This window comes from Chinchilla lanigera, unplaced genomic scaffold (genome assembly GCF_000276665.1).
Source record: "Chinchilla lanigera isolate Chin_1 unplaced genomic scaffold, ChiLan1.0 scaffold00107, whole genome shotgun sequence".
Classification (NCBI taxonomy): domain Eukaryota; kingdom Metazoa; phylum Chordata; class Mammalia; order Rodentia; family Chinchillidae; genus Chinchilla; species Chinchilla lanigera.
In genome coordinates, this window is record NW_004955508.1 from 4,083,833 (window position 1) to 4,218,327 (window position 134,495).

The window sequence follows — 134,495 nt, forward strand, 5'->3', positions numbered from 1 at the left end:
TTCACAATATTTGTGTAAAAGGCACCACACGAGAGCCCTCCTAAGTGTCTCCAACAATAATATTTGGGAACATTAATTTTTTAAAAAATTTTGGATGGTTCCATGCTACATGGAGATGGGGTCACATGTCCCCCTCAAACTTTAACTGTAGTGTCTGGGAAGAGCCTTGGAGGGGGACCTGGTGCTTCCAGGAACAGCCCCCTCTTCAGCAGGTGTCAGGTGGAGCCTGGTACAGGCTGTAGCAGCTGGCAGCCTTTCCCCGACCAGCTCTGGACACCTCCGACAGGGCCTTCATGCCAGTGTTAGGGTATGTGCCTGTGATCTCAGCACTTGGAAGGCTGAGGCAGGAGGATCCCTGAGAGCTGGAGGCCAGCCTCATGGACCGGCTGCATCCCCTGGAGGCCACAGAGAACAGGGCTGGCACCCCGCCCCATGCTGAGTTGGTGAGTCTGGATGAGGGCTGAATCTGCACTTTCACTGAGTTTCCAGGGCTGCTGGGGCTCCTGGTACTGGAGCCTTACTCTGAGAAGCGCTGATCTAATGTTTCTTTCTTTCCAAACTTCCTAAAAATCTTAATTCGCAGCTGAGAGGCTCATTTGCAGAACACTGAGGAGAGAACCCTGCCTCTACCTACATTTGCCCTTACACAGGGGCTTGAGTAGGGAGGGGTAAGAAAGGCCACTCTGGCTGGTCCCCAGGTGCTGGGAGAGGTGGGAGGTCTTAAGGGGCCGCAAATCTACCTGATCCCTGCCTGGTCCCCCGCTGTGGCCATCCCTGGGATGACTGCTTGGAAAGCTTTCTGCTGAGTTCTGCGAGGCTGCCTCTGATTGCTGCCCAAGCAGGGAAAAGTCCTTAAAGTCTGGGGTGTCTGAGCGGGGGAGGTGACAGCCTGGGGCCTGAGCCTTGGTGTCTCTGTCCAGGCTGCGGAGCGCGTACCCTCAGGCTGGGCAGATCCGCAGCACGGGAAGCTCTGCTAGGGACTGAAACGCTGGGAAGGAGCACCAGGCCTGGGAGTCCAGCAAGGCCAGGACGGGGCCGGAGCCTGGGGGTGAGCAGGCCGCCGGCAGTCAGACCAGCAGGCGGAGAGACAAGGGGGGGAGAGCCGCCGGCATGGAAGGGCAGGGGTAACGCAGGTCCTGTCTGGGAGCACGGTGCGGTCTGCAGGGCTCTGCTCAGGGCGCTGGGGTGGTGCTGCCACCACCTTGCCCCTGCCCCCCGGACTCTGGCCGGGCTCCTGGGCTGCCACAAGGCTGTCCTCTGCGCTTCCTGCTGGGGCCATCTGCACCTCAGGGGAGCACTGAGGCTTGTCTGGCGTCTGTCTTGGGGTCTGTGAGCGCGGCTGCAGGTCAGCCCTCCACCAGGGCCTGTCCACAGCGCCTCCTGTGTCCGCATCCGCTTTCCCGCGCTTGGCAGCCCGGGGTGCCTCCTATTTGCAGGATGGTCAGTGGGCCCGAGTGCACCCTGTGGCTCTGCCCCTGGCGTATGCTGCCCCCACCCACCCCGCACGCCCGGGCACAGGACACTGCAGCCTGCGTTCCCTCCGGATCCCTCCGCGGTCCTGGTGAATCCAGCAGGCGGGGCCCCGCCCTCGCCCTGGGGGAGCTGTGTAGTCGATTTCTCATCCCTGAAACACAATGCACAGTACGCGCAATTTGAAGGAGGGAGCGTTATTGTGGCTTGCAGTTTACGGAGACTTAAGTCCATAGTCCGTTTACGCCAAGCCTGAAAGGGAATGAGGAAGGACCCTCAGAGGAAAGGTGCTCACGCGGTGGTGGACAGTGAGCAGAGTGAGGAGGAGGAGATGAACCCTCCAGATCACACCCCACTGACCTGCCTCTGCTGACCACACCCCACTTCCGAACAAGTCAGCTACAGCACCCGATCCAGTCCCACCCAACACAACCCAGCTGAGCCCAGTCCAGTCCAGTCCAGTCCAATTCAACCCAACCCAACCCAATCCAGTTCAATCCAGTCCAATCCAGTCCTATCCAACCCAACCCAACCCAGCCCAACCCAATCCAGTCCAATCCAGTCCAATCCAGTCGAATCCAGTCCAACCCAACCCAACCCAATCCAACCCAACCCAGCCCAACCCAATCCAGTCCAATCCAGTCCAATCCAGTCCAATCCAGCCCAACCCCATCCAAACACGTGAGGCTCTGGGGGCATTTTAGATCTAAACCACAGAAGGTGACTTAGCCTCACTGGGAGCAAAATCTCCCCGGGTGTCAGGACTGCTGTGAGTATGATGTAAGACAGTGCTCATTACATGGCACTAACCCCCCTCCCTCGCCTTATCCCCCACCCCTGCTACTAGAATTGTGGTCCAATTTGACCTCAGCGTCCAGCTCCAGGACGTTGTTTGAGTGCAAAAGTACAAAGGAAAGAAGACTTTGCTTTGTAAAAATATATACAAGAGTACACGAGTGTCCTTGGGATAGGTGAACGTCTGTATGATGTGATTTCCATGGAATCACACTGCCCAGGTGGAAGCTGCCCCCAACTTTCTGGAGTGCTCTAACACACAAAAAGGCAGCAAGGTCGTTTCCGGCAGAATGGGGTAGAGATATACCGGGATTAAAGTGTTACTGAGGGGTGGACCGGGCAACTGAAGTTAGCATTCTACCACTAGCAAATTGTAGTTGATCACGGAATAAGCTACTCACAGATGTGGGATTCATGTTTGATTTCTTTGTGGGGTTGGAGGCCCATACTAAAGAGAAAGTCACCTCTCTTATGGGAGGCATTTTGTGCTGAGGGGGAGCCAGGAAAGGCTGAAGCCTGAGCTCCCTCCCTCCAGGTCACAAAAGTTCAGATAAGGCGAGCAACTGAAAAAGGATAGAGGATGTTTCCAAATGACGGCTCTTGGAGTATGGAAGGATTCAAAGAGTAGTGAAGGTTTCTGGAGTGGAAGGAACCGAGGAGGCCACTGTCCTATTCAGGAGGGAAGGAGACCACTCCCAGGATACCCCGGGAAGTCAGCGCTCCTCAAGCTTCTCTCTCATCCACTCTGGCACCTCACACTCTGGCCACCCTTGGCCCATTTTCAGATGGGAGAGGGCAGCCAGCAAGAGCAGGTGGTTTCCTGCACAGACGTTGATTTAGAGTCCCAGAAATAGGAACCACGTTTGCCCAACACGTGTGATTTTTTTTTTTTAAGAGTAGGAAAATTTATTGAGGAAAAGGAATGGGGACTAAGAATCACTCCTGAGAGACAGGAGAGGTCCTGAATGAACTGCCCACATGTGTGATTCTTTACCTTTGATCTCACACAACCCCAAAGGGAAAGCAGGGGCGCTGAGTGGGGGCCAGAACAAGAGAAGGCTCTGCAACAGGTCCAGGTTGCTCTGCACATTTCTCTGCCACTGGGATTGGTCCAGCAGATCAGTGAGAGGTAGAAATGCTCTTTGGAGTCTCTGGCAGGCCTCTATAGGCGAATTACAGCAGAGGCCTTTAGGATTTTGGAGCAAGGTTCTGTCATAATCTGCAGATAGCTACTCTTCTTTTGAAAAACAGCTCCTGGCCTGCTACTGGGCCTTCCTAGAAACTGAATGCTTGGCCACAGGCCACCAGGTTACTGTGGCAACTGAGCTGCCCATCATGAGCTGGGTATTATCCAGTCTGCCAGGTCATAAAGTTGAACATGCACAGCCACAGTCCATCATTAAATGGAAGTGGTACATACATGACTGAGCCAGACGAGGTCCAGAGGGCACAAGTTATATGAAGGGACCCGGATGCCCGTCATTTCTTCTTCTGCTGTAATGCCTCTGTCTCCCAGGATGTACCTATGGCTTCCTAGGGTATAACATATGATCAGCTGTCAGAGAAAGAGAAGGCTAGGACCTGGTTTACAGGTGATTTTGCACATTCTGCACCCACAAATGGACAGCTGCAATATTACAGGCCCTTTCCAGGACATCTCTGAAGGATAGTGGTGAAAGGCAATCTTCACAGTGGGCAGAATTTTGGGCAGTGCACCTCACTGTATATTTTGCCTGGGAGGTGAAATGGCCAGATGTAGAACTATATACTGATTCAAGGGGGTGTAGTCAATGGTATGCCTGAATGGTCAGGGATTTGGAAAGAACATGATTAGAACATTGGTGACAAAGATATTTGGGGAAAAGGTGTGTGGATAGACCTCTCCATGGGCAAAGGATGTAAAGATATTTGTACCCATTTGTATCCCATTAAATGCTCACCAAAAGGTGACCTCAGCAGAAGACAGCTTTAATAACCAAGTGGATAGGATGACCCATTCTGTAGATAGCAGTCAATCTTTTTCTTCAGTCATCCACCGTTGCCTGAGAGGCTCATGAACAAGATGTCCATGGCGGCAGTGATGGAGGTTATGTACAGGCTCTATAAAGGCCCAAACCTCAGGCTTTAGGGTTCATATATTGTAATCTCAGGGAAAAGTTACTGGAATTCTTGGGAGTAAATTCTAATCTACTACTGCCAATGCAACCTACAGTGAGAAAAAAGAGAGACGTATCTGCAGTTGTGGGGAGCTGAGGAGTCCTAAGTCCAATCGGAACAAAGGCCATGACCCAGGGTCAAACCCAAGTTTTAATAATTCATGAAGAGGGGAGTGGCTCGGGGTTGAGTGCGAGAGTGGTGGGCACTGTGTGAGCTCTGTGAGCTGAGCTAGGTAGGAGGCACAACAGCACCCCTGCAATGTGCAGACGGAGGTATGCACAGAGTGCAGGATTCCGCTAACAGGCAGCCTCGAAGTCTGGAGGAATCTGCGTAACACAGTTGGAGGAAGTATCTTGTGTCTTGGGTCAGCTGCCCTGGCTCTGATGCTGGCCTTTGTCTGCCCTGGGACATCACTGCTTCTTTTCGAAGCTCTGTCCCAGCCTACAGTGCAGTGTCTCTTGGCCTAGCTCACACTTAGTCCGAGGGAACCATAGGCGGGCTGCACACAGACCTGCTGCTTTGCAGGGTACACATGGAGCCTCGACCAGGCCCATGTGTATTGCTTATAGACAAGCGAGGGGCTTCAGCACATCCCTAGCACCAGCTCTGGGTATAACAGCAAATGGGAGTAGGGTAAAGTGAATTAAAATGGAGGCAAGTTATCTTCTTTCAGGGGAGCTGTCTTAGTGATACTCCACAGGCTCAGCAACATGGACTCCGCACTCACCAAAGTCTGGGTACAGCCCTGCTGAATGCCTAATAAATCAGCAGCAGAAATCAATGCTGGGGCACCATTCCCTGGGGCGATCAGCCAGTGACCAGATGGCAGGTTGTTATATTGAGTTGATTCCATCAAGGACAGGGCAGCACTTTGTCCTTACTGATATAGACACTTACGCTGGGTGTGGATTGCCTTCTCTGCGTGTAATGCTTCTGCCGAGACTACCATCCATGGACTTACAGAATACCTTATTCACTATCGTGGGATTCTACACAGCACTGCCTCTGTCCAAGGAACACAGGTTATGGCCAAAGAAGTGAAATAATGGGCTTATGCTCATGGAATTCACTGGTCTTGGCATGTTCCTCACCATCCAGAAGCAGCTGGAGTGATAGGAAGGTGGAATAGCCTTCTGAAGATGCAGTTACAGTGTCAGCTAGGTAGCAGTACCTTGCATGGCTGCAGCAAAGTTCTTCAGAAGTCTGTATATGCTTTGAATCAGCGTCTCCTCTATGGTATTGTGCCTCCCAGAGCCAGAATCCATGGGTCCAAGAATCAAGGCGTGGAAGTGAGAATGGTAGCCCTCACCATGGCCCCTCACAAAATTTTTGCTTCTGGTTTCCATGATCTTGTGTTCTGCTGGTTGAGAAGTCTTAGTTCCAGAGGGGGGAGGGCGTGTACCAAGAAGCACCACAATGATACCATTGAACTGGAAGCTAAGACTTCCCCTTGGTCATTCTGGTCTCCTCATGCCTTTGAGAAAACAAGCTAAAAAGGGAGTTATAACATTGGCAGGGACCCAGACTATGAAGGGGGAAATTGGACTATGACTCCACAGTGGAAGAGAGGAAGAATATATAGTACTTGGAGTGCAGGAAATCTCTTAGGATGTCTTCTAGTATTACCATGCCCTGTTATTAAGGTCAATAGGAAGCAACCCAACCTAGGAGGACGAATGGCCTAGAACTCTGCAGAATGAAGGGATGGGTCACTCCGCCAGGGAAAAAACTAAGACCAGCTGAGGTGCTTGTTGAAGGCCAAGGGAATATAGAGTGGGTAATAGTTATAAATATCAGCTACAACCCCAAGATCAGTTACCGAAATGAGGATTGTAATTGTTCTCTCCTACTATGCTTCCTTTGTAACATAATGGTGATAGATTAATATTGCTTCTTGGGTATTGTTAAACCTATGTTATAGTAATTTTAGTTACAAAATGTTAAGAGTAAACATCACCCAAAGAAAAACTTGCCTTCTGTTTTGGGGAGGGAGTAAGTTTCTGTGTGTACCCAGGACAGTTGTACCTTTCTGAGCATAATTATGAACTTCTTTTTTTTTTTTTTTTTTAAAGACAGGGTCTTCTATGTAGCCCAGACTGGCCTTGAACCCACAGCAATGCTTCTCCCTCAGCCTCCCGAGTGCTGGGATTACAGGCGTGCGCCACCACGCCTGGTGTGAACTTGTCTTGTATCCAGAGACTAAGTATGGCTAGGGAAATGAATCTGGTTGTCCAGGTGACAGTAGGTGGACTGTTGTAATGAACTGTTTTATCAACTCGAGTAAGGAGCACTGAGCTGATTGGCTTCACGTACGTAGTTCTGGGTGTGACTGAAGGAGGGACTTACTGAAGTGGAAAGACCCACCCCGGGTAGGAGTGGCACCACCCAATAGGCTCACAGCCTCAGTGGAATGAAAAGGGAAACAAGAAGGCAGTCGCACTTCTGCTTCTTCAGAGACCCCAGTCTCTGCCATTGCCTTAGCTGTCCGTCCCTTGGCCTCTATCACACGCTCTCCGGCCTTCCAGCACAGACCTTCGGCTTTCTGGTGTGGGCTCACACAGGACTCTGCAGTGAGCTCCAGGCCCTTGACTGCTGACTGGATCCTTCACCCCTCCCGCCCACACACACACGGCCCTTTTGCACTCCTCCCTGTGACTGTGGAGGTGGCCACTGTAATGGGTTATGTCAACTGCACACACGGGACTGTTTCCCCAGGGGACACAGCCCATTGTACTTCAAGTAGAAAAGGGCAGACGGCAAGCGCAGGTGGTCCCTTGCATAGACTCAGAGTTAGGGCCCCAGAGAATAGGAACCACCCTTACCCAACAGGTGTGATTCTTTACCTTTGACCACGTATCTTTGGCAGCACACAGCCTCACAGGGAAAGCAGGAGTGTTGGTCTGCATTTACAAAGCAAGGGATGGTGTTAGCAGGGGACTTGCCTAAGGAACACGAGGGTCAGGAGTAGATCCCAGGACCCCTGAATTCAGCTTCCAAGTTCAGAAACTTGTCTGCCAGCCTGGCTTCTCTGGGGAGACTTAGATTCCGCTGGTGGAGCAAGGCCTGGGAGCAAGCTGTGAGAGGCCAGATCCCAGGGCTGAGCGCTCGCTGACAGGAGGGGGCTCAGGGTGCTGGGCAGAGGGTGCCAGGGGCTATGGGCAAGGCTGGCTCAGGAAGAGATGTGAGATGCTGGGCCCACCTCTCAGGACCTCCCCTCCCCCACACGGTGCTGCCGCTGGCCGCGGGGAGTGACTAGCTCTGACCGCTCTGTGAAGGGAGATTGCCAGGGTAGCCAGATGGAATACACAGACACTGCATGAACATAGTAACTCTATAGAATTATTTGTTGATTTTCTGAAACTCAAACTTAACTGGGTGTCCTGTATTTATTTTTGCAACTTATAACCCTAGCCAGGGAGAACCCACCTGGGAAGCCACACTGAGGTGGGAGCTTCTAAAGCTCCGTGGGCTGAGCTGAGGGTTGTTGAGTGCCAGGTGGGTTGGCGTACGGAGGCTGTGCTCAGGGCCAAGGCCTGCTAGCAGGCAGGCGGGGAAGCTGAGCAGGGCCTGCTGGAGGCAAATTTTGGTTCAGCACTGCAAGGAACGCTCTCTTGGCCGGGGGCAACCATCTTAGCATGCGTGCCTCCCACTCCATGGCTTCTGGCCTTTCCCCCGGGGTCTGATCCTCTTCTTTCCTGTTCCCCGGGCGCAGTGGGTCTCCCACAGGTGTCGTCCTCGGGCCTCTCAGGTTCTCCAGGCGCTCCTGCTGGGCCTCAGCGCTCCTGCTGGGGACGAGCGTAGCTCTCGGTGTCTCAGTTAAGGCCATCAGAGCAGCAGAGTCGCACCAAGTGACCCGGGCTGTTGAGTGAGCAGCGCAGAGGAGCGGAGTCTCTCTGGAGCTCGGGGATGACGGCAACTACCCTGCAATGCCTGCGTGACCTTCTCATCCTTGACCCTCTCCTCCCCCTGCCCTTGCTGAGACAGCCCCACCACTGAGCAGAAACGAGCTCTTCAGGCCCCACTACCCTGATCCGTTAAAACAAGGTCTCTAGTCAACCAAAGCAGTGTTCCCCTTTCTAAAAGCAGTTTAAAATACTTGAAGCCTGCCACTGACCAAGCGCCCACTTAGGGGCCTCAGGTCTGGAGCCGTGTGACTATGTTCCCCACACCAGGCCTACTGATCAGGTACGACTATACAGACTGCACTCCCCTCCATCTATACACGTGGGGGCGGCACCCAGGGGCCATACAGAGACCACTTCCCCTCCATCTATACACGTGGGGGCGGCACCCAGGGGCCATTCCTCTCCGTCCTAAGAGAAGCAGAAATAAAAATAACAAAGACCTTGAAAATCTCTATAGTTCCAGGCCAGAGCACAGGGCATTAGATCTCCTGGCTTTTCAGTAAGTTTCCCCATTTAAACTTTGTTAACGGTCCACACCTACGGACAAACATCTCGTGTGTGTATATAATTTAATCAGTGAGCTCTGGCACGGGCCTGTGTGCTAGAAGTCCCTGACCCGACGGCACTGATCAATCATATCCAGAGACCCAGTGCGAGGCGCCCAGGTCGGGGTGCACATCTTTTAAAATCCCGAAGCCTGATTTATCCCTGTGCTTCTTTCCCGGCTGCCCCAACGCCACTTTTCTGTTTGTGCCACTCCTTTGGTGTCTGTGGGCAGGGCTTCTAAACTTGGCACTGTTGATATTTCGGACCTAGTCCTGTTTTGTCATGGGGGCTGTTCTGTACCCTGTACCCTGCTTTGTGGCCTATCTGGTTTCTACCCACCAGAGGCCAATAGGAATCCCCTACTTGTTATAACCAAACATTTTTTTCCAGACATTGCCAAATGTCCCCGGCACGGGGCAGGCGACAATCCCTCCAGTTGGGAACCACAATTCTTAGGGAATACAGCAAATAGCTCAGGTGTTGCTTTGTTTCAGGACAAGCCAGCCTTGTCCAAAGGCAGAGCAGCCAGCGGCTCTCAAAGTCAAAAGCCCCACCAGCTGAGTTAGCATCAAGGGGCCGAAAGAGGGCCAGCAGTGTTTGGGGCTCCTCCCATGATGCAGACATGGTGTCAGGCCTCTTAGGAATAAGATCCTTTAGTTAAAATTTCTTCTGTCCATTAGTTCAGCAGAAGGCTGATACTAATGACCTTTTAAACTCACCTGTGTAGCCCTTAAAGAGCCCCTGGAGCCCCAGGGAGGGTGGTAGGGTCTCAAGTTGCTGCAGATCAGGTTTCCAAGAGCTCCTTACTTGCCTGGAGATCTCCCTTCCCAACCTTCCAGCTCATTTTGTCATCTTCGGATGAGAGAAGTATTCCAGCGAGAGGATGCCAAAGGACAAGCTCTTTCTCTCATGCTCTACTCTATGGGGCTGGTTGAGCTGGAATTGCAGAAAACTGCAGGAAAACTGGGTCTGGGTTTGAGGAAACATTCTTGGAATTATAATGAACCTCTCTCCCTTTGCGAGGATAGCTGAAAAAACGTGGGTTAACTGAATTCTGGCGCTTTTGTTGACTGTTGTATAGAACTTAAGAGTACGCAAGTTGTATAGGTTGCTTTCCTACTGCATTTCAGAGCTCTGTAAACGTTTTCCACCTATTCCTCAGCACGTGGATTCTTCAAACGGAGGGACAGAACATTTCAGATGCATAACTGAACATGACTTACATTTCCTTAAGCATTTTCAGTAGAATAAAATGTATTAAAAAATTTCAAGATACAAATTAAAAAGGCATTTAATCATAAAAATTAGTTTGAGAGTGAATGATTTGCTTCATTTTCATCTGCTTCGTTGGTGCAAATGTTTTTGAAATTCAGCATTTTTAGTTTTCTTTTAAAGGTCTACCCAAAAAACTCCAACTGAGTCCCCCAGTGGTCTTTACATTATTACTGGCCACAGGTTTTCTTTCTTTTTTTTTTGTCTTTTTGAGACAGGGTCTCCCTGTGCAGTTCAGGCTGGCCTTGAGCTCACTTTGTAGCCCAGGCTGGTCTTGAACTCATGACAGTCCTCCTGCCTCAGCCTCCCTAGTGCTTTCGATTACAGGCGTGTGCTACCACGCCCAGTTTGGCCACAGGTTTCATTTCATCCACACTCCCTGTAAGCAATGGAAACAAAGCTAGCCAGAGAATGGGCCCGACACTGGGAGGGCTCAGTATCATTCAAAATGTTTTCGGTGACAGGTGACATTAGAATGCAACTGTCAGTCTCTTGAGCTCCCACTTCAGGCCAGCTCTGAGGTGCAGGCTGCCTTTTGTTCACATCTCCTGGTAGAATAGGTGCTGGCTTCTCCTACACCAGGCTGTTTCACCTGTAAGTCAGCTGACTCATGAATGACCAGGACTCTGTCCTGTCAATTCCTCAAAGGGCAGTAAGACGTCCTACAGGTCCAAGCGTGTCACTGTTGTTAAGGTCCACAGTCACTGAGTTTGGGAAGAAGTCCAAAAACATTTTTTCTTTTTGTACCTGGAATCAAACTCAGGACCTCACACTTGCCCGGCAGGTGCTGCACCGCTGAGCTAAATCCCCACTGCCCCACAGAAAGGAAGTATTACCAGGGTGCTGTGGACTCCTTTCAGAGATTCCTTCTAGGTTCTTGTTATCCTGAACAAAGAATTGGTCAAGAAATGCACAGAAGGTAGCGAAGTTTTACTTTTCTTAAAGGTAGGAAAAGAAATAGCCTCTGCAGGGTGAATGTGGACCAATCAAAAGTTGGAAAACAAGTACACTCTACCGAGGGAGACAGCCCAGCAGCCATGAGCTTAAATGGTGGCTTTTACTGTCCCCCTTTTAGGCTGTCAGCTCTAGGTCAGCCTATCAAAATCCTGCCTGACTTCTCATAGAAGAATCGAAGATACCATTTTCTGGATGGTCCCAGGTGCAGGGCCTGAGTGCACGTGTCCTCAATTCCCATGATTGACAGGTTGTGCCCACTTGCAAGGCTGCTTTGCCACGCCCTAATCTTCTGCCTCAAAAGGGTTCACTAAAGAAATCAAATTATCTACACAAATATTTGGGAAGGGCAGGAGGGAACTCAGGGACTGTCTAGGTATTAAACTTCCCCATCCCCAGGTTGACTGTGAGCAGAGAGAGCGTTAGTGGGTTAGCACAGGGCTTCAGGTGTAGCAAGGGCTCTTTTTATTTATTTATTTATTTATTTATTTATTTTGGTTTTTCTCCGGTACCGGGAACCGAACTCATGACCTTGCGCTTGCCAGGCAGGTGCTTTTGCCGCTGAGCTAAATCCCCAGCACCTGCAAGGGCTCTTTTTTAGACATTAGTGTTAAAATACTCTCTATTTAGGGAAATCAAAACCCAAAGAGGTGATCCGCTCATGATCATGGTGTTTCCAGCTGAATCATGACTCAGCCAAGCCCTTGCTCCTTCATCAAGGGCTATAGTATGTTCCTCCTGCATAGAATATTTACTGAGACTTTCTCATTGATGGGCAAAAGGTTGTGAGGTTTATTGAAGCCCCTGCTTTGCTGGTTGTGGTGATGCATGCTTGTCGTTCCAGTAACTGGGAGGCTGAGGCAGGACTGCCAGGAGTTTGAGGCCAACTTGAACTACACAGTGAGTTCACAGCCAGCGTGGAGTATACAGTGAGACCATGCCTCAAAACAAAACAAGCCCCTCCTTACACTAGAAATATTTATAAGCTAGCAAGGAAATGAGATAAATCTAAAAAAAAAACTAGATAAAGTATGTGCTGGTATTTAACAAGTGATTTAAATGGAGCTGTTTCCCAAGAACCATTAAGATGCACATAGGTAAGATACATAAAAACTTGCTCCTTCTGAAGTTGTCTGCATGTCAGGAAACAATTTCCTATTACTGGATCTTCTAGATTCTTCTTTCCCTCACATTCCACCTGTCAACAAATTCTAGTGGTTCTGTAATAACTATAACCTGACCTCGCCTCATGGCTGCTCTAGTCTAGCCCATCCCCACTGGCTTCCTCCTTTGGTCTCCCTGAAACGTGACACAATAGTCAGAGCGATCCCAAGGAGGAAGACGGGCCACGTTACTCAGTAGCTCCCTGGCCTGGTCCCTGCCTGTCAGCACCCCACTCCATCCTGTCTTGGCCACTCCAGTCCCTTTGTTCTTCTTGATCAGGAAAGGATGGGTATGAAGAGTGAGGACTAAAGACCTCTGCACAATCAGTCAGTTTATCTTGAAGTATCCCACGGCCACCAAACAGGGTGTCTTCTGAAAGGCTTGCAGAATTCCAGCGCTAGCCACTGGTGTGCTGTGGAAGGCGGCATGCCAGCACTGCCTATTTATGCCTCGTTTTTCCCTGTGTAAGCGTTCTGCTTAGCCTCACGTGTTTCTCACTTTGGAGTCGTATAATTTGGAAAGGGAAACTTGAAGTATGGCTCCTCTCCCTTGAAACACTAGCTTGTTTACATCTTAGGACAGAACCTTGGGTCTGATGCTTCTTACAAGGTCTATTCTACACCTGGGAAAGTATAAGAGGGATGCCGATGTTTCAATAAAAAGAAGACCCTTAGAGATTCAGACCCTTAATCCCTCCTCATTGGTAGCCTTATTTAAATACCTCTGGAATCAAAGGGCTGCTGTGTTTTATAAGAGGGTTATTTAGGGATGCTAAAAGGGCTGCTGAGGCACTAATAGGAAAAATCCCGGCTTCTCATGTTGGGGGCAGAGATGTCCCAGTAACCTAGTCTCTGGTGCTGTTACTTTGTACCTTCTAGTTAGTCATCAAAAGGGCACAAGACAGTCAAATTCTAACACCCAGAAGGCCGAAGAATGGGAGCCAGCTATGGGGTGAGGTAACCCGTGGTGCTCAGTGTAGGACCTGAAGAGACAGCGGTTCTGATGATGACTTTTTGGGAACAGAAAGTGGCTTCTTCAAAACGTAAAACACGGGTTCGGCTCTAAATCACTCACCCAGACTGCAGGGCAGTACACCCCTCCAAACGTGTGCACGCTGCTGGGGTGACAGGCGTGTGCGTGCTACCTGAACACTCAGCTCCTCACAGCAAGTGTGGTGACGGCACGCACAAAACGGAACGCGGTCCATCAAAACCCAGCCTCGTCAGCTGCGAGGGAGGAGCGCCGAGCTTCGCAGACGGCCTTATTCTGCTGGTTACTGGAGACTTCTCGTGCCTGAACCGGCCAGGCACAGCGATTTTAAACAAGAGATTCTCAGCAGGAAAAAGACAGGCTCACCGAGAAAAGACAGGCTTCTTGTAATTTATTTGAGTTATTTTCAAGCGACAGTTACAAAAGATTTTAATTTTATAATACTCTTGATAAGAAAATAAAATTTAAATAAAAATACATTCTCAACAATACAACATGGTTACACAAATTCACTATATTAAGTTTGATAACTTACATTTTCAAACTGGACACTTGTAAAAACCAATATTTACTAGCAACATATTAATTTCCAAGTTAAAAATGGAAGCAGGTAACATCAATTAAGATTGGTAATTTAACTCTAGAATGAGTCTTGTATTTTTCACATACTGTAAGGACACCTAAAAGGCTATGCACAACTGTCTTTACAGGAGGTACCGTTAGAGCAAATTAAAGGTGCTTTCACTTTAAAAAAAACAATCTGTTTTTCAAAACCTGGCATGAAAGAGCTTTTCTAGTAAAGAATGAAACCAGGCTTCAGAAAATGAAACAAAAGCCACATCATCTGTCCATATATATATATATATTTTTTTTGTAGAACAAAAAGAGCCTAGTTTTGACACATAACCATTACCTGTGATATTAAAAATATGCTTCTTTGGCAAATAAAATAGTTTGACTTGATAAAGTTATATTCCCGGGAGTACAAACCTCTGCTACTGCCCATTATCTTATCAAATGAATACTAAAAAACAAAGCTAAACAAAAACAAAACAAGGTACAAATCATCATAATTTCAACTAATGGAAACGGCTAAACTAAGAGTCAGAACTGGTGTTTACAGCGAGAGTTCTCCCGTACCCTTTTCTGTCCTCCCTGTGGTTTCCAAGTTTAGCGGGGAGAAGTAAGCTGCCATGTACTTTGAAAAAAAACTTGTGGGAAAGGGAGAGAAAGCAGATCAGGTACAGCAAACCTCCAAGTACTCATGAGCAGCAGCAGAGGAAGGAGGCCTCTGGAAGCAAGGTCTGTGGCTGCCTTATGGTCCTACTGACACGGGTGCTTATTGCAAAACGTTTTCAAAGAAAATGTAATTTCGTATTTTTCTTTTTAGGCTGTGCCAAACTGATTAATTTCACTCAAACTATTCATTCAAATATGTGTGTGAGGAAAACAGCCAGATGACCGGACTTTTCCTTCAGAGCCATTGTTATGTACAGGGACAGCAGTGGTTCCCTTTGAGTATGCTGGGGTCTTTGAAAGTAATCATAACTAGGGATTTGATATTAGAAAGGTCAGAAGCGTATTTCTTCTGCCTTCCTCCCCAGCAAATTTAACTCTCCCAAACAAAAATGCAGCAGGAGATGAAGGAACCACCAACCAGTATTAGGGACACATGGCAGTGCTCATGTGTCCTTCTACGGGCAGACATTTTAGAGAATCTTAAAAAGGAATTTTCATCTGAATGAAATTCATGAGAGGTTTACTAAATGGCTAAATTCTTTCACATATATAAATTAGTATAGTCCGTGGAACCTATAAGTTCATAAAATTAAAAGGGTTCTTCCAAACTTTAGTATGAGCCAGGAATAATAACCTATCATAATGCAAAACAGTACTGATTCTTAAACATAACCAATTGATCTTTGCAAGTCACATAGAGAAACACATTGTTCAGTTATGATCACTGATGGAAAATTGATTGTGTCCCAATGGTCTTCAAAAATAATGACCTAATAACAATACGATTTAAAAATATCCACCAATAATATAATTGGCAAATATATTGTGAAAGATAGCTTATGCTCAGGGATACAAAAAAAAGCACTTCTAGCTAGACTTACATTAATAAGTCACAGTTTTAAACAGGAACATACTCCAAGGTTCAAGGTACCACATTTAGAAAATGTTCTGAATTAAAAAAGACAGAATAAAGAGTACCACAATTTTTAATACTGATGAAGCAAAGTATATTCCTCCTCTTCAGGGTGGCAACTTGCTTCGACTGCTTATTTACAGTTATGGATTTTAGGATAAAAGTAAATTAAGGAAAAATAAGATTCAAACCAAATTCCATTTGGCTAGCGGGCAATATGGAAATAGCAAAGAAATAGAAACATTTTCAGGAAAGCACTATTTCTAGATTTACATGTTGATCATTCAACTGATCATAAAGATAGATACACGGAGTATCTAAAGTATAATCTGGAGGAGGCCAGATTGTTAAAGTGCGCTGAGTGACTCTTCTTGAGTTAGATCCCCACCTAACACTATGAGGAGGGCGTCCTGACGGTGCCCTTATTCTGACACGAAGGAGCAGTGAGGTCAGGCGATCTCCCCGCCACCTTCTTTCACCGTTTACTTTCTCTTCTTGTTCAGAAGAGAGCTCCTCAGAAGTCATGTTAATTTGAAATCTCAAATAAAAAAATGAGTACCTGATATTTAAAACAATGAAAACATTTCAGTGGTTTCCTTTTCTTTCACCTGCTATCACTCACCCCAAATGTAAACATGATGCACGCCATAGCACATGTTCCCTGATTCCTCCTGAGTTCTGCTGACATCTTTTGGGAAGCAAAAGGATCTACCACTTTCAAGGGTGCTCTGGCAGTTTTCTAGTTTCTGTTCTGTCTCTAACGTAACCTGTAATGATGAATGGACCAAAGGAGAAAAAGAATTTTCTTCTCTTCTATAAAAGATGGAGGTTTCAGGTCAACTAATGGGAAGCTCTGAATTGACGTGGATTGGAATTTTCTAGTAAAATACAAGTTGGCAGTATAGAGCAGGCACTAATGGTAGTGAAAAGAAGTCCACAGAACAGTGTTACAAGAAGAGATGGTTTCTTGCTATGGAGAAGTGCTCCCTTTGTTAAAAAGCTTCTTTAAGAAACTTCTTTAGGAAGATTCTATTAAGAAGTTGCAGAAATATGAATTTGGACACACACGATATGAAGGAAATCTTGGATTGCAAATTCTCTAATAATACGTTAAAACCAGGATTTCCAAACAGTTAATTTCAATCATTAAATATTAAATATAATGTGAACGCAGGTGACACCGAAGCTAATGTTCATTCTTAAATACTATGAACAAAATACACGATGAACTGAGAAGCTCCAAGAAAAAAAGAGTATTTTCCAGTTCTTCCGCATCAATTGGTCAAACTCTTAAGAGGTTTTCCCAATAATTGGATTTTCCCTAGAAAATATTAAAAGAAAATCATAGTTTGTAAGTTAAAAAATGTAAGATTTAGAAAGTGATATAGAACCAATACAGACACAGAACTTTGTAATTTCCCTTCAATGGCCTCTCAGTCCCACATCATTTTTACTATAATTAATGCATATCAACTACCATGCTGAATCCGGTTTTATTAATTTAACAAGTATTAACTGAATACTTCATTAAATTTAACTATTCTAGAAGCCAAGGATACACTTGTGAACAAAACATGAAACATTTGCTGTCATGGAGCTTTACATTCTGGTAAAGAAAGAAGTAGAATAAGTAAAATATTTAGTGCAAGAGGCTGGTATTTTTTAATAAAGCCGGGCTGGGGTACAGTGTGCACGGGCATGGTGGGGATAAGAAGGGTGGTCAGGTGTTGCTAGTCTTCATATAGAAACTCCTCAGGGCTCCAAGAAAACTGGATTACTGATGGTGAAAGAGAACCAATTATACTAATATAAAAGAATTAGGACGTTTACATTAAACCTTCCTAATGTACTAAGCTTTCTGTGCAGGAAGATCATAAATAGTTAAACCTGTCAAACTGATTTGTAATGTTTATAAATACAATTAATGCCCACAATTTTCAGAGTATTAAAATTCAGAGTCCTCCTACTAATCAGCTGTGTGACCTAGGTCAAGGCATTTACTATCCCCAAGTCTCAGTTTCTCTTGCTATAAAATGGAAATAAAATCAGGTTGGGCTGATGTGAGGATCAACGAGAAAGTGATATACACTGCGGCAAATACCGTTATTTGCTGGTCCAATAACCAAATGCTACCTACTTTGTTGTAAACAAGACCCTGACTCTGGTTTAGTACTGGGCAGCCTGTGTTTCAGGGAAGGCTTCAGACATGTTCTTCTCTTTTGCTAAGAAGGAACAGCCTTTTCTGCCTCTGGATGCCACCAGAGAAAAACGTGGCGTTCTGAACTACTGTAGCTCACCCGCGACCACGAGGAAGCAAGCTTGAGGAGGACAGAAACCACTGATGAGGGTGGATGCGTGGCAGATTTTTCTTGATGACACTGATGAGTGGCTCAACCAACCGATCATAAGTATTAGGACTTAATTTGTGAGACTAAAGAATTTCTTGCAGTGCCACTCAGGACTCTGCTACTTGCTGCTGACAGCAATCTCAATGATATGATGTAAAATACAGTAGGCACAGTGCCCCGGTGGAGTAAACTCCAATAATTGTTACCTATTGCTGTTATTATCTGCTGTATTTTCTTCTATGAGATGGATTCACACAATCAACTATAAAACACTTCTAGCACTCTGAAGGCTGATTTTAAGTAGCTTAAATATTCAAGTACTAAATTAAAATTCAACATAACACTTGAAGTGGTGATAAAAGTGCAACACAAACACAATGAATTGACAGCTGAGCTGAAAAAGACCAGGGATGCTTTAAGTGTGAGTTGCAGAGAAATTCTACGAGATAGTGACTCTGGGCCGGGTCTTGACAGAGGTGGGCAACCAGGAGTCCTGCAGGCAGCTGTGAAGGATAGCGTAGGAAAGGCAATTTCAAACTGTTTAAAAAGTCTATTCACAGTAGTTTAAACAATACTCACTTGCTCCCATATTTTGCACTACTTGATCTTTTCTTCCTGTATGTTTCATGAGGTTCATCCAGCTTCTCTATGATGCTTTTTATTTGTTGAATTGTCTTAAAAGTTGTTACAGAATCCTCAATTACAAAGTTAGAATAATCATCGGGCTCTTTCTGTGGCCCTTGATAGACAGCTATAGTTCCACAAGCCTCTACAAGGAAAAGTGAAATCTCTGGTCAGAAAACTAAATTCCATAAATGTAACTTGTCATATTAATAAAAGATGTCACGTGTCTCAAGTTGTGGCGGATTCCCTGGGCAGTGAACGGATGACTAAAAAATACATATTTACTAACTGGGATATCACATTTGTAAAAAGAGTAATTTCACTTCATAAATATCTAGTGAAAATGTCCCTCTGGAGTTTCATGAACTATGTAAGTACCATTTTGGTAAGTCTCTGAGTCTGCAAAATTTTGTTTGTAACGCCAAAGCAACATTGAGGAACTGGTAATAACAGGTCATGTTGTTGTAAAAATAGATTAGCTGTGCACTTACCTTCCATTTTCTGCAGTTTTGGCAAACTGAGGCTAAACAGGGAATAAATTCTTTCTGCTTCTCTGTCTTCATCAATATCTATTTGGATGTCTGCAGGGATGCCTCTGCAAAAGTGAAATTACACACACTGGAATCAAGAGATGAGGAAGGGGGAGAGGAGAGAGGAACCAAAAAGAATTAAGGTATATTATGTGCATATACAACTCCTTATGAAGAGTGTAACCCAATGAGTGTAATAAGAATAAAAATTTAAAACCAAATAAAGGCATTCGACAAAAGTAACTTTGTAAACAGGTCAAAAACTTTTGATGATTTGAGACTAAAACCTGAATAAGCTGGGAGTGGTGGTGCATACCTGTGATCCCAACACTTGGGAGGCCGAGGCAGGAAGACTGCTGTGAGTTTGAGGCCAGCCTGGACTACAAAGTGATTTCAAGGCCAGCCTGAATGGCACAGCAAGACCCTGTCTCAGAGACAAGACAACAGCAACCCCCACAAAACAAACACTTGAACAAGAAAAAGAAATAAAAAGAACTAAGATATGTACATGTACCAACTGCCCACAATGAATGTCATCATCACGTGTTGCAAACGTGTACTACTAAAAAACAAAGAACTCGAACAAGAATTTTGCAAAAGGAACTTTAGAAATTTAGTTTCATGGATAGTTAAAATGGAGCCAAGAGAGGTTTGGTCACTATGTGACTGATTGTAAGGAGGGGATTATTATTTTTGGTGGTGCTAGGGATCAAACCCAGGGCCTTGTAGATGCTAAGGCAAATGCTCTACCATTATGCTACATTCTCACCTCTAAGGAGGGGGATTTTAAAGTCATTTTCATAACCCATGCTTCACCACAAAAGAAATGCCTTATTACTTACGTCTGCAGGGCTACAACGGGTATTCCATACAATTAGATACAGAATGCTGAGTGTCCCTCCTCCTTGGTATCTTCCACAGACTCAGATATACGTGTTCTAAATTGGTGGTGCAGGAGATTGAACCTAGGACCTTGGACCCAGTAGGGAAATACTCCACCCCCAGCCCTGCAGAGTTGTACTTGTGGTTTAAAAAGAAGTGTAAGCTAGCGTGGTGGTACACGCCTGTAATCCCATCACTTGGGAGGCTGAGATAGGAGGCTCACTGCAAATCTGAGGCCAGCCTGAGCCACATAGTTCAAGACCTGCCTGAACTTTATAGCAAGATCTTGTCTTAAAAACAAAAACAAAACTGTACCCATTGTTAATTTTAGAAAATTTCACCACTCCCAAAAGAAATCCTGTATCCATTAATACTCTGTATTGTCCTTCAAACTCTAGCCACCACTAATCTACTCTGTCTCTATACAAATGCCTTTGGACATTTTGTGTATAAAATTTTCCATGTAATATGTGGCCTTTATGTTTTTTTTTTGTACTGGGAATCAAACTCAGGACCTCAGGCTTGCCAGGCAAGCGCTTATGCTGCTGAGCTATATCCCTGGCCCTGTGGCCTTTATGTCTTGCTTCTTTTACTTTACAAAATGTTTTCAAGGTTCATTCATAGTGTAGCACGTATCTGTACTTCATTCCTTTTTACAGCCAAATAATATTCTACTGTATGGATATACCACGTTGTGAAACAATGCTTTTTTCATCAGTAAGAAACTTACGCAGTACACGGCTTGCAGCCCGGAGTGTTTTCACTAGTCTCCTGACAGCAGAGCCAGAGTCCATTGAGATATGCAGAAGGATGAAAGGAACTAAGTCTGTTCTGATTGCATCGGCTCACCCTGCAAAGTACGTCTATCCATTCATTAGCTTCCACACAATTATTGGCCTGGACGTAGAGTGGTTTCTCTGTATGTATTACTTGGAACATCTTCACAGGCAATTAAGATAAAAAGTTAGTGAGAAAGTCTTAAGAACCAAAACACAATACACAAAACAGAAAAACTACCTAACAAAGATCTAGTTTGCTTGGCTAGATAACCTATGGTATCCTATGCATTATTACTTTTTAAAAAATCAAGTTAGTTCCAAAGGCCACTGAAGTTATATGGCATTGAGCAGTACACTAGAATGTAATTTTCAGAAGTCACACACGACCAGAAGGAATGGTCTGTCACACAGTAAGAATGAAAGGGAGAGAATCTGAGATGAGGAAAGGCAAAGCAATGGGGAAGTCCTGAGGGGCAAGGACGTGGTCTTGCTTGGTTTGAGTATATTACAGGTACTGAGCTGAAGCTGAAGACAGTTGAACAGATAGGCTGGGACTATGTTACTGAGACTTCAGTGTCATAGAGAAAAGTCTGACAGTAGAGAAAGAATTTTTAAACTAACCTGAGAGAAGTATTCTTAGTAAACTGGACAATTTTAAAACAATTTGAGTTAGCAATTTATAAGCTATTAGTAATTATGGCAAACACTACAACAACTTAAAAATGTTCAACTAAGTTTTACATATATGTAGTTTAAAATGCTTTGAATATTCTTATGACTTACATTTTTCTTGTTGAAAGAACTCTCTTCTAATTTTTCCACAGCAAGAATGTTTTTTACTGGAATTGTATAAATTGCATCTTTGCCTAAGTAATAAAGCACAAAATTAACACAGTTTCATCAGAATTACAAAGGTAAGAGGTTAATTCTGTAAGGTTTAAGCTCTTTCTTTTGATGGCAGGAGTATATATAACCTACAGTAATCTTCTAGGTGGAATGTATATAAATATTTTTGTATTGTGAGAACAGAAGAATTTTGATTGTTGTTTTATAGTGACTTCACTTTTTTCAAAATAAAATATTTTTTGAAGTGTGGAAATAAATTTTATCACTGTATAGAAAATAAAAATGCTACTACTTTTGTAACATTAACTATATGAAAACTGAAACAACTAAAATACTTATCAGTAAGGACCCATTCAAAGAGAGGCTGAAAAATGGAATTTTCTCTCATGGGAGTCATTATATATAAAGAATACAACCACCTGAGTAGATTTTCCTATGTTTTTCAATCTATTAATTGAGGAATTAACCTTCAAAACAATGTCTTAAACTAAAAAAACTTTATGACTACTATCACATATTGGCTGGTCAGATAACTAAACCCACAAAACTTACAATAAGAGAGGCAGGGCATAAATGCAAAAATTGTACCTGGTAGAGTAAATCCTTACTATAATTTAAGGGTTTGGGAATTAGCCAGGGAAAGTTGGTTTGTTAAAGCAGCTCCATAATAAGAAGGCACAAGTATAAGTTGTACCTCGTATAATTATGGAAACTAGAGGCACAAATATACTTGTTATTTCTGGTCACTTTATGATGCTATTCTTAGAAGATTAATGCTTTGCTTTATTTCCCCCTCAAGCTTTGCTTCAGTGACATACAAATTGAAGTGCTGGAGATTAAGAACTTTACATTTTATATTATCCAACAGATTGATGTATACCTTTTTTCGGCAAAGAAAATTATTTGGCTAGTAAAGGATTGTTTGTCTTGAATACAGAGGTTAATATAGAACATATGCTAAGCCAGTTTCCTGGTATAAAATCTAAAATTTAAATAATTCAAGCAGATATAATATTAAAGTTATATATTAAATACCTACTATATACCAGACACTGCTCTAGCCATTTATGATAAAGGAGTAACTAGAATATGTAAGATCCCTAATGGAGCCTTCATTTAGATCTGAAAGATGACAGAAGACAAGTAAATGTTAGCTAAGGGTGAATGCTACAGTGAAAATAAATAGAGGTCAGGTGACAGAAGTAACTGTTAAGTTACTTTAAGCTGGGTGGTTATGGAAAATTTTCCTGAGAAAATAACATTTATGTGTAATAAGTATTTAAAAAATCTAAATCATAAATGCATAGGAAACTAAGAAAGGACTATCAATAAGCTCCTGGAAGCAGACAAGTAACATTTTAAGGATAACGGGCAGGCAGGGACAGAGTAGCTGAAGGGAGCCGTAGCCCAAGCCACACGCAGGACAGTATGTTTGAAAACACAGGAGAGCCGAGGGGAGAGTTTCAAGCCAGCAGCAGTGGGCACGGACAGCCGGAGCTGGAGGGACGCGGACACACATCAGGATGGTTAACAGGTAAGCTGCCTCCGGAACAGCAGGGCCACACATCCACAGGCTGGGGCAGCAAGGATGCACAGAGGGTTGCAGAGTAGCGCAGTGTCACAGGAGCTGCTGACCCTCAGGAGACAAGTACCAGTACGCCTGTCCGTCAACAGCGTGTCCTGTCCAACCCTATGACCACTGGCAGTAAAGCTACTTAACTAGGTGAACGTTTGGTGAAGGACAAAAATGAGCAAACTGCCAAGATGACCACCAAACAGAAAAAGAAAGGCAGCACTCTGAAGGAGACACACACATGCAACAAACAGGGCCCCCATGAAATCAGGAGTGTAATGAAGTGGGTCACAGGAGAAATGCACCTTCCGGTAGTATTCTACATAGGACACCACAAGTATCCTAGCAGCAAATTTTAAAATTTTACAGGTACCTTTTATCTTTAAATTTGCTGGATATACGAAGTATGCACATAACCTAAAATTGCTGTTTTTATTCATTTCTGGACACACTACACATGAGCACATAAGCATGTTTAAGTATTCCAATAAATTGAAAAGCCCAGTTAAGTAGAAAACACAAGCACAGTAGTCACAGCAATCACAATAAACGTGAGTGCATTAAATTCTATTAAATGACTCTAATCCAGTTTCAGTTAAAAATGTCACTACTGGGACTAGGGATTTAGCTCAGTGGCACTGTCCCTGCCTGGCAAGGATGAGGTCGTGAGTTCAATTCCCAGTACCAAAAAAAAAAACCCATTACTTCCTCAGAAAGTTGAACAGATTTACCATGTAACACACTGATCCCACTCCTATGTATACAGCAAAGAGAAGTGAGCACTTACATCCATACAAAAACTTGTAAATGAAAGTTCACAGCAGCATTTAGTCGTAATAGCCCCAAACTGGAAACAACTGGTAAGTAGATACACAAAATGTGACATGTGTCCATTTATTAGAATATCTATATAGCTATATATCTATACGTATATCTCTCTATATATTTTTTTAAGGAAAATTAATTGAGAAAAGGAATGGGGAATAGGAATAGGTCCTGAGAGACAGGAGGGGTACCAAATGGGTTGCCCCATTCACTAGAATATTATTCAGCCATAAAAAGAATAAAGTACTGAGTGATGTGAACAAATGTCTGAAACATTACGCTAAGTGAAAGAAGCTAGTCATAAAAAAAAGAAAAAGGAACAACGATATGAGGACAAGAGAAAACGCAAGGAGGCCCTTATCTTTTACCACTGAACAGTGTGCCCAAGCGTCACTCAGGCAGTGAGTCTGTTTGCGTGATGACTCTCCTGAGTATCCCTAAGGCAGCTGTCATTTCAACCTGCAGATTCTTGTACTGAATACATTTGATAAAATTGCTGTTTTTCTATTTCCTGTTTATTATCTTAAAAAAATTAATGAAAGAATGCAATTTTTGGTTATCTTGTACTTAAATAATACACTGTAAGTGGTTAAGAACATCAACTACCTTTTGTAAGAAAAATGTTCAATACTTTCAACGTCTTCTTTAAGAAATCCTTGCGTTGCTGCAAAGACATTCACCCACATTTTCACTGTGGTCTATGACTTCCTTATCCTAAATTAAATTTTATGTGTGAAATTTTATGGCAGTGTGAGGTGGGGTAAAGCTCATTTTCCTTCTATATTCATCTAACACCATTTGTTGAAAAGCCCTTTCTTTCCCTACTCAACTGTCTTGATACTTTTGTAAAAACCGTGTCTCCTTCTGGACTGCTGTCTATCCACAGATCTCCCTCTTATGCTAAAATTATGGCCTTGACTATCGCAGTTTTATAGTAAGTTTTAAAATGAGGCCCCAAACTTTACCTCTCCAACCTTGCTTCTGCTATGTTAAGTCCTTTTCTCTTCCCATCCATGTAAGTTTCCGGGTCAACGTTTCCATATTTACCAAAAGACTGGCTTGGATTTGGAGTAGGAATATGATTAAATTGAGACGAATTTGGCTGAAGTGATTTCTTAAGAAATACCTAATCTTTATTCTACAGTTATAATTTTATAACAGGTACTTCCTTCAGCTTGAAGAATCTCTTGTAGCATTTCCTATAGTAAGGCCTGTTCACAATGAAATCTCTCAGATTGTATTTAACTAAAGGATATTTTCATATTCGAGGGAAATTTTCAAAATAATTCTAGGATAAAAACTTTCTTTCAGCCCTTTAAAGATGTCATTCTATTTTTCTTTTCTTTTTGGCATTGGTTGCTCCTTAGGAGAAATTAGCTGTCAACTGTACTGCTGTTCACTGGTATGTACCTTATACTCTGTTCCTCTGCTTGCAAGGTTTTCTCTTTGATTTGCTTATTATAGATCTGAGTGTAGTTTCTTCTGCATTCATTATACTTACAGTTCAATGAGCTTTGTGAATCTGTGAGATATTGTTTCCCCCCCGCACAAAATTTGGGAAATTTTCGGCCATTATTTCTTCAAAAATTCTGACTCTATCCTATTCTTCCTTTACTGTCCTCCAGGATATCAATCATACCTGACACTATTCCACATTTACTCTACCAATCTTTTCTCTATGTGTTCCTAGATTGGTTAATTTCCACTGATCTGTTTTCAAACTCAATGAACTTTTCTTCTGGCATCTCCAACCTGTTTAGTCCATCTGGTGAATTTTTCATTCAGGCATTATACTTTTCAATTCTAGAATGCTTTTTAATACTATTTTTTTTCCTACAAAGACTCTCCATTTCTTTACTCATTATGACTACCTTTTCTATGAAGTCCTTGAAATATTTAGAATAGCTTTAAAGTTCATGCCTGCCAATTCTAACATATAGATCATCTAGACCTACTTCCACTGACTGCTTTTTCTTTTGACTATGTAGCACGGCTCCTTGTTTCTTCTCAATTTGTCAGTGTTTCATTGTACACTGTGTATTATGGAGGAAACACTTTACAGGTGACACAGTCAGTTATTTTCCCTTGAACAGATATATCATTTACTGGTTACCTTGAAGCCTGGATTTATATTTTCTTCATACTTTATTTTGTTATTCTTAATTCTAGGGCAATCTTTTTCAGATTTCAGAGGAAAGTCTAGAGTACTGAGAAAGACAAGATGGTGAAGCAGAAGCAGGCAGCAGCTCACAGCCTCTCTGGGACCCGGAATTGAGATAGCTGGAGGACAGTTACTCATTGAGGAGAAAGACCTCTGGGAACCAAGTAAGAGCTGTAAGGAAAGCTAAAAACCATGGAGAATTAGGAAATGTAGAAAAAAGAATGAAGCAGTGTGCTATGTCAACCATCTGACTTTTGACAAAGGAGTGAAAAACATACACTGGAGGAAAGACAGTCTCTTTAACAAACGGTGCCGGGGAGGGGACACCATGTGCATTTCTGGGCAGTAGGGAAGGTGGGAACAGGATCAGGGACTCCAGGGTCCCAAGTGCAAGCCCCGATGAGCCTGCAACACTTTCCTAATATGATCAGGCCCCACTGTGGGTGGTGCTGCTTGCTAGGAGCCTCAGAGGATTATGAGAGCATAGCAGGAGAAGTGGGGTCAGGGGATATGGCACAAGGAAATCAGGGTAAGGGAAAAGCAGGCGTGCTAGGCTCGGAGGGTTAGGGATGTCCCTCCTGGTGTAACTGTGAGCCCTTGCCAATGATGTCCTGAGCACTGTACGGTCTGAGTTCTGGGTACAGGTGACAGAGTGTGTTCTAAGAACAGACAGATCGGGCAAACAAACACAACAATAAAAAACCCCAAACCAAACAAACGATATTGGAGAAATTTGATATCCTCGTGCAGAAGCTGTTGATTTTTTATGTTGATTTTATATTCTAACACTTTCCTGAATTTACCAGCTCTAAAAGTCTTGGTGGGGTCTTTAGGATCGTATCATCTGCAAATAATAATAATGTGACTTCGCTGTTTCCTTTGACTCCTTTTTGTTTCTTTCTCTTGACTAACTGCTCTGGCCAAAATTTCATATGCTATTTGAGTAGGAGTGGTGAGAGCAGCTATCCCTGCCTTATTCATGATTTTAGAGGAAATGCTTTCAGGTTTTCTCCGTTCAGAATGATAGTGGCAGGGCTGGGAATGTAGCTCAGTGGCAGAACACTTGTAGAAGACTCAACTCAAACCAGATCCCTATCTCTCACCCTGCACAAAAATCAATTCAAAATGGACCAAGGACCAAGGTACAAGACCTGAAAGCTCGAAACTTCTAGAAGAAAATATAAGGAAAATACTGAAACCATAAGCACAGGTAAAGGCTTCCTGAATAGGACTCCAACAACACAGGATATAGAAAGAATCAAAAAATAGGACTGGGGCTGGGGATTTAGCTCAGCGGCAAAAGTGCCTGCCTGGCAAGCGCAAGGTCGTGAGTTCGGTTCCTGGTACCAGAGAAAAACCAAAAAAAAAAAAAAAAAAAGGACTGCATCAAATTAAAAAGTTTTGGCACAGCAGAGGAAACAATGAACAGACTGAAGAGACTGCGCACATAATGAGAAAAAAAAAGCTTTGCCAGGTACCCTTCTGACAAAGAATTAATATCCAGAATATATGAAGAATTAAAAAAAGTTAACACCAAAAAATCAAATAGCTCAATCAATAAATGGACAAATGAATCAAACAGATACTTCTAAAAGAAGTACAAATGACCAGTAAGTATACGAACAAATGTTCAACATCTTTAGCCACGAGGGAAATGCAAATCATTTTCTTTTCTTTTTTTTTTTTTTTCTGGTACCAGGAATTGAACTCAGTACCTTGTGCTTGCCAGGCAGGCGCTGTGCCGCTGAGCTAATCCCCAGCCCGGGAAATGCAAATCAAACTACACTGAAAGTTCATTCATCTTGATTAGAGTGGTTATCACCAAGAATACAAAAAGCAACAGATGAAGATGGTAATAGCCGATATGTCTCTGATGTGGATGCAGGGAAAGAAGAACCCTTCTATACTGCTGGGTGGGAACGTAAATGAATACAGCCAGGATGGAAATCAGTATGGAAGTTCCTCAAAAACTAAAAATATACTATCATATGACCCAGCTAAAACACTCCTTGACATATGCCCAGAAGAAGTAGCACACTATAGGGATATCTACATCACCTATGTTTTATTGCAGCAGAATTCACAATAGTCAAGATACAGAACCAGTTTAGGTGCTCATGAAGAAATGAATCAATAAAGACAATTTGATATGTGTAGAGAATGGAATATTATCTAACTATAAAGAAGAATGAAATTATGTTATTTGCAGGAAAATGGGAAACTGGAGATCATCATGTTAAGCAAAATAAGCCAGACCCAGAAATACAAATATTGCATATTTTCCTTAGTATGTGGAATCTAAAGATGATGCGAAAGTAGAAGGGAGATTATTATCAGACATGGGGAATCAAATAAAGGGTAGGGTGTGGGGTGTAAGGTAATGGGTGGGTGAATATGATCAAGTTTTATGTATGCATGAAAATACTACATTGAAACCCAGTATTCTGTAAAATTAATAGGCACTAATCAAAAATACATTATAAAATTGTGGCATGTTTACTAAGCCTCTCTTGAGTAAAATTCCAAACTCTCTTCCCTGAGGAGGGAAGAGGCTGAACTTTGTACTCATCGTTTTAAATCTTCCAGTTATCACTTTTCATTACCCTCCTTGGAGTTTCCCCTTGGACTTCAAGGGGGTTCCTTACGCACACCACTATGTCTCTCCAATTTCCGCCTTCCTGGTAGCCCTGAACTCTATCCTTTGATACCTTGAGCCAATATAATCCGATTCCTGCTTGAATTTGGGCATGTCACGCAGCAAGCAGGAAGTGCTTTTAGGGGTTGGAGGCAAGCTAGGTAAATATAAATGTCAGCCTGCATGATTCCTTTTTCGCAACGGTGAAATTCTTTAATGAGTTGTTTTGATATACCGTGGCTAAGATTTATACTTACTATCTATGAGACTGTCTAGTACAAACTCTCAGAATTCATGTATCTATTTTTTAAATAGCAACTTTATCTCTCCAGTTGCTCATGGCCAATCCTTATACAGCTATTCTTGATTTGTCTCTCTTATTCTTAGTATCTAATCCTCTAGCAAATTTTCTGAGCACTATCTTTAAAACAGACCCAGAATGTGACTCATTTTTACAACTTCCACTGCACCAACTGGTCCAAGTCATTATTTTCTCTCCTGTGGATTACTGTAATTCTTTCCTTCCTTCCTCTTCTCTCCCTTCTTTCCTTTGGCTTACTGTCTATCACTACTAAACTGTAAGCTCCACTAAGGCCTAAATTTTGTTCACTACTGTTTTCTCTTGCACCTAGAACAGTGTGTGGTGCAGGGTAGGTCCTTAACAAAATATACACTGAACTGAAAATGTATGTCAGCGATGTACTTTGTTCTTCAGATGTCACAGAAAAATGCCCAGCAGAGCCCCGTGTGTGAATGTACAGGTAGGTGAGAACCAAGTTGTTACGGCTCTATCTACATGTTTCCCCAAAGGCTCTTGTGCTCCCAGGTGGGGCTTTGGGGAGGTGACTGGATCATGCATGTGATACTAGATCAGTCCACTGACTGGTTTAGCATAGTTCTGGGTACAGATGATGGACTTACTGGGGAAGACACACCCTGCATGAAAGGCAGCAACGAAAAGGCTGGAAGACCTGGTGTTCTTTGAAGAGTATTTACTAAGCTCTGTAGCTTTATGACACCAGTAGTGATATGGTTCTTATGACTGAGGATCTTCCACGTGAGAGGATGTAATAGATGAAAGTAATGGCCATACTGTGTGCCAGATGTTACTGCTAAGGTGGCTTAAAAAATACGTTACGGAAATAGCTAAATGGAGGTAGTTGGAGGCTTAAAATGACTTTTGCAAGGAGCTGACACTTCATCTAAGGCTTAAAGGACACCAGATCACACAAATGAAGAAGGAAAGAGATGTCTGGATAGAGCATATAAGGAAACATGAACATAAAAAAGCACAAGTTAAAGGAACTACAAGAGCTCGTTCGGTAAGGTAACAATGGACAAGCTGAGGCTGAAGGAGACACGAAGAGGCTGGCACATTAACAACTCAGTTAGGCCAGCATACACCTAGGAGGACGTTTCTGTGTCGAAGACGACTGCGTTACAGGAAATATAAAATCATAATCATCGTGCAGACCTATAAAAGGTATCCAGGGTAATCAGCCTGATAGTTGCCTGAGCGACACTCATTTGCCAGACATAAAGTTACCTGTACTGAAGATCAGCTGCTCAACACTGCTTGACAACAGCTACCCAAGTATACATTTAAAAATTGAACAATTTCAAGAAAAATCCTTAAAGTTGAAAAAAAATTCTATTAATTCCTTTCCCAGCAAACTGAGAAGAGACCATGTTACTGATCCTAAGAGGCTGAAATACTAGGTTTAGAATACTACTGTGCAGCAGGAGGACTGAATGAAAGGCTCAGTGGCTTAGCGTTATGTTACAGGAAATATGGGAGGCATTCTTTTAGACACCACCACCGTCACTTAGCAAACATACTTAACAGGCGGTCCTGGCTATCAGAAAACAGCAAGGAAACAGGAAGGAAAACACCTCAACATCCAGGAAGACAAAGCCTACGCACTGTATTCACAGGGAAAGTCCTGATAGCATCACTCAGTCTTTTAATCTTATGCATAATTCTAACAGGCAGTATCTGCTCCCTCATTACTGTACATAAGCAGTACAAAGATATAGAGGTTGATATGGGGGCAGGAGTAAGATGCTATATAATGGTTTGTTGACAGCACAAGAAATTAAGGTGACAGCCTGACCATGAAGAGTAGAGAGAAACTACAGAAAGCGGGAACACAACAAGCACAGCAGTCCAAGGCACGTAGCTGGGGAGTAAAGGCACTGAGCGAGAATAAACAGCTGCATACCCGCTTCAGCAATGCTGAAAGCATCTCTAAGTCACAGAACTATGTATTATCAATGACAGCCTCAAATCAACTAGAAAAATGTTAACTTACGTTCAATGAATTCTTTTTTAGAAGACAGGAAAGCATGTAACATATTTTGGAAAAATCCATCAAAATAGTTAAAACAGAAGACATGGATGCTTACAACTACAGGCTTTGAAAAAACAAACCAAAACAACTCCCTCAACCTCAAAATCTCATAGGTCTAATTCCTTTGACATGAAAACAGTATAGCTTTAATGTGTCTATTTCATACTTATGCAGCCTAATTCTATATAATTTTATCCTCTCAAAATCACTACACAGAGGTTTAAACTTAAGAACTGGATGGATTTAGGGTCCATGGACTTATGGACTATGAACTCCCTGAAACTATACGGAAAACTGCGTTTATGTTTGTGCATGTAGTTTTCTAGAAGAAAGGGCCCACAGGTATCACTGAATTCCTAAAGGGGATTATAAACCAAAAAAACCTTTAGAATAGTTTTACAGTAGAAAATGTTTTCAATTTGAAAAAATAACTTTTATTCATACAGAACTATTTTCTCTAAAATGTTATTGAAATGTACACATAATAAGTACCTATGCTATCCATAGCTGAGAACACTTATGTAGAATATAAACTATAACTTCTAATATGCTCAAATATGCTGAACTTAAAAATGTCTGGAAGGGAAAGTATACAGCCTGCTGAGCTTTACTTACTTGACTATTAAAAGCTATAACAAATCATCGGTGTGCTTAAAACTACATTATGTTCTGTTTCTTATTGGACATATGCAGATATTATGGCTAGGCCATTCCTGAAGAATTATGAAACCGAACATTTTTCTTAGCCAGTGCAGCAGTGCATGACTGTAGACGCTGCTACATGGAAAGCTGAGGCAGGAGGATCCCTGGGGCCCAGGTATGGGGGCCAGCCTGAGCAACATAGTGAGAACCTCCTTTCCTAAAAATAAATAAATAAAAAAAATTTCTTTCTTATCATTCTACAATTTGAGAACGGCACTTAACTACTGTCTTGAAAGGACCTTAAGTCTGATGCTTATTTTATCACTTCAGAATTTAGAGTGGAAGCTGTCTTAACAGGTTTTTGCCTGAGATTTAGTGGGCTAACACTGCCCATTTCTTGATGCGTATGGGGTGCTGAGTATCTGTGGCTGCTAGACTAGGCTCAGGTATGCCAGCACCTCTCTGGCTAGGCTGTTTTCACTTATGAAGTCCACAGTTTGCTCCCAAAACTATTTATGCCAGTTCTCCATGATGTAATTATAATTTACCTAAGTATTATGTACAGGGCTAAAATAAATGCCCTCTGTGAAGAAGTTCATTATTTATTTAAAGATCAGGCAACAGCTTTGAAAAATCTGACACACAAGTTCAACTACTACATGGTTTCTCTTATATGAGAAACACATAAACAGATATATACATATAGGTATACATATATACAAATAAAGAGCAAAACAGAAGAGAGATAAATAGGAAGCAGGGAAAAGATAAAATACTTCCCAAATTGCAAATTCCATTGTTTTAAAAATATTTCAATATATATGCTAATTGGTTTCATTTATACTACTAGTTTATCTTAGCTCACTGAAAAGAAAGATTTGTGTTACTGTTTCTTTTTGTGAGAATCTTTTTTGGTTTATGTCTTGTGCTCTAAGTAACTACCATGAAGAAAATGATACACAGTGTAATAACTATGGTTATTTTCTTGTTATTTGATTATGAAATTGTTTTGCATTAAAAAAAAGAAGACCCACACCCATACAAAGTTGACTTATGTAGGCATAAGGCAACAATAAAAGATCAGAGTGGCTACTCTAAAAATCTAAAAAGAGTCTGTACTTGGATTACTCTTTGAGTATCTAAAGTCCTAGATTTACTTTGGAGAAATCACCTTGAAAACTGGTGCATTAAGAGTATACTACCTAAGGGGCTGGGGATTTAGCTCAGCGGCACAGCGCCTGCCTTGCAAACGTAAGGTCGTGAGTTAGATTCCCAGTACCGGAAAAAAAAAAAAAAAAAGAGTATACTATAGAAAAAAAGACAAAGACAAAACCCAATCTGTATTTCTCTAAATTCCAAGAAAAGATCATGGTTTTCTATTACAAGACTGGCAAATAACCTCCAGGGTCTGGGATTGATCACCACCACCACAAACAAAACAAAAACCTCAAATATACAAGGATTGGGGGTTTATATGTATCTTTTGTTTATATTTTAATTTTTGCTTTAATTCACATTTTGTTTAAATGAACATCTCTGGATCCTGATCATGTGGATAAATGGGATGCTACTATCTCTGATATTAAATTCTACCTGCTAAAAATAAGAAGCTAAGGGCCTTCTACAGATAATGTTTTATCCCAAAGGAATAAACTCTAAAAAAGATTCTATGTACAATTTTAGTCTACAGAAGGGCACACTTTGCCTTGCTCCAGCTCTCAAATCAGACACCTGACTATCTTACTCAGGTAGCCCATTTGAGACATGTCTTTTCCAAAGACAAATTATCAAATCTTTCATCTTGCGATTCGCTTGGCTAATAGCCTAAAATGAATCTGACAATTGTACAGTGACCACAATCTATGGTACGACTGTGGTAAATTTTACCTGGAACTGTCTAATGGAGCACAAAAATATTCTCATTTACTGATACTGACTCTTACTAAATTGGCTCTGAGAATTAAAGAACTTCCAACTCTGAAGGGGCTTGGGAGTTGCTCATTACATACTGACTATAAAACCAGGGATTTATCAGAGATATTAAGGAAGCAGAACATCCTGAATTAATGTCATTTTTAGAAGTACAAGAAATTCAATGTGCGAGGAAAAGCTAATTTACATGGTATCAACTTCATTCTTAATATGTATATTTCACGGTGAAAAACTATAAACTATTAATACTGTGAAAGGATTCACTAGAGTCACATTAAGAAAAAAACCAGAAATTATCATTGAGAACCCAGGAAAAAAACCCTCTGTAAAGCATAAGCACAACTACCTGGCTGTTTGTGGTAGGTGAGCTCTCTGCTTGTTAAGCAGAACCACCGTTTCTTGAAATTCTTTTTTCCAATTCGAGTTCTTCCTTGAGCTCTTTTAAACATCTCACTGCCAAGACAATGAAGGTAAACATTTAGCTACAAAGATTAAGAAAAGTTCATTCAAAATGAAGGACTGTCTTTTAATTTTAAATGACACACATAATAATGTAGAACTATATTCAATTTATGAAAATGTTTTTGCCATCTGTGACTGTTATGATTTGTGTCTGGATGTCCCCCAAAGCCTCATGTAGTCATGGGGCAGGCCTCTAGAGTTTCTGATTGACTCATGGTCCAGTGCTGGGATTATGGGTCTAAGCGCTATACCTGCCCTGAGGTGGGTACCCTGCATACAACATAAGGGAGGGAAAGGCTTGCTTGGTGCTACTCTGTCTTTTTTGCTCTTGTTTCTTTTGCTGTTTTCTGCTGCCATGAACTGTTGCCCTCTGCCATGGAGCCAGCCAAGTATGGCCTGAAACCTCCACAAACTGTGAGCTGAATAAACCTTCCCTTCCTTCACTCTGGGTGTCAGGTTTTTGTCTCAACAATGAGAAAAAAGTAACCAAGACAGTGACTCTTGTACTCATTTTGGCTAGACCAAGGGAATGAAGTCTTCAATTCATATTTTAAACTGTGTTACGTAGAATAAAAAAGAGCCATATAAGTGATTTCCCCTTTCATTTCCAATAATAACCACTCTAAAACTGAATAGTGCTGTTAATTTTTTCAAAGTATCCTAATACTTATTTTACCACAACTGCTACACTGAGATTGTATGAACAGGGAATTATGCCCATCTGACACTTTGTAAGGTGATACTTGTGAGGTGACTTACTTGACTGATGTGACTTAGGCCGTTTTAGCACAGAATAAAAACTTAAGATTTCCCTACTCTCAGATCCATGCATTTGTACCTAATTAATGTCTATACTAAAACATGATTTTCATGTCTAATTTCATTAAATTACCCTTCTTTCAGGTGCACAGGTTCACTTGTTCCACTGGACTCTTTAGTTTCAGTAGATGAAATCTCATCCAAGAACTGAACAGGAAAGTAAGCAAATATTATAATAAGGTACATCATAAAAAACTCAAGTTTATCTTACATATCACTGATTATATTGGAAGTTTTTCCTTAATAAAGAGAATGCAAAAAAAAAAAAAAAGAAAGAAAGAAAGAAAGAGCATACATATCAGAGGTTGAGTATCCTTTATCCAAAATGCATAGGACAAGAGTGTTTTTGATTTTAGATTTTTTAGGGGGATTCTGGAATATTTGCTTATACACAGTGAGATTACCTTGGTGGGGGGGATCAAGTATAAACATGACATCTGTTTCGGTTTCATATAAAGATACACAATGCTATAATACAGCCTGAAGGTAACCTTATACAATACTTTTGGCACCCCTGCACTTTCGACTGTGACCTATCATACAAGGTCACCTGTGGAATCTTCCACTTGTGGCATCATGTCAGCATTCAAAAAGTTTAAGATACTGGAGCATTTAATATTTTTGAGCATTTTGGATTAGAGATGTTCATGCTGTAGTAATTTAGAAAAACAAAATCATATAAGAAGTCAAGTGCCAAGTATTCTAAGAAATTCATTAGTAAATTACTGTACCTAAATCCCCAAGTACATTTCCCACAGAAATAATTTAGCCTGCAATCCTTAACTGTAATCCTGACCTATAGAGTTCTGAATGTAGAATGCTTTTTCTGTCTTTGATTTATGGTAACTTCATTGGAGGGTGTAAATTAAGTGAAACTGGCATGAAGCTACTTACGGCTTGTATTTCCTGTGAGTATTTGTATACTGAGCTTACAGAAACATTAACATGTATGATTTATGGGGAGCTTAGTAAATGAAAAACCGGCAACAGAGCTCTTTTTGTATCCTATGTGAAAATGCAGGTGCAAGTATCTAAGGGAACTAAAGAAATACCCCATCACATTTTCAGTTCTCAGAGATGGGCTATCAACTGATAGAGTATAACAGTTATTTACATGTTTTATTTCTTAGTGTTTACTTGAAGTAAATGATTTATTTAACAAGTTAGGAGGGTGACCATAGGTAACCCGTTTGCTCAGGACTTTACCTATCAGGCCAATACTTATCGTCCTGGAATAATACATTACTCAAATGACTTTATTGTCATTAACAATACTTTCATTCTTAAAAGTATCCTGGTATAGACACCAAATTATATGGTCACCCTATATAAAGAGCTCTCCAGATTACTTTCCTAAGTTCTGTGGGGATTAGTACAGTAAACCTTGGATTGCAAGCAACTTGTTCGAGTGTTCTGTAAGACGAGCGAACATTTCTAATTATTTTTCACTTGATGAATGATGTCTCGCAATAGCAGTAGTACGTGATGCCGAATGCTACATGACCACAAGTGACCGAGTGGTCCCCCGTCCCTCTCACTGCAGGACTGTGAGCGACCCTGTCCCAACAACAAGAGGTTGCAAAGAGATCTCATCTATAGAGGAGGACAAGGAAAGGGCAGAAGAATCCCTCACTTCAAATAGGATTAGGGAGACGTGTGAAATATGGGAAACAGTGCAACAGTCTGTAGAAAAGCACCACCTGAATAAGGAGGCTGCAGCAGTGCAAGTGATGAATCTGTTAAATGACAATGTCACAATTCCACCAAATCCTCAAAAGGAGGCAAAAGCAACTGTCAAAGGACAGGGCAGTGACTTCCTTGTGAAAGTCATCTTATACCATAACCCTCCTCCCTCACACTAGCCACGAAGGTTTGCCGAAGTGCAAGTTGGTTTTTTTTTCTTTATGTTTTGTATTTTCTCTATGACTCTGTATTGTACTATAGTATTATAATCATTTTATATGAATATTTTTGGGTTGAGGAAAGAATCATTGAGTTTCCATTATTTCTTGTGGGGAAATTTGCTTTGATATACAAGTCCTTTGGATTATAAGCATGTCTTTGGAACAAATTATGTTCACAAACTAAGGTTTTACTGTGTATTTAGAGTATAATCTCTTCTCTTTTTGATAAGTCAATGTCACCAGTGAGGGTGTCAATATAAAATGAGAACCTGGGGTTCATAGGTGTTTGCAATTTCTAGCAATGCATATGTCCAGACTTAAAGAGTAAACAAACAATCAAGAAAACTGAGATATTAGGGGGAATATCCTATGCCAGATTAGGAGTCTAGAATCAAATCTAAGACAGAAGCACACTATGGTGTGAGTCCATCAGCATGTGAGTGGATGATTTAGGGAAGATCAGTTACAGACTGAACTCCTGGCACCCTTAAATCCGCTCTGCTCTGATATTATTAACTCCACATTCTGATTATCCAAGGGAAAATAATCAGGTGCTATCATGGACTAGATTGCAAACCACGGAAAAATATCCCCAGAACAAGACAGGATAACCTTGCCAAAGAGAGTCTGCACACAGGGCCAGGGATGTAGCTCAGTGAGTACAGTGCCTGCCTGGCAAGACAGAGGCTCTGAGTTCAATTTCCAATACCAAAAAAACCCTCTGCCTACACTGTCCTATAAATGTTTCAATACTGTCCTAAGAACAAAGGGTAGATTTTTTTCTTTGCTTATTCTCTTGAACAACTTTCTCAAGAAGACTTCGATGATTGTTTAAAAATTTTTTCTGGTTGAATTTACACTATTCTACGTGAAAAAAAAAATCCAATGACTTTACTTTTTTCAATCATCATTTTCATTTATGAAATCCTTTTGAGGATCTTAAAAGTATATTTTTTAAAAGTCCAAGTGAATACTTAAACAAAATATACTTTTGGTCATCAACTGCTAATCATGCTGCAGAAACTGAATGTAGTCTTTAAAATTTGGCCTTGCTATTTTGGATTTACAGAGTTAGGATTGTTATATAAGATATAGCATTTTCTTCAAATCTTGTTTAAATGTACTTCAAAATAACTTTTCTTCAGAAACTTTCCAGATTCACAATAATACTATATTTTGTACAAATGACTTAATGTACAGTAATTTTTATATATGTTTCATGTTAGGATATTACAAACTGTAGGCTTCTGGTTTTTTGTTTTGTTTTGTTTTTAAGACAGGGTCTCACTCTGTAGCTCAGGCTAGCCTTGAACTCACTATGTTGCCCAGATTGGCCTCAAACTTGCAACAATACTCCTGCCTCAGCCTCCCGAGTGCTACAATTACAAGCATGTACCATTACACTCAGCTCAATACTGTGGCCTTCTGTACATTTTCTTTTTAGTAACTTTTCTTTTAGTAACATTTCTTTTTAGTAACATTTACATTAAATGCACTTGTACCTATACTATATAACAAGTATCATTGTAAGCCTTTACCCCAGACCAAGATTCTCAAAGGCAGTTTTGTCCTTCAGGAGGCATTTGGCAATGTCTGGAGGCATTTCTGACTGTCAAAACTGGGGACACACCACTCATACGTAATTCAGGGGTGCTTAAACATCCTACAACTAAAGGCTAGCCCCTCACAACCAAGAATTATCTGGCCTTAAATTGATAATGCTGCTACTGAGAAACCTTAACTCCAGAAATTTGTAATTTGTGTTACTAAGGCACTGGCAAAAGTAGCTATTGCTAAGATTTGTTTATAGATTTTTTTTTTTTTTTTTGTGGGTACTGGGAATTGAACTCAGGGCCTCACGCTTGCCGGGCAGGTGCTGTGCTGCTGAGCTATATCCTCAGCCCTAAAGATATTTTTATGGCAGAAAAACTTAGCTTTTGTGAGAAAAGAAAGGAAAAAAAAAAGAGAACCCTTTTGATGGATAGCAGGGCCATACTTTTTTAAACTGGAAACTAATTCCTAGAATATGAAATGTTATTTCCCCCATGCAGTATGATAAGACATAGTAACACTTGCACGAAAAAAAAACAACATACCTTTTTAACTGCTATAATGTATCCTTCTTCTTGAAACATTTTGAAAAATTCACACATGAATGTCTCTTTGAAACTTGACTAAGGAAAAGCAAACACAGGATTTATATACACTAAGTAGAGCACTGAGAAAATAATGAACAGTATTTTAAAACTGAGGATTAAAGGCTAAAAGGATTTAATTATGTATTTCCAGGGGCTACAGGGTATGAATTTCATACAGGGTATAAAGACTTCTTGGAAAGCTGTTAGGTGATTACAGCATACTTTTTACTAGGTTCCCTTCCACTCTCAGGTCAATAAGGATAAGTAAAACTGTCTTCTTTAAAAGGTAACTAAGATACCTCTTTAATAGGTAACTACCTAAAGGACAGCTTTTGCATAGACAGATAGATGAATGGGGGGCACTAGGGATCAAATCCAGTGGCTTTTAAAAAAAATTAACACATCTCATCACTTTAATCTGTATTACTAGGTTGTCATAATCTTGTTTTTGCCTTGTCTTCCGAGGTAGAGTCTCACTGTGCCTCAGTCTCAGGAGTCCCAGGACCAAAGGCTTGCACCACCACTGTGCCTAACAGCAGTATTCCTCCTGGTATCAAAACTCATACTGGATAGTAAGTTCTGGGTTGCAAAAGAGGCTTTACTTTTTGGACCTGCATAAGTCTTAGTCCACAAGTTAGACAAAAACAGACACAAGTGCTACTGTTTCATTTTTAATTAGGAAGGATATAAGTAAAGAATTATAGAATACACAGTAACATTTAGAAATGTGCAAAGTACATGTATCAGCTCCCTGTGATGAATATAATCATTAGGTACTGCAAAAATAAAATGAAAGGTAAAAAGAGAGAAAAAAAAGATGTAAAGACTTACTTTGCTTTTCGACAGGCTGCCCCAGCTTCCCAAAGTTTGAATGGTTTTTGAGATGAGAGTTAAGGTCCTAATTGTCTGTGCATCCTAAAAAATGTAAAAAAGGCCAAAATTCTTAAGTTTTCAAGATACAGAAATTTATAAAGAATAGAATAGAGCTGGCTCTAAACAGTGACTTGAAAATGTTCATTCAAATAACCACTGTAGGCAAAATCTAGGTAAGGCCAGGCACAACTCACTTGATTAAGGAGTTAAGAGACTACGAAAATTCCATGAGAGACACAGACAGACAGACACTAAGGATGCTACAGAAACAAGTAAGAGAAGCTGTAAGGAAAACTGAAGCCCAAGATGGCCACACTTTGTGTCAGACTGGGAGGTGGCTGGGCACGGTTCTGGGAGACATTAAGTCCAAGTCAGCAGAACTCCAGCACAGGTGCACCTCGCAGTCTCCATGTAAATAACTTATATAACACCAAGGTCAATACCGGCACTCAGCCACTATTTTGTGTTTTGCTATAAATGTGGACTTCCATGAGGGCCAGCTGGGGCCCTCAAGAGCAGGTGGACAGAAGGACTATGGCTCATCAGCTAAGCAGATCAAGCGAGCTGAGCTGAGCTGAACAGTTGAATAAAGACATGTCAGACATTCCACAGCTCTGTGTCTCTTCTTCAGGCTGCCTGTATGTCAAGTGAAGCTTCCCAGTCTAAACTGGTGACAAGACAGAGGCATGTAACCAAACTAAGGGGCTGAAGAAATCAGCCTCGGCTGGGTCTTAGAAGCAGGTATCAATGAGACAATGCATGAATATAATGAGAAAGATGGTCCAATCATTTTTTATTCTTTCTTGCTACCATGAAACTTCACAAGAGTGTCTATTAAAAAAATCATTCATTCATGTATGTATGTGCATGCATAGGTATGTGCTTGAATTTTAAGCTTTTAGCAGCAAGGAAAGTTCACTTTTATTTCCTAGGATTAAACTGTATTTACCTACTTATTCTTTAGTATTCTGCAAATTGATTTTCTTTTCCTTTATGCTATTTTCTCAAAATTTAAACAACTTCTAAAGGTAACATATAAAAAATTTTTATCAGTTCTCCTCCATAACTACTATGTAACCTTCAACACTGATTTTTTTTTAAAATTTTTTTTATTTTAAAGAGCTAAAAGAAGGATCACATAATAAGGGGGGGGCTTACCAAATTACGGACAAAGTGGTAGGAAATTATCAATGGTTATTGTTTGACATATTGTTATCTAGCACTGATCTTGATAGTATCAGCATCCCCAGGTCACTGGGATCATTTTCTACTCTCAGTTTCTGTATGAGAGCCTTACTTGGTACTAATCAGGTAGAAGCATTCAATTTCCACATACAATTTTGAATTCTGTATCTTATGCATTTGCCTCACTTACCCAACTAGACAAAAAGGTTTTTAAAAAATAGGAATGTGGTTTGAGCCCTGTTGGGGGATGTAAAAAAACAAATAAAAACCAACCAACCAACCAAAGAAGGACAAAAGAATGTTAGAATAAAATTAGAGATAAAAGCACAGAATAAGATTATATGACAGCTTTACAGCAGTCCTTCTGGCATACTGATTGGAAAATAATGACCTAAAATACAGATTGTGACTAGAAAGAGGGATATTATTGCAATGTCTATTATAGGAATATGGAACTCCAACTCTAATATAAGGCACAGTCGAAAGTTCAGAGGTGGGAGTTCTGCTTATATACAAAATCTTGCTAATAGGTTTTCACTTGTTAGCTGTGCAGTCTACTGTACAGCTTTAGTAACAGCGAAAGGACAGACTTACAAACAAAAGGACACTAGCTGACTCTGTTGTAGCTACACAAAACATTTGTCCTTTCGCAAGAAAGAGTGTACTGCTGCCACTGCAAGATGGTTTTATTCAGTTCTCACGAAGTTGAATGAGTGCCCAGAGGAAGAGTGCACATTCAGAACCCCTTTAACTCAAAACCTGCACATCTTTATACCGTTTTACTCCATGGGCAACTCCTTTGGACTGTCAGTTTCCTAAGGAAGGGAGTATTCTACTCATCACTGCAATTCCAGGACCGAACACAGTTCTTGGTATATCACAGGCACTTCAACATCTGCCTGTCTGCTTAAACGTTTGGAAGGAACAAGGTTAAACCTGGAGACGTGCAGACTGATTCAGAATCCCACTTTAATCCAGTTCAAATCGAGTAAGAACCAACCATAATTTATTAGTTGTGTGAACCTTGAGAAGTTACTATACAGTGATTTTCTTTCTTGTACATGAGGGTGATAACAGAATTCATTCCTACGGTTACTGTAAGGACTAAAGTGCTTAGAAGAAAGCCTAGCATAAAGTGAGCACGAAATAAGTGTTGCTTGTTATTAATTGTTATACAAGTCAGCAACTAAAAGCAGTTAAGGTTATAAAATATTTAGAATATAAAAGCTTAAAGAATCAGTAAAAGTACATTGTATAAGAAAACACATATAGCAAAAATAAAAAAAGATTTTTTAAAATATTAAGAAACAAACATGTAAATCTGCGCAGTAGATTTAGGTAAATGAGTATCAGTTCAGAACAAAAAGATTACATGCTTTAAAAAAACTTAAACATATCACCTTAGGTGAATGAACAGTAAAAAAATAGAGATATGAAACAAATTATATTCTAATAAAAATTCCTACAATTTTCAGAAATGAGCCCCGTTGCATCTCTGACACTAGAATACCCTCAAGATTAGATGATTCTAATCAATCAGGGAGGCCGGCCTGTTAACAACCACCCAACCACCACCACCACAATCAGAACTAAGCCTAACGGGGCGGGGCACAGACCTACGGAAAAGTACAAACATGCAGCAGGGGAAGAAAACGGATCCCCTTTGTGCTCATCACCAACCTTCAACAATTATCACCATTTTATCACTCTTGTGAAATTACTCAGCAATGGCATTCTCAGTCTTATCTAAAAGACTAAGGGGGCCAAGAAAAATGCCAAATATATCTAAGTGTCAGTTATAAGAAAACAGTCAAGTGAAATTTGCTTATTTTATCCTTTCTTCGTTTTACTAAAAATAAATAAAATGGAATAAAGCTTTGAGAAGAACGAACACTTACTGGATGATGAGGTCGCAAATGAAAAGTATGAGGTGATACTACGGCTACAGCAAAGAAACGAAGGAATACAAAGCTGCTCACTGCAGAGTACTGAACATGAGGGTCGTCTGCAGGAAGAAAACGGTGAAATGTCATGCACAAAACACTGAATTGAAAAACAAAGATGATAAAGTAAAAAGTATCAAAAAATGTAAACTAAGCAAGAGAGCAATATAAGTCTTGAGTTGATGAAATGATAATGATTATGATTAAATTAAAAAAATCTATGATTAAAAAATCTGAAAGAAATAAAGAAAATGAAAGGCAAAGTTGTTAGGTTTTTAGAAACATTTTAATTTAAAAAAATACTTTTTTCCTTATCTACGAGACTTCAAATTTCACCAAAAATTAGTGTCTAGCACTACCTAGTGGTAACACTGAATCCTTGGGCTACAGGACAGCTTTCAGTTTTGGGTTATTATTTCCATTTCCCTCTAAAAAATCTTGATGATCTCAAAGGCTATGTAATAAAAACAATTAAGAAGACATCTTTTTTGTTTGTTCTGAGTCAAGGTCTCACTCTTTAGCTTTGCTGAACTTGCAGTAACCCTCCTGCCTCAGCTCCCAAGTCTTAGGATTACAGGACGTGCCACCATGCCCGGGCTAGGAGATAGCTTTACTTTTAAAAAGCTAATCAAAAATTCATGCAAAAATGCAGATGAATTGAAGACTACTTGTGGCACTGGTCACTCCCCTTCCACCATTTCTATCAGACTGGAGTCAACACTTGACCCAACAACCAGACGGTAGAGAAGCAGGTGGTGAGCGGGACAGTCTCTGGGCTTGGTTTCAGTTTTAACTCTGATAATCACTCAACAGGTAACCAACAAATTGTTTAACTTGTTTTTAATATCTGCTTCCCACCTGCTGTCTCCACCCCATACTCACAAGGTACTGAAAACAAGGGAGAATGAAAATATTTTACAGTAATAATCAATACTTAAGTCTACTTACTGTGGATATGGAGACACAATAGTTAAGACAATAAGACAGTTGAGACAGTTACATTTATTAAAAATATTATAAGGTATGTTTTAGATTATTCACAGAAATAAGAATTACACAGCTAGAGCAGATCTAAGGATAAGATCCCTGGGTACCACACAGCACGGTGATGAGCAGCTGTGCTTTGGAGAAGGCCAGGCCCAGGCTGAGACGCTGCTTGCCTGCTGTGCCCAAGGCCTATTATGAGCCTTGGTAAAGTTTTTCAACCTCTTGACTTTAGCTTTGTTCCCTAACTAATGGGAAGCAGTGATGAATTCCAGCAGATGTTGCGAGGAGGAGAGCAGATAGTGTAGGCTAGCACTGCCCACTCAAAAAGTAGTCAGGGTAGAGATCACCGACTAACTACACAGAAATGTGATTTAGCCAGCATGTCTTATTTCCATACATCAATGTTTCTACTCCCTTGTTGTTATAAGGACTAGATTTAGTGTACTTATTAGAACTTAAATGCTTGTCTTTATTATAATTAGCCAAGCTAACTAGATCTGAATTTATCTACAAGTTAGACAACCACACCACACTACTTTAGTAGTAAATAAACTAAACAGAAGGTAAATGCGTACACACACACAAAAAACAAAATAGCAAAATTTCTTCAAATGGCTACGGAAGTAAAGAGTTTCATATAGATGCACATAAGACTGACAATTTAAGTAGCTGCCTTATCCCTCTCTGCCATTATAGGTAGATCTGGAAAGACAGCTATACAAAGTTTATTTACGTATATGATGTATTAGAATAATTCCAAGTACTGACAGAAAGAGATCACAAGTCATCATTTTATGAAATGTTTCCAAGTAAAATCTTAACCTAGCGTCTTCTGCAAAATTAAAACATGCTAGTTACTGAAACATGTACATCAAAATTCTCTGTATGCTGTGGCTGAGATGTTTCTCCTCCCCTACCTGACCTTCTTAATGCTATTTTGAGACAGAGTTTTGCTAAGTTGCCCAAGTCGGCCTTAAACTTATGACTGTCCTGCCTCAGCCTCTAGAGTAGCTAGGCACGCACCAGTGTCCCCAGCTCACCTGCGTTGTTTCTAAAGTCACTGAGGTATTTCTCATGTTGAAAACCATTTCTGTAAAAACATCTGACCACCAAAGTTTCAGGATTCTCAATGTGTCAAATCTAATCAACTGTATGAAACTTAAAGATTATCACTATTTGAATGTTTGAAATTTGAAAGGCCAGTTAGTATAAGTAACGAAGTTTTTTTGTTTACCATACTGAAAAACCTGGTAAGTATTTAAATGTTTACTTACATAGTATTATAGTTCTAAATTTTTGTCTTTGTTAAAACTAATGGTGATTTTGATTTTTTCTTTGTATGCAAACTTACCATTATATTGAAATAAAATGGACTATATGTTTTGAGATCACAAGAAAAATAAACCAGATGTCCTATATAAAATTTAGAATCATTTTTTTTTTTTTTTTTTTTTTTTTTTTTTTTTTTTTGGTTTTTTTTTTGGTTTTTCTCCGGTACCAGGAACTGAACTCACGACCTTGCGCTTGCCAGGCAGGCGCTTTGCCGCTGAGCTAAATCCCCAGCCCCCAGAATCATTTTGAAAACCAAAGAATATTATACCATTCAACATTTCACACAAACCAAACACACAATACCTACAGAAAACATGGCAGAAGAAATGGCAGCCGGTAAAACAAGACACTTACTTGGGAATCTCTGAGTAGCCATCTGCCTTAAAGAATAAAAGATATCACACATGACAGTGGGGCAGCTCATACTTGACTTCACAATTGTATTGAATAACTTGTCCACATAGTAGTGCAGATTCTCCTGTAGGAGTCCAACAGGTAAACATTAAGATTTTGATTTTCACACAGCCTTTATTAAAAAAAAGTAATGAAAGTGAGACTTATTAGACAGTCCCTATGTAGTAGTACAAACCCTTGCTTCCCTTTTCTAACAATTTACATTCTCACCTGATTTAATAAATTAAATTTATCATGTTAGACATAAGGTGGAAATATCTGAATAAACTTCATAAAATCCAAGAGAATAAAAGGATGAAAAGGGAAAGAAAGGAAATAATTTAGATAAGCTGGCACCACGACACTGTAACACTATTATGCACTGCAATGCAAATCTGTGGCTCTAATACAATTTTAAGTTCCCAAGGGTAATGATGAGTTTGACCTGAAAAAACAGAATGGAGGTCTCAACAAGACACAGCCTAAATAAATCCTGTACTGTTGACTACAGCCAAAAAAGAGTTAAGAGCAAAACCAAAATGAAACTATTGGGGGAATAATATTCTAAAAGTACTAGGAAATACTGTGAACAGTGAAGACCAGTGCAAAGAATAAACAGCACTGTTTCCCTCCAAATAGCATTATACAATGTAAATGGAGATTGTAACACTAGTAAGACCAATGTTAATGCAGTTATAAAGATAACAAAACACATACCTTATTATTTTCTACATTATCGCCTTCTTTCAATTTAATAGGATCAATTTCACAAGATTTTGAGGATTCACATATCTGGCAAATAAATGAATTTTTCAGTTAAAGCTCTTTCCTAAATAATTCAACAAAATGAAAGTACCATGTTTCTGAGACGTTAACTGTTATGGCTTGGTTTGGATATATTTTCAAAGCCTAATGAAGTGATAGGTGGGGCTTTTTCAGGGGTGGCTGGATCTAGAGTGTGTAACTGATTCACGATGCAGTGCTAGGATTACGGGTGTAAGGATACGATAAAAGGGACAGAAAGAGGCGCATTGCTGGTTACTTGTAACTGGTTATTTGCTTGGTTTGCTACTTTCTGCCTGCCATGAGCTGTTTCTCCTCTTTGATGCCTGTCTGCCACGCCACCCTGCCTTGGAGCCATCCAACTAGGGACTGAAAACTGTAATCTGTGAGCTCAATAAACCTTCTGTCCTTTAACTTTGTATTTTGTCTCAGCAATGAGAAAAGTAACTAAGACAGTTTCAAACTCCCATTCAAAGATAACATATTCAACTGTCCTAAAGAAGTATAACAAAAGTACTTCTCATATACTTAAAACTCTTAAGAAACATATGTAGATTACATAATGTGGCTTTTGGGTAAAAATCCATTGACAGGATAGTACATACTACTGAAGTACTACTGGATACTATTCGCCTTACTCCTTCCCTAACATGTGAATGGATAGTATCAGAGATTAGTTGGTGAAAGAGGGGCTACCACAAGGCCGTACACTGTCAGGACTGGGTGCGTATTCTGTACCTCATCTAGAATAGATTTTAATGTTACTTTCAGGTAGTGCCCTCCCACTATTTTCATCATCTCGTCCAGACATCGGGTAGCCAGGGAATTTCCTCTGAAGATTGTGTTTGCATCTCTGAAACAGAAATACAAATAGATGAAAACTAGTGTAGTAAAATACAAAGGCTCTGAAGACAATAGTATGACACATTTGACATGGGTCCTGTAATTTTTATAATCTGCTTCAAAAATGTTGTTGCCATTAGGTTTTTCAAACTTAAAATTATTTTCCAAAAATATGTGAAAAAAATCAGTTAAGCAAACAAAGAAACAAAAAAGAAATTGTGTTCATGAACCAAAACAACTTTTTTCCAAGAACATTTATATGTCTTTTTAATTAGGTCAGCTTTACAAGCAACTGGAAAGCTCTTTCATAATGAAACACTATTTTTCAAATTCTGACTTTATAGCCTATCTTGGAATTCTTTATCTGCTATTGATAAAGGCCTATGTTTTACAGCTGGCTAATGTGTTAAATAAAAACAGTATTATGAAGCTTTATCTTTAACCAAGATTAACATATACAGGCCATACAGTTTTAAATTTTGTTTTAAGTAGAGTCTTGCTTTGGACCAAAAACTCTTTTGTGCATGTGTGTCTGCACACATGTGTGCAGGCACAAAGTAAGTGTTACCAGACTATAATGGGAATGGGAGGCCACTTGATTGCATTGTATAATGGTACACATCTGTGTCACACAACAAGAAATTTCATCATTGAGTTAAAAAAAAATCTGTCACTAACTGTTATCCGTGCTATAAATGGATACTGTTTGATGACTGCCTTTTATTACCTGGTAGGCAGTTCTTTTCAGTTATGCTAGTCATTTTAAAAGAACTTAGGCTACAGAACAATCTGGCAAACAAAGGCCTAATTTTGACACATAATTAATAACATTTAACAAAATACATTTCTTACTGGGTATCCTTCAAGTCTAATTCAGCCACTGCAGCGACGAAAGGAACAAGTTTATCATGGTGCAGCAGCAGTCGTACAAGGGGCAAAACAGCATCATTTTTATCTCGACATATTTCGCCCAAAATGTAAGCAGCTGAGGCAGATATTGGCTAGAAAGGTAAAAAACAAGCACGAAAATCAAGGAAACATGATTAAATGTTGAATAACTAACCTGTAGAAGTAATTCAAATATGTTCATTAAATATAATTGTAATACACAGTGTTATGGCTTGTATCTAGATGTTCCTTCAAAGTCTTATGCAATCATAGGGCTTTTCAGAGCTGGCTGGATCTATAGTGTGCGATGCTGGGATCAAGGATGTGTGATTACTGTATCAGTCCACTGATTGGTTTGGCATAGTTCTGAGTGTTCATAATGGGAAGACCCACCCTGGGTGTGAGTGCTACCCACCCTAAGGGCAGGTAGCTTTGATGGATATAAGGGACAGAAAGAGGGCTGCTGCTGTTGCTTGCTGCTGCTGCTTTGCTACTTCAGTGATTTGCTGCCTTCTGCCTGCCATGAGCTGTTTGTCCTCTGGATGCCCCTCTGCCAGGCCACCCTGCCTCAGAGCCAGCCAGCTATGGACTGAAACCTCTACAAACTGTGAGCCAGAATAAACCTTCCCTCCTTTAACTTTAGTTGTTGGATATTTTGTCTCAGCAACAAGAGAAATTACTAAGACATACCGTAATATTTAATTTTTAAAATTCTTATCAGAGATGTAATTGAGTATTCACTATAATCAGTACTCTGGATCAGACACATTAAATATACATATACACCATCTTAACTAGAATTGACAATCTCAAATTGTTTCTTCAATTAATTTACCCTTTTCATATTAAATTTACTTAATTTAATGAATATTAAGTATTAATGCCCATATTAAATAAATTAAGATTCTTAAAGGTACCTGAACATCCGGTGATTTTAGCAGCAAAGTTTTCAAAGGACCATAGTACTCTGAAGGAAGCACATAATCTTCTGAGTAACATATATTTAATCGAAGAGATCCCAGATCATCCATTTTAGATGACTTGTTCCCATTGTCCCTCGGCTGTAGCAAGTACCTGAAGTAGAATACAATGCATCTAAGACAGTGTAAGTAAAAAAAAAAAAACCCTACACTATTAAAAAAATAAACTGGGGGCTGGAGAAGTAGCTCAGAGGTAGAGAGTACACTTAGCATACACGAAGCCCTGGGTTCAATCTCTAGCATACAGGATAAATGAATGAATGAATAAACCACCTAAGCAACCAAGGACAAAAATCAACAAGTCACTCCAATATTTAAAGTTAGGACATTCATAAGCAGCAGGCTCACTACTGGTTATATACTAGACTAAAAAGCTATAAAAAGACTTTAAGAAATAAAAAAATATAATACAAAAATTAAGATCTCAAGGATTTAAATAAGAGTTTTATTAGCATGTAGATTTAGAGACAAAATGGTAAAATTTATTTTACCCAGTGAAATTTACAAAAGCATCTAGTTGAAACATAAGACATCCTAGATGACATAAGTGACTTTGCTTTTTGTGTTTTGGTGCTGGGGATTTAACCCATGGTGTACTGCACACAAAGCATATGCCCCACCACTGAGCTCCACTTCCGGCCCTGCAACCCAGCTCTCAAGTAAATTCTGTAAGTAAAAATTTCAACTTACTTTATAAAACACTACTGATGCAAAGAGTCCTATACTGAATCCTCATGTATCCATTATGTAAGTTCAATAATTATCAAGACTAATTGTGAAAAAAAAAGACTAATTGTTCAACAAGCTCCCATTTCACTGTCATATTTTTTTAAAGTTTTTTTATTTTTTATTTTTTGGTCCCAGGAATCGAACTCACAACCTCACACTTGCCAGACACTATTTTAAAATAATTTCCAGATACTACTTTAAAATAATTATTAATTGTTAGTATCCAAATTCTTCTGAGCTTATTATAAATGGTTGTCTAGGATTTGTTGAAATCCAAATAAAGTCCACAGATTATAATTTGGTTGATAGTGTTCTTATATCTCTTAATTTATAGTCTTTTCACACTCCTATGAAATCAGGTAATTTGTTCTATAGTATTGTCCACATTTGGGACTGCATTAAAAATATTTCCCTGATATGATGTGTTAGAGTCTTCTGTCAGCTCTCCATTTGCTGTGTATTGTACTTCCTGTATGTTGATAGATCGAGAAGCTTGGCTGACTCCGATTTGCTGTTCTGGCAAGAAAACTTCATCAATAGTGTTGTGTAGTTCTACCTAGAGGCACTAACGTATGATTGTTTTCCTTTTTGTGAACTTAGCAGCCATTGATGATCACTGTCTAGATGAATCATCACAATCATAATTTTATAAGTCTAACATTCTTCCTTCAATTATTAGTTAGAATGCTTTTTATAAAGGAATGTCAGTAGTTTTAATATTTAATGTTTGTATTTATCAGCTATGGACTCCTCTAAGAGGCTAAGGACCTGGGAACTGCCTGATAGGTTCAACTGCCAAGTCCATCAATCCTGAGGTTCTTCTGATTAAGACACCTAACTGGAGAGCAGTTACCATGGTTCGGCGGGGAGAACTTTTCAGGTTCCAGCCAGTAGGTCAGTGAGGACCCTACGTCCTGCAGAGATCAGCTACAAATGAAGCAACAACTGACAGGCATCATGTGGAGGTACCTCTGAGGCTCGGCTTTTGATGAGGTGAAAATTACGTTTGTGTGACTGCTCTGAGCATCACACAGGAGACTTGTCTCATTGTGCTCTATTTTGTCACAAAATTGTCACCAAAAAGAAACCGATTTGTGCCCTATTCTAGGAATTACTGTGTAGTTATTAAATATAATGTAAAATAAATTACTTCTAGATTAAAAAAAAGAAAAGAGGTTTAATGCAATACTTATTAGCTTTAAGAGAGCTGTGATAAAAATACAAAAGAGAACTAGAGAATTAATACAGCAAAATTTAAAAACAGAAATGGCCATAGAGGGAAAACTGTGTCACTACCCTTAAAAAGAAGAATTCTTATCTTGGAAGATCAACTTTCAGAATTCCTACTCTCTGATTTGAGAAATACAATTTAAAGATATGGCCAAAGAAATAACTTCAAACAATCGTGTTAGTGAACACAATTCAGAAGTATCACTCAGTCCTGGGGCTGGGGATTTAGCTCAGTGGCACAGCGCCTGCCTGGCAAGCACAAGGTCGTGAGTTCAATTCCCGGTACCGGAAAAAGACCAAAAAAGAAAAAAGACGTATCACTAAGTCCTAGAGGCTGATGACCAAACCTCTGACGAGAACATTACTTTGGTTAGTCTTCTACATTCCAGCACATGGTCTGCAGCCTTGTAAATTCAGACCCCTACTTTTATCAGTACATCTAAAAGTGAACTTGAACTACCATGACTAAGGAGCTCAATATACTGAAACCAAGCCAATAACTAAATTTATAAAAAGAAATACGACAGCCAAACATCATAGGTTTTTGCATTATTTGGCAACTAAGATAATTTATTATGGAAAATTCATTTACAAAAGTAAAGAGAAGAATGATAAACGGGGCGTGGTGGTGCACACCTCTAATCCCAACACACTGGGAGGCTGAGGCAGCAAGACTGGAAGTTCAAGTGCAGCCTGGGCAACTTAGCAAGGCCTTGTCTCAAAATAAAAAAATTGTTTGTTAGTTTGTTTCTTTATTTATTTGTTAGTTTGTTTTTTGAGTCAAGGTCTTGCTGTGGAGTTCAGATTGGCCTTGAATTCACTATGTAGCACAGACTGCCTCAAACTCAGTGTTGCTCTGCATCAGGCTCCCAAGGGCATCAGGCTCCCAAGGGCTGGGCACCACCATGCCCAGCTCTCAAAATAGAAAAATTTAAAAGCATGAGGGGTTAGCTCAGCATGAAGGCCCTCAGTTTAACTCACAATACCTCAAAAACAAAAACAAAAACAAAAACAAAACCAAAACATCCTCACCACTACTTCCAGATACTTATCAGTTGCTTCAATAATCACCACCCTTTACCACTCTGTTTTTATTCCTTACTTTGACTAACACACATTTTTGTATCTGTGGGTAAGCTATTTGGAAAAGGGACTACCAGAAGATGGTGTGGTACAGAGACACAAGCAGATCTGAAAAGGTTCTCTCACCTGGACACCAGCCTTGCCAAAGAAACTAACCTTCTGGGCCAGAGACTTTCTTTCTAGACTGTGCTTGAATGAGCTTTGCCCATGTCTGCTTCTTTGAGATTCTTATTATTACTATTCTTGACTGATGCTGATCATCTACTGTTTAACTTGTGTTTGCACACACAGCAGGATAGCGTTACTTGTATCACTGCCTACTTGGTTACCATTGGCTCCACCTCTGTCTAGCACTGTATCTACCCACCTTAAACAATTTCTCCATATTCTGCTCCACACTCTCCAGTCACAACAAACTGTTTTGGTTTACTCTGAGGGCAATTTGATTTTCCTTTCTCCAGACTACTGGGGGAAGGGTCTAACTCACCCCTGTTACTCTCACAAAACTACCAGGACCATGCTCCTAACATAGCACTGTTCTACGAAGAGAGATTACGGCAGTGTCACGTCAGTTATTCATGTGAATGCATCTACTGTTTTAGCGCGCTCAGGACATCCAGAAGGGCTCACTCCTGCCACACTCTCAACACCTGTTCTCTTGAGTTTTCTTTGGCAGAGAAGAAATTCCTATAGACAAAGTATCCTACCTGTATCTGCTTGAAAAACAAATATAAAATCTCAAAATATCATTGTTTTGCCTTTTTCTTGAAAAGACCACTGTTTTAAATGAATAGAAACCCCTCAATTTGCTTTTAAAATACTTTAGAAGCAAAGGGCATGGAAATTTTTTTACTGGGAACAGAACACCTTTGTGTTCCAAACATATTCAAAAGTATGCCAAAGTATAAATTTATTATAGTACACTGATAAAGAGCACAGACATTGAAGTGATACATCTTGGGTCTAATTCCAGCTGTGTTATTTGGGAAAGTCACTTATTTCTCTGTGTTTGTTTCCTCTTCTGTTAGATACAGAATAATTAGTACATAGTACCTTATTCATTTAATCCTTACCTAAAGAGACTTATACAGGGCATTTAGAATTGTGTCTGGCACACAGTTAACACTACATAAATGCTACACAAACAGCAAAACTATTACCACTTAAATGTATGAATAACTATTGATAAATAGTTATTTGTATAAATACATGTGATTATTATTTGAAGTATTACAAAGGCTCAATTTTGTAAGTCATCCAAAAGATTCTTGTGAATTAAGCAACCCTACATGAATTAGAGCTAAAGACAAAGTTTCACTTAAGAGTTGTCAACTAGGGAATGTCTGACATGCCTAAGGTCTAGCAAAACAACAAAAAAAAAGGCAAACAACAAAACGATAACTCTCAAATTTTATTTTAGTTTTGAATGAAGTATTTCAGTGTGAAAGAATCAGAAACAGGAAATAAGGTAAACTCAAAATGGTGTTCTGTTGCTTTAGACATTTTTTTTCATTCACAATTAGAGACATAAAAGTAATCCTATGCTATCAAAAGCTGGCAAGGTTAGGAGACAGTTAATAGAAAAAAAATCAGTACTTGAGAAATTTTAACCATAAGGTTTATGTAAATAAACTAGAGGTTGACTGACCAAAATTACAATTAATTCTACACAATGCTACATAAGACAAAACATTAACTGTTCAGAGGCAGCTCTACTAATACTGGAAATGTTATTTCTGATTCTGTAAAAGATAACCACTAGATTTTCAGTAAAGACATAAGACTTGTTACATTTTCCCAATTCAAGTAGTAAAATATGTTTAAAAAGCGCCTCTCCCCTAAAAAGTGAGGAAGAGGTGCCAAAACTGGCAAACTGCACAACCAAATACTCTCAAGCAAAATATTATTCCAGTCTTAAATAATGTATAAAGTGTTTATGCTAGAAAAAAACCCAACTATTTATCTACTACTTGACTCTTTCAAAAAATATTTTCTTACTATCCACTTTTACATTTTGGATCATTGGCACAGGGAGGTGAATTACTATATCAATTTATACATAAAGGTTTTGTATATTGAGTTCTCTGACACCAAGGTAACTGGTGGAATGAGACTGATCTAGATTACTGCTAAGGTTGTCTTTATTTATATCCAAGCAATGGACTACAATGAAAAGACACAGAAATTCTGTATGTACTGCTTTGGAGTACTGATGACATAAGTAGCAATAATTATAATAATGATAGTCTGTTACATTCACTGACAAAATACTTACTGCTTAATTTATATTAAATCATGCAGAACAGACAAAGAATGTGTATCTTGGTGTAAAGGAGAAAACATATGTATTCACCTGTATAAACACACAGTATTTTTAAAAACTTAGAAACAGTGGCTACTTCAGACATGGGAAACTGAGTAGCTGAGGGGTGGAAGACAGATTTTTACTTTTAGCCTGGGAACGTGTGAGTATATGACCTATTAAAAAAAAAATCAAGTAAAATTCTATTATCCACAAAAGGCCAAGTAAAAACTAGCTAATAGGAACACTAACAAGGTAATCCTATCAACTAAATTAAGCATTGGCATAAAGAATATAGCATTACTAAAGAAATGAATACCCAAGGAAGAAAGGGGAAAGTGACTAGAGAGTCATTTGAGAATAAAATTAAACTAGAACCACCAAAAATCAGCTTTTAGCCCAAGACTGTAACAGGGAAATACTAATGGAAACTAGTGCGAAAAGGAAAGCAAACTGAGCATTTTTAAACAATAGAACTGTACAAGTGATAGCTTATCTAGCCCTTTCCAAAATTACAAAGAATATGCTTGAAGTCCTCAAAGTAAACAAAGCTTTTTTAAGCTTTTATGCAGTTATCATGGATTCCACAAGGGGATGCTACAGCTCTACAATGATGGAGCTAAGTTTTTTTTGTTGTTGGTTTTTTTTTTTTACTTAAAAGGAAATCGTACTCACATTTTTATACTATTTCCTTACATCTGTGTCAGAACAAATGAATTTGCAGATGTTTTTATCGTATGTTGCATAAATTTTATCAACTATACTTTTGACAGGTTACTTTAAAATTAATTTGCCTGTTAATGTTCTTACATCCTGCCAAAGTGGCCCAACAGTTTTGTCAAATCTGGAGATAATCTCACTCAAAATATAGGCTATGTGGCCTGTTTCAAGTTCATTTTCAGGGGGCTGGGAGGCAAAACAATTTATTTTTCTCTTCCGTTCTGAGTGGTAAAGAATATAATTTTAAAGACTTGACAAACTGAGTTTAGAAATTTTCATTTTAAAATGTATGCTGAGTTAGAAGAAGACCTGGTGTGAGGGTGAGGGTGATGTTTATAAATTTTTTTCAGTAATCACACCTTGGATAGACCTCACTGGCTAGAATACTGCCACTGTGCAAAAAGCTTATCAATTTTTTTTTTCCCCTCTGTGGAAACATTTTAGGTTATGAAACCTAAACATACAAAATGCCATCATAACGACCAATAAATCTTAGGTCTCAACTAGAAAGAGGTGAAAATAAAGTTATAAGTTAGTCTAAAAACCAGTCTAGGGGGTTTACAATGGCAAAATAGAGACTGGCAGCAAAATACAGCCGCCAGCTGGGGCCTGAAATTGAGACACCTGGGAAACAAGCCGCTGGGGAGAAAGAATGGCCCAAAGTGGCAGACGAGACAATTAAATAATCCCAAGTACAATGTTACTCCAGGATTATGTAATGTATAAAGTGCTTGTGCTGGGAAAAAACAACTCTTACTTGACTCTTTCAAAATTAAAAATTTGGGGCCAGGGATTTAGCTCAGCGGCACAGTGCCTGCCTGGCTAGCGCAAGATTGTGAGTTCGATTCCTGGTACCAAAAAAAACCAAAACCAAAACCAAAAAACAAAATAAAAATTGTAACATGAAAAAGAATTCCTTTTCATTTTTACATTTTGCATCATTGGTGCAGGGAGGGCGATTATTGTACTAATTTATACACAAAGGTTTTGCACATATTAAGTAAAATTAGATCTCTCAGAATCAGGAGGAAGTTGATATGAAAAGTACAAACCACAGAGAAGCTGGAGAAATGGAGCACAACACAGAGAAAAGAACAAAGCAGTCTGGAAAGCTGATCCGGGCTAGCGGGAAGGGGATCTGTCTGCGAACGGAAGCTAAGAATGGAGAGGGCTGGCAGCCCCGAGGAGGAACAGTGGACCGGCTGCAGCTCCAGACCCAAGAAGAGCCCATGGCTACTGTAAACTCAAAAACAGCACAGGGTTTCACTCTCTGACTCCTTCCACACGGCAGGGTAGAGCTGGAGAAAAATCCAATGCAACCACTGCCATATTTGAGAGTGTTTAATCAGGAGCACCTGGGGAAGGGGCTCTTTACGAATGAGCTACAGAACAACTACACTTCAGTTACTGGTCTCGTCCTACCGCAGTGACCGGGTGGGAGACAGCCACAGAGATGGCTGTGGAGCAGGTATGGCCTAGACATAGGACCCTCTGAGAAATTTAAGCTCAGGCAGGGAGACATGTGGTCCCTCCTTCATGTGTGGCTTTCAGAGGGGCTGGGTCTAAAAATGCTGGAATTAAGTCTAGTGGTCTGCCTGAACCCCTACCCCACTACCTACGTCCAGCACAGAACTCAGTGGTCTGTTTACTTTCCCCATTACCGACATAAGCAGGGATACAGCTCAGCGTGGATGGATGGCACAGCCTAGAGTAAATGGACAGAGGGGCCTCAAGGGCTGAGGTGGGCACTGCACAGACCCATAGGCCATAAACCCAGACAAAGTCATGTCTTGGTGTGCACAGAGGAACACAGAACACAGGGCTGCCGGAGTGACGACAGCCCTCGGATGGAAATCACTGACTAACCACGCCCAGTGGGGAAGGCATGCCAAGATCTCACCTTCATGCACACACAAAAATGCAATCACGGAAACAGAGTAAGTCTTAGCAGTGACTCATTAGCCTTCCCCTGTGCCTGGTGGGTTCCAACACTGCAGACCCTAGAAAGAAACCACTCACTCCGAATCACAGAGGAATTTTTTTGCACGCCTTTTTCACTTCATTGTCTTGGTTTTCCCCTCTTTTTCTCATTTTCTTCTTCATTTTTTTTTTCTTTTTCTTGTTGGTTCTTTTCTGTTACTTTTATCTAATTCTATTTTCTTTTACTTAATAAGATGTACTAATCTCACTTTTTTCTCCTCCTTATCTTCCTTTGCTTTATTTTTCAAATTTTATTTCTTTCATTTTACCATTTCTCACCCTGTATTTAATAGTATAACCATTTAATAATCTTTAGCTATTTAGAGAACTCTGTGCTATTATTATTGAATTCCTTGCTATTGTTAATGGTGGCATAGTTGTTGAACATAGTATTTACAGCATGCCAAGGTGTTTTAAAATTTATTTTAAAAATAAAAGGAAAACATATTAACAAACAGACATCCATTTACAAAATAGCGTAAGAACAATACAAGTAATACTGAATTACAGACAAAGTGGTGGGAATTAACAATAGTTGTTGTATTATGTATTGATATCTTCAAAGTGGTTTCTCAGGAAAACAAATAGAGACATGCAAGATTGATCAAATAAGTAATCATTAACTGTTCCTTTCAGTAAAGTGATAGAAGTCACTGGTACAACTGCTAGCTATCCTGTAGAAACATACATACATAATTTCCCCTTCCTTCTTTTCTCTTTTTCCTCATCCCAGTTGCTCTTTACTTCTGAAGAGTTTCCTTTTGTTTCACAATGTCTATCATACCTCCTAATTTTTATTCACTCTTTCAGGTTCTTACACTAGTGAGACAATATGTTGCTTACAAATGGAGGTCTGGTTTACTTCACTTATGAGTATGGTCTCTAGTTGTGATCATTTACCTTTAAAAGCCTCGAGTTTATCTTTCTTTATAGCTGAGTAACATTCCATTACATGAAAGTACCACAATTTTTTTATCCGTTCCTCAGTGGATGAACATTTGGGTTGCTTCCACAATTTAGCAATTACAAATTGCACTGCTATAAACATGGCTGCACATATATTGCTGTGATATGTTTTCAGATCTTCTGGGAAATTACCCAGAAGGGCAATAGCTGGCTTGAATGGGACCTCTAGTCCTAGTTTGCTGAGGACTCTCCAAACTGACTTCCACAGTGGTTTCACCAGTCTGCATTCCCACCAGCAGTGGAGAAGAGTTCCTATTTCTCCAGCATTGGTTATTGATTGATTTCTTAATGCTAGCCATTCTTACTGGGGTGAGATGAAATCTCAATGTTGTTTCAATTTGCATTTCTCAAATGACTAATGATACTGAACATTTTTTTCATGTATTTATTTTCCATTTGTATTTCTTTATCTGAGAAGTGTGTATTCATCTCAGATGCCCATTTTTGGATTGGGTCTTTGAATCGGGGGGGGGGGCTAATGTTTTTTAATTCTCTATATGTTCTAGATAAAAGACCTTTGTCTGAGGGACAGTCAGCTCAAATTTTTTCCCAATTTGTGGGTTTTCTTTTTACTCTGCTGGTGATTTCTTTAGATGTGAAGAAGCTTTTCAGTAGGATAAGATCCCAGTTGTTGATTCTTTGAAATATTTCACGTTCTGTTTGGTTTTTGTTCATGAACTCTCTGTCTACCCCTATGTCTTCAAGATTTTTACCTACTTTCTCTTCCAATAGATTTTGTGTTTCGGTTTTAATATTGAGATCTGTGAACCATTCTGACTTGAGTTTGGTGCATGGTGATAGGCTTGGGTCTATTTTCAGTCTTTGGCAGGTGGCAAGCCAATTTTTCCAGCACCGTTTATTACAGAGGTTATTGTTCTTTCAGTGAGCCTGTTTGGCCCCTTTGTCAAAGATTAGGTGGCTGAGTGTATTTGTGGTTGTGTCTGTTTCTTCCAGTCTGTTCCACTGATCTTCTGGTCTGTTTTTTAGCCAGTACCATGTTGATTTTATTGCAGTAGCTTTGTAGTATAATTTCAGGTCAGGGATTGTGATTCCACCTGACTTGTCTTTGTTGCCCAGGATTGCTTTTGCTATTCTGGGTCTCTTCTGGTTCCAGATGAATTTAAGGAATGTTTTCTTTACATCTGTGAGGTAAGAATGGTAGTTTAATGGGAGCTGCATTCAATCTGTACAACAATTTTGGGAGTATGGCCATTTTCACAATGTTGGTTCTTCCTATCCATGAGCAAGGAATAGTTTTCCATTTATTGAAATCCTCTTCGATCTCTTTTTTCAGAGTACTGTAGTTTTCACTGAACAGATTTTTTACTTCTTTTGTTAGACTGATTTCTAAATATTTCCATTTCTTGGATGCTATTGTGAAAGGTATGGTTTCCCTAATTTCTCTCTCAGTCTGTTGTTTGTGTATAGGAATGCTATTGATTTTTGGGTGATGACTTTGTATCCAGCTACACTGTTGAATTTGTCGATTAATTCAAGGAGTCTTCTTGTGGAGTTTTTGAGTCTTCCATGTAAAGTATCATGTCATCTGCAAATAGTGATAATTTTACTTCCTTTCCTATCCTTATTCCTTTTATTTCTCTCTCTTGTCTAATTGCTCTGGTTAATGCTTCCAGAACTATGTTGAATAGGAGGGTGACAGTGGACATCTTTGTCTTGTTCCTGATTTTAAAGTAAAAGCTTTCAATTTTAGTCCATTTAGTATGATGTTGGCTGTTGGTTTGTGATAGATGGCTTTGATCACATTGAGGTAAAGACCATCTATTCCTATTTTCTGCAGACTTTTTGTCATGAATGCATGTTGGACTTTGTCAAAAGCTTTTTCTGCATCTACTGAGATGATCATGCGGTTTTTGTCTTTGGCTCTACTGATACGGTGTATAACATTTATTGATCTGCAAATATTGAACCATCCCTGCATTCCTGGAATGAATCCAACTTGGCTGTGGTGTATGATTTTCTTGATGATTTGCTGCATTCTATTTGCTAGTATTTTATTGAACATCCTTGTGTCTGTATTCATTAAGGAGATTGGCCTTTAGTTCTCTTTCTTGGTTGGGTCTTTCTTTGGTTTTGTATCAGTATAGTACTTGCCTCCAGAAATGAGTTAGGGAGACATGCTTCCTTTTCAATTTCATTGAAGAGTTTGAGAAGGGTTGGTATTAAATCATCCCTTAATTTCTTGTAAAATTCTGCTGTGAATCCATCAGGGCCTGGGCTTTTCTTTGTCAGTAAGTTTTTAATCACGTTTTCAATCTCATTAATTGATATTGGGTTGTTCAGGATTTTTATATCTTCTTGACTCAACTTTGGTAAATCGTACATATCTAGGAATCTGTCCATTTCTATTGAGTTTTCTATCCTATGGGGGTAAGGGTTTTCAAAGTACGTATTAACGATATTCTGAATTTCTGCAGGATCTGTAGTAATTTCATCCTTTTCATTCCTTATTGCATGAATTTGAGTTCCTTCCTTTCTTATTTGGATAAGGTTGGCTAGGGGTTTATAAATTTTATTTATTCTTTCAAAGAACCACCTCTTTGATTCATTTATTTTTTGGAGGGTTTTCTTTGTCTCAATTGCATTAATTTCTGCCCTAATCTTTATAATCTCCTCCCTTCTTTGGGCTTTGGGCTTGACTTGTTCTTCTTTTTCTAAAAGTCTGAGGTACAACATTAGGCTATTTATTTGTTCTTTTTCTGTTTTCCTTATGTGTGCATTCACCGCTATAAATTTCCCTCTGAGGACTGCTTTCATTTCATCCCACAGATTCTGATAAGTTGTATTTACATTTTTGTTTGTAGGTATCTCTTAATTTCTTTTTTAATTTCCTCTGTGACCCACTGGTTGTTCAGGAGGTTGTTTAATTTCCAAGTGTTTATGGAGTTTTTGGAGTTTTTTTTTGTTGTTGTTGATTTCCAATTTCATTGCACTGTGGTCAGATAATATGCATGGGGTAATTTCAATTCTTTTCCATTTAGGTAGGTATGCTCTATGGGCTAGAATGTGGTCTATTTTGGAGAAAGTCCCTGTGCAGCTGAGAAAAATGTGTATTCTGATGTGGGGTGGAACATTCTGTATACATCTACTAAGTCCATTTGTTTGCAGATTTGGTTCAGATCTGTTATCTTTGCTGATTTTTTTGTCTAGTTGACCTATCTTTTTGTGTCAAAGGGTGTTGAGGTCCCCTTTTACAACAGTGTTATTAATTATTTGGGTTTTCATGTCTATTAAGATTTGTCTTATATAGTTTAGTGCCCCGATATTTGGTGCATACATGTTTATGATTGTTAACTCCTCCCCTAACAAGTATGTAATGATCTTCTTTATCTCTTTTGATTGTTCTTGGTTTGAAGTTCACATTGTCTGCAAACATAATAGCTACACCTGCTTTTTTCTGGGTTCCTGTCATCCTCTGACTTTCAGTCAATGGACTTTCTTTTGAGTAAAAAGTGTTTCCTGTATACAGCATATTGTTGGATTTTGTTTCTTAATCCACTCTGCCAGTCTGCTTCTTTTGACTGGTGAATTGAGGCCATTTACATTTATGGTTATAACTGATATGTTGACTTATCATTGTCATATTATTTACTTGCTGTTCGTTTCCTACTTTTTCTACCTGTGTAATTGCTTGCTGTGCTTGAGGGTTCCTTTCTACTGTTGTTCTTGAAATTGTGGTCATTTTTTTCTCTGTCTATAATATCTTTTAGTACTCTTTGTAAGCATGGCTTTGCACTCATGAAATTCTTCAGTTGTTCTTTGTTGTGGAAATATTTTATTTCTCCATTAAATCTGAAGCACAGTTTGGCAGGATACATCCATCTTGGTTGGAAACTGTTTTGTCTCAGGACCCGTAATACTTCGTTCTAAGATCTTCTTGATTGGATGGTTTGTGTTGAGAAGTATGCCATGATTGTGATGGGCTTTCCTTTACAGGTGATCTGTTTCTTTTCTCTAGCAGCTTTTAATATTCTGTTCTTTTGCTGGAGATCTGGAATCTTGACTATTGTATGTCTGCGTGTAGCTTTATTTTGGTTACGACTAGTTGGAGTTCTATATGCCTCATTTACCTGTATATCAGATTCTGTTTCCACGTTTGGGAAATTTTCTGCTATTACTTCTGCAAATATTCTTTTTATGTCATTTGTGTTGCCTCCTGCTGCTTCACTGACTCCTGTTTGTCTTCATTATTCCTCTTTGCCTCGTCTTGTAGCTGTTCAATTGATATTTCCTGGTTTCTTGGTGATTTTAAGAGATCCTTTCTTTCACAATTGCTAGGTGCCATGCTGTCTTCAAGATCTGAAATTCTATCTTCCACTTCATTCAAGTGGTTTTGCCAGCTTTCAATCAAGTTTTGATTTCCTGGATGTCTCTTTGAATCTGTTTCATACATTCTAGTTCATTCCTATATTGTTCACGTAACATTTCCATCTGTTGCCTATGTTCATCTATTTTTTTTATATATTTCTACTTTAGATGTGCTGAGCAATTCTTTCATTATTACTGTCATTTCATTTTTTTGCCTGAGAGATTATTTGTGATCTGATTTCTTCTCTGGCCTGACACAGTTGTTTTTTTACTTCCATTACAATCATTTCAGCAATGTCAGGTGTGTGTTTACCAAGTTCTCCTATGTTGATGTCTCCTGGACTTGTTATGAGTGGGGTGGAGTTCTGGGATTGCGTTTCAGTCCTTTGTCTTGTCATGTTTGATGCTGGAGGCAGAATACTCAGTCTCCTTCTTCCCTGGCAGCTCAGCAAAGGTCGCTAGTGTCCCTAGTTTTCCTGGTGGTCAGGCTTGCCCCTCAGTGTCTGCTGAGATGTGCTGCTTAGTCTGGGGTCTTCTGGCAGATGGTGAAGTGTACCTAGTTCTTCCAGGTCTCAGACTTGAACCGCGACGTTGGCCAATGGCAGACCATCTGGTCCAATGTCCCCTCACAGCTCAGGGTATGCGTTATGACCCAGAAGCAGGCTGCACTGATGGTGCAGTCATGGACCAGTGGTCCTGTGTCCCCAGGCAGTTCAGGGCATAGGCAGAACCCTGACACAAATTGCAGGGTCAACAGTTTGTGGACCACCTGATTCCATGTCTCCAGGCAGCTCAGAGCACATACAGGAGCCAGGTGCAGGCTGCACTGGTGGTGATCACAGACTGCCTGTGTCTGTGACCTCCAGGAGGGTAGGGTACAAGTAAAGCCCAGACGCAAAATGCAGTGCCAACAGTTCTTGGACTGCCTGCTCTAGTACTTCAGGTGGTGCAGGGCACGCACAGTGAGGGTCCAAATGCGAACCCCAGTGTTAGTAGTTTGTGGGCCTTCTGAGTCAAGATCTCCTGTCTGTACCAGATGCACGGAGGGTGGAAACTCAGACTGTAATGGCAGCAGGGTCATGGGTTGTCTGCTCTGCCCCCAGGAAGTAGATGGGGAATACCTGGTTTTCTCAGTGTTCAGCTGTGAACCGTGACGTCAGCAGATTGTGGACTGCCTTGCCAAGTTTTGATTTGTCTTTTTGTTTAACTTATAATTACACTGGAAGCATCTACTGGTTCTGAAGATATATCAATATCCAGTCTGTCTGTAACTCTACTATTATTACAGATTTTGTTACTCTTGCCAGGGTGGCATGATTGTTGCTATTAATTAGTTTTAACTGTATATCAATATCTGATTTGTCTTTGTGTCATGAATAATACTGTGGTTCATTTCCGGAGAACTGGGTGTTGGGCTAATTATCTTGCACTTCCCCCTCCAAAATTAACAAAGGTGGTTGGATCTTGGCACAAAGACAAAGGCCTATAGCAGTGGTGGCAAACTTACAGCATCCGTACCACAGCAGGCGTGCAGAGCCCACTCTGTTAGCTTATGAGCCACGCAGCCCCAGCAGCTCAGCATTGGATAACACTTGTTTTTTCTAAACTAAAACCTCGCTAATTCAGGTTTAACTGCAGTACTGGCACCCCGCAATACATAAGTACATTTTGGGTTGCAGTTTGGGCACTCAGTCTCTAAAAGGTTTGCTATTACTGGACTATAGTTAGCTATGCCAAGAGTACAATACTGAAAAGCAAACAGTAGCTAAAGAGCTGTCCATAACAGCAACAAAATAGTTCTAATAGACCTGAAAATTGCAGCACATGTACACACTTACACACACACACACCCCACTAGAAACATGACAAGGCAATGAAATGCCTCCAAAAACTAACTTCCAAATCCCCCAAAGCTGATCCATGGTGCATAGATAGAGAGGAAATGAAAAGTCAAACAGCTGACTTGTATGAAAAGATGAAAGAGGAGGCCAAAAAAAATCAGTAAGGTGCTCAGAGAGCTCAGACGATATAACTAAACACACAATAGGCATGACAAACAAAATGATCATTAAGCTTACAGAAGACACCAATAAAAAGCTACCTGAGTTAAACAAAATGATATAAAACATGAATGACCAGTTTAGTGAGGAAGTACAGTCCAGAAAAAGATACCAAACAAAAATCCAGGAGACAAAATCTTCCATTGAAACTATGGGCAGCACAAGTGACCACTGTAAGCACAGAGTATCAGAACTGGAAGACAGGGCTGAAGGTGACTATATACTCATGAGGTATCTTAAAAACAATAACAAAACCATGAAAAACAGATTCAACAGGTGCTAAATGATGCAAAGAGGACTAACTAAAATTAACTGGAATTAGCGAAAAATCAGAATATTGCATGAATGGCATTTAAAAACCCCTTCTTTACAGCAGTAATAGCAGAAAATTTTCCAAGTACGGGGGAAGAATTTAATATACACATAAGTGAGGCATACAGAACCCCAAATAGCCATGATCAGGAAAGAATTTCTCCATGACACATCATATACAGAATTCCAGGACAAGGACAGACTTTTAAAAGTTGTCACAGAAAAGCAAAAAAATCACTTATAAAGGTTTTGTAGCCAGAGTTTATAAGGGAAAAGATTTAATACAGGACACATAGTTTATAGGATCATTTTATAATATTCACTCTAAGAGTCAAATGTAAAAGAGTGTGGGAGATCTGTCCATACACTAGAGACTCCAAGAATCCAGCTGAGGGCTCAGATCCCATAGCAATGGCCTCCACACATGCAGCTGGAGGCCTAGAGCCCATGACAATGTCTAAAAACTGCATTTCAAAATTGATGAAGAAGTGAGGTATTTCCATGACAAAAAGCACCATAAGTAATTCATGACCCCTAAATCAGTACCCAAATTCTCAAGGATATCATCAAAAGACACAATGAAGCCAACAATATCAAAAAGTCTAATGGAATGAATACATCAGCCAGAGCACAGTGAGCAGTTAAGCAGAGGGGGAATAAAGGAAAAGTGCAATGACTGGGATAACTCAATACCTTCATTTTAATATGGAAGATCTCAACTTCTCAATCAAAATACACAGACTGGCAAGTTGGATAAAAAAAAAATCAAAACCCAATAGTATGCTATATACAAGAAACACATTTACTCTAAACAGAAATAGAGTAAAAAATAAAGGATAGAAAACAATATTTCATGCAACAACAGCCTGAAAACAAGCAGGAGTAGCTATCCTATTTGCAGACAAAGTGAACTTCAAGCCAAAACTGACCAGAAGGGCAAAGTAGGTCATGACAATGTATTGGATAAGAGAACAACTTAGCAGGAGGAGATAACAATTGTAAATATGTATGTACTGGACACCAGCACACCCAACATAAAAGATTAGATGAACATCCATATGATTACAGCGAGGGACATCAATACATCATTTTCACAAATAGGTCAGTACTAGACAAAGTATTAACAAAGAAATATCAGAGTTGAACCCTACCTTTGAAGAAATGGATGTAACAGTCCTACAGTGTTCTACCCAACAAGAGACTATACATTCTTTTCAGCAGCACACAGAAATTTCTGCAAAATAGACCATATAGCACCCCAAAAACATGCCTAAGTAAATACAAAAAAAAATGAAAGTACCTCATGCATATTATCAGATCACAGTGCAGGGAAACTAGAAATCAATGGGACAGGAAACCACAAAGATTACGCACACACATGGAGATCAGCACATTCCCACTGGTTGGAACCACCACTGGGCACATATAATCCATCAAGGAACTTAAACCACTGGTGGTACAAATGGGTATTATCACTTCTGTCTTTTTATTAATTTATTAGCTGCATGAATTTGAATTACCACCCGAATATAAATACTATTCATACCAATTAAAGTAATTACAATAACCAACAAATTTATTTCATTACAGGCCAAGAAATTTATTTATTTCATGAATTTCTTTTTCTTTTCTTTTTTTGGAGTCAGGGTCTCATGATGTAGTCCAGGCTGGCCTTCAACTATGTAGCCCAGGGTGGCCTCGAACTGATGACAGGTGAATGCCCACATGAGAAAAACAGAGTGAGCCCAAATAAATAACCTAATGATGTATCTCAAGGTCCTAGTAAGCAAGAATAACCCAAATCCAAACCAGTAAAAGAGAGGACATTATAAAGATCAGAGCAGAAATTAATGAAATTGAGACTAAAAAAATAGAAGAATCAATGCATCAAAGAGCTGTTCTTCAAAAAAGTAAACAGAAACCCTTAGCCAATCTTACCAAAAAAGGGAAAAAAAGAGACTTACATTGATGCAATTAGAAATGGAAAAGGTAAAACACAGCAGACACCACTGAAAACCAGATTATTAGTAACTACTTTGAAAACCTATACTTTAATAAACTGGCGAATCCAGAAGAAATGGATAGATTCCTAGACAAATATGAATTACCAGAAGTTAACCAGATGTTATAAAAACCCTGAATGATCCAATAACAGGCAATGAAAGTGAAGTAGTAATATAAAAAACCTACTAAGAAAAGCCAAGAACCCAATGAATTCATTGCTGAATTCTTGCAAGAACTTTAGGGAAGATCTAATGCCAGTACTCCTCAAACTCCTACATGAAACTGAAAGTGAAGGAGTATTCCCAAAAACATTCCTGGAAGCTTACATTACTCTGATTCCAAAACGAGACAAGGACCCAAATTTAAAAAAGAAAACTACAGGCCAATCTCTTCAATGAACAAAGATGCAAAAATCCTCAGTGAGATACTGGCAAACAAAATGCAACAAATCATCAAAAAGATAAAAAATTATGACTTCATCCCAGAGATACAGGGATGGTTCAAATATGTGAAAATCAATAAATGTAATACACCACATAAACAGAAGGCCAAAAATCAAATGATCATCTCAACAGATGCAGAAAAAGCTTCTGACAAGATCTAACATCTATTCATGATAAAAGCTCTGAAGAACATAGGTATGCAAAGACCTTATCTCACTCTGTTAAAGCCACTATTATAAACCAGTGACCGGTATCATATCAAATGAGGAAAAGCTGAAAATTTCCCCTCTAAAATCAGGAATGAAACAAGAATGTCCACTATTACCATTCCTGCACAATATAGTTCTAGAAACATTAGCCAGAGTAATGTGGCAAGAAGAAGAAATAAAAAGAGTATGTACAGGAACTAAAGAAGCTGAATTGTCATTATTTGTAGATGACATAATCCTTTACATACAAGATGCAAAAATTCCACTGAAACTCTTATTACACAAATTCAACAATGTATCAGGATACAAAATCAGCACACAAAAACCAGTAGCATTCCTGTGTATCAACAGTGGACTCACTGAGAAAAAAATGAGGGAAAATAATACCATTCACAATAGCATCAAGAAAAATTGAACACTTAGGAATTCATCTAATCAAGGAACTGAAGGAGTTCTACAATGAAAAATACAGTATTTTGAAAAAGCAGACCAAAGAGGACATCAGAAAATGGAAAGCTATCCCTGTTCCTGGATAGGCAGAACCAATAATGTCAAAACAGCCACACTCCCAAAACTGATATACAGATTTAACACAATCTCAAAATACCACCAACATTCTTTGAAAAACTGGAGAAAACAATTCAAAAATTCATATGGAAGCAGAGAGACCCAGAATAGCAAAAGTATCCTGGGCAACAAGAACAAAGTAGGAGGCATAACAATCCTGGATTTCAATTATTATATTACAAAGCTATAATGGAAAAAAAAGGCACAGTACTGACACAGAAACAGATACAGATCAATGGAATAGAATAGAAGGTACAGGAAAAACTCCAGGGACATTCAACTATCTGATCTTTGACACAGAGGCCAAAAACACAGATCTCTTTAACGAACAGTATTGGGAAAACTGGCTATATACATGCAGAATATTGAATCTAGATCTGTATCTCTCACTATGTACTAAACTTAAAATGGATCACAGGCATAAGAGTTAAAGATGTCGTATTTCAGTGACACATGCATACCCATGTTTACAGCATTCATAATCACTCAATCTCAGAAATGGTCTATATGTTCATCAACAGATGAGTAAAGAAAATGCATTTATACACAATGGAATACTACTCTGCCATCAAGAATAAATCTGAGTCATTTGTAGGAAAATGGATGCATGTTGAGACCATATGTTAAGTAAAATAAATCAGACACACAAGCTTAAATATTTCTCTTTAAAGAGAAACCCAAAATACAAATAAATTAAAGAGCAAAATGAAAGACATATAGTAGGAAACGGAGATAGAACTTTTGCAAAAAGGAATAGGAACAAGAGATGGAGGAAGGAGGGAGGGAAAGAGGACAGAAAAAGATTTAAGATGTGTTATGTGCATGTACCCATTCCCCATGATGAGTGTAATCACCATGTACTGCAAAGATGTACTAATTAAAAAAAAAATCAGTCTGCAAAAGATACCTGCTTACAGGACATGAAAGTCTAAATGAAGAGTGTCTGATAAGTAGGAGAGAGGGTCTCTAAGAACAACTGATACCCAAAAGCAATATTTAAACATTTAGTGCCAACTCCTCTTCTAGGCAGCAGAAATTAAGTTCTAAAAAGTGGTTCTTATGGCTAAATAGTATCACATGGTGTAAAATTTACTCATCCAAAAATGGAAGCTTTACTATAGAAAGGATGAAATCCTGTCATTTACAACATGATGAAGCTGGAGGACATTATATTAAGTGAAGTGAGGCACGGAAAGACAAAATACTGTATGTTCTCACTCATTTGTGTAAACTAAAAAAGGTGAACCTAAATAGAAAGTAGACTACTGGTCACTAGAGGTCAGGAGGGGGAGGGGAGAGGTGTATAGAGAGAGAAGGTGGATAACGGGTATCAGAATGTAGCAGGCATTGGGGGTAGTAGTTCTAATGCTATACAGTACAACAGAGTAACTACAGTTTACCACAATAAATCACACATTTCACCATAAGTAGAGTTTGAAGTTTCCTGAAACACAGAAATGATACTTGAAAAGTTAGAAATGCTAACTACCCTTCAATATATACCTATATTGAAGTATAGTACTATATCCTATAGATAAGTACAAATGTAAGTCAGTTTGAAAAGAGGGATGCAAATAAGAAATCCATGTTTAATTATATTCAGTTGGAACTCAAGTCTAGCAAGAGGGATATTGGGAAACCTACTGGAAGGAAGAGTATACATATGCTTTTAAATGCTACAGACAGAAAAAACAATAGTTCCACATGGCTTCTGCTAAGAAAATAAGCATCAATTTATTATTTGAATAGTAGGTTTAATTTAAAATCAGTAAAATGTCACTATTAGAGCCGTGAAAAGGTAAAATCGTATTACAGCTATTATTGAGCCCCAGATCTCCTGAAGTATGTACTGCTGACTCAACTCAACAACATCAAGACTCTGGACACTCAGGAAATAACATCAGGACCATCCTCAGTACATGTCAGTGGAGCACGGAAGGGAAAACACTGGTTAGTTCCCACAGACGACTGAGTTCCCTGAATAAATTTTTTGCTTTATCTCCACAGTTCTTATGACCAACAATAAAGCTTCTGAACTGCAGATGTGCATTTGTGACCAAGTATCTTCCCACTTGGACAATTCGTGTAATGTTTTAAATGTTTTCCACTTCCTTAGTGTTAAGATTTCATTTTTAAACAGAATAGTATTTCTAGACTATTCGGTTCTTTTATGTCTGCAGAGTAAGTCTTAATGTTATCAAAGCATTTATACTTTTGCAATAATGAATTCGTAACTAAATTAATTAATATTAATTACTTTTGGCTTATTCCATAGCAAATTTAAAATATGCTCCGACTAGCATTCATTTGCATGTACATTGTATGAAAGAGGACTAATCTATGGAGTTCACTAGAATGTTTTTTTACCAGGCTTGATGAGAAGAGTCATTTCTTAACACATTCACAGGAACCTTAATCTCACCCAGGAAAACATCTTGGACCAGGTTTCCATTATTCCACAAGTCGATTCTGAAAATCAAAAACTGGCTTCATTTATGCAAACAATGTTTAAGAATATAGACCAAATTACTGTCTTTATATCATAGCATTAGTTTTACATGCTTAAAAGTAAGAGATATTAGCACTGTCAGGTACCTCACTATATACATATAGATAAATATATGAGGGAAGCAAAATAGTACAATGGCTTTTATTTTAAAACACACACAAAAAATTAATTCTGAACAGTCTAAAAAGGCATTTATGTTTCTTAATCTGAAAAGTCTAGGCTTTATTTTAACCTGTGGCAATAAGGTCAGCAAAGTTACTTTGTTGAATTTGAGAAAAGAAACCAACACAAGACTAGTTTCTCTCTTATTACCAAACTATAACAATAGGTGACTCAGAAATACATACTATCTGATCACTCCAAACACATGATTAATATACCCTTTAGATGACACACTGTTAACACCACATCTACACATGCATTTGCAAAACTTTCCTTTCTAAATAAGACCTAGGAAATATCACAAACTTCAAACACATGCACCTGATAAATTATCTTCTTACCTCACTGAAATTTCTGATAGTCAGCAGATATGTTAAGAAGAATAAAACAATTATTTCTAAATTGGCTTAAATGTAATTGTTTTTCCATTCATTATGCTATGATCCATATATTTAAGGAATTAAATTAAGAATAAATTAAAAGTACATTGAAGTAAGTGAAAATTAGGTCATCTTTGTTTATAAAATATACTTCTGCAAATACATTGGATTATAAAAAACAATTTATATTTAAATTAGATGCATGTTTGTCTAAGTGTCATCAACCAACTTGTTACAAAAAAATTCTATTAAGGCTATTTCACCTTTCTCATTTAGATTTAGAATTTTCTTTTGGCACAGAAAAAGGCAATTCTGTAAAATCCCAAGGCACATACCTAATTTCTAGCTTTTCAATGTCCTCCTCTTCTACCTGGAACTGGGATTTTTTGGTGTAACTACTGGATCTGGTTACCTATAGATAAAATATTTTAGTGAAATTGTTTTTTAAGTATCTTTTTCCCCATAAAACATCAACTTAAAAATGACCAAACCTTAAACTTATATTCACCCCTACACAGGAGTCCCTACTTGATTTTTCTCATCCATTTCCCAACAAGAGAATAAGATGATCTCTTTTCTAAGACTACTCTACCCACATACAGTGTGTAATAAGCATGCAGAGAGCATCCAATCTATTTTAATTACTGCTTTCTTTACTAACTTGTTCATGTCACTCAAGTTAGAAAAATTCTCCCCTTAAATTATGGTCTTTCTGTATATTTCTTTTCTCAGACAAGTATCTTAAAACTGTAATTCACCCCACAGCCTGTACTTCACCACCCACTCATGACAGCAACTCTATCTGCTTCCTCACAGATCACCCTCCTAAAATCTCCATCTGCACCACTTCATCGGACGATCAATTTTTACTTTCACTGTCCTTGACCTTGCTCTCTGATGCAGTGATCAACACAACCCACAGCTTTTTCCCCAAAACACCTTTGCTTTGAGTTTACCCTGGCACCCTTCAGAGGCTGTTTATTCCTCTGAACAATAAGTAGGGGTATTCTCCAAGGTTTTATCTTTTACTGTGTTCTAAAAACAACTGAGAGCTACACAGGCCTGTACAGTGCTTTCACGTCCATTATCTCTTTGCTCATCAGAACATTGCTTTGAGGAAGGCAGGGCTAGACTCACTATCCTCATCTTAAAAATGAGGAAGCTAAAGTACAGAAATGAAGGGACATATTCAAAGTTAGATCCTTAATAAAGATGGAACTTCACTTTTCTCCTTTATTGTCTACGTCTACTCCCTTAGCCTTCCTGACTCTCTGTAAACAAATCCTGCATCTTAATCCACAACCATCATTTTGTCTTATGTATTAGTCATGAACAGCCTATTGGAGCATTTCACATGTCAGCTCTCAAGCTTGGCATGCCCTAAACTAACCCACTATGCTTCTTTCTCCTAATTTTTCTATTTTTCCAGATTTAAAATCATGGGGACAAAATTCGACTTCTTTCTTCTATCACTAATGTGCTATCTTGCCCTTTGCAGTGTCTTTCTTATCTGCCCCTTCCTATTTCTGTATTATTCTCTTTGAACAGATCTGTCCTTCTGTTACACCTAGACTGTAACAGTCTCTTGAGCTTTGTATTCTCTCCCTAAGCCACCTGGCACTCAGATCATGGTTGATTCTTTCCAGACGAGATCGGGCGTGTTCACAGTGGTATGGCCGTAGATGGTTGATTCTTTCCAAAAACACTGCTTTACTTCTTATCACTTCCATGATCAAAAACATTCAACCGTTAAAAGTAAAGTACCTCAGCCAGGCACTGCACAGTTTTTCATCAGTTGGTTTTATCTTATCTTCTAAACTTACTTCCCATTATTTTCTTAAAGAAACCTAGTTAAGTCACTATTTGCTCTTCCTTGAACGTAACTTTGTATTTCTGTCTTGATGTCCAAAATGCTCCTTCTAATATTCTTCCCTCTCCATTAAGAAAATACAGCCTTTCTTCGCGCCTTCAGTCTTTCTTCACGTCAGCTCAAACAGTGTCTGCTGTGCTGTACTGCTGGGTATATGCATACTTATGTGCACGTCCTGTCTCTTGCTCTAGTTAGAGGATGGAGGCTGTAACTCATCTATTTTCACAACCAGCTCAACAAAGGGTCCACTAAATACTGCAAGCAGGTCAGGACTTGACTTTGGAAAAGCCATCTGCTTGTTGTAAGGCCCTACGCAGCACAGTAGGTTCTATCCCAGTTGAGGTGCGCATGGATGAACGGGCAGTGTGAGTGCCGAGGGCCTTTGGTCAGCAGACCTTTAAGTTGCTGCCTTCTTAGTTTTCTTCAGGTTAGAGGTAGTAGGTGTTAACGAACATAGAACATCTGCACCAAGTCCTTCACCACAAAATGGAAAAGTCTCACATTAGTACATTTTCTTTTGTTTTCTTTCTCCCTTGCTTCCACCCACTCGTTTCCTATTTCACTTCTGGCATTTTCTTCAGCCTGTGCTCCTTCATTAAAGGATAGTAATCAAGCATGATACAGTCCCCTGTACTCTTTCCACTTTAAAACACAGAAAAATACATACAAAAGAAGCAAAAGCACAAAATGTAACTCCTTTTTTCAAACTTTCTCATGCCAATATCAACTGCAACACATTCCATGATTACAGAATCTTTTAGAAAGTCTGGTTTTCAATTTTTTTTCCTATAGTCTTCAAGTAACATGAGAAAAGATTTCTTTAACAAACACTGTAAAGAACTCCAAAGCAATGAACTGGGGACAATTTCAAAGCAGAGTAAAATCTCCATGAAAATAAATATACGTCCACAGAGCGAATCGGGTTAGAAAGAACTTGATAACAAGGCTCTAACGATATAACATTTTATATTTTCAAAGGGTTCTTGTAATGCTTTGGGCATTATAAGAAAAAACTTTTGAGTTGGGCTGGGCTGCCACTGTTTTCCCTTAAAATACTTCTTTCTCATAAGGTAAGAAACTTGAGCCTCCCTAAGTATGACTTGTTCGAAGTCAAGTGGGACTAGATTTCAGATCTACCAGGTCATAATCACACTTATTTTACTAGGGGTTTTCAGACAGTCTACTGTAGAGAATCACTGGCTACTATGTAGCAAGTCCCCAAGGGCCTGAGTGAGGACAGCAGGACTTGGTGGACCATGTGACAGAGAACACGATGGGAGTGGGTGTGTGTGGCCCTAGACTTCCCTACTTCTAGACCAGTGGAAGCTCTTCCTTTATCCACTTTATGTGCATTACACCATGGTTCTACTGCTTTCTGGATAGAAATGTTTTGCTGCGTTAGTTGTTAAAATGATTACCATGGCCATGGTTTGAAAAAAGAAATCAACTCGAATTCAACACTGAATATTCAGTGTCAACATTTATACAAACAAGAAATTACCTCAAAGTAAAAGACTTCATTAAACTGTGGATTGCTTGTTTTCTTCTTCACTTTCGTCTTCTTCTGGTCATTCCTGTTGCAATGTGGTAGAGTTTTACTTTGTAGAACTTAATTGTACACAGTTATAAAACATGCTTCTTCCAATCAGGGGGTCTGGCCCTTCCATTTCAGGGAAGACTGCAATTTTTAATATTACTTGGGGGAAAAAAACCCAAGTGCCCCCACAAATTCAAATAAAAGAATATCCTGTATACAAGAAGATCTTATTGTTCTCTCTGTGGTTACAGCAGACTGCCTGGGAAGCTCTCCGAGGGGTTTAAACGCCCTGTATTATAAACCCACTCAGGACAAATGGTGAGAAAGAAAGCAACGGAGTTTATAGTACCTCTTTCTATGTTGAGAATCATCTGAAAAACTTAGCTCCACTTTCCTGCTTGGGCTTCAGCTCGAATAGTGACTTTATAAAGGGAAAAATCCTACCTTTTTATTTAGAAATAATTATACACACTGAGGAAGTTACAGAGCAATGTACAGAGAAGTCCTGTGGCTTTACCCAGCCTCACCCCCGTGGACACCTTAAATAACAGCAGTACAACAGCAAAACCAAAAGTGACTTTCAAAAACATTTATATGCTAGTTTCTAACTGATATATTGCTAAACAATTAAAGCATCTGTTAGGTATAGATCGTTGAACATAAAAAGCTCCACTAGGCTGAACACTTTTAACACACAAAAATAAACCCACGATGGCATTTAACATTATAAAATTGAGTATCTGCTTTTAAATTTAAAACCATCTGTAACAATAGCATACTATTATTTGAGTCCCTGTGGTATTAAACATGGTATGGTATTAGGTACTTTACATACATACATAAATACATTTTTGCAAGTGACTTAGTAGTGATTTTGGGTTAAAACAAGTAACTAGAGTAGGAGGGGGCGAAGGGATGTGTCTATGTATGTATGCCTGTATGTACAGAGGAAATAATTGTGCTTTTCTTTACTATTCTAAACTTTCAAAATGTAAACTAGACAAATCTTAGCCTAGTCAGTCTCTTAAAGAAGTTGTAATGAAAAGTTATAAAATATAAAGTGCTATACATTTTTCATAGCTTATAAAGCCTTTAAAATTAATGATATGACACATTTCACCATACTCTCTTACTTTAGCAACTTGTCCACAGCCTGGAATTCCCTCTGTGGAGCACTGACAGATCTCACGAGCACAGAAGGCTCAGCACTGACCCGTTTTCCAGACAACAATATGGAAGAGGTCTTGTAATTGTGAGTTGGCATTTATTAAAAGAGGATTTCACCAGCACAAAATTTAGGATGTTTGAAAGTAGGAATGCTGATGAATGAAGAAGGCCAAGTTCACGTTTAAAGTGCACTTTAGAACAGTACAAAACTAAAGCTTTTCTCTAGCGTAAAGAATGGCATTCAAGTTCTGTAAAAATGGGCCTTGGTTGTTTGTACATGTAAGAGAGTCCCCTGAAGATTTTTCTTTCAAAGCATTCATTACTTTGTGTCATAGTTACTTGTCATTTGCTTTAAGAACCTTAATTTTCCAATTCTTAAATCCAACTTTATGCTTCAAAACCCAGTAACAATTCAATAAACGTTACCTAGAAGGACCCACTAGTGAAACTGTTGCGTAAGGATCACAGCTTTGTCCATTTATGAGAGGTAACCCGTGGCATGCCTTGATGCTAAAGTAAAATAAGAGAGATTTAAAATGTTAAGAGTTACATTAAACAACATAAACATCTTTAGTGTACAGGTATGTGCTGCTAGGGATTAAATCCAGGGCCTCAAGTAAGGCAAGTGCTGTACCACTGAGCAATACTCTAAGCTCTACAACATTCTTTAAACATAAACTGATAGACTCCAAAGGTTCAAAATTGTTTTCTACATGTCTGCCTATATACCACCAACCCCCATTATACATTTCTGCTATATTTTCACAACAGGACCAAACAGAAATGCCACAAGTACTGAGACTACCAAATAACACTAACACATTTCCTCCTGCTAAATATTCAAGAAGGTACATTTTGTGGTTTGATAATACATCAAAACTCTTGTGGCTTCTAAAAAGGAAAAGAAAATGGTGCAACCTTAAATGAGAAACTACAAACCAAGCCAGCTCTGTGGTATCAAATCCTCTGCTAAAGCATGAATGACATACAAGGAAATAATTGTGGTTTTCACTTAAACTGATTCATAAATGTAGAGCAAACCTCATAACACTGCTGCTTTTTATTCTAATTCTCAGTAAGAGTTACTGCACATTTTAAATCACAAAAAACAACGTAATCTAATCCATTCCATGGATTGTAGTTTGGTATTTACGTGGGAGAGAATCTGACTTAATGATTTGTTCCTCAAATTTTCTCACTATTTACTGAGGTACTTAGCTTAATATCTAAGGGTCTTCATTTCCTAACGCGTAATAGAAACTCATGCACGTTGCTGACATGTGTCTCTGTCTGAAGATGAAAGCTGTTGAGCAACATACTTATTTCTCTCTATAACCTTAAATAACATATATAGGTTAAGTGCAAATGGTACACTGCTAAAGAAAGAAATGGTAATGACTCATTTCTGTTAAACTGGGTATGAAAACTCAAATTCAAGAATTTCTAACGTGAACCAAAGAAAACACAGGCCAAGATAATAATTCTGGGTTTTACTGTTAGGTTCAGGTATAGTCAAATTTTTCTAGTGTACATACTTGTTCGAAACTTACACTTCTCAGGTCAGGCTAAACCTGAAAATGGTACCTGTTCACTTTATAGCATTTGTAGTTTACTATGCTCTTTCACAAAATGCACTTAATTCTCACAATTACCTTTGAGAAGAATATTATAAACCCATTTTAATAAAGCGCAAAGAGATTATCTGAGAAAGTAATAAAGATATAAGCAATAGTAAGCTAGCCAATGTTCAACTTAAAACTTTCTTTTTTTGAGACAGGATCTCACTATGTAGCGCAGGCTGGCCCTGAACTCCCATATGTAGCCCAGGCTGGCCTCAAACTTGCAGCGATCCTCCTGCCTCAGCCTCCTGAGTGCTGGGATTACAGGCATGCTCCACCATGCCCAGCAATTTATTAACTGTCACTGAAGTCTAATGTTCTGCATTCCCACTGTGTATGAAATTCCACTGTATTACTCTCCTTGCAGTACCAAATTTATCTCATATAGACACTAATTATTTGCTACATATATTCTGAAACACTTTTTCTAATTACTTAGGATACCACTGCTCTTTTAATTTGTATGTCAAACAATTTCACATCATAAACATGAATGGACAAAAAACAAGCATTGAAAATAACCTCAGTATACTGAATTAATATTTTTACATGTGACACATATTTATATTAATATATTATTTAGAAATTATGTGGAATATAAATGCAGTCCAAACATGTTTATAATACAGATTAATCTGAATCTTTTCCATGGATTTTTAAAAAAATTAGACAAATGCTAAATTCTATGTCCAGCTGGGATGGAGTAACAGGGATTTATCCTCCATCAAAAACAATTTTAAAAATAGACAAAATCACCAGCAATGGACAGGGACCCCTCAGGTGGGAATACAGAGGCTGGTGAGCCTTCCAAGTGCCCAGCTCATTGCCAGACAGCCTCCCTGAGAAGAGGAGACAAAGCTGGCAGCTGTGGGAGGTCAAAGTGGCTGAATCCCCAGGGCAGAGCACTGGAGAAGAAAGCAGCACAAAGGAAACATTCCAAAGAGCTACAAAAACCCCCACTGCGTCTTCTGCTAATAAGCACGTATGTGTGAGGAAACTACACGAGGCTGGGGAAAGAACCATTTGAAAGGAGTGGAGGGAACAATTTGCACAGCCCACACATAGCAAGGAAAAGATCCCACCAGTCACAGTAAAAAACATGGTAATTCATGGGTGCTGCCATGGTGGTGAGAAAACATAAGCCCTAAAATATAGGCTGCTCTCATCTCTCTGAAAAGCTTAAAAGCAAACCATAAACAGATCAAACTGTTTCCAAGTAACTTAACTGAAACCTAAACAAAACTCAAGTATATTCATAGGAATATAAAAATATCCAGCAACATCACATAGTCTGGCATCCAACAGAAAATAACCAGAAATGCAAAGAATCAAGAAAAATATGATCAACAACGAAAATTAAAACCAATCAAAACAGACCTAGAAATGACAAAGAAAACAGAATGGGTAACTGTTTTTTACATATTCCATAGAGACAGAAAACATTAAAAATTGAAAGGCCAGACATGAAAAATACAAGGTCTGACATGCAAAAAAAACTTGACTGGAACCAAACATTTGCCAACACTGTGAAAGGAGCCAGACAGACACAAGAATCAAAACCTTAGCTAAAATATTTTAAGTTTGCAATGTGAGATATCAAAGTGAACATGTAAATCTGAAACTCAGAAGACAACCCTCAGTTGAATGCACAAAGCATAGGCAGTTTTTAAAAACTTCTCATTTTGAAATAAGTGCACACTTTAAATAAAAGAAGCTATAAAAGAAAACAATATGTAGAGCTTCTGAACAGTCAATACCCAATGTTTACATTTCAAGTAACCACAGTGAAATTAATGCAATCAGGAAACACTGATATAATGTTAATTAATATTATTAACTAATCTTAAACTATGTACTTTACTCAAATTCCACCAGTGTCTTTCTCTGGCCCAGGATGCAATGTGGGATCCCATATTGCATTTAGTTGTCATGTTTTCTTAGTGTCCTCCACCCTGAGACAGTTCCTTAGTTTTCCTTTTTAGTCTCGTTATTTTGCCAGAATTGGACCTTCACAATGAGCTATACATCCATCCCTCTTTTAATTAGTTTTTATTTTGAGATCATGTCTCATGTAAGTTACTAAACTGTCTTAGCTGGGCTCAATTTGTAAGCCTTCCTGTTTCAACCTCTCAGAATACAGGGGTTACAGGTGTGTGCCACCATCCCTGAAGTTTGTCCGATGTTTGCTCAAGGTTAGACTGGGATTATGAATCTTGATGTCCTTCTCAATGCATTATATCAAGAAGTACTGGATGTCTCATTTTGGGTGAGATTAACTTTGATCACTCCGTTAGGGTGGTATCTATTAAGGTTCTTCCAAGGAGATTCTTTGAGAGTACATAAGTATGCTATTTGTCATCATGCTTACATTCACTCATTTAGTACCCATGAATGTTGTATCCCCACACTCAATTATTCTTTAATGTACTTTTTGTTTTATTTTGAGACAGAGTCTCATTATGTAGTCCAGGCTCTGGCTTGAACTTACTAGGTAGCCCAGGCTAGCCTCAAACTTGTGCAATCCTCCTGCCTTAGCCTCTCAAGTGCTGGGATCACAGGCACGTGCCACCACACCTGGCCAATATATTTATTTGTAATCCACAAATAATGACGGTGCATGTTTATGAGTACAATGTGACATTTCAATACATGTATACAATGTGTAATAATTAGATCAGGTTAACTGGCATAGTTATCACCTCAGACATACACGATGATTTCTTTTGTGTTGGGAACATTCAATTTCTTTCTCCTATGTTGAAAAATTCAATTAATAACTATCAATAGATAGCCTACTGTGGTACGTAATATGATAAATTACTCTTCCTACCCCACTACACCCGTGTACCCATTAACCATCTTCCTTGCATTGATACCTTCAACTTTTTGGCTTCCACATGTAAGCAAAAACGTGTGGTATCCTTTTTTCTACCTGCACCCAATTATTAATTATGGTGTTTGCCAATGCTGATTTTCAATTCCCATCATTTCTCCTCCATTCATAAAGTAGAATTCTACTTTAAGGAAAAGCAATCTTTTCTCTCCTATGTATGTATTTAATTATTTATATCAGTACTAGCTCATGAATATTTACTTTCTCCTGCAGATTTATTTATTTATTTTTTGTACTGGAAATCAAACTCACAACCTCATGCTTGCCAGGCAGGCGCTGTGCCACTGAGCTATATCCCCAGCCCTTCCCTGCAGATTTTATTTTTATTTATTTATATATTTTTTATTTTAAAGATAAAAGAATGAAAACATATTAACAAACACACACACATTTACAAAATAACACAAGAACAATACAAGTTCCCTGCAGATTTTAATTATCATTATCGTTATTTATTTTGGGGGCTTTAACTGTCCCAGAGTTGGTCATTTGGAGACTCTTCAGATCGCTTCAGTGTTCTTTCTACATACCCCATTATTATTTGAGCATGTCCTTTCTGACTCCAGAAGATACTCCAGACTCCTATTTTCCCTACCCGAGCCCTGAAATCAGCCACTGCTTAAAAGTAGTATAGATTTTTTTGTGGTAGCTACATTATCTAATAATGCAGTCACTGACAACATATTGCTATTTATATTTTTAAGTTAATTAAGCAAAATTTAAAAATCAGGGATTTTTTTGTTTTTTGTTTTTTGGCAGTATGAGGGATTGAGCCTGGGGCATTCTACCAGAGCTACATCCCCAGCTCTTTTGATTGCTGGGACAGTGTCTTGCTAAGTTGCGAAGGCAGGACCCAAACTGGGGATTCTTCTGCCTCAGTCTCTCTAGGTGCTGGGATTACAAGACTACACCACTGTAAAAATCAGTTTTTCAGTCATACCAGCTGTATTTCATGTTTTCAACAGCCACAAATGACTAGTGTACAATACAGTGTGCAATGAGGATACAAAACATTTTCTTCATCACAGAAAGACCTACTGAGCAGTACTGACTGGAGAACAGTATTTAAAACCAAGTCATAGGTGCTAAGTACACTCAGTGCAATGGAGTGACAACACCTCTAGGCTCCTCGGTGAACAGAGCTAGTGTATACACACCCACACCTTGTAAGGATTAGACAGTTTTTCTCTGAGAAGTCTGCCTTCAAAGGAGAGCAGAGAAATGGGGGTGGAATAGCCAAGGCAGGATGTGGTAAGAGACGAAGTCCGGGGAAACAAGCTTTTTAGCAGATACCAGAACATGTTCGTATATCAGTGAGAAACATTTAGGGAGGGGGTAAGGCTGATGGAACAGGAGAAAGAAGGCAGAACTGAAAGAGCAATGCCCTTGAATTGGGGAACCAGATGAAATCTAGAGCTAATATGGAAGAATTTACTCTCAACAAGAGAAGGGGTATCTTCTATATTATAACATAAAGTCAAAAAGGCAGATGCAAATACTGATTCATATATTTGAATTCAAGAAAGTAAAACCAATTTCAAGTCTGTGATGATGGAGAATCTTGTAAATGTATTAAAGAAGCACAGTAAAACTCTAGGACAATTCTAAGTGCCCATGTAACGCTTAATTTAAAGTAATGTCAGTCTCTATGACGTTCCCCAGCAACATCCGGGAATTGATTGAACACATATGTTAGGGTTTTTCCAGATTAACAAGATGCATAAAGACAAGAGAAAACCTGCAAGAAAATTACAGGGACAGATCACAGAAAAAGGTGGAGAGGGAAGTGAAAACAGGAACGTGTAAGCACACTGTGAAGGTCAGTGGGTGTATGTGGAGGGTCTTATGAAGTTAAAAAATGTTGCAGGGGGATGTTCCAGCAACTAAGATACGAATCTTTGCACATGTTACTCCCCTGTATCAAAAATTCAGCAAAAAGCACAAAGAAAACCATGCATGAAACCACACTTGCAGCATTAATAAAGAACAAAGAATATCACAAATGTAAGTATACCTGTAAAGTTGAGAAATCAACAATAAATTCCACAAAACTACCACTGAAGCTTTGTTTCTGTAAGTCAGAAGCCAGGGCTCACTGGTGTTTCCAGAGTGCTGGATTCTGTAACACTCAGTCTGGAATATATAAAATGAAAACAAAGAAAGAAAAAGTAAAGGAAGAAGAGGCCTGTGTACCCAGAGCCTGACAGATGACACAGCAGGTGAGCGAGCTCCTTCTCTCATGGTTTCAGTAAAGACTACTAGAGAGCGTGGGAATCTAGCCTGCCAGCAAAAATAAGGCTCTCTTCCCTCTACAGCCAGGACAGAGCCAAAGAAGGCTGAATGAGTGGGCAGCCAGATCTGCCTACCTTACAGGGGTAACCAGGCTTCCAAGCCACGGTGTCAGAGGAGCCACACGGGGAACAGTGATGAGACCCCTTCCCCTTTTTGGCTAGTGCAGTCCAAGTGAGGGCCAGCAGAAAGCCTGAACTCCCATTTTCCAGTAACAAGGAACCCTCTCACCCCTCCCTTACAGATGTCAATCCAGGGTGCGTCAGGGACTTAGCCTTCTACCTCTACTTGACAACAAATGAGCGCGCACTTCCCGCTCTGCCTCCTCCAGAACAAGTTAAGAGGCAGGTGCTTAAAACAGGAGATTTAAGTAAGATCCACTGTCCTACAACATAGAAATAAAAATGTCCAGAATGTGTCTCAGCTTATATAAGGTTACAGACCAATAAAGTCAATGTAAACTGAAAATATCTTAAATTGAAAATGCATGTGAGGCTGGGCGTAGTGGTGCACGCCTGGGATCCCAGCACTCAGGAGGCTGAGGAAGGAGGATTGCTGTGAGTTTGAGGCCAGTCTGGGTGACAAAGTAAGCTGAAAGCCAGCCAGAACTTCAGAGTGAAACCCTATCTCAAAACAAACAAACAAAAATGCATGTGATATACTTAACCTATTAAAGAGCATAGCATGGCTACACTAAGTATCAGTTGTTTACCCTGTGATAATATGGCTAACATCAAAGTATCATATTGTGTATCACTAGCCCAGGAAAAGATCAAAACTCGAAGTACAGTTTCTAATGAATGTGTATCCTTTAGTACCATTATTAGGGTACAAAATTATTAAACCATTAAGTAGGAACTCTCTGTAATTGAAAAGTCACATCATACCAACAACCAAAATATCCTCAATCTAAATGAGAAGGCAAGAGATGCTAATGCCAAGAGGATATGAATGTTGGAATTATCTAATGAGAACTGGATCTTATTTATTACTCTTTCAGTTTCTTTCAGGGAGATGATACAATGTTTACACATGTGAGTCTAATTTATTTCACTGATGAGTATAGTCTCTAATTGCATCCATTTACCTATAAAAGGGAAAGAAACTGCTCAAAAGGAAAGAACTGGGATGAGGGAATGGAGGAAAGGAGGGAGGGAAAATATATATATACACATACAAGACAGCTAAGATAATTGTACTACTAATTTCTGTTAGTTCATTGAAAGGAACAGTTAATGCTTATATTGTTTGATCAGTTTTGCATGCCTATATCTGGTAATCTGAGCAACTACTTTGAAGATATACAATATCCAATATAACAACCACTGTTAATTTCCTATCATTTTGTCTTGAAATTCTGTATTGTTTCTACTGGTTTTTAAAATTTTCTTTAAAATAAAAAAAAAAATGCAAGGACTGGAAAGTAGTCAACCTAAAAACATTCAATGAACAATTATGAACAAATGAAAAAATAGTTTCATCAAAATAACCAAATCTCAACAAAGAAGTAATAGATATAAAGGTGAATCAAATGTAAATTTTAGAACTTCAGAATACAACTAAAATTAAAGCTTCAACAGATGGGTTCAACAGAAAAATACCGGACAGAGGCAATAATCAGTGAACTTGAAAACAGAAAAACAGAAATTACATTGCAAAAACCCCAAACACAGGAAGGCAACTTGGAGCAGAAGCCCAACAGATGAACTCTAGTATCGGCAGATGCACCATCTTGGAAAAAGAACTAAGAAGTAGCAGCAGCAGGACTGCTGTGCTCAGCACCTAGTGTAGCAGCTACTGCCCAATGTCCACTTCTCTGATCTCTCTTTCCATGGGGAGACAGCCCAGTGAGCAAGGTATTTACAGGAGAGGGCCTCCTCGGATTAGAGCATTAAGGAAGGAACAGGCCAGGGAATCACTCAGAGGGGAATGACCCTCAGTGAAGCTGAGGGACAGAAAGGAACAAAGGCAGGGCCTAAATAGACAGGGACCTGGAACCAGGCTCTGGGTGATCTATGGGACAACGAATCTCAGGAGCCAGCAGGAGCTGTGACTGGTGGGATCAGGAGGTGGAGGAAAGACACTGGAGCAGTGCCAGAGTGGGTACTCTGCCACTCTTCTCCCAAACTCTGCACCCACGTGGTATCCCGCCTGCTGTCCATCCTCTAAATGCCACAGAGGGCTTGGCACCTGTGCTGGATCCATCCCACTGCCCACCAGAAGCGGCTGGGTCTGGGTGCCCATGTGAGGTCCCTCCCATTGGCTCCCGAACAACTGAATTCCACAGAGAAGGCCCTCCTCCACAGACCCTTAAACACCCCTGAATCTGCAGGCTGGAGAAGGACTGCTTGAGAGGGATGCATAGTTTGGTGTGGACAGAATGCTGGAGAGGAGCACAAGAGTCAGAAGGTATTGCACAGAACACTCACCTGGAGAAGCACAGAGAGAGCAGATGTAAGCAGCTATACAATCACCATGGAGGGAAGGGCACAGATAGAGGAAGCCCCTCCGAAGATCAGCAGAAGACAGGCTTCTTGACAGGTCCAGTTGTGCCCACCCCAGCAAAAAGAAGGCACTCTTCGCTCTCAGCGCCAGGACAGTGTCAAAGAAGGCTGAGCAAGTGGGAAGCCTCTGATACAACTGATCATAGGAAGATAGAAGCAAAAACCTCAGGCTAGTCAGGCCCACAGGGACACATGTAAAATCTAACAGCCCTGTCTACAGGCTCAGGCTTCCTGGATCCCCAAGGCCCTTCACTAACTGACAGGCAAGAGAACAAATGTAGGAATGAAACCAGTTCAAGCACCATTCTCCCAGCCACAAGCACGGAGGACAGGAGTCCAGCCTTCACAGCTGCTTCAAGGCAAGGTCTTGCCATTTCTGACCTAAGGGAGAAGAGCATACTGGTCAAATTCAGATTTAAGTATAAACAGGAATGTGGAGACTCTGTATTATGTCTTTGTGTGTGTGTGTTCTTCTTTTTTTTTTTTCCTCTCATTTAATATACATACGAGGTGTTCATATATGCAAAATGGAAAATAAGAGTTAACTGATGATTTAGCTTAGGTAGTGTCTTCCATGGTCATGTAAAGTTGATCCTCACCGGAACTGTGTATAAAGGTTAGGGTTTGAATCTGGAACATCCCTCCAAACACTCACATGTTCAGAGGCCATTTTCAGAAGGTGACGGATCATGGGGGTTAATTCACTGATGAATCCACAGCTCACGCTGCAGTCAGGAGGCAGGGCCTGGGCAGGGGGAGGTGGGCCCCTAGAGACACGTCTGGGCAGGATGCATCTCCCTCCCCACAGCCGCCCTGCTCTGCTTCCTGGCTACCGCAACTACAGCAGCTTTCCTCCACCAGGGCCTTCTACTGCTCGTTCCTACCTGGGAGTCAGGGGCCATGGATCGAGAATGTGAGCCGAAGTAAACCTGTCCTCTGACTTGTGGGTGTTAAGCATTCAGTCCCAGTGATGAGAAAGTGACTAAGAGAGGAGGATTCAAACACCAGCTTTCTATTAGCATATTAACACATTTATGCCAGAGCTTGCAATGTTTTGAATTTCTGCTTGAAATTTATGTGTTACCAGAGAAATTCAAGGAACAAGAATTTAAAGAAAAAAAATTTTATTACGTTCCATTGTTGTGTGCTGTTCCAAAAACATAACACCAGGTATAAAAGTGGCAACTGGCTATGACTTCCTGGTAGCTTCCCACAATCTCCAATTATATTTTCCATTCTTCTCTTCCTTTTCTCTATCCCTGCAAATGATCTCTCAAACTCCCTCTCCTCCACTTCAGACATAAAAATGGTATCACAAAAGCCCTAGTTATATCATGACCAAGCCAGTGTCTTCCCAGGGATGCAAGCATGGTTTAACACATGCAAATCAATAAAAATATTCCAAATAAACAGAAGTAAGGATAAAAATCGTAATATCTCAATAAATGCAGGAAAGAAAAAAGAGCAAAGCAGAAGACACATTATAATTTTAGATTTTAAGTTATACTTCAAAGCTATAGTAACAAGAACAGCACAATGTTGGTACAAAAATAGACATAGTGACCACTGGAATAGAACTAAAGATATAAGGAACAACTCCATGTACCTTCAGTCATCTGGTTTTAGACAAAGGGGCCAAAAAAACAGGTGGAGAAAAGACAGCCTCTTTCACAAATGATGCTGGGAAAACTAGTTATCTATATGCACAAAAACAAATCTAGATCCACATCTCTCACCCTGTACCAAATCAAATTGAAATATGTAAGAGATAACAGAATCACTGAATCTGCTAGAAGAATAAATAGGTAAAACTCTTGAAGGACACAGGCACAGGGAAGGATTTTCTGACATTCAATGGCACAAAAATATGAAGAATCAACACAAGCGATTTTATCAAATTTAAAAGTTTATGCACAGCAAATGAAAACAACAGAACGAAGAGACAACACACAAAATGAGAGAACATTTTTGCCAGCTACTCCTCAGACAGAGAACTGGTACCTAGAATATTTATAAAGAAGTACTCCCCACCAATAAAAGACCCAATCAAATATGAGCAACTGAAATGGACAGACACTTCTCAAAGAGGAGGTATAGGGCCGGGGACATAGCTCAGCAGCACAAGTGCCTGCCTGGCAAGCGTAAGGTCCTGAGTTTCATTCCTAGTTCAAAAAAAAGAAATATAAATAGCAAAAGAGCATGAAAAACTGTTCAGCATTTTTGGCTATGAAAGAAATATAAATCAAAACAACACAGATTCTCTTATACCAGTAACAATGGGTATCAAGGACTCAAAACAACAAATGCTGATAAGGTTTTAGGAAAAGGAATACTTTTACATTGTTGATAGAAATCAATATAGAGATTCCTTAAGAAACTAAAAATAAAAATTCCATTTACCCAGCTCTATCTCTTCTGGGTATCTTCCCCAAAGAGTTAAGGTCATATTACAGTGATACATGCATACCCACATTTATGGCAGCACAATTCACAAAAGTTATAAAAAGCCTATATGCCCATCAACAGATGACTGGATAAAGAAAATATAACACATATATAAAATGAAATACTAGTGAGCCCTAAATGAGGATAAACTGGAGTCATTTGTAGGAAAACGGATTGGTCTTGAGACCACACTGCTAAGTGAAACAAACTAGACACAGACATAAATATCTCATGGTTTCTCTTATATGAAAAACTCAAAATACAAATAAACAGCAAAATAAAAGAGAAATGGTAGGAAACAAGAAGACAGATCTTGTGGAGATGAGAAGGGAAAGTGGGAGATGGAAGATCAGAAAGGGAAGATCAGAGAGGGAAGAAGGGGAAGTAAAAACGATCGAGTTGCAGTAAGTATATGTACCCAGTCCCCAGGATGAATTAATTAATATGTATGGCAAAGATATACTAACAACAAAATAAAAAATAAGTTATGGATGTATAATACCTAAAGCAACCACTGAAAAAAATCTACACAAAGAGATACCCTATATACTACATATAGATAGAATGGGATTCTAAAAAGATGCTCAAATAACCTGCTGGAACAAGAGAACAGGGAATACACAGCAAACAACAGTAAAATGGCAGGCTTAACCTTCACATCTCACTAACTGCATTAAAAGTAAATGCAAAATGTCACCAAATAGAAGACAGAGATGGGCAAAAATTATTTTTAAAAAGTGACTCAAATATACTGTCTGCAAAAAACTACACAAAAGAGAAAGAAATCTGAAAAGGTCAAGTATTTTAAGATTCCATTCATGCAACATTCTTGAAGTGACAAAATTATAGATATGAGGACAAATGCGAGGCCACCGCAAGTTAAGTATGACAGTGGAGAGAGGGAGTCGACTATAACGGGAGTGGGTGGGGCATCTTTACTGTGACAGGGTGATTGTGCATACTGACTGTAGCAGTGGCTATACAAATCCACATATGTACTAAGTGATACATAACTGTGTACAAACAATGTACCAATGTAAATTTCTTGGTTCTGATTTTGGGCTGTAGTCATGTAACTATTGTGGGAAGCTGACTGAAGGGTTCACCATACCTCAATGTACTATATTTATTATCTAAAATTATCTCAAAAATTAAGCAGTTTAAAAACAAGCTGCTAAAGTTCAAGTCCAGAGTCCAAAACTTCTAATTTAACCAATCTGTGAACCAGTTTTGTCATTTATAAAATGACAATACAGTACCTACCAAATTATGGCCAAAAAAATATGTAAGAAGAGAATGAACTACTGATACACAACAATATGGATGAGTCTAAAAAGCACTATTCTGCTGTGAAGCCAGACACAAAAGACTATGTATCATATGATTCTGGTCAAATGACATTTTGGAAAAGGCAAAAACTGAAAGGACAGAAATCAGACTGGCTGCCTAGAGCTGGATGTGGGAAGAGGCAACTGAATCACACCTTTGAGTAATACACTGTGGTATAATTTTAAATTTGAAATCATGCTAGTTTTGAATACATATTCAAAAATAAAATTAAACCAGTAACAATGACAGAGAGCTAAAATGGAATGTACACAAAACCAGGGCAACTTATTTCAAATGAGTATCATAATCAACAGAAGCAGGGGAAGGAATACTGGAAGAAGGCCTAATCCAAATAAATTCATTATAAGCTCAAGCCCAGACTGGGGGGCGAGAGGAGCTGCAAACAAATCTTGAATTATTGTAGGCAAACTAAATAGAAAAACATTGAAAATAAAATAGTACCTCGCCCATATCATTCAAAAAATGCCAATACTATGAAAGACAAAGGCTAAAAACGATTTCAAGTTAAGGGAGATTAAACTTCCTGAATTTGGTAATTAAACTGGAGTTAAAAAGAACATCCTTGTTCTTATGTAATATACACTGATTAAGGAAAAAGGATATAATATACATAACTTCTTTCAAGGTTTTCATAAAAATTAAGTAACATTATTTGTAGTATTAGATATGTATATGTTAACATACAGAGAAACTGCCTTAAAAGACGGGATTTTCACAATTAGGGGAATGAATCTAGAGCAACAGTAGGAGAACAATATTCATTCTCCTTTGGCTTGAGGTATGTGGGTATGACAGAAGAATACAGCCTCCATTGAGAGGGCTATAACTACTTCAAAATCTCAGCAGATACTCAGTTATCAACTGAGGCAAAGACAGAGAAAGTATCGAAGATGAAAGTTATCTGTTCAGGTGTTGATAATCCAAAGCAAGGATTTGGAGGGAAGAGAGGAAGTAGGAGACGCAGCTTAAACAGGAGACTTCCAGAAATCAGAAAATTAGCATGCAGGTGATAAAAAATGAACTAAGTGCACAAAAGGGAAAAAAGAATCCAAAGTATGTGGGAATCAATACAGGTAATCACAAAGCAGCATTTAGTTCCAGCTCTACAATTTCTAAAGCTCTGTTTTGTGTTCCTAGTGAACCTTCTCTGGAAAGCCTTCCAAGTCTCCACTGCCAGGCAGATATTCTAATGCCTATGAAGTGTATTATTCAGCCCACATTCAATAAAAGTTGGTTAAACAAGTTTATTACTCACCATAACCTGTCTAGATTAGATATGAGAAAAATAAATTGGCTATCAACTTTTGGTTTCTTTTCTTTCTCTGTATATTTTTTGTGGTACCGGAAATGGAGTCCAGGGCGGCACACGTGCAAGCTGGGAAAGCACTCTGTCACAGAGCTACATCTCCAGCCCAGAGTTTCACTTCTGGACTAAGTTTCTGAAGTATTTAAAATAAGGCACTGGTTACAGAACACATTCCTAGTAATTTTGGTAACGGAAATACGCTTACTGTACAACGAGCTGCTGGCACACAGTTCCATTCTCCGTTATCAGTTCATTCAGCTTTAATTCAAGGTGAACTTTACCCTACAACAACAAAGAAATTACAGGCTGAGTAGTCTATTCTGCTGAGAAAATATTAATTAAATGTATTTTTAAAAATGGTACCATATTTAATTGTCCACTGACCACTTGAACACGGCTTTACCCATAATAAGTCCTTGCTAAATGACCAACAATCAATAATTAGATCAAAGTTCTGAAAGACCAGAAAACAGTCAAATTCCTGTATCAAACGTGGTATTCAAATTAAAGAATGTCATGCTTGGCTTGAAAAACTTACATACCTCAATTACAGATTAAAAAGAAAAATTAACACATGTTTAGAAAATTTTAAATAAAATTTATTTATTTATTTGTTTGTTTTTTTCCGGTACCGGGAATTGAACTCACGACCTTACGCTTGCCAGGCAGGCGCTGTGCCACTGAGCTAAATTCTCAGCCCCAATAATAAAATTTAATTATAATCTATAAGACTCTTTTTAGAAAAGACAAACCAGCAATAAGGATAGAGGCAGTATCATTTAAAAGCAAAGAAATTATACAAATTAAACAATAAAATTAAATTAAGCCTTTAAGATCCAATTTGTCAATATTTTTATCAACTAGTCAAAATTTATGTGATATTTAGTATGTTTTAAGAGGCCCTGAGGAGTTTGTAGGAACCTACAGATGTCTAAGTCACAGTCACTACTTATCAGAAGCATACAAGCTAGTATGGAAAGATGATAAACAAAAATAATAACATAAGGCCAAGAGTACCTCTTGTAATGTAATGGAGGGTCTATCCAGTAATGGAGAGTTGGGAATAAAATAAAGGAGTATTTTGTTAAATTGCCATTAATAGGTGGATTTAAAAAAAAAGTTTAAAGCAATTCAAGTTGTCAATTTCACAAGAAACAAATGTTTAGGAACAATGCAGTCTAGACCTCGTTATCTCTTCCTTTCTACTGGTGAGCAATTCTAAACTGGTTAAAAATTCATACTAGATTACCTCCACCCAGCTGACGAGACAAATTCCCACGGTGCAAGTGGAAACTTCAGGGGTGTGATGTCAGGGACTGATGTATGAGTGATTTCATCAGAGGTAGAAAAGTTTATTATTTAGTCACTATTCCTCTTCAGAACAACCTCATCAGCCATTCTTTCAGAAGTTCTAACCTGAATTACCCTCACTATTTTATCAGAGCTTGTCATACAAGAATGAATCTAAGGTCCACCTGCTACAAAGTTCAGGTTGAGAGACATAGTAAATGAGGAGCAATAAATACTGATGGATCTTAATATAGAAGTCTGTATGTGAGAGTTAAGTTTATCCGTGGTAGTAAAATTAGTAATTAGGTGGAGCTGGAACTAAATTGAGTAAATCTTCTGCTAAAAATCTAGGCATGAATATTCTTAAAATTATATATAATTTATAAAACAGATCTTCTGTTATTCCTACATTTAATATTCATAAACTCTACTGTTCCAGAGTGACTTTGAAGGTTCATGACACATAGTAATTTGTAAAATCACTCAACTATAATCTTAAGTCACGTTTGCTGTCATTCCAGCACGTGTGCATTACTTGGCTAGCAAGGGAACTTGGCCAACGGCACGAACATGTACATCTCAAAGCAGTTTTACTATTTTAAGATGCATTTTATCATAGAAACTGTGTTAACAAAGCACTCTCAACTGTCTCTCGGGAAATGTCTAGGATCTATTCTATTTCTAAAATAGTAAAAACCATTAAAGTAGAGTAGAAAAGAGAAAAGTATCATCACTTCATTTACAACAAAGTCATAGTGCTGTCAAGTCTCAAGGGAAAAAAGAAGGTCTCTAATGGGATTCTACAGAAATCATTATCACTGAGTCAGAGCCTACCTAATACATTCACTGCTCTCACTGACTGTAAACAAAACATTCCTTTGGTAGTAAGTCAGTAATAACACAAATGTGCATTAAGTTGGCCAAGAAAAGAATGGGGACAGCACAGACACACACAGAACACTTGCCACTAGGGTGGAACACTAAAATTAAAGGGCTTGTGAGCTAAAGAAATTATAACGTCTATCCTATAAAACACTACCTCACTGCACGTTTTAATATGGAAGTATGATACTTAGTAAATAAACAAGTTACAAAATAGGATGTATAATGTCAATTTGTAAAACAAAACACACATACACACAATACAAGATCATCTACCCAAATAATGAAGTTACATTTGGTAGAATTTGAGAAGATTTCCCTTTTTGCTTTAGAATTTCAAAGCATTACTACCAATACTGCTATTATTTTCAAAGTGTCTACTACTGTATTGCTTTTAGAAAAGAAAAATGAATGGAAGTTTAAAATTATTTGGCACAGGGGCTGGGGGTTTAGCTCAGCGGCAAAAGCGCCTGCCTGGCATGCGCAAGGTCGTGAGTTCGGTTCCCGATACCGGAGAAAAACCAAAATAAATAAATAAATAAATAAAAATAAAATAAAATTATTTGGCACAGGGGCTGGGGATTTAGCTCAGTGGCACAGCGCCTGCCTGGCAAATGCAACGTCATGAGTTCGATTCCTTGTATCAGAAAAAAAAAAAACGAAACAAACAAAAATTATTTGGTACTGTTTTTTAGCGTCTCACAAGCAAATCTGTGAACATTTGAGAAAAACTCAGTCTTCCTATTTTCACTCAAAATTTCAGTTCTCTTTATTTGTTTTTTTGTTTGTTTGTTTGTTTTCCTTCCGGTACCAAGAATTCAGTTCTCCTTATATCCGACATCATTTTATAGATGTGAGTTGTACCAAAAGAAGTCCTTTTTTTAAAACAACAAAAAAAAGGTCCTTTTTTTTCCCCCTTTGGAGGGGAAGAAGTTTTGAGGTCTAGCCTCCCCTGAGGCCAGGATGGTGGCTAAGTAAACTGTATGGTACCGTTCTGATGGATGAGAAGAAAACAGACGCTGCTGTGGGGGATCATAAACCTTTCCTAAAGGGGAAAAAAAAAAATCAACCAGGCTTGGGATTATTTCCAGTACATTGTATATTTCAAAGGACACTATTCAACATGTCAGAAGCCCAAAACCCACAAAAAAAGAAAGAAAAAAAAGACAAAGGCAGATTTGCAAAGGGTTAAGTGAGCACTAACTTTTTAAAATTTTAACATTTTAACATTTTTAAAAAGTAGAAAACAAAATAAAAAATCAGCAGATAACGGAGAACCATAAAATAAGTCAAACAAAAATTTAAGTGAAAAAAAAAAATAACTGAGATGATGATGTATTTAGATTGGCCGTGGCAAAAAAGAAGCTTGGGAAAATGAGATTGGTCAGTCAGAAATATGCACCATGAGCACAGAAGAGCACAGCAGGCATGTGAGATGCGGTGAAACAGTCTATTATTCATGTGACTGGAATCCCAGGGGACAAAGCCTAGGGCCAGAAGAAAGTAGATGAAGAGATAATTGCTTGGAATTTCCCAAAACTGATCAAAGACATCAAACCACAGATTCAAGAACTTTGAGGAACATACAAGTAGAAAATAAAGAAAATCATGCCCAGGTACAGCATAGTAATACTGCTGAAAACGGAAGATTAAAAAAAAATCCTAAAAGTAACTATAGAAAATACAGACATTACCTGCAAAGACAACTGACTCAGAACTACAGTATGTTTCATGATAAACATGCAATGTGATTTGGTCCACACCCCTTTCTTATCATTCAATCTCCTAAAGGAATTTCAACAGTAAGCTTCATATATATCTCATATATGATATATATGACATATATATCAGATGTTGAAAGGGCAAATATCCGGCAGTGTTGTCTACTTTCAACTTAAAATACTGTAAACCAAATTATTTTTTTCTTTTTCCGTCTTTTTGAGACAGGGTCTTGCTGTGCAGTTCAGGAAGGCCTTGAACTCACTCTGTAGCCCAAGCTGGCCTCGCACTCGCAGTGATCCTCCTGCCTCAACTTCCTGAGTGCTGGGATTATAGGTGTGTGCTACCATACCTGGCAGCCAAATTCTTAAACGGTATTTTCCTATGTGAATTTCATAGCATTGACTGTGTTAGGTTGATATTACATACAATTATAGTATCAGATGAGCTTTGTTATCAAGGAGCATTTTGGGGAACTCACATTACTGACATTGCCTGAAAGTTTAATATATGTATGCTGACTTTATTTCAATTAATTTTACAAATACTTCAGAAAGAACCAGGTATGGTGATGTATACCTGTGATCTCAGCTATTTGGGAGGCTGAGGCAGGAAGATCACAAGTTCAAGGCCAACATGGACAACTTTGTGAGACCCTGCCTCAAAATAGAATGAAAAGCTGGGAAAGCTGCTCAGTGGTACAGTACCTTCCTAGCGGGCCATGGGCTCTGGGTTTGATCTGCAATGTGGGGGTGCAGGGAAAACACCGAAGTATCTCTGGTCATTTAAATTTCACATTATGGGGCCATGCATACAGCTCAGTGGTACAGCACCTGCCTGGCAAGCACAAGGTCCTGAGTTTGAGTCCCAGTACCAATAAGTAAATTTTACATTTCGTATATTCTTAGTATTATATAAAAATACATGCAAATTTTTGTGTTTGGGAAACTCAGATGAATAGAGGTATTTGGACAAAATTCAATGCAAGCACTTAAAATCTAAACATTTTTAAAATCATAAAATACTATACATTAATAACCTTTTCCATATGAAGTATTACTGTTTCAATTGGTAAAATAATTTATGGTTAAAATTTTTAAAACGTATTTCTGACACAAGCACTTGTTTATTTTTTTATTTTTTTTGGTTTTTCTCCGGTACCAGGAACCAAACTCACAACCTTGCGCTTGACAGGCAGGCACTTTGCTGCTGAGCTAAATCCCCAGCCCCGCACTTGTTTATTTTTAAGATTGGGTCTTGTTATTCTACCCAGACTGACCCTGAACTCATTGGCTCAAGTGATCCTCCTGCCCGAGCCTCCCAAGCAGCTGGGATTACAAGTGTATGCCACCATGCCCAGCTGACAAATGTTTTTATAAATAAAAAATATCTTTATAAAACATTTTGGGTATAACAACAGCCTGTCAGATGAAAATAAAATAAAGGTATTATTTAGTATCTCTATTAACAGTAATTCACTACGGAGAAGTGTGTTTTTCTCTTTCAAGAATTTAACATGATCTAGAATCTCATTCCTTTGTTATTTTACATAGTTTTCTTTTTTTTTTTTTTTTTGGCAGTATTGGGCCTTCACACTAAACTGCATCCTCAGTCTTTTTTTATTTTGAGACAGAGTCTCACACAGTTGCTCGGGCTGGTCTCAAATTTGTGAACCTACTGCCTCAGCCTTCCAGGTAGTTGGTATTACAGGCATGTGCCACTGAACTTGATTACAAATGTAAATTTATAAGTGAAATTTTCTTTAAAAAAGCAACCTGTAAGCCAGGCATGGTGGTGTACACCTGTAATCCCAGCACTCGGGAGGCTGAGTCAGAAGGATCATTCCAAGTTCGAGGCCAGTCTGGGCTACAAAGTGAGTTCTAGGCCAGCCTGACTGCGTAGGGAAAGCTTGTCTCAAAAAGACAACAAAAAAAAAACAAAAAAAACCCTGTAATAATGAATTATGCTTTCATATTCATTATGTCTTAATTGAGCATTTAATAAATGATGGGATTATTAGCTATAATCACTGTATTTCTTTTGAAATGATTGCTTAAACAGGTAAAGCAGAGCCCATACTTTAAAAACTGTAAAACAATCAATAACTTAGGCATGATCCAGAAATTCAAGAGAAACTTGTTGGCAAAGACTAAGTAATTGCATTAAAAGGCCATGATTGACATTACATCTGGATTTACTGCTTGAACAAGTTGGATTAGACAAACACCCTTCACTAGTGAAAGCAACAACTTCTTCACATGGGAGATCTGGTTTCATCAGTCTATGTGAAGCACGTTCCTTATCACAGGAATAAAGAAAAACACCTAAAAGTTTTCCTGAGTTTTGGGACCTGATAACTAACAGTATAACTCCAATCACTGAGGCCAAAGGAGGACTGATAGAAGTACTGCCACAGTTTCTACCGACATCACCTGTGTGGAAAAAAAACATAAAGAATGAACACCTGTGAAGTAGAGCGACAACCAGGACCAGAAACGAAAGAAGAGAAGGCTTCAGAATGGAAGGAGTGGTCACCCACATCAAAACCTGCTAGAAGGATAAATAAGAGGAAGACTGAAAAGTGTCTCCTAGGCTTAGTGACACAATGTCACAGGCAAAGTGTCACAGCTGTGACACAAATGTCACACTCCTTGAACTTTCCCTCTGACCCGATTATTGCAGTCTCACAGCAGATTCAAGTGGCTGAGAACAGAATGGTTCAAGCAAAGGAAGGAAAAATTGCAAAATGTATAATTAAACCAAAGAAAAAAGTTTCAGGTAGAAAAATTACTCAGAAACTTTTATTATTAGTATCTCAAACTTTTCAAAAGAAAACTGAAACAACTGTTAACTAACAGCAACAATAAAGTACCTGAGTAATAATTCATGGTAAGAAGTTAAGTTCCTAATTTTCCAACTGTTTTCGTATTAACCCATCTTACTATTTTTGAGATCTTATATTTAGGGCTAAATTACATTTCTGCATGTTATTTCCCTAGAACTCAAAACCAAAAGGAATCCTTCATACTGAGGTTCTCATGTCACAAATGATCCTCAGACAATAATAGTTTAGTGACTATTTTGGGTACAAACGCCAATTAATGATAAAGCTAAGAAATAAAGCATCTCATTCATCTTAGGCAGAGATGCCGATCATTTCTTCCACCCAAGCCCTTTCTTAGCAAAGCTGTAAAGCACTATACAGACTTTTCCCCTAAGTATATCAAATTGGATTTCAGTGGACATCTGACCCCAGTTCAGCCAAATTCTCTAAGTTGTGAGTCAGGTTTTAGATGGTGAGGAGTTTGTATAGTCACACAAATTCAAAGGCCAGTGTAACTTTTTTGTTTTTGGTACCAGGAATTGAAGTTAGGACCTTGCACTTGCCAGGCAGGTGCTGTGTGGCTAAGCTAAATCCCCGGCCCCTAGAGCAGCATTTTTTAGCTGCCAAAAAGAGTGGATTCACAGAGCTGAGGAGAAAAAGAGACAGCAGTCTCATGAGACATACAAAAAATAAGAGATCTTTAAATGTTTTTTCTTTCCCTTTCATTTTGCAAGTGAGTAGTTATTAAAATGACAAAGATATAGAGAAAATATTATTCACTCTGCAAAAAGAAAAGCAAAAGAAAAGAAAACACTAAACAGTAAACACTCAGCGAGCACAATGAGCTTATATAAAACGAATCAGTGGGTCTTGGCTCCCACACGCTTCCTGCACTACTTATTACTGTGCCGAATGGGGGTCTAAAAGTTTAATGATGTAATATATATTTTTCATTCACCATGGCCCCAAATGTAAACGAACTGTTCATGTGTTGGTTAGCCAAAACCACTTTAATGTCTTTTATGGGAAATATCTTTAAAAATAATTTTAACTGATGTGAATTTTTGTAGTCAGAACCTAATTCCCACTACCGATGCAGCTTCTCTGCAAACATCTGGTAACTCTCTTCGTTCACTGGCCACAGCGAAGTTCCTGCAATTACTTTCTCAGGTGCCCTCTAGGAACTTGCTAAGCTCCCACCCTTTTGAGCAGACTTCTGTTCCTGACAGTTACCTTTTACTGTACTTAAGTAATCCTCCTAATCTGTGGAAGGCCTTTTATGACTAAGAGAACAGAGTGGTGAAAGGTAGTAAAGCACTGCAGTTAAGAGACAGAATCAGACAGAGCTCTGCTGGAATCTTGGCCTCCTCCACTTAGTAGGTCCATGGCTCTGGAGAAGTCATTTTAACCTCTGTGACTCCCATCTACCCTATCTCTACCTTCCTCACAATGCTGCTATGAAGATTAACTAAGACAGCATACATTAAGCACTTACTACCGTGCCTGATACACACTGTTACAATTACAAAAGTAACCGCTACTGGTACTAGATTGAGTTCCATCTGTCTTATGGTTTTTCCCTACTGCCTCAATCAACTGATCTTATTTCTTCATGAAAATTCTATAAAATACCTGCAGTTGAACAAAAATTTTAAAACTAGGACAGGCATTAAATCATGATCTACTTTTCCCTATTCTAGACTCACAAAATTAATTTAGTATTCCAGATCAGCTTTGGAGCAAAACAACAATATTCCCAATATTACTCTATTAATTAACCTGAAAAATACTGTACCCTGCATCCCAGGGATGAGATTTCTATGTATCATCAGGTAAAACCTTGTGTCCCAATATTAATGTCTAATACTACCTCCACGAATTATATATAAAATATTCTATATAGGTTTCTACAAGGGGTGACTGAAATATGCAGTGAATGTTTAAATTTTTAAAAATTTATTACAGTGAAAGACAGTGCTATTTATTACTTCCCCTCAAAACACTGCCGCTCACTTTGAACACACTTATCCTGTCATTCCTGCCACTTTCTGAAGCAGATCTGGAAGTCTTCTTTCGTGTCTTTTACAAGGTGTGATAAAACACACAGTGAATGTTGCTGCCAAGTGTCACCCAATGGAAAGGCAGGCTCATAAAAATGTCAGTGCCATCTCATTTACCTTATTCACCAGATATGGCACTGTGCAACTTCTGGCTCTCCCCTGAGTCAAAATGACCATGAAAGGTAAATGTTTTGAATCAAAATCAGGACACCGAGGAACCACAACAGACAACTAAAGACATGAAAGAGGACTTGTACAACTGTTTCAGGAAGCTCCAGTAATGATAGGGTAAGTGTGCTCAACAGTAAAAATGTATTTTGAGAGGGACCAACGGCAATGTGCTTTTTACTATAATACATTAAAAAACTCACACCACTTTAATATAAAGAGTATTTGTCAATCACAGCTCACACATTCAGCACTGGAGCCCTTTAATCCTTTAGCAAACTTATGAGTCATTAAGAGAAATACACTTAATGAATACATATTAAAATACTAAAATTTCATTTTAAACCAAACTTTCAAAGGCTTTTCTTATCTTGCTTTTTGTTGAAACTATTAGATTAACAAGTTTTTCATGTGAGCTGTCTATGGAAAGAGTAAGAAAAGAGAAACTAGTACTTTAAAACTTTCACATCTACCTTTTGGTAAAGGCATATAAAGCTAACAGCTACTACCTCGACCAGTGGTAAAACGTATTTTATATTTGTACAACAATTAACAGCTTTTAGTATTCTTAAGTATGTTCCATTTAATTCTTACAACCATATGAGCCAAACACGGCAACTTTTATTCTGACTTTGCAGAAATGAAATGTAAGGCCTTTAGAGTAACCACATATACACACACTAAATTTTCTGACTCGACATCAAACCCTTTCCACTTCCGCATTACTTCTTATCTGCATCATTAACAATGCCGTATAACTGGGATTTGAATAATGATTATAGTTAAATGAAAAGAACATTAAACTTGGAGTGGATAAAACAGGAAAAATACATTTTATATTTAAAAGGGGGTTTTGGTTCACAAATACTTAATATTTTGAGAATTTAATCAAAGAGAATGCCTGAGAGGTTATAAGGAAATGAAGACCCAGGCGCTTTATTTGCAAATTATCTGTGGATGCGCGCATGGCACTTTTTTCTTGTCTTAAACTTCTGTTTGAATCACAGTGGCAATTGTAACTTTTTTTAGAAAGGAAGAATCCTGCTTGCAGTTATGTCCTCGGGAAATGGTTTCACAATCCTTACCATATTTTATAAATAAATAGGGCTACAAAAAAACAAAAGATTCCCTTTAGATATAAATAACAATTTTCTGAAACAGCAATTCAAAACCTTTCAGAGACAAATAGAAACTGCAGCTACACAGCTAAACATATGTGTCTTTACTCGCACATATGATCTCTAAAAAGTCTCTCATTTTGACAGGAGGCAAGAAGAGACTAAAGGGAGTAACGAGACCCTCACAAACACAGAGACGCGAGCAACGGGAAAGGCGGGTACGGGACGCAGGGCCGCGTGGAGGGCTCAGCCCCGGTGCGGTGAGTAACAGCTCCGTGTCTATCAGGGAGTGGACGAAGTGCACTTAGGAGAAGGATAGGAGCACACACGCAAGGTCAGAGTTAACAACACATAATCTCTGCTTTAAAACTTTTCCTCCCTCTGAAGAAAGAATAAACAAAAACAAAAAACTACTATTTTGCTACTGTGACTTGAACAGCAGAACCAAGGCAGGGGAGAAAATGTCCCCCCAATCTCCCTAAACTCACATGTGTATTACTCTTTAATTTATACGGCAAAGCCATTTCTTTTCAGTTCTGTTACCTAAAGGCATATAATATGTAATGCTAAAATTTCAAATACAGAACAAGAATTTAAAATAAGGTTCAACTACATGAACTAGAATAATCTGTTTGTTCTTCATTCATTTTCTGTGTGTGACAATCTCCCAAATTACTTAAGTCTTAATAGTTACCTGAACCTCTGAATTGGAGTCAATAGGCTGTAGTGAAAACCAAGTTTCTTTGCCACTATGGTTACACAAGTCTTCTTTTTTGATGGCTACTTTTCCTAAAGAATATAAGTAAAACAATGTAAGAAAACATTTTGCATAATCCTAAGGTTCATTAGCACTGTTATACTGATACAAAGATCCATTTTATAAAGTTTTTTCCTGTAGTCTAAAGAATGAAAAGTATCTCATTTCACCTTGCTCCTTGAATCCTTTTAAACCTGGCGATTACACAAAAACTCAGTTGTACTTATTTACATGCAACTTCGGTTTTTAGTACTTAGTCATGTTTTTACCCTCAATACATTCAGTTTAAAAAGCAATGTATAACAGTAGCAAACTAGTCTTTTCAGTTCTTTAAAACTGTGAATGAACCATAAGTTCTGGTTAATTTTGAGCAAATATATCTCCATGTAGTAAGAGGTTATAAATTCCAATTAAGTGAAAAGAAGAAATATATTATACATCACTAACAAAAGTGAAAACTGACTTGAAAAATATTTTATTATTAAAAATTCACTTTAGCAAAACATTTAAGCGCTGACTATATTGTTTCAAGGTATACAAAAATCAAAGGAGTTCCCTCAAGAGCATCTACCTCTCAGCAAAAAATACAACAGAATGAACAATGAGTAGCATGAAAGAAAGAAACAACAAAATGTTCACATTATAATGATGTATTTGCCATATTGGTAGAAAGCATTTCCTTCCTCAATTCAAGTTTTAAGAAGTACATATAGTTTTGCATATGACTAGTAATTTATTGAAGATTTTATACAAATGTTTCAACAAAGGATATGCACAAAAGTTAAAATCAGTTCACTTTCATTTTTTCAGATAAGATTTTTCATTTTAAGTGCCTAAATTATACTTCATATCTTTTCACTTAGGACATACACTGGTCTTTTAGTTCAACATTTGAAAACTGTAGAGAAATTTTTGGGTCAAGACAGGTCAACTTTTGCCTATCAAGTGAAAAGGAAAGAGAAAAATAAACGGAAAAGCTATATGAAAAAATAGTTTTCCAGAATTAGATAATAGTAATTGTTTGCACAACTGTTAATATGTTAAAAGCCACTCCATCATATGCTTTTATGCCCATCTGACAAATACTTTACTCTGAAATAATTTCAAATTTAGAGACAAGTTGTAAGAACAGTACACAAAATGTTCATATTCTTTACCCATATTCCCTAAATGTTAACATTTTATGACACTCTCCCCATTCTCATATATATGACTCATTTTCTGAACCACCAATAACCAAGTTGGAAATATGATACATACTTTAACAGGGTAAACTTTATGATATGTAAGTTACATCTCAATAAAACTATTGTTTAAAAATTTTAACAATATTACTTTTGATAACTTTATCTTACCACTTTGAACATACCAGGAAGACCACCTGAACATGTATAATTCTAAGAAAAACATGAAAATACACTAGAATTTTATTACAGGATGGCAACTGCATTAATACTACAACCTGAAGTAGACCTACTGAAAATTCATCAACTGCATGTATTAACATATGAAGCTTAAAGCATGAACAATTTTAAATTAATAAACTATCCCTCACAAAAATATGAATTTTTCTAACTTTAAAAAAATATTCTGGATGCAATCTAACGTGAAGATCAAAATCTTCACATGAACATTCAGTAATTTATATATGGAATTTGTAATTCATTCAAATTTTGCAGGAAATGGCACTAGGAAAATATTCTTTGGTTCTTTTTTGGTGAAATTTAAGATAAAAAGGGAGAAACAAATTCTTCCACTACTGAAAAAGCAGATTAAAAACAGAAGTCAGACTGAACACCCAATATTCCTTATGCTGTTGAAACAAATTAGGTTAATTCTCAAATCATATAAATGTTTTGACATGTTTTACCTATGAACTGTGCAAAATTTCTAGCAATTCAATATAATACCAGGAAGGACATAGGATACAACATTATTACAAATTATTCAATACTATAAATGATTATGATCATTATAGTTCCAATTACCATTGACTCCACCTAAGATAAAAATGTATTTTAAAGCCAGTGTGGCAGTATACACCTGTAATCCCAGCCTCTCAGGAATCCAGGCAGGAAGATGGCAAGTTTGAGACTGCCTGTGCAGCTTGGCAAGACCCCATCTCAAAATTTAATAACGAAAGGGTTGGGGATACAGCTCAGTGTCAAAATACATGCAGAGCATAGGTAAAGCCCTAGGTTCAATCCTCAGTACTAATAAATGTTTATTTATTTAAGGTAATGCATAATAGCTTGAAATTTAAAAATACACAAACACACAGAAAGGTATCTATATATTCTATAGCTGAAGCACTCTGATTTGGGAAACATTCCCTACCTTTTCAGCACCTTGGTAACTAGGTATCTTTGTGTCCTCCTCCCAGAAAAAGACACTGATGACTGGCATATAGTTTTGTGGAAGTTTTGTTTTTGTACTTTTTTTTTGGAGGGCGGGTCTTTTTTGAGACAGGGTCTTGCTATGGAGTTCAGGCTGGCCTTGAGCTCACTTTGTAGCCCAGGCTGGTCTCGAACTCTCAACGATCCTCCTGCCTCAGTCTCCCGAGTGCTGGGATTACTTGTATGCCACCACACCCAGCCCTTTTTTTTTTTTTTTGGAGACAAGAGCTTGCCAAGTAGTTCAGACTGGCCTTGAACTTACTATGTAGTCCAGGTTGGCCCTGAACTCACAGTAATCCACCTACATCAGCCTTCCAGGTGCTGGGATTACAGGCATATGCTACCACACCTGGCTTGTTTTTGTTTTTTTCCTGTGCTCAGGATTTTTTTTAATGGTAGCAAATATTTATATTTACTGAAGGTAGGAAAAGAAATATTCTCTGCAGAGTGAGTTTGGGCCAAATAAAAGTAGGGGCAAAAGTACAAGGGGGGGGGCTATTGTGAAGGGACACAACAGCCCTGTGACGGGGACTGAACCAGGGTAAGTGCAGGCCGGGCAGGCGTTTTACCACTGAAATACTGCCCAGGCCTGGTGAACAATTTTAATAAAAGTTTATTTACTACCCAGAAAACAGTGGCAGACTGCTGGTGAGGATATCTATTCTATAATTTCCATCAGTTTTACTTTATCAAAATCTGTACAAATGATTTCAAGTAACTACCCAACTTAAAAAGTTTTTAAAACTTTCACTTAAAGATTAATTGGCTTGACCACTTCATTTTATTCCCCAAATCGTCACACTGGCGTGGTGCTGTAGACGGCGGCCTGCTGTCCACCTTCCGGCGAGCAATGCCTAGTTAAATGTCTTCTGAAGACCGCCACAGGAACCCATCTGTCCGCTTCATGACTCACAACTTGAATCACTGGAAATGCATCTAACCCATCACAGAGGCTTCTGCAAAGAGAATCTGCTCGGTCTCCCAGGCGCAGTCCAGAAGCCAGATATCCTCTTCCCCTTACCCCACGTTTTACAAACCACTAATACTCCATGTCAAAAAAGAATGAATGGAAACTCTTCTGGTTAGCTATATAAATAAGTCACGTAGTCTGCTGAAAAGAACTTGCAATTTACTGTCAGCTCCTATTCTTTTTTTTGAGGCAGGGTCTCACTATGTAGTTTAGCCAAGCCTTGAACTCATTATGTGAGGCTGGTCTCCAACTCACGGCAACCCTCTTGCTTCAGCCTCCTGACTGCTGGGATTACAGATGTGCACCACTACACCCAGCCTTTGTCAGCTCTTATTCTTAAGTTTCTTTTTAAGGTGGAAGTTTCTCATACATAAAGATTTAGTTGCATGAGGCTCGTTGGCCCGAAGAAGCAAAGAAGAAAGGACACACAATCTTAAGAAGCCAGAAACTGTTAAGTAAAAATGACAGAAAAATAAAAAACACCTGAAGTTCTTAGACAGTGGGATAACTACAATACATCCAGCACTTTATTAGGTTATACAACATATGAAAAAGAAACAGAGGCATCAACCCTACAGAACAGAACAGGAGTGAGGAAGAGAGAACAGAGAGAAAGAGGTGGGGGTGGGGCAAACGAGAAGGAAGTACGTGGAAAGGAAAAGAGAGGACCAGAGAAGAACGGGATACATTTTTGAACTGCAAGTAAGACCAAAGGAAAAAATCTCATGACTCTGATTTGTTATTCTGAGGTTTCATTAGTTAAACTGGCAGGCATTAACCGCAAGAAGTAGGCAGTCAGTACAGTACAAAGAGCACCGAGGTGACAGAAAAGCCAGCACTTATCGATCCTCCACCAAGCAGCAGACACAGTCTTACATATTCTGTTTAAACTTCCTAACAGTTTTGGACATACAGCATATAATCATCTTACAAAGGAGAAAATATGAACATTTAAAAACCTGCCCACTAACAAGTCTAAAGACAGATTTTGAAACCAATGTATGAAACCAATGTATTTTGAAACCAATGCTCACCATCCCTCCAAAACAGACACTAATACTACAAATTAGTGTCAATTTTGTTACTTATTAGTGGTGGATGAATTACTGATCTTGAACACTATTCTATGCCTCTGTCCCCAAGACTGTTTTAGTGTAGCATTCATTTTAAACCATTATTTCACTAGCCATGAAATCACCAACTATAAAAAAAAAGAAACAAATGCACCCAGGGCAAATTTCTCGACAAATCATTTAAAGGTAATGTTTCATTTCCCCACTGCCCTGACAAACAGCTGAGACTGAGTATGTCAAAAAGCAAACACACATGGCCACCCACACACGCACACATACACCCAAGTACTCCGTTAGTTCCTTAAAAATCAGGCGAGAAGAAAGCACAAGAATAAAGGAACTGTGTGAGCAAAGGAAACACCTTTGTTTTTCTCTAAGTAAAAAAGTATTCTTAGCTTCCTAATACAACTTCTAAGCAGCATTTTCTTGCGATCAGTAAATACTGTGTCACTGGGTCCCGTATTTAATGTCATTGCCATATTCTTGGAAATTCCAACCTTTTACAGATCTTGTTCCTACTTTGGGACCCTAGTAACAGCTAAAAGGATCCATGAAAATAAAGACCAGTTGGTCTGCCTACTCAAGGCAAAGTGGACCAGGGGACTGAACAAGTTCTGGCAGACATCAACAATGGCAACCCAGAGCCAGGGGCTGTACTTAGAGGCCTTAAGTGTGTGGGGTTCAGGCAGAGGCCTTTGGTTTCTGTGACAGACTGGTATAGCAATGGCCTCCCCTAAATGATGCCGCCTGTTATCTCAAAATAGTCCCCAGCACTGATGCTGAGACTGGCTATGTGACTTGCTTTAACTGCCAATGGGACATCAGCAAAGGTAATGGAAGCACACATTTAATAAATACTTGTGCACTGTTACTTGTCCTTTCAGAAGCCAGAGACCAAGTGGCAAATAAGAACTAGCTAACGGCCCCAACGCCACACTACCCAGCCCTGATCAGCTTCCCAGATAACTCATCAGCGAATGCAGGTATCACTTAATACTGATGGCTTTCAAATCTACTCTCCAGTTCTTCTTTTCTCTAAACTTCCGATCTGTATTTGTAGCCATCAACTCATACATCTACTAGGAGATTCCCCCCAATACAACTATAACTTGTTTGTAACCAAAGTCTCTCCTGCTCTTTTCACTCCTCACAGAACTGACTGATCCCCACGTTCCCCGTCTCAGTTACTGGCACCCATAGAACCAACAACACTGGTTCTTGCTGTTCTGCTTTAATGGGGATTAGATCCAGGCCTGATGCATGCTAGAGGCAAGTACTCAACCCCTGAGCTACATCCTCACCCATATATGTAATTTTTTTTTTTTTCTGAGACAAGGTCTCACTAAATGGGCCAGGATTGTCCTGAACTTTAGCTCCTCTTGTCTCAGTCCCCCTAGTGGGTGAGTTACAGGCCTGCGTCACTGCACCTAGCTAACATTTATATCTACCACCTACACATCTCCTTTGCTCCCTTGGTCCCCAAGTCCCATGTGAAAACCTCTGGGGTAAATTCGCTCATCCTCATTTCCACTGCTGCGGCCCTTTTCATCTCATTTGTTAGTAGCCTCCTTACTGGTCTCCACACTCTAATCTCTGTAAAGCAACAACCCGCTACTGCCTACAACTTCCAAACTATAAATTCAATATATATCGATGACATTAAGTGTAATATATGGTATATGTATACATATTATACATAGTGACATACAGTTAAAAGTTTCAAAATCATTGTCTACAGGATAAAGTTCAAACTCCTTGGCTTTTGAAATTGGGTATGTTTTTAAGGGTGCACTACAGGTTAGCCCCAATTTATATTCCCAGCTTCACCTTCTATCACCTCTTCCTAAGTAGTTTATATACTTTATAAAAATACACCACAAACCAGATTCACTTTTTCCCATTTCTGCCAATTCCTCTCACCTTGTAACTCTTCCTCCTTTCAACGCAGGAAGTCTCTGTTAATCTGCCAGTTATTCTCCCTTTTCTTATTCTACCTTTTGTGCTCATGTTTTCTGTTCATGCCTTTAGCACAGACTTTACTACAAAAAGTTGTGCATCCTTGACCAAGACCTCTGGAATGCTCTTGTGGTGGACTGACAACTGGTGGTCAACTTGTAACACCCAGCTGAACTGAATCAACATGGTGCTGGATGTAGACGGCCCACCTGAGGATTGTTGCCAACAAAATAAACAGAACTGGAGAAGAAGAGGTGCTGTTAGGGAGCTGTTGGTTCTCTTGGAGGAGCTTGTCATGCTGGCTTTTCTGATATGAACTCAGCTGTTCTCATTGTCAAAGGAGCTCAGGACCTCATCACTGAGAATGGCTGCGGTTCACTTTCGGGGAGCTCTGGTCCTTACTTTGAGCGTTGCTGCCTGGCTCCGGAGGGGAAGATGGTGCACTGTTCAGGCTCCTGGAGAAACTTGATGCACTGGCTTTCCTGATTGGAACGCAGCTGTTCTCATTGTCAGAGGAGCTCCGGACCTCACTGTTGCTGAGGATGGCTGTGGTACTTCCAGGGGGCGCTCTGGTCCTTACTTTGAGTGTTGCTTTCTGGTTCTAGTGCAGACCCCTCAGCCTGCTGGCACAGATCCTCCATCCCACTGGCACAGACTTTCTAGTTTAGGCCACTGACCTTTGGGCCTTCCCAGTGCAAACCCAGGAAACAGGCTTTCATGCGGCATTGTCATGGGCTCTAGGTCTTCAGCTAGACTCATGCAGGACATTGCCATGGGATCCAGGCCCTCAGCTGAATTCTTGGGGTCTTTAGTGTACGGACAGATTTCCTGCACTCTTTGTACTTGACTCTTTGGGTGACTACTACAGAATCCTATTATAAATACTTCTGATCCCAAGCATTTTAGAAAGTTATACTTGACTTGTATACTACAAGTCTGCCCTTCTGATATTCTGGAGGCAGTTTGAGTCTTACTCATCTTAAAAGTCCGATCCTTTGTGCATCCCACCCAAGTTATCTCACAATGTTTAATAGAACTGAGGATGGTGCCTAACAAAAGAGACCATGCAAAAATTTGTGCAGAAGGATATTTGTTCATTGCAAGACCATTTAAGTACTTAAAATTTGGAAACATAAATGTTACCAATACATTTTAATACAAACAATTTTACACAGCAAATATGTTTGTAAAATATTAATGATACATGGGAAAGATCACTGTATGGTGTTAAGTAAAAAAAATCTTCAATAGCCACATAGTAATATAAATGTAATGATATGAATGTATGAAATATATAATGGGAAGAAATATCCCAAATGATCAGCGGCAGTTATTCTTAGGCAGTCACTATGAGCTATTAAGAACATGTTAACAGTTTTACAATAAAAAAGGTTTTTGGGTACTGGGAATTGAACTCAGGGCCTCCCACTGTCAGGAGCAGGGGCCCAGTCAGAAGAGGTGAATCACCGGGGGCATGGCTTTGGAAGGCATATCTCAGCCTGGCTCATGCCTTCTGCTTTCCGGTTCCACGAAGTGAGCAGCTCTGCTCTGCCATGCCTTCCCTCCAGGATATTTCTGTCCTGGAGTCCATCAACCATGGACCAAAACCTCTGAAACCAGAGCCAAATAAATCTCTGCTCCTTTCAATTGCCATTATCAGGTATTTTGTCCTGACACCAGAAAAAATGAGTAGTATAGCATTTACAGAAAGAATCTAGATAGTAAGCGATGAACTAACAAGCGAACATGAGTACTAAAGAATAATCCAGTAATATGGAAACTATGTAACTAGGGGACCAGCAAAGGCCTCCCTAAGGAAGTGTCACATAAGCCAAACATAACAAAAATCAAATTTACAAAGGAACACTAAGTTCACCGGCAAGAAAAGGATCAGAAGAAAAGGATTAGAAATGCTGCGTATCCACCAGTCTATAGTTTTAACACTTCAGAGAAAGAATGTTTTAGTTAAAAATAATTTGACTAATACCTACCTATACGAAGGTCTCTTTGTAAAACATTCTTATCATAAACATAGAAAGACAAATACTGGAAAGTCCTTGGAATTTCAAAGTAAAATTCTTCACTAAAAAATGGGCTGGAGAGAAAACAGGAGAAAGTTTGTTACTCCAAATAGTATCAGATAATTAAAAGATCATGATCTATCACTATAACCAATAATAACAGAACTATTAATACTAAATATTACCTTCAAATTTCACTTTCAATGAAATAATAGGCTAAAACTCCAAAGAAGGAACTTAAGAACCCCAAAATAATTCGCAATACTAAGTTTCAGCTAAATCCCACATAAACCAAATTGAACTCAATTTCAATATACAACACTGTACCTCTCTAGAAAGCTCCCTTATGCCTCTCTGCAGTTACCGTACCACACCTGCCACAGGCAAACACTAGTCTAACTTCTATTGCTACAAATCTCTATAATTTCATGTACATGAAATCATGTATGTACTTTTGTACCCTGCTTCTTTTACTCGGTTTCAGTGAGATTTTTCACGTTACTGCACATATAGCAGTTCATTTGTTTTAACTGCTGTGAAATATCCCATTGTATTCCACAACTCAATCTCCTAGTGATGTCATCTGAACTGTTTCTAGTTTGGGCTATTAAAAATAAAGCTGCTGGCTGGGCATGGTGGTGCACACCTGTAATCCCAGTACTCAGAAGGCCAAGGCAGAAAGATCTCTGTGATTTGAGGCCAGATAGTGAGTGCTGGGCTACATAGTGAGTTCAAGGCCAGGCTGAACTACATAGCAGGACTCTGTTTCAAAAACAAATAAATAAAAAATAAAGTTGCTATGAACATTTTTATAAAACCCTTGTTCTGGACATACGCTTTCAATTAAACTGAGAGAATTCCTGAGTTAAAGTGTAGGTGAATGTTTAACCTATAAAAAACTCCAATTGTTCTCCAAAGTGTCAAAAGTACTTCTCTGCAGAGAATATTTAATTTAAATAACAAAGATTCTTTATCACCATGAGGTACAATACTATTAGGCTGTCATAACTACATAAATGAAAGGCTTGAAATGGTTGACTCAGCTTTTTAGTTGTAATAAAGGTTAGCAAACTGTCATACTCCATTTGTCACTTCAAATGCAATCAAAATAAACTTTTAAAAGCTGGTCTGTCAAAGTAACTAGAGTCCTCTAACTAGTGTCATCACAGAAATCAATGCAAAAGTAACTATTAGGCAAAGATGAGATATGGAGATATTTCTCTCTCTTGTATTATTTTATATACAATTATAAAATGGAGAATTTCCTTTATATATCACATATCCACATGCAAAAATTATTTCAAAGCACATTTTAACATCAAATAACAACCTGAGATATACTGCTTTATCCCTATAGCATCACAACCTCCACATCTGATTGCTTACATCTTTATCTCATAAATAAATGTTAATGCACTTGAAAACTTTTTAATAAGGCTGGCACAGAGCTATGACTAAATAGTTTTTAAAGCAATACCACACTGCTATCATTGTCCTGTGATCATGCTACCCATGAAAGAGAAGCACCAGGTATGTGTAGGGTTGCTGTTGCAGTTTGTTTATATTGTACCTACTTCCTAAAGGGACTTGAGGAAGAGGTTTAAAAGCTAAACTTTTTACTTCAAATCTATTTGGAGGGCCGGGGATATAGCTCACTGGCACAAGTGCCTGCCTGGCACGTGCAAGGTCCTGTGTTCAATTCCCGGTACCAAAAAAATCAAATCTACTTGGGCTACTTAAGCTTCTTTAGCTTTATGTAATTCTTATCTTATGAAGAATTCAATAGATATTCAAATTATAAAATCTGAAAATAAAGACATAAAAGAATACTTCACAGAGAGAAAAAAGGCAAGTACAAAGAAAAAAGATATGACAAAAAGCATCACAGTCCTACTTCTATATAGAAGCAATAATACCTACCAGTACAACCCATAAGTGAGCTACGATTTTTGGCTTAACAACTTATTATGATATCCATAAGCCCTGCGACTACTAAAATGAAAACAAGACAGAAAAAGAAAAGATGGGTAAACAAAACTGGTTTCTTCATTTTCTCTTAATAAATATTCAGAAAGGCAAAGGTACACAGAGGGAAAAAAAAGTGGGCTAGTTTTACTTACTCATTTATAAGACTACATACTAGAAACTACCACAAAAACCCACTTTATGGACATACTATTTTTTGTATATTACTGATTACCATGTGATATGAAGTCAGCATACATTAAAGTAACACACAGATTTAAACAGTTTCAGGTCCCTAATCTCAGTTTTGCTTCTAACATCCTTTGTTACATGATGAATTACTCAGCCTTTGGGTGACTCAAATTTCATGTTTTATAAATACCAAAAATTCATAAATAAAAAGAATAACAAAATTCTAACAGAACAGGGAGAGCTGACTTACAACTAAAGATTTGAGGTATATTACTCAACTCTCCCAGGGGTAAGTATTTTCAGTTTTATATATTAGGTCCTTTCCAATGAAGAACTCAATAATATGCAAAATTAGAAAACCTGAAAATAAAGACACAAAGGGAAACTTCAGAAGAAAAAAAAGAGAAAGAAGATATGGAAAAATTATCAAAAACATATCCCGGAAATACAACTGGTCTGAAAAACGATTCCCATTAAGTCATGGCACATACTACTTTATACATCACATGCTTATTTCAACAGCTCTCTAGACCCTTGCTTTGACTCTTGTCTCTGACTGAAACTATCCTTTTAGCGCAGCTCTGCACCAGAATTATGACCACAAACTCTGCTACACGACACATTCTAATTTATAAATTAGAATTTACTATGCTACTATCAAAGCACAACTACACTTCCAAAGATGAGAAATCTACCTAAGAGTTCACTGCCTGATATACTGCACTAAATTAAGTAACTTGCACAAGCTATTAAGAATTTATTCTCGGAGAAATAAAATAATGATACACTTTGAGGAAAGTTCAAACAGGCAAAATTTAGCCTAGAGAAAAGACTGAGATAGATGATGGTTGTTTTGAAAAACTTGAAAGTGTCATGTGAAAGCTGGATTAAATTTCTCTCCCAGAAATCCAATTAAAAGAAAGATACATTCTGAGGCAATGAAAAGCCACATGAAAGCAAGCACTATCTTGTTCTCATGCATATATGAATAAGTAGAACCCAGTAAGTTCTTGGCATGTAGTAGTTTCTCATTTTTAATAATCATTAACCAACTCTACATAAAAGCTTTCTAGGAGTTAGAATAGTTCAAAGACCAAACAGGCTACTAAGGAGGCCTGAATTCTTTGGGTAGTGGAACATTACTAAGCAAATGTTGTATGATCTCTTGTCAAAGCTACATTAATGAAGAAGCCAAGCATAAGGTGCTGAACAAGGCTCTGTGAAACTCTCAAGATTCTGTAATTCTAAAAATAAATTCATCTGTAGAAGAAAACTTTCAAGTGTAAATATAAAAGTTTCAAATGAAGAAAGTCTTGATGATAACACTCTGGAAAATGCATAAAACTAATCAATGTAGGACATAAATGATAATCCAATTTTTCTACCAACCTTAAAGATTTTTCAACAACTTGGGTACGATAAACTTCTTCCTGGTCCAAGTTTATAGTACAGAAACAATCTCTCATTTTGTTGGGTCCAAGATATGGCAATAAATTTTTCGCTTCACCTGTTGACACAAAAATTAAAATTGGTGTTAAATACCACCAACAGTTTCATGCTAAGCCTTACTCATACAAAGAATTCAATCTGAGAGAACATACTACATGCAGCACAGAAAACCAACTAGTGATAAGGAAATATCAACTTGGCCCATGGGAGACCTGTAAAACTGAAGGGAAGGGAGGAACTGTGTTGTAGAGGGACACGTGAGATCGTACTGCCATCGTTGCAACACCCCCTTACTTGTGCTCCCCATCTCAATCCAACAGCACCACCAGGGCGACTAGGACTTTATTCCACAATTAATCACTCTTTCCTGAATCAATTATTAATTTTTCCTTTCTCCTGGATTGTTCCCATCAGCACATAAACAACTATGGATGTTTTCCAATTTAAAAAGAACAAACAAAAAGAAAAATCTCTCCCTTGACTCCACCACTTCTCTCTGGATGCCCCTCCATGTCTAGATTCCCTTCTCAAAAACTCATCATTTCTTGTCATTACCTCTACGTTCTCAATTTCCATTCATTTTTTTGACCCTCATCCATCAGCGTCAGATCCCACTATGACATAGGAACTATCCCAGCCAAGGTCACATTGTGACCTTGGCAATATGCCTTCCATATTGCCAAATCCAAGTTATCTTTCTCTCATCGTAACTAACCATGCAGCACCACTTCACACAAGAGAATATTAACATCCTTCTTTAAAATGTTCTTTTGGCTTCCACAATACAATATTTCTGGCTTTCTTTCTACATCATTGGTCCTCTACTCTCCCCCTTCTCTTCTACAAATGTTTTAATTGTCTCAAGATTTAGTTTGGGCCCACTTTCTCTTCTTTTTCTAAGCAAATTTCTGCAGTATCAGGTGTTAGTGTGGATGTCTCCCAGCTCTGCCTCTCCAATGAAGGGAAGAGCACTACCCTAAGAAATCATGACACCAACGCTTCTGTCTTCCCTCTCCTCCTAAGCATCTGTACAACTTCAGCAAATTCTGAATTACAGTTTTCTTAGGGAAGTATGAGCTAGACACTCTAAGCTAAAATGTACCAATTTTAAAACTAAAGGCCATTAAAACTAGTATTTGTTAAAGTTTATCAGAAACTTAAGCATCTATAAACAAACTCATCAAACAGATACTTTTTAAAAATTAAGAACACAATGGAAAGGCATCAACTAGTAAGGTACTAGTTGTTCTTAAACTTGTCATTGAGAGATTAGAAAAAAATCAAACTACCACATGACTAAACAAACTAATGTTCATCTCAAATCAGAATCAAGGACTTTAACCTTAGAAATGACTCAAAATTACCTAAAATGGACTTGATCCTTACAAATGAATGAGTTTCCTAACAGAAAAAATAATTATATCTAAATTGTACCTACTCATCACCTCTCCAAAGACAAGCAATGCCCCCTCTTCTTATCCAAAGCTCACCCTTCCTCTGTGCTCTCTACCCAGGCCTCTCACTCCCTTCAGGGCCCTGTCCAGCAATTTCTACTTCCACAGCATCTAAACAACTCCTTCAGCCTCTCACGGCTGTCTCCCCTCTGTATAATTCATGTTTTGTTTTGTTTTGTTTTCTTTTAAAACAACAGTCCACCTAGACCATCTAATGGGCCCAAGAATATATATGAACTTGGAATTCAATTGTGATAAATATGATTTATATATAATGCAAGAACCTGAACACTAAATCACTGCCCCTGAATATGGTTCTGTTTCACTCATAAACTACACTTTGAAAAAAAATACAAATAGGAAAGAGAGAGAGGAATGTTGTTGTAATTCAGCATGGACAGTGTATCTAAAGGTGTACCTTGATTTAATATAACTGTATTGAGTGGGTTTTGGCCTGTCAGTCTGGCTGTTAATCTGTATTTATAGTTAACTTGGGAAGGACTTATAAAATAAATGAATCTGATGCTAGCAAAAAATTAATAAAAAGGGGTGGAGGGGAAGGAGAAAAAGAATTTAAAAAGACTTCACACTGTGCCTCCAAACTATCAGTGAATAATTGGCACTTTATAAACAACTTCCTCTTCACTTGTACAGGGGCTCACAGCTCAGAGTTTGCCTTACATCTCAGAGCAGACTGGGGACTTGGACTTCTCAGCAAAGCTGAAACCCTTAGGACTCTGGCAACTCTTGCAGATGGACTAAATGCCTTTTACATAAAGAATGTACATGAGTCTTTTGGGGGCCAGGGGCAGAATGTTATGGTGTGTGTCTAGATATCCCCCCAAAGCCTCATGTAGTCATAGGTGGGGCTTTTTCAAAGGTGGCTGAATCTAGAGGGTGTGACTGCTTCATGGTGCAGTGCTAGGATTAAGGGTGGGTGATTACTAAATCAGTCTGATTGGATTGGCACCACCCTAATCCCAGTAGACTGGATACAATATAAGGGACAGAAAAAGGCTTGTCTTCACCTTACTGTTTTGCTACAGTTGGCCCGCCATGAACTGTTTTCCTCTGTCAGAGTACTATGCCTTGGAATCAGCCAACAACTATAGACTGAAACTACCACAAACTGTGAGCTAAATAAACCTTTCTTCCCTTAACTCTGGGTATCAGGTATTTTGTCTCAGCAATGGAAAAAGTAACAACTTCCTTCCATCTACAGTCTGTTACTGTTGTTCTTTTGTTCTTTCCAACAATTCTACAAACCTCTTAAAAGTCTTCTATAAATCTCTTTCTGCTGAACTAGCTCAAGTAATCCCACTTTACTAGTCATCAGCTAGATGTAGCTAACTAGATCAAACATGAACTCAAATTGTGAAACCATTTCTCAATGAAAACAATTTTATATAAGTTTAGCAGCACATCACATTCAAAAAGCGAGTACTTCAACTTGAGAAATGGAGATAAACAGATCTTAAATCTATGTATGCTTGCATCTGTCTTTGGAAATGATTTCACAGTCTTCTGCCATAGTTATAGTTCTTACAATATGTTCAATAATACAACATGCTTCCACAAATACAGGAGCACCAAATCCAAAACATTCAAACTATGTGCAACACTTCAGCCTCCCCATCTTACCCTTAAATTTAAAAATCATATTTGTTCCTAAAATAATAGGATTTAGATATTCAATACATTATCTATATGGCTGACAGAAGATACTTGAGCGAGCCACTCGAAAGAACGGAAATAGCTTTTACTTGCATTTGAATGGAAGAAAAAATTTTTTTCCAAACAGGGTCTCATTGTGTTGCCCAGTCTGGTCTTGAACTCGTGGACTCAAGCATTTTCCTGCCTCAGTCTTCTGAGTACTGGGGCTACAGACATGTGCCACCAACTGGAAGAAATGTTTTGATAGTCCATCCTTCACTTAAAAAATTCTGTGCCTGCCAGGGTACTGTAATATACAAAGGCAGATATACTGGCCCTACAGAAAAAGGTGCAGATTTGATTATAATTATTTTCAAAATGTTTGTTAGTACATGTTTTCAGTACACAATGTTTACATTCCTTGTGTGGAGTTGGTACAGGTACACAGCACATCTCAATTCCTTTTTTCACCCCCTTCCTTTCCCTTCCCCACTCCATCTCTTTATCTCATTTGACAAAGCTCTATCTCCTACTTCCTATTATCTATTTTTTATTTTGCTCTTCATTTATAATTTGGGTTTCTCATTTAAGAGAAACCATGTGACATTTAAGCTTATGTGTCTGATATATTTCATTTAAAATTATGGTGTCAAGGTGCGTTCATTTTCCTACAAATGACTTAAGTTATGACTGTCATTATTTCAAGAATGAATCAAGATTAGGAAGCAAATCACTGACAATCAACTGTTCCTCACTGAAGAAAGAAGGCCGGCACTCAAGCATAACTTCTTCTACCCTGTAACAGCTTTTCTTGTTGAATCCATAGCCTGTACCCCTTACGCAGTTTACATTATGACTTAAAATGTCACTGTTAACTAAATTTCCCTCCCGCCCCCTCTCCTCCTCCCTCCCCCCCCATCTCCTTACCCAACCTCTCCCTCCCTCCCCCCTCCTCGGATTTTTTGAGGCAGGCTCTATGTAGTTCAGGATGACCTTGAACTCACTATGTACCCCAGGCCAGCCTCAAACTCAAGACAATCCTCCAGTCTCAGCTTTCTAAGTCCTGAGATCACAGGTGTGCACCACCAGGCCCAACCTCAATTTCCTTCTAAAAGCCCCCTTTCCTAAAGCATGTATTTTCAAAGATGAGCAGAACAATTATCCATCAGTCATTTCTTCTTTTACAAACATATTGAAAGGTATGTCAAGAATACATTCACTTTATATATTAATGGTTTTGTCCAAGCACAGAACGAAATACCCTCTTGCTCATATATGAGTAACTGTTTTTCTTCCTTATATGTTCCCATAACATCATTAATATCCTAAATGAAACGCTGTTTACCTGTGATCCTCATCCTTCACATTGCTACCTACGCAGACACACCCCACACAAAAATATGAATATATATACATATGTCTCTGTATCATCCCTCGCTCAACAATTTCACACTACCTACTATTGCCCACTTTGCAGGACAAAATATATAATTCTGTAGTCTGATGTGACAGTCCTCCACAATCAAGCAGACTGGGCTCATCCATTTAACCTTTACTCCCAAAAGTTATGTTCCATTAATAGTATATATTGAGCTGGGCATGGTGGCGCACGCCTATAATCCCAGCACTCAGGAGGCTGAGGCAAAGGTTTGTTCCAAGTTTGAGGCCAGTCTGGGCTACAAAGTGAGCTCAAGTTCAGCCTGAACTGCATAGCAAGACCTTGTCTCAAAAAGACAAAAAAAAAAAAAAAAGTATATATTGGTTCCTTAAACACAGTGTGTTCCCTCATGCCTCTGCACATCTACAACAGTGTGCCTGTGTATGTGTGTGTGTGTGTGTGTGTTGGGGGGGGTGTTTGAGATGGAGGTCTCACTATTTTTCCCTGATAAGTATCGAACTCCAGTGATCCTCCTGCCTCAGCCTCCTAAGTAGCTGGGACCACAGGCACAAGCCACTGTGCAGCATCCTTCCTCTGTTTTTTTCCTCTAAAAGGCTCTGCTGAAGGCATCTCTGTAAAGAAGTTTTCCCTCAACTCCTAGGTAATCCTGTCACTCCTCCCCTTTGTTCCTCCTGCATCTTATCCATACTCCTGCGATTGTAATCACGTTGCATGGCACTGCTCCACTTCACTCCAAGCACTTATTAAATGTCCACAATGTGCCAGACACTGCTCTAATGTCAGCATTAGCACTGAATGAAAACAGGTCTGGAGCTCCTGTACAACCTAACAGGGAGACAAATGCCACAAATCCTTATTTATTACCACGGAAGAAAGAGTTATTGCCACGGAAGAAAGAGTTATTGCCATGGAAGCAAACAAAGGAAGGTAAGAGAGTAAAGGAGTGGCAGAACCAGAGGATACAGGGAGGAAAACAGAGCTACTTTACACCAGGAAAGGTCTGTTCAGATCCTTACGTAGTAACCTGAAGGGAGGGACAAAGCCTGGGTAAAGAGATGGACAGGAAAAAAGCCCTGAGACAGAAGAGTTTGGTACGATGAAGGGGTATCACGCAGGTCAGTGTGGCTGTACAGCAATAGGCAAAGTCTGAGAGGAAGAAAATGACAGATTGGGTGGGAAGGGGGGAAGAGGCAAGCTAAATAGCGTCAGGTCACACAGGCCACTGCGAAGTGTTAGGCTCTTCTGTATGAGACGGTAAGCTATGGAAAGATTCTGAGCCTAAGAGTTTCACGATCTAATTTTCATTTTAGAAGAATTGCTGCAGTGCTTGCTTCGGCAGCACATATACTAGAACAATTACTGCAGAAGGGACTATAATAATGTGGGTTAAAGATAATTTGAATGGGGGGGGTCACTGGCATGGACAATGGCCATATATTTTGAAGACAGAGCTAACAGGGTTATTTTGCATATAGGATAGAAGAGAAAGAGGGCAAGAGTAACTTCTAAGAGTTCTGACCTAAGCAGCTGAGTGAACAGAGATATTTCCAGAGAAAGGAGCTTCTTGAAGAAGGCAACCAGGCACCGTGATTGACGTCCATAATCCCAGGTACTCAGGAGGCTGAGATAAGAGGATACCAAGTTTGAGGTCAGCCTGGGCAACTTAGTAAGATCCTGTCTCAAACTAAAACCTAAAAGGAGCCTTGACTATAGTTCAATGGTAGAGATGGTGATAACAACAATAATAGTAGTAATAGAGAATCAAGTCTGAGGTGCCCATTAGACATCCAAGTGCAGATGCCAAGAGGACAAAGGCTACTGGCTGGAGAGAAAACTTGAGAATCATTAACAAGTATAAAATATTTACAAAAAAACTATCAGACTATAAAAGATAACAAGGAGAGTAAATATGGACCAAAAAGAAATGTAAAGACTGAGCCTTAGGGCTAACATTTTGAGGCAACAAGGCTGAGATGACAGCAAGCAAGGGAGATGTGGATGTCTCCTCACTAAATTGTACACTTGAGGGAAGGGATTAATCCTTAAGACCACCCTTAGCATATAATACATAATGAAGCACCTACTGAAAAAGTATGAATGTGTAAGTATGTAATAAGGCTTGGACAAAAAGAGGTTCTCACACATTTGTCAAATTATAAACCTACATGTAAAGTTACATTAGGTTGATCTGTATCAACTGCCCCAAGGTTATATATGAAGTTACCACAAGCACTAAATATAAGAATCTTTCTCTGCTAATATACAGATGCACTGAAAAGAACCAAACTAATGCCAAAACTCACACATTTTAATATTTTTGACTGCCAACTAAGATGCTAAGGATAAAACATAAACAAAAGAGTAAAAAATTTGTGTCCTCATTAGGCTAACAGACTGGTAATATATAGATACATAAGTAAAAATATGCACACATTAGTAATAAACACTAAGCAGGAATGGCCACTGTATAAAATGGCAGAGGCTAGGGCAGCCAAGGAATGCTTCACTGAGAAAATAATTTCTATACAAACACCTGAAGGCGAGGAGAAAAATAATTAGCAAAGTAGCTTTTTGCAACACTGTCAAAAAGTAAACAATTAAAAGCAAGAAAATAAACACTGGAATCAAAACTGATAAGATAAATTAACAGAAGTGGAAAGACAGCCAATTCTCTGTGTACAAGATCAATGATCTATGCAAAGGTTATCAAACAGTGAATCTACGTCCTACCACACAAATTTTACCTAGCATCAGAGCCCCAAATATCAGACTACTGTGCTCGCTTCGGCAGCACATATACCAAATATCAGACTACTAAGTAGAGATTTTGGCGTGTGTCCCCCTACACATGCATGCAAGTAGGCATATATGCATTTTTGTGCATGTTTGTGGGTGACTGTACATTTGTATCTTTAGTCTTTATGTGTGTATCTATATGTCCTTGGGGAGGACACTACCGTAATCAGAAAAGAAGATATTTATTAAGTACATAGATGCTCTAAGACTGTAAATACTTTCTCAAACATCTCATTTGATCTGTACAACAACCATATAAAGTAAGCACTACTGTTTCCATTTATAGGGGTGCCTTGGTTCACTAATATAATTTGTTCTACGATTTTGGAAAAGATGGCTACAGTTGTTTGTAACCAATGCAGAACTGCAAACTAAACAAAATTTTGCCAAATGCTTCTTTTGCAAACCACATTGCTAACAAAAGCACTTGTGAACCGAGATGATTTTTAAATCTTTTTAAAAATCACAATTACATATCTGGTAAGGTGATCTGATATAAGTCAAACTCCACAGCTTACGGTCTTTCTCTTCCACTGTCAAGGTTTTTCTGAATACTGCAGCACTGAGAACCCACTCCTGTCTGAAAGAGATCTGGTAAACCCACGCCTGCTTCACAGGATATCACTGAGTGTAACAGTAGAGGTCAACACAGATCCCAAAAGGATTAACCTTAAGGGAAACTACAAAGGGCCAAGGTCCTGGACAAGATGATCTTAAAATAAAAGAAGAAGCCAAACTATAGTAATTGCTAATTACAGAATAAATTAATGTATTATTAAATGTAACACATTTTTAGTAACTTCATATACATTATTTCATGTAATCTTGACAATAATTCTTCCAAGTGATATATGCATTTCCAAAATACAGACATTAGGAGAAGAAGGATAACACTGGAAGAGGAAGACTTAATGTTAGGAAGTTCTGGAGGTGGGAACAAGAGAATCACCTTCAAGGAGACAGTGAACAGTCCGCGTGGGCTAAGCAGAAATAATAAAAGCGGAATGAAAAGGGGTAGGGTTATGCAGGAAGGCTGGAGATGACTGAAGAGTCAAAAACGTCACGCTGGAGAGTTGTAACTTTATTCAGTAGACAGCAAGCACCACTAACTGCTTCTGTGTGCTCAGAACGACACTTCAGGAAGATTATTCTGACAGTTACAAAGACCTACACTGAGACAATGAAAGGGCAATGGGAGGAAAGGGGAAATGGTAGAGATACACAGGGAGAGAATTTACAGAATTAGGCATCAACTGGCCTTAGTGACTCGGGATATGACGTCCTAATAAAAGAAATATCAACTCACACTGGAGGAGAACTTTAGGTGGCATACAGATATGGAAACTTCATCATATATTCACAACAAAACACAGAATGAGAAAAAAAATTACACTTAAAAATATAATATGGACTTGTGTTGACAAGCCTACAGTAAAATTAAAATACTACTGTGCTATCTAAATATCAAGAAGACAAGCCTAATGGTAATACATCAGAAGGTCTTTAAAATTTTTTCAAGTTTAATTTCAATTTTTCCAACAGAATAAGTTCTAAAAGTATATGTAGCATTGGTATGATACAGGAAGTTAAATGAATCCATTCTGGAGGTAGACATATGAATTACTGCACAAGCTTTGCATTTAAGCTCTATGTCCTCAAAGGACATTTGGACCGCATACATCTGTGTTTCAAACTCCTATGTAACAAAAGGTCACTAACCACAGTATGCTTCAGCATTGCTGTGAACTCTGAGGTAAGGTACTTGGCACAATGCCTAAAACAGAAGAAGCACTTAGTAAATAGTAACAACTATTAGTGACCTTCCTCGGCTAAATACTCTTTAAAATCAGCATATGTATACAATTGCCTTCACCCAAGCCAGTAAGTCCTAACCAAAGATAATCTGTAATTTAACAGCGGGATAAATCCGAAGAGATTACTTTTTTAAAAGAATTTTTAAATTTTTTGTGGTTCTAGGGATTGAAGCCAGGGCCTCATGGTTACTAGGTCAATTGCTCTATCTCTGAGCTACATTCCCAGCCCTTTTAATTTTTGGTTTTTGTTTGTTTCTGCAGTGCTAGAGAGTTAATTTTATTCTGGGACAGGCTCTCACTAAATTGCCAAGACGGGCCTCAATCCTGCAATCCTTCTGCCTCAGCCTTCTAATGCGACTGGAATTACAGGTGTGTACCTCCACACCTGGCTTAGAAAAAGCTTTGTAGCTGTATTTCCCTTCTTAGCTGTTATCCTGAAAACATCACTTTAAAGTTATACATCTGTGATATTATTTAGGAAAAGAATGAGAAATGGTACCAATAGGCATATGCTAACTGTCACAGTAATCTACTAGGAGATAGTGTTTTCTGGTGATAAAGTAACAGATTACTGACTTATCAAGCAACTGTTCTCACTCTCTATAAATGACATGTGAGCCAGGGATGTAGCTCAGCAGCACAGAGCCTACCTGGCAAGAGCAAGGTCATGAGTTCAATTCCCAGTACAAAAAAAAAAGTTAAATCACATGTAGCTCTAAAATATACAACCTAAGATTTTATTATTCTGTCTTACTTTTCTCATTGGTGAAACAAAATACCCAATACACAAGGTTAATGGAGGAAAGGTTTATTTAGCTTACAGTATGTGGGGGTTTCACTCCATACTCAGCTGGCTCCAAGGCAGAGTGGCACGTGGTAGAAGGGAAACAGTTCATGGTGGCAGAAGACAGCAAAAGCAACAAGCAGGAGAGAAGGGACAAGTCTCTTTCTGTCCCAGCATTGCACTATAAATCAATCATACACTCTAGATTCAGTCTCTGAAAAAGTCCTCTGATCATATGAAGCTTTGGGGGGACATCTAGACACAAACCATAACACATCCCAATCTACAGGTAATCTTTTTAAAAAACAACACATTAAACAATATCAGAAATCTGGTTCTGCCTAAGGAGAAGGCAGTACGATAAAACAAGGTAGTATCTGGTCAAGCACTTAAGTGGACACAGACTCCCGGAATCCAGTACAGTAAGGTGGTAAACCTAGACTCAGTGAGCAAAGAACTACTCTTTGCAGCTATAAAAACCAAACTATATTAAGTTACAATTAGACAAGAAAAAAAAGCAAAACTCTGGTGCTACATTGTCTAGTGGGTGACTATAGATAACGAACAGGTATACTTTTAAAAAACTGTAAAAAAATTTTGAACATTTTCATCACAAGGGAAGAAATGAGCTGTATGTGCTTACTCTGATTTGAACATTATACCAAATATACATGTATCAAAACATTTTGTACCTTGTAATTATATATACCTATTGTATGTCAATTGAAAACCTTTATTAAACACAAACTAAAAATAACAGTAACAGTAACAATGAAATGGAAAAGGGGATTTAGGGTTGGAGGGAGGTGGGGAAGGCGGGAAAGAGGACTAAAAAGGAATCAAGATGTGTTATGCATATGCACCTACTCTCTAAGATCAATGTAAACTTCGTGTGTTGTAAAATGTACTGATTAAATTAAATTGAAAAAAATTTTTTAACCCCAAACTATATATCACCCTTGATAAAGCATAAAGTTGAGGTTAAGGCATCAATTCTTGAAAAATGTCCCACTGGACAAGCTGCAATTCCTCTTGAAAAATGTCCCACTGGGGGCTGGGGATTTAGCTCAGCGGCAAAGCGCCTGCCTGGCAAGCGCAAGGTCGTGAGTTCGGTTCCCGGTACCGGAGAAAAACCAAAAAAAAAAAAAAAAGAAAAAGAAAAATGTCCCACTGGACAAGCTGCAATTCCTCATTGGGAAAGTCTAAAGAACAGAATTAGTGACTATCTGCTGTGTACATGTCACATGCATAATAGCCATCATACAGTTACCTGTACTGCGATCATATTAACCACCACTGACTGAAGCTTAGTCTGGAAGAAGAAGATAGAAAGCTACTATAAATGAAAAGGCAACTTTCACAATGTTCTGCCGGAAGTGTCCATGGGTTGTAGAAGTATGTCACCAAGTGGAAGCATGATCTTCCTGTGGTTTGCCTTGCTTACTTCTGGTGTCAGTTTTGAATGGGCTGGTTTCTAAGATCCCTGTAAGTTCTTCTCAAGATGGTAAACCAAACTCTAAAGCACATATGGTGGGAATCTCTCCCAGGCTCAGCTAATAGTTCCACCTACATGAAGCTGAGTAAGACTCACAAGAAAACCAAAAGAACCTGATATAGCAAACAAAACCTAGACCCAAAGCCAGATGCTGGCAGAGCTCAGGGCCATGTGCATAGTCACATATGGGAAATGGTTACTGTTTCTGGTGATGGTACATAGGAAGCCAAAATGGGACTTAGTCTGATCTAGTGCTTTAAGAAAAAAGTGGCACTGAGACACAGTGATGTACACATGTGCTTATGTGTGTTTTCTAGGAGAACCATTCAAAAGCACTTAAACCAATCAAAACCCACACAAGTCAGGAAAACAGAAGAGTGATTTTTCATTCTTTATTTTTGGGTTAATCTCCAAAACAGTAAGTTTTAGTAGATAGGAATATTCTAATTATTGACAATCCAGTGTAATGGACCACAGTCAATTTATAAGAAATTAGGTAGGCATGATAGCATATACCTGTAATCCTAGCACTCAGGAGGTTGAGGCAGGAGGATTGCCAAGAGTTCAAGGTGTGCCTAGGCTATATAGCAAGATTTTGTCTCCAAAAAAACCAGGCAATTATCAACTCCCCTCCCCCACCCAGTACTGGGGATTGAAGCCAGGGCTTTTGCACTGGGCTCATTTGCCCTTTTATTTCTTGAGACAGGGTGTCACTAAGCTGCCCAGGCTGGGCTCAACTTGTAATCCTCCTGCCTCAGCCTCCCAGAATTATGAACTTCTTGACAACAGAAATGTATTTATCAATTTCTTGCAGTATGCTACTGGACACGTAAATTGGTAGAGATAGGAACATGGACTTTGGTAGCCTAAGAGATCTTATGAAAACCTGCCTTTGTACCCTTAAGACCCTGAATAAATAACCTTTTTACTTCCTCTACAAAGTAACCATTTTTAATGAAAATAGATTAAATAAATAATTTGCAAAGGATCTCAACAGCTGGAAACCAGTAAATATTAATTCACACCCCCCCCGTACCTACTAATGACATTTTATTGTTTGACTGACAGGGTCCTACTATGTGCCATACTGGTCTCAAACTCACTATGTAGCCCAGATTGACCCCATATTCATAATCCCCCTGCCTCAGCCTCCCAGAGTGCTGGAATTACAGGTACGAGCCACCACACCTGGCTCTGACAAAATGAAACATAAATAAAACTAGCCAAATGAACAAGTAAAAGGCCTCCACCACTCACACAAACACTACATTTTAAAGGATCAAAATTATTCAAGATCTGTTTACCACCTTAAGATAAAGGATTAACTTTTTGAAAAATCAGTTTTTAAACACATACAACTGATCAAACAGGCAAAGTATATGGTTTTTCATTGTATTTTTCGTACAAATTTTAAGTTATGGCAAAACAAACAGTTACCAAAAAACTTAACAGACAAGTTGATGTTACTTCTGTAGGCACTCAAAATGTTACTAAACCTAACATTTGGTTACCTTCGTTTTTGCTGATAGGAGAGTCTTCAAAATTAGAGCAAGAGAGACTCATAGCTTAAAACTGATACTGTATCAAATTCATTGATGCAGCCAGGTGTGGTTGCACCTCTGTATTCCCAGAACATCAGGAGGCTAAAACAGGAGGATCACAAGTTTGAGCTCAGGCTGGGTAACCCAACCATTGAATGAGAGGCTGTCTCAAAAGCCTTTTTAAAAGGGTAAGAAGATAGCTCAGTGCGAAGGCCCTGGGCCCAACCCCTAGTAACACACACAAGGAAAGGGAAGGGGAAGGAGATGGGGAAGAGGAAAGGGAAACAATCTTCATACAAACAGTTACTTTAAATAACATAACCAATATACAAATATACTCCCTACAGAAAACTAAAACATTACGGGAAAGCTAATTCCCTTTGTCCACCACTGAGGAAGCGAATGCTGCACATCTTCTCAGACTTCTTTTTATGTATTTATCCATATACATGCAGAAAAGATAAACTACGTGTACATGATAGTACACATACTGCTTTTTTTTAACTCAACCAATACACCTTGAGGTTTGTTCCTTTCATAATGATACGCTGCTATAGAATATGTGTATGAATATACTACTTTGTCATTTTCCTACTGATACTTCAGCGGTCTCCATTTTTTTGTTTTTTTTCCGTTTTGTTTTATCAACAAAGCGATATTAAATATCTCTGTAATGCTTCTCTAAATATACACATGATTCCATAGGGCAGATATGTACAAGTGAAAATACACAAAGAAAATATATTTAAATACATACAGAAAATGTATTTTAAGTACATGGAGCATACTTTTAAATTAATTACATTAATTTCTACTTAAATTATTGTTAATTACAAATACTTCCAAAATGACCAACATTCCTTCCCAAATGTAAACTCATACCAAAAATTTGTAAAGTACCTGTTTCCATAAACTCTCACTACATATGGAAATAAATCTCATTTTTCATTAATTGATGTTTTCAAGTTTTTATTTCCCTTATTAATTTCTATTTAATTTTAACAGTATTTTTTTGTTTGTTCGTTTGAGACAGGGTTTCACTATGCAGTTTAGGCTGGACTTGAACTCACTCTGTAGCCCAGGTTGGCCTTAAACTCATGGCAATCCTCCTCAGCCTCCCCAGTGCTGGGGATTAACAGGTGTGTGTCACCAGGCCTGGCGAACAGTATGTTTACTGGACAACTGTATTTCATTTCTGTGATATGCCTATCCATACCCTTTATTTCTCTAATAGCTTCTTTTTAAAAAAATTCTCTATGAATTTTGTGGGGGGTTGGCGTTTGTTTCAGATAGGGTCTTGCTATGTATACCAAGCTGGCCTTGAACTCACTCTATGGCTAGGCTGGCCTTGAACTTGTGCAACCCTCCTGCTTCAGCTTACCAAGTGCTGGGATTACAAGTGTGCACCACTGGGCATGGCTTATAAAATCTGTATGAATTCTTTACATATTCTGAATAGTACTAACAGAGAGGCAGTGTAGCATAACAGGTTAAGAGTAACCAGGTAGACTCGAGCCAGTCTGCTCAATTTGAATGACAGCTCCACTATTCACTGTCTGACACTGGTCAAGTTATATGCTGTATGTGTTTCCTCCTCATCTGTACAAGTAGGAATCACAAGGGTATTAAAAAGTTACTGTCAGAATTAATAAGTATACAGTGTTTAAAACAGTGCCCAGCACAGAATGAGAGTTATAGAAGTTTTTTCTGCGTCTGATATACTGCAAATATTTTCTCCCAACCTATTGTTTTTTAACTTTTTTGTAAAGTCTGCACTTATACATCCTCAAACACTTTTTCCATCACTATTCTAACTTCAGACCTTGTTTAAGTAGATGAAACTAAACTAAATGTTCTTTTGGATCTCATAATACATTTTTGAAGAATAAACCCAATCATTGGCCAAAACACACAATTTTAAAAAATTTTTCCACACACATAAAATAACTTCCTTACTGCATAAAGAAGTCCCAGAAATCAATTAAGATTGATAATCTAGTGGAAAAGGGAAGAAAGAATAAACCCCAAAGTTCACCCAGCAAAGGGAAATGTGTAGTTCTTAAAAATATGAAGAAATCATTATCCTCAATCAAAAATGCACATTAAAACTATAATTTAGACACTCATCTTCATCTTAGGCGTAAAGACAATACTGTTGACCAGGCATGGTGATGGCATGCCTGTAATCCCCAGCACTCAGGAGCCTGAGGAAGGAGGACTGCCATGAGTTCAAGGCCAGCCTGGGCTACAAAGTGAGTTCAAGTTCAGCCTAAACTGCATAGCAAAATCATGTCTCAAAAAAAACAAAACGAAACAAAAAATACTGTTAAAACTGAATAGAAATTAGTAAGGAAGTAAAAACTTGAAAACATCGATTAAAGAAAAATGAAATTTATTTCAGTAGGTACTGAGAGTTTATGGATACAGGTGCTTTGCAAATTTCTGGTATGAGTTTACATTTGGAAAGCAACATGGTTCATTTGGGCAGACCCATAAAGATCAAGAAGTTTTAAAATACACACTATGAGGTTAAAGAAATAGGCATTCAGATCTGAGTGTGTAGCTCAGTGTACAGCACTTGCCTAGCCTGCAAGAAGCCCTAGGTTGGTCCCCAACACTGCACTCCCCCTAAGAAATGTACTCATACATTGCTGGTGGGAGCATAGTCTGCTAGTTTCTATGACAGACAATCTGAGATAGACTTTACAAAACAAAAAGTACATACTCTTTCACTCATTAATGTAACATCTAAGAATTTACCCTCAGATAAACACATGTACTCATACAATAAAAATGATGAGGGCATCCACTGCAGCAATGTTTGCAGCAACAAAAACTTAAAAACCTAAATGTCAACCACTATGATATAGGAGACTGGTTAAACAAATTGCATTGTATACAGATGATGAATAGTAAGCAGCTATGTAAAAAAATGAGGCAGCTTTTTCTACGTACGAAAATGAAAAATCTTCAAACTACAGCAAGTGTAATAAAGGATGATGCAGAACAAGGTAAATATTTTCCTGCTATGAATTTCGGGTAGTAAAGCTACATTAATATGTATACATTTATGTTTGCCAATGCTTAATCTCTGACAGAATATAAACAAACTGTGGATACTTGCTTCTGAAAAGGGAATAGCACAGGGATAATGGAAAAAAGGAGTACTGTGTACCTTTTAAACTTATTATCAGGTGTTTGCATAACCTAATTTAATAAATGAATACATCTTCTTAAAAAATATAAACGCCAAACTGTTTATTGGTACCTTTTAAATGGTCATGAAAGCAGATTTGTACCATTCAGGTAGGGCACCTGGCCAGTCTGTTCTACTGGCAAGAGCAGAGGTTCAACACCCTAACTGCCATGACCTGTGGACGTTTTTCAACCTTCAGATGGTCAGATCTACACCAGAAATTGATCCAGTGGATCTAGAGGAAAGCCTGGACATCAGAATTTCCTAAGTTCATAGGTGACGCTGATGGACAGTCAGACTGAACAGCTGCGGTGGAGTATACCACAAATAAGTAATTATTCAGGCTCAACTTCCACCTACAGTACAATCACAGTTTCATCACTAATTCTAACCACTGCACAAAATTCTTAAGAAGGAGAGTGAGTAGAAAGTGAGAACCTGTTACCACCCAGTAAATCACTAGGGAAGTAGAATTATCTTCATATATTAAATATAGCACATTTGCAACATTTATAGGAATAGTAATCTCATGCAGCATTCTACAAAGAACTTTGATAGTAGTGGATGAGTGCCCAACATGCAACTAATTGTGTGATACTAGGATCTCTGGGTGTCAGAGTTTTCAGGTATAAAATGAGGAACAAGGTATGTTCCCTACCATCCAGCTCCACATGTTTTTAATTCTCTAAAAATATAAAGAATAAAACAACTATTACTTAATGTAGACTACAGGATGAAACAGTAAGACCGTTTTTCATTCCATTCATAGCTTAGACCTACTTCACAATCCAGGGGGCTGGTATGCCTTAACAGACAGACACTCAGTTATAGATTATGTAGTGGTGATACCATAAATAATTATCAAAAGTACTGTCTTAAAGCAAATGGTTCATGTCACAAAGCAACAATCAAAACACTAGAAGGGATAAAGACCACATCTAAAGCACTCATTTTACAAGTAAGGAAGTGGGGAATCCTTGATGTTAAAAGAATTTGCCGGAATTCGTGCTGTCATTAACAGCGCTGTTAGAATCAAGCCCACAAATTTGCCAACTATAGATCACTGGTGTTTGTACATCTATTGACACCATCCTGTAAGATAAAATTATTTTGGTTATGAATTTTTGATGACTAAAATGATATAGAGGATGGAAATAAATAAATGATCAAGATGTGATATGTATATGTACCAATTCGCCAAGATGAATGTAATTATTCTGTATCAGAAAGATATAATAAAATATTTTAAAATAACAGCATACAAAGCTAGATATACTGTAAAAATTTCTTACTATATATAGCTTCTTAATGTAACAATATATAACTATACAATAAAACTTTGTTTTTAGCAAATAAGACATAATCTGATAGTAGTGTCAAATAATTCCATAAAGCACATTAACAACAGGATTAGCATCTATGATGAAAGGATAAAATAATATAGTTTTATTCTAGTTAATTAGACCCATAAGTCAATTCAGAGTTCTTAGTTTAAAAAAAATAACACCATGAACTCATTGAGGTTTACCTCCTGCCTTCCGCAGAGCAAGCGAATAGCAGACTGTTCCATGAACTTTCACAAAGAACCCTTTTCTCTTCAATTTCTATCTATCTCAAAGATGGATTCTTCTTCCATTCTTAATAACTCATCATCTCATTTCAAGTTTCTGACAATAATGAATTAGCAGCATGAACAACCCCTTTTTAATCTCTCCCTCTATTAATTTAAAAACTCTTCAGCTCATTTCAAATGTCTGATGGTAACGGATTTCTAGCATGAATAAACCCTTTTTAATCTCTTTCTCTCAACTCTGCTGGGTAGCCAATATGATGTTTTATACTTTATAATCAAAAAAATCAAACCTGCCATGCCACATAGAAACACTTAATGGGTAAAGATGATTACATTTTCTTTTCCAGGCTCCAGGGCCAATTACTAACAATATTTATGAATATAGTCAGGTAACAATATTTAAATACCATAATAAGCCATTAGAGCATTTTAAAAAATTTAATCCTCTTAATGAGGCAACTTTGGCATCAGTTCAAATCTAAACTCAGTGGGCACTACGATTTTGAAAGAGACAAACTTCCTGAAAGACTCATGTAATTTTCTTTCAGTAATTCTAGCATCTTCTAGTTTGTTCTGCTATATAATTTACTCTCAAACTATCCTAGGATAACTCTGTGAAGTAGGGCATTTTCTGAATGTGTATTCTGTTCTAATCAATTAAAAAAAAATTTAACAAGAATGAATCCTATCTTGGAAGAGCTCACAGTATCAGGGGGGAAATATATCAATGATTTCTATGCAATGTGTTAAATAGGAAATGGGCAAGAAATTGTGATTCCTTAGCAGCAGGAAAATCTAATAAGGAAATGGGGAAGAAATTGTGATTCCTTAGCAGCAGGAAAATCTAATACCCTTTGGCCAGAGATGTGGGGGGAGCTAAAGAAAGCTTTGAGCACAGGATCACAGGAAGCAGGTTTCTGAAAGATGAGTGGAAGTTCCTTGATAAAAATATGGGGGAGGGGGGATGGGGTGGAGAAGGGGAGGGAGAAAGAAAATCTCAGGCAGAGGAAATAAGACATACAAAAACGGCTATGGCGTTGAGGCATTATTCTCATTCTAAAGATAAGGGAGACAAGCTCAAAGGTAACTGGGCCTAAAGTCATGTGATTATTAATTAACAATGTATAAACCAGAATACAAGTCTTCTCATTTTAATCAGCTTTGTACATCAGGAAATGCTAGAACATGTCAAACAACAACATCAGATAATGATTTTTTAAATCTCCTTCTTTACTCCTTCTTCTTAAGAGACGGTTCGTAGCTGACCCTTGTTGGGGGATGAGGGTAATCTGATCATTAGTAATCCTGTGAGATAAGTGTTTTTACTATACCCATTTTATAAATGAGAATATGAAGGAACTCAGAGACTAAACGCTGGAAATTAAGTGACAATTCAAGCCCATTAAATAACTTCACCGGACTTCTACACTCAAACCCTCAACCACACCCCACAGATACTTTGTCAAATACCCTAAAATCATTCTTGGTCTCAAAATATTAGGGATATCAAGTGAGTTCTAAGGAATAACATAGTCCTACAGATATCACATTGTATCACACATCTAAAAAAATCACACCAACCTTCATAATTTGGCTGTTATGAATTTTGTATCTCTTGAGTAGATAAATCCATTAATAACGCGGTGTGCACCCTTTCAGCAGTATCTGTATATTCTGAATTGACTGGACAAGTGCAAACTCAACAAAAAGTGGTAGTCAAAAAGGAGATCACAAAATAAGAGCATGAAGCCTGAAGATATATGAAGAAGGCCAAAATGACCCTTTTTCTCATCTGAGTGTGGGTTATCTGGGGGAAAGGGCACGTTAAGTGTGTTCAGGTATGCTAACATACCTGCTACTCTGCACAGCAGTTCAGACCAAAGGATGGAATCTGGAGTACACCCATAACCTCCTTTATCAAGGGGTCAAATGACCACTTTAGGATAACCAACAACATAGCCTGCCTCTGGAATACACGTAAGAGAAGTAGACCATTCAGAACTGCCACAGTTTCCTAGGGTATTAAAATGAGCTCCGGAAACTAGGGATCACTCTGTAAGACAAAATACTGTTAGCAACACTGAATTTACACTGCTAACATAGGTTGATAGTTTCAACTGCACTCTAAAGAAAGCTTTGAGCACATAAAGCTTTCACCATAAATTATTTTTGATTTGTCAATTTGGTATTCCACCTTGTGAACTATATGGGAAATTAATAAATAAAAGAAGTTTGCAGTCTATTATCCATCTCTCTAGCACATTAAAGATACGTGTATCAAGCCATCCTCATTTTTCACCAAGGTGATTCAGAGTTGGGTAGGACCAAGGAACAAGGGTCCTACCCAAGGAATAAGAACATTTCCTTGCTAGCTCACTTTCAGTCTAACTCTTCAGATTAGAGGCACCTAATAAACAGTTTCCAATCTGCCCGCTCATCTCCAGGCCAGGAGGCACTATAAGGCTTTCTTCCAAAGCTTCTCAGTGTGGTGCAGAGGAAATGTGACATAGGTACCTGATTCCCCAAGCTGCGAAATATCTTCATAGCTGGCTCACCATCATCCATCCCATTTCTGTGACTTTAGTACTGCTAATGATTCACTCCTCCGGCCCCACCCTACAAAACCCACATTATCAACTTCAGCAAAACAGAAAACAGCAAGCTCAATCCACTGGACTGCACTAGTTAAAAGGCGGGTAGAGAAATAAAAGGGGAGGTATATTAATGTAGTAATACATATTTCCCATGAAACACTCTCTCCATGACCTAAGGAGTAAGCTGAGCAATGCAAAAACCAAGAAACTAAGATAACACATGTATTACTCTGACCATGGTTAGAGCAGTAATATTCCCAGCAACCGGATGAGCTTTGGAGTTTGGGTAGTGGGACCGCCCTAAACCACAGAAATAAAGTTATGTTTGTTTTAATTTCAGACCCAAGCAGGACGCAGTAATGTCTCTTTCGAAATTGTTCTCAGTTATCTTTACCACGAAGCAAATAAAAGTATAAAGCTACAAACAGCCCGATCCTAAATATATCTCAAATTCCAAGATGTGTACAACCTAGCCTCAAAGGGGGCATTCTGGCCCATGTACTTTGCCTAATTATTAAATTAGATATAAACAAACATCACACATAAGACTTCATCTAAAACCTGAAAAAAAACCTGTACACCTTGGAAAATTAATGTTGGGAACTTAGATATGGAAAAGATCTACACATCTTCCAGGTTTCAAGAACTGTAATGACTTACAGAACCCCAGAACTATTTCAGGAAATTAAAAGGTGAGAAAACGTAATATGCTTGCATTGGGGGTTTAAAAAAGTACCTAACAGGGGGAATGACCTGAAAAGAAAATGCAAGTCTAGAATCCATTAATAACACCATTTTTCAAGGAGAAAATTTTATATCCTGCCCAAGAAAGATTTTAATGCAATTCAGTTTTCTATAAAAAGTATCACTCATAACCGAGGGTTGTTTACATGACTCATGAAGCGTATTTCCAATCCAAGGATAAAAAATTTTAAGAAAAGAAAGAAGCACTGTTACTTTTTGACAATGGCAAAATTAAGTTTTACTGCTCTATCTTACAAGTGGGGGGGAATTCATTTCGTTTAAATAAACCACTGTGGCAAAAACGGCAATCTAAGGCCAAAGGGTCCTTTTTAAAAAAACTGCACGTCCAAATACCACCTCAAGCTGGCTAGTCCAGGGTCTGGCTCGGAGCCTCTGGGCGGAGTTCCCCCTTCGGTCCGCGGGCGTGGGTCGCTGCCCGGAGTCCCCGCCGCACGCGGAGGGACGGGACCGCGGCTTTCGCGCGGGCTGGGGCACCGTGCAGCGCGACCTGCGCACAGGAAGCCACTACATCCTGCCGGGTCCCTGTCGCCGCGCGCCTCCGACGCGAGCCCCGGCGCGGGAGCGCA

The 134,495-nt window shown here is 38.8% G+C and overlaps 1 protein-coding gene across 1 annotated transcript; it reads right to left on the bottom strand.

The window, feature by feature from the left end:
* Positions 1 to 13,622: 13,622 nt before the first annotated feature.
* Rasa2 (RAS p21 protein activator 2) lies at positions 13,623 to 116,122 on the bottom strand. The gene is made up of 24 exons (XM_013506264.1): positions 116,087 to 116,122; positions 112,806 to 112,923; positions 109,230 to 109,333; positions 100,781 to 100,875; positions 90,231 to 90,307; positions 76,046 to 76,129; positions 74,417 to 74,489; positions 71,381 to 71,457; positions 70,362 to 70,463; positions 49,001 to 49,157; positions 48,048 to 48,196; positions 47,091 to 47,205; positions 46,287 to 46,361; positions 45,531 to 45,654; positions 42,813 to 42,919; positions 39,688 to 39,771; positions 38,815 to 38,892; positions 34,888 to 34,961; positions 33,880 to 33,986; positions 21,352 to 21,434; positions 20,520 to 20,728; positions 18,869 to 18,972; positions 18,333 to 18,522; positions 13,623 to 16,726 (listed from the first exon to the last, which is right to left on the bottom strand). Exons 2-24 carry the CDS (start codon positions 112,880 to 112,882, stop codon positions 16,696 to 16,698), a joined length of 2,376 nt encoding a protein of 791 aa, XP_013361718.1. The 5' UTR covers positions 112,883 to 112,923; positions 116,087 to 116,122; the 3' UTR covers positions 13,623 to 16,695.
* Positions 116,123 to 134,495: the final 18,373 nt, after the last annotated feature.

Bases quoted from the DNA above. Each gene is read 5' to 3' on its own strand.
- Rasa2 (XM_013506264.1), bottom strand. From the start codon at position 112,882: ATGAGAGATTGTTTCTGTACTATAAACTTGGACCAGGAAGAAGTTTAT. The intron at 100,876-109,229 runs GTAGGTATTAGT...TATATTCTTTAG, and splicing joins ACAAAGAGACCTTCGTATAG to GAAAAGTAGCCATCAAAAAA. The intron at 33,987-34,887 runs GTAATTTAATGA...TTGTCTTGGCAG, and splicing joins CCTGTGCACCTGAAAGAAGG to TGAGATGTTTAAAAGAGCTC.